This window comes from Dendrobates tinctorius, unplaced genomic scaffold (assembly GCF_039654945.1).
Source record: "Dendrobates tinctorius isolate UK_male_01 unplaced genomic scaffold, ASM3965494v1 ptg000251l, whole genome shotgun sequence".
Classification (NCBI taxonomy): domain Eukaryota; kingdom Metazoa; phylum Chordata; class Amphibia; order Anura; family Dendrobatidae; genus Dendrobates; species Dendrobates tinctorius.
In genome coordinates this window covers 11,880,168-12,022,430 of record NW_027361918.1, presented here as the reverse complement: position 1 = coordinate 12,022,430, position 142,263 = coordinate 11,880,168, and the positions used below count along the sequence as shown (strand labels likewise).

General features: G+C 41.6%; 42 non-coding genes across 42 annotated transcripts; 20 read left to right on the top strand and 22 right to left on the bottom strand.

Annotated features, from left to right (window-relative positions):
- Window positions 1–6,647: 6,647 nt before the first annotated feature.
- Window positions 6,648–6,720, top strand: TRNAI-UAU (transfer RNA isoleucine (anticodon UAU)). Its single transcript has one exon. It is a non-coding gene; the product is annotated as a tRNA-Ile (tRNA).
- A 767-nt stretch (window positions 6,721–7,487) lies between these two features.
- On the top strand, window positions 7,488–7,560 carry TRNAV-AAC (transfer RNA valine (anticodon AAC)). The gene has a single exon. It is a non-coding gene; the product is annotated as a tRNA-Val (tRNA).
- A 5,578-nt stretch (window positions 7,561–13,138) lies between these two features.
- TRNAV-CAC (transfer RNA valine (anticodon CAC)) lies at window positions 13,139–13,211 on the top strand. The gene has a single exon. It is a non-coding gene; the product is annotated as a tRNA-Val (tRNA).
- A 97-nt stretch (window positions 13,212–13,308) lies between these two features.
- On the top strand, window positions 13,309–13,381 carry TRNAV-UAC (transfer RNA valine (anticodon UAC)). Its single transcript has one exon. It is a non-coding gene; the product is annotated as a tRNA-Val (tRNA).
- Window positions 13,382–14,308: 927 nt separating this feature from the next.
- TRNAV-CAC (transfer RNA valine (anticodon CAC)) lies at window positions 14,309–14,381 on the top strand. The gene has a single exon. It is a non-coding gene; the product is annotated as a tRNA-Val (tRNA).
- Window positions 14,382–15,319: 938 nt separating this feature from the next.
- TRNAV-AAC (transfer RNA valine (anticodon AAC)) lies at window positions 15,320–15,392 on the top strand. Its single transcript has one exon. It is a non-coding gene; the product is annotated as a tRNA-Val (tRNA).
- Window positions 15,393–16,490: 1,098 nt separating this feature from the next.
- TRNAV-AAC (transfer RNA valine (anticodon AAC)) lies at window positions 16,491–16,563 on the top strand. Its single transcript has one exon. It is a non-coding gene; the product is annotated as a tRNA-Val (tRNA).
- A 6,297-nt stretch (window positions 16,564–22,860) lies between these two features.
- TRNAV-AAC (transfer RNA valine (anticodon AAC)) lies at window positions 22,861–22,933 on the top strand. The gene has a single exon. It is a non-coding gene; the product is annotated as a tRNA-Val (tRNA).
- An 86-nt stretch (window positions 22,934–23,019) lies between these two features.
- On the top strand, window positions 23,020–23,092 carry TRNAV-CAC (transfer RNA valine (anticodon CAC)). Its single transcript has one exon. It is a non-coding gene; the product is annotated as a tRNA-Val (tRNA).
- A 6,549-nt stretch (window positions 23,093–29,641) lies between these two features.
- Window positions 29,642–29,714, top strand: TRNAV-AAC (transfer RNA valine (anticodon AAC)). Its single transcript has one exon. It is a non-coding gene; the product is annotated as a tRNA-Val (tRNA).
- Window positions 29,715–29,969: 255 nt separating this feature from the next.
- TRNAV-UAC (transfer RNA valine (anticodon UAC)) lies at window positions 29,970–30,042 on the top strand. Its single transcript has one exon. It is a non-coding gene; the product is annotated as a tRNA-Val (tRNA).
- Window positions 30,043–30,980: 938 nt separating this feature from the next.
- On the top strand, window positions 30,981–31,053 carry TRNAV-UAC (transfer RNA valine (anticodon UAC)). The gene has a single exon. It is a non-coding gene; the product is annotated as a tRNA-Val (tRNA).
- Window positions 31,054–33,287: 2,234 nt separating this feature from the next.
- On the top strand, window positions 33,288–33,360 carry TRNAV-UAC (transfer RNA valine (anticodon UAC)). Its single transcript has one exon. It is a non-coding gene; the product is annotated as a tRNA-Val (tRNA).
- An 8,336-nt stretch (window positions 33,361–41,696) lies between these two features.
- TRNAN-GUU (transfer RNA asparagine (anticodon GUU)) lies at window positions 41,697–41,770 on the bottom strand. Its single transcript has one exon. It is a non-coding gene; the product is annotated as a tRNA-Asn (tRNA).
- Window positions 41,771–48,537: 6,767 nt separating this feature from the next.
- On the bottom strand, window positions 48,538–48,611 carry TRNAN-GUU (transfer RNA asparagine (anticodon GUU)). The gene has a single exon. It is a non-coding gene; the product is annotated as a tRNA-Asn (tRNA).
- A 964-nt stretch (window positions 48,612–49,575) lies between these two features.
- On the bottom strand, window positions 49,576–49,649 carry TRNAN-GUU (transfer RNA asparagine (anticodon GUU)). Its single transcript has one exon. It is a non-coding gene; the product is annotated as a tRNA-Asn (tRNA).
- Window positions 49,650–55,026: 5,377 nt separating this feature from the next.
- On the top strand, window positions 55,027–55,098 carry TRNAI-UAU (transfer RNA isoleucine (anticodon UAU)). The gene has a single exon. It is a non-coding gene; the product is annotated as a tRNA-Ile (tRNA).
- Window positions 55,099–62,784: 7,686 nt separating this feature from the next.
- On the bottom strand, window positions 62,785–62,858 carry TRNAN-GUU (transfer RNA asparagine (anticodon GUU)). The gene has a single exon. It is a non-coding gene; the product is annotated as a tRNA-Asn (tRNA).
- Window positions 62,859–67,384: 4,526 nt separating this feature from the next.
- Window positions 67,385–67,458, bottom strand: TRNAN-GUU (transfer RNA asparagine (anticodon GUU)). Its single transcript has one exon. It is a non-coding gene; the product is annotated as a tRNA-Asn (tRNA).
- Window positions 67,459–69,686: 2,228 nt separating this feature from the next.
- TRNAN-GUU (transfer RNA asparagine (anticodon GUU)) lies at window positions 69,687–69,760 on the bottom strand. Its single transcript has one exon. It is a non-coding gene; the product is annotated as a tRNA-Asn (tRNA).
- Window positions 69,761–82,340: 12,580 nt separating this feature from the next.
- On the bottom strand, window positions 82,341–82,414 carry TRNAN-GUU (transfer RNA asparagine (anticodon GUU)). The gene has a single exon. It is a non-coding gene; the product is annotated as a tRNA-Asn (tRNA).
- A 12,075-nt stretch (window positions 82,415–94,489) lies between these two features.
- TRNAA-AGC (transfer RNA alanine (anticodon AGC)) lies at window positions 94,490–94,562 on the top strand. Its single transcript has one exon. It is a non-coding gene; the product is annotated as a tRNA-Ala (tRNA).
- A 417-nt stretch (window positions 94,563–94,979) lies between these two features.
- TRNAN-GUU (transfer RNA asparagine (anticodon GUU)) lies at window positions 94,980–95,053 on the bottom strand. The gene has a single exon. It is a non-coding gene; the product is annotated as a tRNA-Asn (tRNA).
- Window positions 95,054–99,091: 4,038 nt separating this feature from the next.
- On the top strand, window positions 99,092–99,164 carry TRNAA-AGC (transfer RNA alanine (anticodon AGC)). The gene has a single exon. It is a non-coding gene; the product is annotated as a tRNA-Ala (tRNA).
- A 417-nt stretch (window positions 99,165–99,581) lies between these two features.
- Window positions 99,582–99,655, bottom strand: TRNAN-GUU (transfer RNA asparagine (anticodon GUU)). Its single transcript has one exon. It is a non-coding gene; the product is annotated as a tRNA-Asn (tRNA).
- A 5,981-nt stretch (window positions 99,656–105,636) lies between these two features.
- Window positions 105,637–105,709, top strand: TRNAA-AGC (transfer RNA alanine (anticodon AGC)). The gene has a single exon. It is a non-coding gene; the product is annotated as a tRNA-Ala (tRNA).
- Window positions 105,710–106,126: 417 nt separating this feature from the next.
- Window positions 106,127–106,200, bottom strand: TRNAN-GUU (transfer RNA asparagine (anticodon GUU)). The gene has a single exon. It is a non-coding gene; the product is annotated as a tRNA-Asn (tRNA).
- Window positions 106,201–112,535: 6,335 nt separating this feature from the next.
- On the top strand, window positions 112,536–112,608 carry TRNAA-AGC (transfer RNA alanine (anticodon AGC)). The gene has a single exon. It is a non-coding gene; the product is annotated as a tRNA-Ala (tRNA).
- A 417-nt stretch (window positions 112,609–113,025) lies between these two features.
- TRNAN-GUU (transfer RNA asparagine (anticodon GUU)) lies at window positions 113,026–113,099 on the bottom strand. The gene has a single exon. It is a non-coding gene; the product is annotated as a tRNA-Asn (tRNA).
- Window positions 113,100–117,146: 4,047 nt separating this feature from the next.
- On the top strand, window positions 117,147–117,219 carry TRNAA-AGC (transfer RNA alanine (anticodon AGC)). Its single transcript has one exon. It is a non-coding gene; the product is annotated as a tRNA-Ala (tRNA).
- A 417-nt stretch (window positions 117,220–117,636) lies between these two features.
- Window positions 117,637–117,710, bottom strand: TRNAN-GUU (transfer RNA asparagine (anticodon GUU)). Its single transcript has one exon. It is a non-coding gene; the product is annotated as a tRNA-Asn (tRNA).
- Window positions 117,711–119,941: 2,231 nt separating this feature from the next.
- On the bottom strand, window positions 119,942–120,015 carry TRNAN-GUU (transfer RNA asparagine (anticodon GUU)). Its single transcript has one exon. It is a non-coding gene; the product is annotated as a tRNA-Asn (tRNA).
- A 1,741-nt stretch (window positions 120,016–121,756) lies between these two features.
- TRNAA-AGC (transfer RNA alanine (anticodon AGC)) lies at window positions 121,757–121,829 on the top strand. The gene has a single exon. It is a non-coding gene; the product is annotated as a tRNA-Ala (tRNA).
- Window positions 121,830–122,246: 417 nt separating this feature from the next.
- On the bottom strand, window positions 122,247–122,320 carry TRNAN-GUU (transfer RNA asparagine (anticodon GUU)). Its single transcript has one exon. It is a non-coding gene; the product is annotated as a tRNA-Asn (tRNA).
- A 2,231-nt stretch (window positions 122,321–124,551) lies between these two features.
- Window positions 124,552–124,625, bottom strand: TRNAN-GUU (transfer RNA asparagine (anticodon GUU)). Its single transcript has one exon. It is a non-coding gene; the product is annotated as a tRNA-Asn (tRNA).
- A 2,231-nt stretch (window positions 124,626–126,856) lies between these two features.
- On the bottom strand, window positions 126,857–126,930 carry TRNAN-GUU (transfer RNA asparagine (anticodon GUU)). Its single transcript has one exon. It is a non-coding gene; the product is annotated as a tRNA-Asn (tRNA).
- A 2,177-nt stretch (window positions 126,931–129,107) lies between these two features.
- Window positions 129,108–129,181, bottom strand: TRNAN-GUU (transfer RNA asparagine (anticodon GUU)). The gene has a single exon. It is a non-coding gene; the product is annotated as a tRNA-Asn (tRNA).
- Window positions 129,182–131,412: 2,231 nt separating this feature from the next.
- TRNAN-GUU (transfer RNA asparagine (anticodon GUU)) lies at window positions 131,413–131,486 on the bottom strand. The gene has a single exon. It is a non-coding gene; the product is annotated as a tRNA-Asn (tRNA).
- A 2,232-nt stretch (window positions 131,487–133,718) lies between these two features.
- Window positions 133,719–133,792, bottom strand: TRNAN-GUU (transfer RNA asparagine (anticodon GUU)). The gene has a single exon. It is a non-coding gene; the product is annotated as a tRNA-Asn (tRNA).
- Window positions 133,793–136,023: 2,231 nt separating this feature from the next.
- Window positions 136,024–136,097, bottom strand: TRNAN-GUU (transfer RNA asparagine (anticodon GUU)). The gene has a single exon. It is a non-coding gene; the product is annotated as a tRNA-Asn (tRNA).
- A 2,977-nt stretch (window positions 136,098–139,074) lies between these two features.
- TRNAN-GUU (transfer RNA asparagine (anticodon GUU)) lies at window positions 139,075–139,148 on the bottom strand. Its single transcript has one exon. It is a non-coding gene; the product is annotated as a tRNA-Asn (tRNA).
- Window positions 139,149–141,379: 2,231 nt separating this feature from the next.
- TRNAN-GUU (transfer RNA asparagine (anticodon GUU)) lies at window positions 141,380–141,453 on the bottom strand. Its single transcript has one exon. It is a non-coding gene; the product is annotated as a tRNA-Asn (tRNA).
- Window positions 141,454–142,263: the final 810 nt, after the last annotated feature.

Genomic DNA, 142,263 nt, shown 5'->3' with positions numbered 1-142,263 from the left:
TCACATAGCGCTCAGATATCAGTGGGCCTCACACAATCCACAAGTGTCCAGTGTCCAAAAGAGTACGCAGAGATTCAAAATCTCCATTATCCTCTCGTCACTTTGGTCACAGGCAGCTGTGCCATTGAGCGTGTCACATAGCGCTCAGATATCAGTGGGCCTCACACAATCCACAAGTGTCCAGTGTCCAAAAGTGTACGCAGATATTCAAAATCTCCATTATCCTCTCGTCACTTTGGTCACAGGCAGCTGTGCCATCGAGCATGTCACATAGCGCTCAGATATCAGTGGGCCTCACACAATCCACAAGTGTCCAGTGTCCAAAAGTGTGCGCAGAGATTCAAAATCTCCATTATCCTCTCGTCACTTTGGTCACAGGCAGCTGTGCCATCGAGCGTATCACATAGCGCTCAGATATCAGTGGGCTTCACACAATCTACAAGTGTCCAGTGTCCAAAAGTGTACGCAGAGATTCAAAATCTCCATTATCCTCTCGTCACTTTGGTCACAGGCAGCTGTGCCATCGAGCGTGTCACATAGCGCTCAGATATCAGTGGGCTTCACACAATCTACAAGTGTCCAGTGTCCAAAAGTGTACGCAGAGATTCAAAATCTCCATTATCCTCTCGTCACTTTGGTCACAGGCAGCTGTGCCATCGAGCGTGTCACATAGCGCTCAGATATCAGTGGGCTTCACACAATCTACAAGTGTCCAGTGTCCAAAAGTGTGCGCAGAGATTCAAAATCTCCTTTATCCTCTCGTCACTTTGGTCACAGGCAGCTGTGCCATCGAGCTTGTCACATAGCGCTCAGATATCAGTGGGCCTCACACAATCCAAAAGTGTCCGCTGTCCACAAGTGTGTGCAGAAATTCTAAATCTCCCCTGTCCTATGGACACCTTGTACCTTGTTTTACATTACTATATAGTTTGTTGGACTTTGTCTACATTTCTACCAAAAATGAGGAAGGCTGGTGGAAGAGGCCGTGGAATTGGGCGGGGGTTGGAAGCTGGTAATGATGGTGTTGGTGGTGGATCTGATGGTAGTGGCAAGAGCAAAATAGGACCAAATGCAGGAGGTGCTGACCCTGCGTCATCGTCTGGCTACATAAGGCCTCGAACGCTAGTTTTCTAGGAGTTGGCAAACCGCTTTTAAAGGCAGAGCATCAGGAAAAAGTTTTGTCTTACATTGCTGACTCAGCCTCCAGCTCTATCGCCTCCTCTTCTTCAGTTGTAAAAAGTAAAAGCACTGAGTCGTCATTGGAGGCTCATGTTCATGAACCACACCTTTCCTTGTGTCCTTCACCCCAACCAAGATTGAAGGATGACGCAGGCCATACTACTGATTACTCCATGGAGCTGTTTTCACATACCATGCCTGGATTATCAAGTGAAATGGTGAATTACCCAGGCCAAGATGAATCTGACATGGAGTGCACTGATGCACAGCCGCTGATGGATAATTCTGCTGGTACATTCACTCAAAGCACTACATTGTCCTCGCAGTGTACAGAGCCATATTTTGACCCTGATGAGACTCAGGTGCCCCTTCCCGCACACTATACCACCATACACGGTGACACAGAGAAAGGTGCACATGACATAGAAGAGGAGGTGATGGATGACCCAGTTGTTGACCCAGATTGGCATCCATTGGGGGAAGAGGGTGCTGCTTCCAATAGCTCAGATTAGGAGCATCCACAGCAGACATCGACATCGCAACAGCTGTTATCTGGCATGCCCGGAGCACTCCAAAGACAGGTTCCAAACATCAAAAGAGTTGCTGGACAGCTTGTCCAGAGGGTCAAAAGATCACAGCGTGCTAGGCCGCAAAATGTCTGCCAAAGTAGGAAGAGTGCAGTGTGGCACTTTTTTGAACAAAATCCTCATGATCAGGCCAAGGTTATCTGTAAGAAGTGCGCAAAGACCTTTAGCCGAGGGAAAAATCTGAAAAATTTGAATACCAGTTGCATGCTTAGACATTTAACCAGCATGCACTTGCAAGCGTGGACACAACACCAAACCTCAAGTGCCACATGTGCAACTGATCACAACGAAGGTAGTCAGCAACGCTACATTGTTTCCCCCACTGTAAGCCCACCGGTTAGCACAGCAGCAAATGATGAGGTGTCGTTGCAAGGCCACAGCAGTCAGGGAATCCCACTGTTATATCAACGAAAGACTGATTCTAGGCCATCAGAAAGAACACCAACTCCATCACCATCATCAACCCTCTCTCAGTCCGCCCTGTCCACTGCTACTTCCACCATATGCAGCTCTCAAGTCCAGCTCACCCTCCCAGACACTATGAGTAGGTCAAGAAAGTACTCAGTCTCTCATCCGCGTACACTGGGTTTGAACGCCCACATTGCCAAACTAATCTCGTTTGAGATGATGCCCTTTCGGTTGGTGGAAAGCACAGCTTTCCGCGAACTCATGGCCTATGCAGTACTACGCTATGACCTACCCAGTCGCCACTTCTTCTCTCGCAAAGCCATCCCAGCCCTCCACCATCATGTGAAAGACCGCATTGTCCATGCACTCAAGCAGTCAGTGAGCGGAAAGGTGCACCTCACAACTGATGCATGGTCCAGTCGGCATGGCCAGGGCCGTTACGTGTCCATCACTGCGCACTGGGTTAATGTGGTGGATGCAGGGTCCACAGGGGACAGCGGTGGTGGGACAGTGCTGCCTAGCCCACGGTATAGGAAACAGTTGGCTGTAGGCATTCGACCCTCCTCCTCCTCCTCCAGAAGCGAAAGCTCGTCCACAGAGCGCAGTCGTACGAGCACTCCATCTGCAGCTGCCACTGTTGCACACGATGTGTCCCCCTATCGAGCAGCTAGTGGAAAGCGTCAGCAGGCTGTGTTGCAGATGATGTGTTTGGGCGACAGACACACCGCCGAGGTGCTGGCCGAGTACTTGAAGCGACAAACTGAGTCATGGCTGGGCAGTGTACATCTTGAGGCAGTCAAGGTAGTTAGTGATAACGGCCGTAATTTTGTGGCAGCCATAGCCCTTTCAAAACTCAGCCACATACCTTGCTTGGCTCACACCTTGAACCTGGTGGTGCAGTGCTTCCTCAAAAATTATCCGGAGTTAACAGCCCTGCTCCAGAAGGTGCGAAGACTGTGCGCGCACATCCGCCGGTCGCCTGTACACTCCGTTCGTATGCAGAAGCTGCAGCGATTGCTCCACCTTCCCAACCACCGCCTCATTATCGACATTGCAACAAGGTGGAACTCCACCCTGCACATGGTGGAGCGGCTGTGCGAGCAGAGGCAGGCCATAATGCATTTGTGGGAGGATACACGGCCAGGCACTTTGAGAGCAGACATGGAGTTGACAGGCGTGCAGTGGTCGAAGCTGAAAGACCTTTGTAAAGTCCTTCAGTGTTTTGAGGAATGCACACGGCTGGTAAGCGCAGACGACGCCATCCTAAGCATGAGCATCCCACTTATGCGTCTGCTCATGCAAACTTTGACGCACCTTAAGGAGCAGGCGTCTGCAGCCAATGTTGATGAGGAGGAAGAGGAGGAGGGAATCCTTGATGACATTCAGCCATTGTCTGCTCAGGGACCTCTCCTGGACGAGGTGGAGGAAGAAGAGGAGGAGGAGGAGGAGGATGATGGGGATGATTACTTAGGGGAGGAGGATGCATCTCGCGGGGCAAGTGAAAATGTTGGCGTGGCAAGGTCTGGTACAGGGTTTGTGCGTGACTGGAGGGATGTGGATTTGCCAGAAAGTGCTCCTCCACCCAGCACTCGCAGTGCATCATTGACACCGGGAACATTGGCCCACATGTCAGATTATGCCTTGCGGATCCTAAAAAGGGACCCCCGCATAGCCAAAATGATGAACGATGACGACTACTGGTTGGCCAGCATCCTGGGTCCACGCTATAAAGGCAAATTACAAAACATCATGCCACAGGAGAACCTTGACCTAATATTGGCTAATAAACAAGCAACTCTGGTAAATCGGTTGCTTGAGGCATTCCCAGCACACAGCAGCGGTGATGGTTCTCACACGAGCTGTACGGGCCGGGGGCAGCTTGGCAGATGTGTTCGTGGTGCACACAGCAGAAGTGGCGTTGGAGACAGGGGTTTCATGACAATGTTGTGGACTGATTTTTCAAATACCGCTCACACAACTGGTAATACTGCATCGATGGAAAGTGACAGGAGACAGCAGTTGTCAACTATGGTTACAAACTACTTTTCCTCCCATATCGATGTTCTCCCACACAGGTCATTCCCCTTTGACTATTGGGCCGCTAAACTGGACACCTGGCCTGAATTGGCCCAATATGCCTTACAGGAGCTCGCTTGCCCAGCTGCAAGTGTGCTATCGGAAACACAAACAAAAAGCACAGAATGACAAATGTGCAAAAATACCTTGCAATAAGACATATAACAGTAGTCAGCAAGTGCTGATAAAAGGTAATAACAAAAACAGGGTATTTAGTCTATACTTTTTTTGCAAAAAAATGTATAACAAGCTGCCTCACCAACGTCAAGGTAACCCGTATTGAAGCAGTCCCTATCTAATGTATTTAATACCTGAACATATGAACTGTATCTAAATGAGCAGGATTAAGACAGGCGCTTTCCGGTATGGGCACGTGATGCAAGACAGCTCCTTATGTGCATGTCACACAAGAGAGGGGTGGTAAGTGTGCTATCGGAAAGAGTCTTCAGTGCAGCTGGATCAATCCTGACAGAAAAAAGGACCCGTCTGTCAACCCAAAATGTGGATGATCTAACCTTCATTAAAATGAACCACGCATGGGTTTCCAAGGATTTTGTCCCACCTTCCCCTGATGACACATAGGTTGACAGAAAAATGGCTTGCTTTGGTCCACCTCTTCCTGGTACTTCACCTATTTCGCCTTTTGCATCAGCTGAATGTCCAACATCAACATATGCCACTTTCTAAAACTCCCTAACTGTGCTGCCTCCCCCCCATGGCCGGGGTAACCACCTAGCGCACGACACCGTGCGAGTGCCGTTGCCCTGGACAGGTGGGTAGGCCGACTCTTGGGCGCGGGCACTGGCACAGGGTCCCTCATAGTGCAATCAAGTGTCTCTGACGGTGGTGGTGCACACCCGCCGTCAGACACACCGCTGTACTATGAGGGGCCCAGTGCCAGTACCGACGCCCAAGAGTGGGTCCCCCTTGCTTGGGCAGGGCCCCAGCATTTGCAATCTTTACCTCTCCCTGCTCCTCCGCTGTGTAATCTGGGCCATCAAATCCATACTGTGCCTGACACCGTCTGAGCCTACCTCCTGAGACATATATTTTGAATGTGTACGCTATCGATACATGTTATCCGGTGATACGGTACCCTTTCTAACCTTTGTGCAATGATGTGCAATCCATACTGGGCCTAACACCGTCTGAGCCTGCCTCATGCTGTATAGACATATATTTTGAATGTGCACGCTATCCATACATGTTATCCGGGGATACGGTACCCTTTCTAACCTTTGTGCAATGACGTGCAATCCATACTGGGCCTAACACCGTCTGAGCCTGCCTCATGCTGTATAGACATATATTTTGAATGTGTACGCTATCCATACATGTTATCCAGGGATACGGTACCCTTTCTAACCTTTGTGCAATCACGTGCAATTCATACTGGGCGTGAGAACGGCTGGCGAGCTGTTAAGCAAGCTACAGCACCTGTCCAGACAAGTACAGGGATTCCCTAGCGAGGAGACTTATTTGATTGTTTTCAATGTTGGGACAGCAATTTTTGGGGAGCACTATACTCTGGAGAATGATAGATGGGGCCCACCATACACTGGAACATTCCAAAGATGGACATCAGACACTGGAGCAGCATTTACAGGGCCCATTATACACTAGAGCATTAGAAATGGGGCCCATTATGTTTGGAGCATTATTTGGGCCCATAAGACAGTGGAGCTTCATCCATGGGGACCAACATATGCTGTAGCATTATGTGGAGCTCATCATATACTGTTTCAAACATTATATGGGACCAATGATTCTGAATGGAGAAATAGATGGGCCTCGTCATGAGATGTAAAAAGTGAGGTATTTTTCATTGTACTATACCGCTATTTATCTGCCGTATCGGAGCATGATGAGTTGTGGTATGTGTTAAAGGGGCGCTCTTTCGCCCAGGGCACATGAAAACCTGCAGCCAGCCCTCCCCCCCCACAACTTTAGCCAAATAACCCCCATTTTTCAGTGCGTAACTTGTATTATGAAGTTAATTAAGGTTGACAAGCTTAAGTAAGAAGAATTGATGCTTTTGGCATTCAAATGGGCACTGTAGGTGTGTTTCCTGTCCTCCTCTCACTGTCGACTTTTATTCCCCATTGACTTACATTGGGTTTCGTGATTCGGGACAACCCCGACTTTTCCCTATAATCGGACGATCTTGCTCGACCCGACTTTTGGAAAAGTCGGGTTTCACGAAACGAAACGCGACCCTAAAAAAACAAAAGTCGCTCAACTCTAGTTATCACGTTCGCCTCACACGCGAAAGGTCCCCAGTTCGAAACTGGGCAGAAAGACAGCTTTTTCTCTTGGAAAACGATCTTTTTGACTTTCAGTGCTTGTTCTTTATTGCTTGCCATGACCACAGCATTTTTTGTTTGTTTGAATCGGTTGGTTTCTGTAGTGTAGCGGTTATCACGTTCGCTTTATACGCGAAAGGTCCTCAGTTCGAAACTGGGCAAAAACACAGCGTTCTTCTTGCAAACTAGCGCTTTTGACAATGAGTGCTTGATCTTTAATGCTTGCCATGACCACAGGAAACGCTCTTGTCTGGTTACTGTAGTGTAGTGATTGTCCTGTTTGCCATCCTCCTGAAAGTTCCCTGTTTTGATCCCGGGCAGAAACATGTGGCTTTTCTTTATTTTGATCACAAATGTATATTGTTGGCTTAATTAGCCTTAGTTAGCATATTCTATTGCTGGTTTAATGAGCATTACTTTTACCAATGTGATTATTTCTACCCGTTTTTGCTTTTGGCAAGCATGTGTGTTTTTGACATTGTATAAATGTTCCTAATTCAAGTAACACCTGATAGGATCAAGGTGCGAAAGCTGGCATCTAGGTACTTTTTCATTTTGGCTTTTGGACAAAGGCATGAGAATGTTTTGTGGAGCATGGTTTTGTTTCCCTGTTTGTTCTTTTTCTCCAATAGCCTGACAAATGAAAGGTTCCTGTGTTGCAAAATGCACTTTGTCCTGTCTTCAGACATAGAGGAAGACCTCTTGACTTTGGCTGGCTGTTTTTTTCTTTTTCAAGTTCATTTCAGCATGTTTAACCATCTTTATTTTGCATGGAGTTTCTGAAGTGTAGTGGTTGTCACGTTCACCTCACACGCGAACGGTCCCCAGTTCGAAACTGGATAGAAGCATGACATTAGGCGTTGATATTAAAGCTTTTGACGTTGAGTCTTTGTTCTCGATGGCTCGTCATGACCACAGTCACCAACCGCAGATGGTTTCTGTAGTGTAGTGGTTATCACGTTTGCCTAACATGCGAAATGTCCCCAGTTCGAAACTGGGCAGAAACACGCTGTTACCCTTTGGTATCCAAGCTTTTGACTTTCAGTTCTTGATCTCGATTGCTTGTTGTCACCACAGTAAGAGATTGCATCCGGTTTCTGTAGTGTAGCGGTTATCACGTTCGCCGCACACGCGAAAGGTCCCCTGTTCGAAACTGGGCAGAAACACAGCTTTTTCTCTTGGAAAAAGATCTTTTTGACTTTTAGTGCTTGTTCTTTATTGCTTGCCATGACCACAGCATTTTTTGTTCATTTGACTTGGTTCTTTTCTGTAGTGTAGAGGTTATCACGTTTGCTTTACACCCGAAAGGTCCTCAGTTTGAAACTGGGCAGAAACAGTGCGTTCCTCTTGCAAACTAGCGCTTTTGACAATGACTGCTTGATCTTTAATGCTTGCCATGACCACAGTAAATGCTCTTGTCTGGTTACTGTAGTGTAGTGATTGTCCTGTTTGCCATCCTCCTGAAAGTTCCCTGTTTTGATCCCGGGCAGAAACATGTGGCTTTTCTTTATTTTGATCACAAACGTATATTGTTGACTTAATTAGCCTTAGTTAGCATATTCTATTGCTGTTTTAATGAGCATTACTTTTACCAATGTGATTATTTCTACCCGTTTTTGCTTTTGGCAAGCATGTGTGTTTTTGACAGTGTCTAAGTGTTCCTAATTCAAGTAACACCTGATAGGATCAAGGTGCGAAAGCAGGCATCTAGGTGCTTTTTCTTTTTGGCTTTTGGACAAAGGCATGAGAATGTTTTGTGGAGCATGGTTTTGTTTCCCTGTTTGTTCTTTTTCTCCAATAGCCTGACAAATGAAAGGTTCCTGTGTTGCAAAATGCACTTTGTCCTGTCTTCAGACATAGAGGAAGACCTCTTGACTTTGGCTGGCTGTTTTTTTCTTTTTCAAGTTCATTTCAGCATGTTTAAACATCTTTAGCTTTGCATGGAGTTTCTGAAGTGTAGTGGTTGTCACGTTCACCTCACACGCGAACGGTCACCAGTTGGAAACTGGATAGAAGCATGACATTAGGTGTTGATATTAAAGCTTTTGACGTTGAGTCTTTGTTCTCGATGGCTCGTCATGACCACAGTAACCTTCCGCAGCTGGTTTCTGTAGTGTAGTGGTTATCACGTTCGCCTCACACGCGAAATGTCCCCTGTTCGAAACTGGGCAGAAACACAGCTTTTTTTCTCTTGGAAAACGATCTTTTTGACTTTCAGTGCTTGTTCTTTATTGCTTGCCATGACCACAGCATTTTTTGTTTGTTTGAATCGGTTGGTTTCTGTAGTGTAGCGGTTATCCCGTTTGCTTTACACGCGAAAGGTCCTCAGTTCGAAACTGGGCAGAAACAGTGCATTCGTCTTGCAAACTAGCGCTTTTGACAATGAGTGCTTGATCTTTAATGCTTGCCATGACCACAGTAAACGCTCTTGTCTGGTTACTGTAGTGTAGTGATTGTCCTGTTTGCCATCCTCCGGAAAGTTCCCTGTTTTGATCCCGGGCAGAAACATGTGGCTTTTCTTTATTTTGATCACAAACGTATATTGTTGGCTTAATTAGCCTTAGTTAGCATATTCTATTGCTGGTTTAATGAGCATTACTTTTACCAATGTGATTATTTCTACCCTGTTTTGCTTTTGGCAAGCATGTGTGTTTTTGACAGTGTCTAAGTGTTCCTAATTCAAGTAACACCTGATAGGATCAAGGTGCGAAAGCAGGCATCTAGGTGCTTTTTCTTTTTGGCTTTTGGACAAAGGCATGAGAATGTTTTGTGGAGCATGGTTTTGTTTCCCTGTTTGTTCTTTTTCTCCAATAGCCTGACAAATGAAAGGTTCCTGTGTTGCAAAATGCACTTTGTCCTGTCTTCAGACATAGAGGAAGACCTCTTGACTTTGGCTGGCTGTTTTTTTCTTTTTCAAGTTCATTTCAGCATGTTTAAACATCTTTAGCTTTGCATGGAGTTTCTGAAGTGTAGTGGTTGTCACGTTCACCTCACACGCGAACGGTCCCCAGTTGGAAACTGGATAGAAGCATGACATTAGGTGTTGATATTAAAGCTTTTGACGTTGAGTCTTTGTTCTCGATGGCTCGTCATGACCACAGTAACCTTCCGCAGCCGGTTTCTGTAGTGTAGTGGTTATCACGTTCCCCTAACACGCGAAAGGTCCCCAGTTCGGAACTGGGCAGAAACACGCTGTTACACTTTGGTATCCAAGCTTTTGACTTTCAGTTCTTGATCTCGATTGCTTGTTGTCACCACAGTAAACGATTGCATCCGGTTTCTGTAGTGTAGCGGTTAACTCGTTCGCCTAACACGCGAAAGGTCACCTGTTCGAAACTGGGCAGAAACACAGCTTTTTCTCTTGGAAAACGATCTTTTTGACTTTCAGTGCTTGTTCTTTATTGCTTGCCATGACCACAGCATTTTTTGTTTGCTTGAATCGGTTCTTTTCTGTAGTGTAGCTGTTATCACGTTCGCTTTACACGCGAAAGGTCCTCAGTTCGAAACTGGGTAGAAACACAGCGTTCCTCTTGCAAACTAGCGCTTTTGACAATGAGTGCTTGATCTTTAATGCTTGCCATGACCACAGTAAACGCTCTTGTCTGGTTACTGTAGTGTAGTGATTGTCCTGTTTGCCAACCTCCTGAAAGTTCCCTGTTTTGATCCCGGGCAGAAACATGTGGCTTTTCTTTATTTTGATCACAAACGTATATTGTTGGCTTAATTAGCCTTAGTTAGCATATTCTATTGCTGGTTTAATGAGCATTACTTTTACCAATGTGATTATTTCTACCCGTTTTTGCTTTTGGCAAGCATGTGTGTTTTTGACAGTGTCTAAGTGTTCCTAATTCAAGTAACACCTGATAGGATCAAGGTGCGAAAGCAGGCATCTAGGTGCTTTTTCTTTTTGGCTTTTGGACAAAGGCATGAGAATGTTTTGTGGAGCATGGTTTTGTTTCCCTGTTTGTTCTTTTTCTCCAATAGCCTGACAAATGAAAGGTTCCTGTGTTGCAAAATGCACTTTGTCCTGTCTTCAGACATAGAGGAAGACCTCTTGACTTTGGCTGGCTGTTTTTTTCTTTTTCAAGTTCATTTCAGCATGTTTAAACATCTTTACCTTTGCATTGAGTTTCTTAAGTGTAGTGGTAGTCACGTTCACCTCACACGCGAACGGTCTCCAGTTCGAAACTCGATAGAAGCATGACATTATTCGTTGATATTAAAGCTTTTGACGTTGAGTCATAGAATCATAGAATCGTAGAGTTGGAAGGGACCTCCTGGGCCATCTGGTCCAACCCCCTGTTCAAAGCAGGATTCGCTAAATCATCCCAGTTAGATGTCTGTCCAGCCTCTGTTTGAAGACTTCCATTGAAGGAGAACTCACCACTTCTCGTGGCAGCTTGTTCCACTCATTGATCACTCTAACTGTCAAAAAGTTTTTTCTAATATCTAATCTGTGTCTCCTCCCATTCAGCTTCATCCCATTGCTTCTAGTCTTTCCTTGTGCAAATGAGAATAAAGTTGATCCTTCTACAATGTGACAGCCCTTTAGATATTTGTAGACAGCTATTAAGTCTCCTCTCAGTCTTCTCTTTTGCAAACTAAACATTCCCAAATCCTGCAACCTTTCCTCATAAGACAGGGTTTGCAGACCGGTCACCATTCTGGTCGCTCTTTTCTGAACTTGCTCCAGTTTGTTGATGTCTTTTTTAAAATGTGGTGCCCAAAATTGGACACAATATTCCAGATGAGGTCTGACCAAAGAGGAGTAGAGGGAAATAATGACTTCACGTGATCTAGACTGTATGCTTCTGTTAATACATCCTAGAATTGCATTTGCCTTTTTTGCTGCTGCATCACACTGTTGACTCATATTCAGTCTGTGATCTATTAGTATACACAAGTCTTTTTCACATGTGCTGTCACTTAGCCCTATTCCTCCCATTCTATATATGCTTTTTTCATTTTTATTGCCCAGATGTAGTACTTTGCATTTCTCCCTGTTAAAAACCATTCTGTTAGTTGCTGCCCACTTCTTCAGTTTATTTAAATCTTTTTGAATCCTCTCTCTCTCTTCTCTAGTATTAGCTATCCCTCCTAGCTTTGTGTCATCAGCAAATTTAATCAGTTTACCCTCAATTCCTTCATCTAAATCGTTGATAAAGATGTTGAACAATACAGGGCCCAGGACAGAGCCCTGTGGTACCCCACTTGAGACATTCTTCCAACTGGATGTGCAGCCATTTACGACCACTCTTTGGGTCCGATCACTAAGCCAGTTATGAATCCACCTAACAGTTGCCTTGTCCATTCCATACTTAGTCATTTTTTCAATAAGGATTGTATGAGAGACTTTGTCAAATGCTTTGCTGAAGTCAAGATATACTATATCTACAGCATTTCCTTGATCCACCCAATCAGTAATACCATCATAGAAGGAAATTAAATTAGTCTGACATGACTTATTAGTTACAAACCCATGCTGACTCTGTTTAATCACTTCATTCTTATCCAGGTATTGACATACATGTTGTTTAATAATTTGTTCAAAGATCTTTCCTGGTATAGAAGTCAGACTCACCGGCCTATAGTTGCCTGGGTCCACCTTCTTCCCCTTTTTGAAGATAGGAACAACATTTGCTCTTCTCCAGTCTTCTGGCACTTCTCCTGTTCTCCAAGAATTTTCAAAGATTATGGAGAGGGGTTCAAAAATTTCTTCTGCTATCTCCTTCAGTACTCTGGGGTGTAATTCATCTGGACCTGGAGACTTGAATACATTTAGGTTAGCTAAGTGTTTCCTCACTATCTTTCTGTTTATAGATATTCTGGATTCTTCTATTCCCTTAATAGGACAGTGAATAACAGTTGATGTTACATTTCCTTTCTGAGAGAAAACAGATGCAAAATAGGAATTTAAAAGTTCAGCCTTCTCAACATCCTGTCTTACCATTTCATCATTTTCATCCTGTAAAAATCCTATAGCATCTTTGACTTTTCTTTTACTTTTGACATATCCCCAAAATCCTTTATTATTGCTTTTGACATCTCTTGCAAGCCTCAATTCATTTTCAGCTTTAGATAATCTGATTTGTGCCTTGCAGGTTCTGCAGACAGCATTATATTCTTCTTTAGATATGCCTCCTTCTTTCCATTTTATAAACATTTTTTGCTTCCTTTTTAGCATGTGCTTAAGTTCTGTGTTCATCCATCCTGGTTTCCTTAAATGCTTCCTATTCTTCCCTCTTTTCGGAATTGTTAACAACTGTGCTTTGAGAATTTCATTTTTCAAGATTTCCCATCCTTCCTGGACATTTTTGTCTTTAAGGATATCCAGCCATTGGATCCCTCCAATTCTCTTTCTGAATCCCTTAAAATCTGTCTTTGTTCTCGATGGCTCGTCATGACCACAGTAACCTTCCGCAGCCGGTTTCTGTAGTGTAGTGGTTATCACGTTCGCCTAACACGCGAAAAGTCCCCAGTTCGAAACTGGGCAGTAACACGCTGTTACCCTTTGAAATCCAAGCTTTTGACTTTCAGTTCTTGATCTCGATTGCTTGTGGTCACCACAGTAAGCGCTTGCATCCGGTTTCTGTAGTGTAGCGGTTATCACGTTCGCCTCACACGCGAAAGGTCCCCAGTTCGAAACTGGGCAGAAACACAGCTATTTCTCTTGGAAAATGATCTTTTTGACTTTCAGTGCTTGTTCTTTATTGCTTGCCATGACCATAGCATTTTTTGTTTTTTTGAATCGGTTGGTTTCTGTAGTGTAGTGGTTATCACGTTCGCTTTACACGCGAATGGTCCTCAGTTCGAAACTGGGCAGTAACACAGTGTTTCTCTTGCAAACTAGCGCATTTTACAATGAGTGCCTGATCTTTAATGCTTGCCATGACCACAGTAAACACTCTTGTCTGGTTACTGTAGTGTAGTGATTGTCCTGTTTGCCATCCTCCTGAAAGTTCCCTGTTTTGATCCCCGGCAGAAACATGTGGCTTTTCTTTATTTTGATCACAAACGTATATTGTTGACTTAATTAGCCTTAGTTAGCATATTCTATTGCTTGTTTAATGAGCATTACTTTTACCAATGTGATTATTTCTACCCGTTTTTGCTTTTGGCAAGCATGTGTGTTTTTGACAGTGTCTAAGTGTTCCTAATTCAAGTAACACCTGATAGGATCAAGGTGCGAAAGCAGGCATCTAGGTGCTTTTTCTTTTTGGCTTTTGGACAAAGGCATGAGAATGTTTTGTGGAGCATGGTTTTGTTTCCCTGTTTGTTCTTTTTCTCCAATAGCCTGACAAATGAAAGGTTCCTGTGTTGCAAAATGCACTTTGTCCTGTCTTCAGACATAGAGGAAGACCTCTTGACTTTGGCTGGCTGTTTTTTTCTTTTTCAAGTTCATTTCAGCATGTTTAAACATCTTTAGCTTTGCATGGAGTTTCTGAAGTGTAGTGGTTGTCACGTTCACCTCACACGCGAACGGGCCCCAGTTTGAAACTGGATAGAAGCATGACATTAGGCGTTGATATTAAAGCTTTTGACGTTGAGTCTTTGTTCTCGATGGCTCGTCATGACCACAGTAACCTTTCGCAGCCGGTTTCTGTAGTGTAGTGGTTATCACGTTCGCCTAATGCGCGAAAGGTCCCCAGTTCAAAACTGGGCAGAACCACGCTGTTACCCTTTGGTATCCAAGCTTTGGACTTTCAGTTCTTGATCTCGATTGCTTGTTGTCACCACATTAAGAGCTTGCCTCCTGTTTCTGTAGTGTAGCGGTTATCACGTTCGCCTCACACGCGAAAGGTCCCCAGTTCGAAACTGGGCAGAAACACAGCTTTTTCTCTTGGAAAACGATCTTTTTGACTTTCAGTGCTTGTTCTTTATTGCTTGCCATGACCACAGCATTTTTTGTTTGTTTGAATCGGTTGGTTTCTGTAGTGTAGCGGTTATCACGTTCGCTTTACACGCGAAAGGTCCTCAGTCCGAAACTGGGCAGGAAAACAGTCTTCCTCTTGCAAACTAGCGCTTTTGACAATGAGTGCTTGATCTTTAATGCTTGCCATGACCACAGTAAACGCTCTTGTCTGGTTACTGTAGTGTAGTGATTGTCCTGTTTGCCATCCTCCTGAAAGTTCCCTGTTTTGATCCCGGGCAGAAACATGTGGCTTTTCTTTATTTTGATCACAAACGTATATTGTTGGCTTAATTAGCCTTAGTTAGCATATTCTATTGCTGGTTTAATGAGCATTACTTTTACCAATGTGATTATTTCTACCCGTTTTTGCTTTTGGCAAGCATGTGTGTTTTTGACAGTGTCTAAGTGTTCCTAATTCAAGTAACACCTGATAGGATCAAGTTGCGAAAGCAGGCATCTAGGTGCTTTTTCTTTTTTGCTTTTGGACAAATGCATGAGAATGTTTTGTGGAGCATGGTTTTGTTTCCCTGTTTGTTCTTTTTCTCCAATAGCCTGACAAATGAAAGGTTCCTGTGTTGCAAAATGCACTTTGTCCTGTCTTCAGACATAGAGGAAGACCTCTTGACTTTGGCTGGCTGTTTTTTTCTTTTTCAAGTTCATTTCAGCATGTTTAAACATCTTTAGCTTTGCATGGAGTTTCTGAAGTGTATTGGTTGTCACGTTCACCTCACACGCGAACGGTCCCCAGTTCGAAACTGGATAGAAGCATGACATTAGGCGTTGATATTAAAGCTTTTGACGTTGAGTCTTTGTTCTCGATAGCTCGTCATGACCACAGTAACCTTCTGCAGCCGGTTTCTGTAGTGTAGTGGTTATCACGTTCGCCTAACACGCGAAAGGTCCCCAGTTCGAAACTGGGCAGAAACACGCTGTTACCCTTTGGTATCCAAGATTTTGACTTTCAATTCTTGATCTCGATTGCTTGTTGTCACCACAGTAAGCGCTTGCATCCGCTTTCTGTAGTGTAGAGGTTATCACGTTCGCCTCACATGCGAAAGGTCCCCAGTTTGAAACTGGGCAGAAACACAGCTTTTTCTCTTGGAAAACGAGCGTTTTGACTTTCAGTGCTTGTTCTTTATTGCTTGCCATGACCACAGCATTTTTTGTTTGTTTGAATCGGTTGGTTTTCTGTAGTGTAGCGGTTATCACCTTCGCTTTACACGCGAAAGGTCCTCAGTTCGAAACTGGGCAAAAACACAGCGTTCCTCTTGCAAACTTGCGCTTTTGACAATGAGTGCTTGATCTTTAATGCTTACCATGACCACAGTAAACGCTCTTGTCTGGTTACTGTAGTGTAGTGATTGTCCTGTTTGCCATCCTCCTGAAAGTTCCCTGTTTTGATCCCGGGCAGAAACATGTGGCTTTTCTTTATTTTGATCACAAATGTATATTATTGGCTTAATTAGCCTTAGTTAGCATATTCTATTGCTGGTTTAATGAGCATTACTTTTACCAATGTGATTATTTCTACCCGTTTTTGCTTTTGGCAAGCATGTGTGTTTTTGACAGTGTCTAATTGTTCCTAATTCAAGTAACACCTGATAGGATCAAGGTGCGAAAGCAGGCATCTAGGTGCTTTTTCTTTTTGGCTTTTGGACAAAGGCATGAGAATGTTTTGTGGAGCATAGTTTTGTTTCCCTGTTTGTTCTTTTTCTCCAATAGCCTGACAAATGAAAGGTTCCTGTGTTGCAAAATGCACTTTGTCCTGTCTTCAGACATAGAGGAAGACCTCTTGACTTTGGCTGGCTGTTTTTTTCTTTTTCAAGTTCATTTCAGCATGTTTAAACATCTTTAGCTTTGCATCGAGTTTTTGAAGTGTAGTGGTTGTCACGTTCACCTCACACGCGAACGGTCCCCAGTTCGAAACTGGATAGAAGCATGACATTAGGCGTCGATATTGAAGCTTTTGATGTTGAGTCTTTGTTCTCGATGGCTCGTCATGACCACAGTAACCTTCCGCAGCCGGTTTCTGTAGTGTAGTGGTTATCACGTTCGCCTAACACGCGAAAGGTCCTCAGTTCGATACTGGGCAGAAACACAGCTTTCCTCTTGCAAACTAGCGCTTTTGACAATGAGTGCTTGATCTTTAATGCTTTCCATGACCACAGTAAACGCTCTTGTCTGGTTACTGTAGTGTAGTGATTGTCCTGTTTGCCATCCTCCTGAAAGTTCCCTGTTTTGATCCCGGGCAGGGGAAGAGGGGATGAGTCTTGAGGAGATCATTTGCATATTCCCAGTGCCTTCTGGGATAAGTGAAGAGTCTCCGCGAGCTCAACGATCACTGGGTTTTGGCCATTGCAGCTGAAAAGAGGAAATCGGAGAAACCAGGGGAAGAGTCTTGAGGAGATCATTTGCATATTCCCAGTGCCTTCTGGGATAAGTGAAGAGTCTCCGCGAGCTCAACGATCACTGGGTTTTGGCCGTTGCAGCTGAAAAGAGGAAATCGGAGAAACCAGGGGAAGAGTCTTGAGGAGATCATTTGCATATTCCCAGTGCCTTCTGGGATAAGTGAAGAGTCTCCGCGAGCTCAACGATCACTGGGTTTTGGCCGTTGCAGCTGAAAAGAGGAAACCGGAGAAACCAGGGGAAGAGTCTTGAGGAGATCATTTGCATATTCCCAGTGCCTTCTGGGATAAGTGAAGAGTCTCCGCGAGCTCAACGATCACTGGGTTTTGGCCGTTGCAGCTGAAAAGAGGAAATCGGAGAAACCAGGGGAAGAGTCTTGAGGAGATCATTTGCATATTCCCAGTGCCTTCTGGGATAAGTGAAGAGTCTCCGCGAGCTCAACGATCACTGGGTTTTGGCCATTGCAGCTGAAAAGAGGAAATCGGAGAAACCAGGGGAAGAGTCTTGAGGAGATCATTTGCATATTCCCAGTGCCTTCTGGGATAAGTGAAGAGTCTCCGCGAGCTCAACGATCACTGGGTTTTGGCCGTTGCAGCTGAAAAGAGGAAATCGGAGAAACCAGGGGAAGAGTCTTGAGGAGATCATTTGCATATTCCCAGTGCCTTCTGGGATAAGTGAAGAGTCTCCGCGAGCTCAACGATCACTGGGTTTTGGCCGTTGCAGCTGAAAAGAGGAAACCGGAGAAACCAGGGGAAGAGTCTTGAGGAGATCATTTGCATATTCCCAGTGCCTTCTGGGATAAGTGAAGAGTCTCCGCGAGCTCAACGATCACTGGGTTTTGGCCGTTGCAGCTGAAAAGAGGAAATCGGAGAAACCAGGGGAAGAGTCTTGAGGAGATCATTTGCATATTCCCAGTGCCTTCTGGGATAAGTGAAGAGTCTCCGCGAGCTCAACGATCACTGGGTTTTGGCCGTTGCAGCTGAAAAGAGGAAATCGGAGAAACCAGGGGAAGAGTCTTGAGGAGATCATTTGCATATTCCCAGTGCCTTCTGGGATAAGTGAAGAGTCTCCGCGAGCTCAACGATCACTGGGTTTTGGCCGTTGCAGCTGAAAAGAGGAAATCGGAGAAACCAGGGGAAGAGTCTTGAGGAGATCATTTGCATATTCCCAGTGCCTTCTGGGATAAGTGAAGAGTCTCCGCGAGCTCAACGATCACTGGGTTTTGGCCGTTGCAGCTGAAAAGAGGAAATCGGAGAAACCAGGGGAAGAGTCTTGAGGAGATCATTTGCATATTCCCAGTGCCTTCTGGGATAAGTGAAGAGTCTCCGCGAGCTCAACGATCACTGGGTTTTGGCCGTTGCAGCTGAAAAGAGGAAATCGGAGAAACCAGGGGAAGAGTCTTGAGGAGATCATTTGCATATTCCCAGTGCCTTCTGGGATAAGTGAAGAGTCTCCGCGAGCTCAACAATCACTGGGTTTTGGCCGTTGCAGCTGAAAAGAGGAAATCGGAAAAACCGCGCGCCTATTGGCGCGCGAATTTGGGCTCATCTTTCACCATTTTTTAGATATCTCAAGATGGAAGAGGCCAGGAGCCATTTGGTGAGCTGCATGTCTTGCTACATGTTCACAGATTTACCAGTGGAAAAGCCAAACTTCACATGCCACAAATGCAATCTTGTGACCCTGTTGGAGGAAAAGTTGCAAAATCTCGAAGAGAGGTTAGCTACGTTGAAGATCATTAAGGAAGGTGAAGAGTTCTTGGACAGAGCAGAATTATCTCTTCATGTTACAGAAAGAGAAGAAATTAGAAGTGCACCTGAAGAAACAGAGGAATAGAGACATGTGACCCAGAGAAGCAGGAGGATCAGGAGGCAGTCAGCACCCATACTGCTCAGAAACCAGTACCAGGCTCTCACGCAGGAAAACGATGAAGAAATACATCAGGATAAGACTTTGCCAACAAACAGCAACCTTGTACGCCTTCAGAGTCCTCCTGGATGGAGAAAGAAAAATGTTGTGAAGAAGAAACGGAGAGTGGTGGTCATGGGGGATTCCCTGTTGAGAGGAACAGAGGCCGCTATCTGCAGACCGGATATAACTTCAAGAGAAATGTGCTGTCTTCCAGGTGCAAAAATTAAAGATGTGTCTGACCGGATATCAGGACTCTTCAGACCTACAGATGACTACCCATTCCTGCTACTACATGTGGGGACAAATGACACCGCAAGAAACGACCTGGAAACCATCTGCAGAGACTTTGAAGACTTAGGCAAGAAAGTGAAAGAACTGGGAGCGCAGGTGGTCTTCTCTTCCATCCTCCCAGTGGATGGCCATGGAACAAGGAGGTGGAATAAGATTCTGCAGGTGAACAACTGGCTACGTCGATGGTGCCGTCAGCAACAATTTGGATTTCTGGATCACGGAGTGAACTACTTATACGATGGACTACTTGCTAGAGATGGGGTGCACCTTACGAAGACTGGAAAGCAGGTATTTGGAAGTCGCCTTGCTACACTTGTAAGGAGAGCTTTAAACTAGAACAACATGGGAAGGGAAGCAAAAGACCAGAAAAAGCCATACACCTGACAAATGCTACTGAGAACTCTGCTATTAGAAGTGGAAAGGAAGAACAAAGACGAAAGAATCTAATTAAAAAAAATATTGGAGAAGGAGAAACCAATCACAAACTAAAATGTTTCTATACTAATGCACAAAGCATGGGCAACAAACAAGGAGAATTGGAACTACTAACACAGGAAAAGAAATATGATGTCATTGGAATCACTGAAACTTGGTGGGACAATACACATGATTGGAATACAAGACTAGAAGGATACAACTTATTTGCAAGAAACATACTTGATAAACGAGGAGGGGGTGTCGCATTGTATGTTAGAAATGCGTATATCTGCACAGAGATTGAAGCTTCAGAGACTGGGAGTTCTGTGGAAACTGTTTGGGTAAGAATACAAGGACAGAACAATGGAAAGGACACCATTGTAGGCATTTACTACAGGCCGCCTGTGCAAGCTGAAGATATGGATGAACTCTTTATGCATCAAATGGCCAAGTTCTCCAAAAAATATGACATAGTTGTCATGGGAGATTTCAACTATCCAGACATTTGTTGGGAATCTCTCTCAGGCAAAACTAACAGGTCAAGGAAATTCTTATCCTCTCTTGCTGACAACTTTATCTTCCAAAAGGTAAAGGAGAAAACAAGGGGAACTGCTACCTTGGATCTAATCCTTATAAACAGGGAGGAAATGGTTGAGGAGGTAAAAGTGGCTGGGACCCTAGGAGGTAGCGACCATGCTATTTTAGAATTTTGGATAACTAGAGGCGGAAGACCTGTGAAGACTCAGACGTCAAGGTTAGATTTCAGAAAGGCAGATTTTAAGGGATTCAGAAAGAGAATTGGAGGGATCCAATGGCTGGATATCCTTAAAGACAAAAATGTCCAGGAAGGATGGGAAATCTTGAAAAATGAAATTCTCAAAGCACAGTTGTTAACAATTCCGAAAAGAGGGAAGAATAGGAAGCATTTAAGGAAACCAGGATGGATGAACACAGAACTTAAGCACATGCTAAAAAGGAAGCAAAAAATGTTTATAAAATGGAAAGAAGGAGGCATATCTAAAGAAGAATATAATGCTGTCTGCAGAACCTGCAAGGCACAAATCAGATTAGCTAAAGCTGAAAATGAATTGAGGCTTGCAAGAGATGTCAAAAGCAATAATAAAGGATTTTGGGGATATGTCAAAAGTAAAAGAAAAGTCAAAGATGCTATAGGATTTTTACAGGATGAAAATGATGAAATGGTAAGACAGGATGTTGAGAAGGCTGAACTTTTAAATTCCTATTTTGCATCTGTTTTCTCTCAGAAAGGAAATGTAACATCAACTGTTATTCACTGTCCTATTAAGGGAATAGAAGAATCCAGGATATATATAAACAGAAAGATAGTGAGGAAACACTTAGCTAACCTAAATGTATTCAAGTCTCCAGGTCCAGATGAATTACACCCCAGAGTACTGAAGGAGATAGCAGAAGAAATTTTTGAACCCCTCTCCATAATCTTTGAAAATTCTTGGAGAACAGGAGAAGTGCCAGAAGACTGGAGAAGAGCAAATGTTGTTCCTATCTTCAAAAAGGGGAAGAAGGTGGACCCAGGCAACTATAGGCCGGTGAGTCTGACTTCTATACCAGGAAAGATCTTTGAACAAATTATTAAACAACATGTATGTCAATACCTGGATAAGAATGAAGTGATTAAACAGAGTCAGCATGGGTTTGTAACTAATAAGTCATGTCAGACTAATTTAATTTCCTTCTATGATGGTATTACTGATTGGGTGGATCAAGGAAATGCTGTAGATATAGTATATCTTGACTTCAGCAAAGCATTTGACAAAGTCTCTCATACAATCCTTATTGAAAAAATGACTAAGTATGCAATGGACAAGGCAACTGTTAGGTGGATTCATAACTGGCTTAGTGATCGGACCCAAAGAGTGGTCGTAAATGGCTGCACATCCAGTTGGAAGAATGTCTCAAGTGGGGTACCACAGGGCTCTGTCCTGGGCCCTGTATTGTTCAACATCTTTATCAACGATTTAGATGAAGGAATTGAGGGTAAACTGATTAAATTTGCTGATGACACAAAGCTAGGAGGGATAGCTAATACTAGAGAAGAGAGAGAGAGGATTCAAAAAGATTTAAATAAACTGGAGAAGTGGGCAGCAACTAACAGAATGGTTTTTAACAGGGAGAAATGCAAAGTACTACATCTGGGCAATAAAAATGAAAAAAGCATATATAGAATGGGAGGAATAGGGCTAAGTGACAGCACATGTGAAAAAGACTTGTGTATACTAATAGATCACAGACTGAATATGAGTCAACAGTGTGATGCAGCAGCAAAAAAGGCAAATGCAATTCTAGGATGTATTAACAGAAGCATACAGTCTAGATCACGTGAAGTAATTATTTCCCTCTACTACTCTTTGGTCAGACCTCATCTGGAATATTGTGTCCAATTTTGGGCACCACATTTTAAAAAAGACATCAACAAACTGGAGCAAGTTCAGAAAAGAGCGACCAGAATGGTGACCGGTCTGCAAACCCTGTCTTATGAGGAAAGGTTGCAGGATTTGGGAATGTTTAGTTTGCAAAAGAGAAGACTGAGAGGAGACTTAATAGCTGTCTACAAATATCTGAAGGGCTGTCACATTGTAGAAGGATCAACTTTATTCTCATTTGCACAAGGAAAGACTAGAAGCAATGGGATGAAGCTGAATGGGAGGAGACACAGATTAGTTATTAGAAAAAACTTTTTGACAGTTAGAGTGATCAATGAGTGGAACAGGCTGCCACGAGAAGTGGTGAGTTCTCCTTCAATGGAAGTCTTCAAACAGAGGCTGGACAGACATCTAACTGGGATGATTTAGCGAATCCTGCTTTGAGCAGGGGGTTGGACCAGATGGCCCAGGAGGTCCCTTCCAACTCTACGATTCTATGATTCTATGATTCTATGATTCTATGATTCTAATTCAAGTAACACCTGATAGGATCAAGGTGCGAAAGCAGGCATCTAGGTGCTTTTTCTTTTTGGCTTTTGGACAAAGGCATGAGAATGTTTTGTGGAGCATGGTTTTGTTTCCCTGTTTGTTCTTTTTTCCAATAGCCTGACAAATGAAAGGTTCCTATGTTGCAAAATGCACTTTGTCCTGTCTTCAGACATAGAGGAAGACCTCTTGACTTTGGCTGGATGTTTTTTTCTTTTTCAAGTTCATTTCAGCATGTTTAAACATCTTTAGCTTTGCATGGGGTTTCTGAAGTGTAGTGGTTGTCACGTTCACCTTACACGCGAATGGTCCCCAGTTCGAAACTGGATAGAAGCATGACATTAGGCGTTGATATTAAACCTTTTGACGTTGAGTCTTTGTTCTCGATGGCTTGTCATGAGCACAGTAACCTTCCGCAGCCGGTTTCTGTAGTGTAGTGGTGATCACGTTCGCCTAACACGCGAAAGGTCCCCAGTTCGAAACTGGGCAGAAACACGCTGTTACCCTTTGGTATCCAAGCGTTTGACTTTCAGTTCTTGATCTCAATTGCTTGTTGTCACCACAGCAATCGCTCGCATCCGGTTTCTGTAGTGTAGCTGTTATCACGTTCGCCTCACACGCGAAAGGTCCCCAGTTCGAAACTGGGCAGAAACACAGCTTTTTCTCTTGGAAAACGATCTTTTTGACTTTCAGTGCTTGTTCATTATTGCTTGCCATGACCACAGCATTTTTTGCTTGTTTGAATCGGTTGGTTTCTGTAGTGTAGTGGTTATCACGAGCGCTTTACACGCGAAAGGTCCTCAGTTCGAAACTGGGCAGAAACACAGCATTCCTCTTGCAAACTAGCGCTTTTGACAATGAGTGCTTCATCTTTAATGCTTTCCATGACCACAGTAAACGCTCTTGTCTGGTTACTGTAGTGTAGTGATTGTCCTGTTTGTCATCCTCCTGAAAGTTCCCTGTTTTGATCCCGGGCAGAAACATGTGGCTTTTCTTTATTTTGATCACAAACGTATATTGTTGGCTTAGGCCTCTTTCACACATCAGGTTTTCGCCGTCAGGCGCGATCCGGCGCTTTTGACAGAAACCGGATCCGGCGAAATGCAATGCCGGATCCGGTTTCCCCCCCATTGACTTGCATTTGCGCCGGATCGCGCCGGATGGCCATGCGTTTCATCCGGTTATCGCCGGATCCGGCAATGTGTTGCAATGTGTCGCGATCCGGCGTCTGGAAAAAACGTCTACTGTAACGTTTTTTGTCTCCGGCGAAAAAGCCGGACACGCCGGATCCGGCGCGTCCGGCTTTTTCACACAATGAAAGCCTATGAGCGCCGCAATGCGCCGGATCCGGCGAAAGCCGGATCCGGCGGCCGGATCCGGTTTTTTGGTCTGAGCATGCTCAGTAGCTCTGCCCACAAGACATATATAAAAGCAAGACAGTGGGACCCACAGCCACACCCAACATGCCACCCAAGACAGCAACCAGGCGCAGGAGAAGGCAGGAGACCACTGCAGCACCATCCGCACCACCACCACCCCAAATGGAGCAGCAAATAGAACATGCTGAGGAGGGGAGGCCAGCAGCAGAGGAGAGACGGTAATTATCAAATAACCCATTCCTCCAAACTAGGGCTATTGAATATCAAGATATTCATTGGCCCTTTGTTTCTCTTTATTCAACAGCCGCCCAATAGATGCAGCAGCAGCAGCAGCAGCAATGGCAGCAGCTTCAACACCACCCACAGGCATGGAGTATGGCCACCAGGAAGACAGCACATCATCTTCTGGGAGCCCTCCCTCGCATCGTCAGCGTTTGACGGTAAGTTTTTATTTCCAAAATCCATCTTCTCTGTAATATATGTCTATTCATGGCCTTTTATTTCAAAACAGGAATCACAAGATGAAGAGGAGCTCCCAGAAGAAGAAGGAAGGGGTGGACAGACACCTGGAGTGGGCTCACAATTGGTAAGTTTTTTGCATCAAACGCAGAAACACAACATCACACTACACACAACACATAGAAAACAATGTTCTGCAGACCACACACAGCAAACAAATGCCTACATCCAAAGACATAACTTTTTTTGTTTTCTTCTCTAGTCTTCCCAATCTGGTGCTTGGCCAAGAGGTGCTCGCAGTGCCTCCCAGGGTCGTCGGCGACAGCAACGCGGCGGTCACCAGCGTGTAAGTATAAATATTTTTGCTTTGTTTTTTTGCACTTTTTATTTCATTTCTTTTGTGGAGGCTAATTATGTTATTTTTGTCTTTTTCTTTAACAGCCTTCACAGCGTGCTCCCGACTCTGACGTTGAGGATGGAGGGATTGATATGGACCGCCTCATCGATCTTGTCAGAGAAAGGGAGCCGCTCTGGAATATGGCTGACCGCCTCCACGCTGACCTGATCGTTACCCGACGACTCTGGGAGGAAATCTGTTCGCTCCTTGTGGGCCGCTGGGAGGACCTCGAAGCTCGGGCCCAGATTACAGAGCGTAAGTATATACAGTACCGGTTGCTTGATGTAAACCAGTGTTTCCCGAACTCCAGTCCTCGTGGTCCCCACGGATCATGTGTTCAGGATTTCTATTTACTATGGAAATCCTGAAAACATGACCCCTGGGGACCATGAGGACTGGAGTTTGGGAAACACTGATGTTGTATACTAACCACTCCTTTCTCGTTTCAGGGAACAGAATTGTGAATCGGTGGCGGTCTGTGAGGGATCGTTTCAAGAAGGAGTTCAATAAAGAGATGCGGGCCCCGAGTGGATCTGGAGGACGCAGGAGCAAGTACAAGTACGCAGAAGCCCTGTCATTCCTCCGTGAAACAATGGTCACCAGAAGGTAAATATTACACACCACATGTGAAAAAAAATGTTAGATGTAAATTTTTTTTTCAGCCAGGGCCATACCATGTCAGTATTTTAATTGTTTTTTTTTCTCTTTATTCCACAGCATGGTGAGCAGCACTCGGGAGCCTGCACGATTGGACCCTTCTGAGGCGATCCCTGAGGAGACCGGCACCGAGGGACACTTCGACCGCCCCGGTACATCTGCACCTTCCCAGCCTTCCCACACATTCGACCCATCTGTCCCATCCACCAGCACAGGAGCATCGTGGCCGCCTACATTACATGAAGCTGCTGGTGAGGAGATCGCTTTCCCTTTACCCCACCCTTCTGCCCCTGCCACCTCTAGTTCACCTGCGGGTACTGGGCGGCAGCGGCAGAGGGGTCAGGAAAAGACTTATGCGCCAGAGTTCTTGCATCTGAATGCATCTTTCCAGAACTGTCTAAAAGTCTTGTCAGAGCAAATCTCCGCAGGCTATCAGCAGATCAACTCCAGCATTCTGGAGGTGAAGACACTTCTGCAAACCATGCATTCAGAAGCAAGATCTTCGCCAAACCACACCTTTTTCAGGTCTGTTGTGGAGCGCATGGAAACGCTCTCTCCTGCCCAGCAGATGCATGTAATGCATTCATGCCACGTTGCTCTCCAGCAAGTTACCTCCCAACCTCCTCCTCCTCCTCCCACCACAGTAGTTCCTCCACCTGCACCCCCTCCAGCCACTTTCCATCCTTCCCCTCCTATTACATCTACACCCCCTCCAGCCACTTTCCTTCCTCCCCCTCCTATTACATCTACACCCCCTCCAGCCACTTTCCATCCTCCCCCTCCTATTACATACCATCCACCTCCAGCCACTTTCCATCCTCCCCCTCCTATTACATACCATCCACCTCCCCAGCATCATCCACCTCCCCAGCACCATCCACCTCCCCAGCACCAGTCACCTCCCCAGCACCAGCCACCTCCCCAGCACCAGCCACCTCCCCAGCACCAGCCACCTCCCCAGCACCAGCAACCTCACCAGTACCAGCAACCTCCACAGTACCTGCAAACTCCCCAGTACCAGCAACCTCCCCAGCACCAGCAACCTCCCCAGCACCAGCAACCTCACCAGTACCAGCAACCTCCACAGTACCTGCAAACTCCCCAGTACCAGCAACCTCCCCAGTACCAGACATCTCCCCACTTCCAGCAACCTGCCCCGTACCAGACATCTCCCCACTTCCAGCAACCTGCCCCGTACCAGACATCTCCCCACTTCCAGCAACCTGCCTCGTACCAGACATCTCCCCACTTCCAGCAACCTGCCCCGTACCAAACTCCTTCCCCATACAACTTGCCATCAACATCATCTGCTCCTACAGTCCCTGCCCAACTCTCCACTCCACCACCCACCACCTCTTCTGCTTCCCACATGTCCACCCATTCTGTAGTTTTTTCCACACCTTCACCTCTAACTGTTCCTTCCCCACAACGATCCCAGTCCTCTCTCCACACTCCCAGTGTCGAAGTGTCCCGCAGCCCCTACAGCAGTATTTCCACCACACACTACACAGAATTATAATGTGTGTCTTTAAATAAAAATGACCAGTTTTATGGTTTCAGTTTTATAGTTTCAAATTTTTATTAAACATGTTTATTAAAATTTTAAAAAAGTTTACTAAAAAAAACATTTTTCAATAAAAGTTAAATTATTTTACACTGGTTGTCTGTCATTTCTTTCTGCGGCGAAAAAGGTTAAATACAGGGTATTTAAAAGGTGAAATGGTATTCAAAACTAGGTATATAACTGTGGGTAAATTTTAGCTTTTTGCCACAGTTGTGTTCCTGGTTGTGTTTGAAGCAAAGTATTTCACCTAAAAAGTTGTGTTTATTGTTGGTGATTTCCTAACAATGCACACAACTTTTGTTAAAAGGTGAAATACTTTGCATAAAACACAACCAGGTACACACCTGTGGCCTAAAGCTAAAAATAGAGACCATGACAAGATAGCCAACTTTGGTTGGCAAAGGTATATACTGTTGGTACAGAAGGTACACAAGTTTGGTTAGGGCACAAATCTTTCACACTCTGTCATCCTGCCAGTGTACTCTGCCTTGAGGTGACATAAAGTATAGTGCAAAATTGTCCCTCATTACTGAAACCGTCACAGAACTTCTAGTGGTAATGTCATGGTAATCTTGCAAGGTGGTTTCTTCAGAGGTGTCCTCAATGGAAATGGGTTCCTTGCATATAACAAAATTGTGGAGTACCACGCACGCTTTGATCACCTCGTCCACAGTTTCTGTCTTGAGGTTGATCGCAGTCAATAGGACCCGCCATTTGGCTGTCAGAATACCAAAGGTACATTCAACCATTCTTCTTGCTCTTGTGAGGCGGTAATTAAAAATGCGTTTTGGTCTTGTCAATCCTCTGCTAGAGTACGGTTTCAAAAGGTGTTCTGACAGCTGGAAGGCTTCATCCCCTACACAGACAAATGGCATAGGTGGACCTGGTGTTTGCGGCAGCGGTCTAGGTGGTGGGAACTGGAAGGTGTTTCCATACAGTTTACGCCCCATGGCAGACAGTTTGAAAACTTGAGAGTCATTGGAGCGGCCATAGGCCCCAATATCAACCGCAATAAATTTGTATTCCGTGTCAGCGATGGCCATGAGGACAATTGAAAAATATTTCTTGTAATTGAAATATTCCGATCCAGATCCAGCTGGCTTTACAATGCGGATATGTTTCCCGTCCACAGCGCCCAAGCAGTTTGGAAACTGACATATCTTTTGAAACTTGTCAGCAATTTCAATCCACCTCTCTGTTGTGGGCTCTGGTAAAAACTCTTCAGCTAAGGAGTCCCACAGTGCACGGCATGTGTACTTCACAATTCCAGATATGGTGGAAATCCCGAGTCTGTACTGGAAATGCAGTGACGAAAGGGATTCTCCAGTTGCAAGAAATCTGTGGGGAATTAACAAACAATAAATTAGTTTTAAATCACAGCATTATACCAAAACTGACCTAACACTTGGAGATACAAATTACCACCAACAAGATTGCAGTGAAAGTGTGCTCTGATGCGATCATATCCAATAAATGTGGCTTACCTTAAAGTCACCATCAGACGCTCTGCGGGTGAAACGGAGAAGCGGCAATAGGTGTCCGCTTTTCTTATGAGGTGTGCAATGTGCTCCACCAAGTAATCAAAATTCTCCATTTTCATCCTAACATATCCAAAAAATTTATCCGGGTTTCGTCGAAGGTCCATGCATAGTGTAGAATAGACCCCATGCGTCATTCTCTTGGCTGTGATGGGGTGGATCCACAAACGTCGTCTACGATGCCTGATGCGCTGCTGTCTCGCTCTCTCCTTCTCCAGAACAATCACCCTCAAACGATTCGCCTCCGCTGTAAAATCCGCCAAATTCTTCAAAATATTTCCAATGACAACATCCATCTTCGCCAGTAACTTGCTCTTCTCTCCAACCTGCACTTTCTCCTCTACAACCTGTCAAAGAAGGGCTGTAGGAACATGCTATATATAGTTTTCCAGTAGCCAATCCCGTTCGGAAGGCCACAAGGGTCAATTTTAAAAACCGGATCCGGCGTAATCCGTCGAAAAATGGATAGAAAAACGGATGAACCAGATGAGACGGATCCGGTTTTGTCTGTCAAGAAAAAGACGGATCCGGCAGAAAACCGGATCCGTCACATCCGGTTTTACTAAACATTTGCCGGATCCGGCGTTCCGGCACGACGCCGGATCGCGCCTGACGCCGAAAACCTGATGTGTGAAAGTAGCCTAAATTAGCCTTAGTTAGCATATTCTATTGCTGGTTTAATGAGCATTACTTTTACCAATGTGATTATTTCTACCCGTTTTTGCTTTTGGCAAGCATGTGTGTTTTTGACAGTGTCTAAGTGTTCCTAATTCAAGTAACACCTGATAGGATCAAGGTGCGAAAGCAGGCATCTAGGTGCTTTTTCTTTTTGGCTTTTGGACAAAGGCATGAGAATGTTTTATGGAGCATGGTATTGTTTCCCTGTTTGTTCTTTTTTTCCAATAGCCTGACAAATGAAAGGTTCCTGTGTTGCAAAATGCACTTTGTCCTGTCTTCAGACATAGAGGAAGACCTCTTGACTTTGGCTGGCTGTTTTTTTCTTTTTCAAGTTCATTTCAGCATATTTAAACATCTTTAGCTTTTCATGGAGTTTCTGAAGTGTAGTGGTTGTCACGTTCACCTCACACGCGAACGGTCCCCAGTTCGAAACTGGATAGAAGCATGACATTAGGCGTTGAAATTAAAGCTTTTGACGTTGAGTCTTTGTTCTCGATGGCTCTTCATGACAACAGTAACCTTCCGCAGCCGGTTTCTGTAGTGTAGTGGTTATCACGTTCGCCTAACATGCGAAAGGTCCCCAGTTCGAAACTGGGCAGCAACACTATGTTACCCTTTGGTATTCAAGCTTTTGACTTTCAGTTCTTGATCTCGATTGCTTGTTGTCACCACAGTAAGCACTTGCATCTGGTTTCTGTAGTGTAGCGGTTATCACGTTCGCCTCACACATGACAGGTCCCCAGTTCGAAACTGGGCAAAAACACAGCATTTCTCTTGGAAAACGATCTTTTTGACTTTCAGTGCTTGTTCTTTATTGCTTGCCATGACCACAGCATTTTTTGCTTTGTTTAGTTGGTTGGTTTCTGTAGTGTAGCGGTTATCACGTTCGCTTTACACGCGAAAGGTCCTCAGGTCGAAACTGGGCAGAAACACAGCGTTTCTCTTGCAAACTAGCGCTTTTGACAATGAGTGCTTGATCTTTAATGCTTGCCATGACCACAGTAAACGCTCTTGTCTGGTTACTGTAGTGTAGTGATTGTCCTGTTTGCCATCCTCCTGAAAGTTCCCTGTTTTGATCCCGGGCAGAAACATGTGGCTGTTCTTTATTTTGATCACAAATGTATATTGTTGGCTTAGTTAGCATTAGTTAGCATAATCTATTGCTGGTTTAATGAGCATTACTTTTACCAATGTGATTATTTCTACCCATTTTTGCTTTTGGCAAGCATGTGTGTTTTTGACAGTGTCTAAGTGTTCCTAATTCAAGTAACACCTGATAGGATCAAGGTGCGAAAGCAGGCATCTCGGTGCTTTTTCTTTTTGGCTTTTGGACAAAGGCATGAGAATGTTTTGTGGAGCATGGTTTTGTTTCCCTGTTTGTTCTTTTTTCCAATAGCCTGACAAATGAAAGGTTCCTGTGTTGCAAAATGCACTTTGTCCTGTCTTCAGACATAGAGGAAGACCTCTTGACTTTGGCTGGCTGTTTTTTTCTTTTTCAAGTTCATTTCAGCATGTTTAAACATCTCTAGTTTTGCATGGAGTTTCTGCAGTGTAGTGGTTGTCACGTTCACCTCACACGCGAAAGGTCCCCAGTTCGAAACTGGATAGAAGCATGACATTAGGCGTTGATGTTAAAGCTTTTGACGTTGAGTCTTTGTTCTCGATGGCTCGTCATGACCACAGTAACCTTCCGCAGCCGGTGTCTGTAGTGTAGTGGTTATCACGTTCGCCTAACACGTGAAAGCTCCACAGTTCGAAACTGGGCAGAAACGCCGCTTTTCTCTTGGAAAACGATGTTTTTGACTTTCAGTGCTTGTTCTTTATTGCTTGCCATGACCACAGCATTTTTTATTTTTTTTTAAATCGGTTGGTTTCTGTAGTGTAGCGGTTATCACGTTCGCTTTACACGCGAAAGGTCCTCAGTTCGAAACTGGGCAGAAACACAGCATTTCTCTTGCAAACTAGCGCTTTTGACAATGAGTGATTGATCTTTAATGCTTGCCATGACCACAGTAAACGCTCTTGTCTGGTTACTGTAGTGTAGTGATTGTCCTGTTTGCCATCCTCCTGAAAGTTCCCTGTTTTGATCCCGGGCAGAAACATGTGGCTTTTCTTTATTTTGATCACAAACGTATATTGTTGGCTTAATTAGCCTTAGTTAGCATATTCTATTGCTGGTTTAATGAGCATTACTTTTACCAATGTGATTATTTCTACCCGTTTTTGCTTTTGGCAAGCATGTGTGTTTTTGACAGTGTCTAAGTGTTCCTAATTCAAGTAACACCTGATAGGATCAAGGTGCGAAAGCAGGCATCTAGGTGCTTTTTCTTTTTGGCTTTTGGACAAAGGCATGAGAAAGTTTTGTGGAGCATGGTTTTGTTTCCCTGTTTGTGCTTTTTCTCCAATAGCCTGACAAATGAAATATTCCTGTGTTGCAAAATGCACTTTGTCCCGTCTTCAGACATAGAGGAAGACCTCTTGACTTTGGCTGGCTGTTTTTTTCTTTTTCAAGTTCATTTCAGCATATTTAAACATATATAGCTTTGCATGGAGTTTCTGAAGTGTAGTGGTTGTCACGTTCACCTCAAACGCGAACGGTCCCCAGTTCGAAACTGGATAGAAGCATGACATTAGGTGTTGATATAAAAGCTTTTGATGTTGAGTCTTCGTTCTCGATGGCTCTTCATGACAACAGTAACCTTCCACAGCCGGTTTCTGTAGTGTAGTGGTTATCACGTTAGCGTAACATGCGAAAGGTCCCCAGTTCAAAACTGGGCAGCAACACTATGTTACCCTTTGGTATTCAGGCTTTTGACTTTCAGTTCTTGATCTCGATTGCTTGTTGTCACCACAGTAAGCGCTTGCTTCTGGTTTCTGTAGTGTAGCGGTTATTACGTTCGCCTCACACGTGACAGGTCCCCAGTTCGAAACTGGACAGAAACACAGCTTTTCTCTTGGAAAACGATCTTTTTGACTTTCAGTGCTTGTTCTTTATTGCTTGCCATGACCACAGCATTTTTTGTTTGTTTGAATCGGTTGGTTTCTGTAGTGTAGCAGTTAACACGTTCGCTTTACACGCGAAAGGTCCTCAGTTCCAAACTAGTGCTTTTGACAATGAGTGCTTGATCTTTAATGCTTGCCATGACCACAGTAAACGCTCTTGTCTGGTTACTGTAGTGTAGTGATAGTCCTGTTTGCCATCCTCCTGAAAGTTCCCTGTTTTGATCCTGGGCAGAAACATGTGGCTTTTCTTTATTTTGATCACAAATGTATATTGTTGGCTTAATTAGCCTTAGTTAGCATATTCTATTGCTGGTTTAATGAGCATTACTTTTACCAATGTGATTATTTCTACCCGTTTTTGCTTTTGGCAAGCATGTGTGTTTTTGACAGTGTCTAAGTGTTCCTAATTCAAGTAACACCTGATAAGATCAAGGTGCGAAAGCAGGCATCTAGGTGCTTTTTCTTTTTGGCTTTTGGACAAAGGCATGAGAATGTTTTGTGGAAAATGGTTTAGTTTCCCTGTTTGTTCTTTTTCCCAATAGCCTGACAAATGAAAGGTTCCTGTGTTGCAAAATGCACTTTGTCCTGTCTTCAGACATAGAGGAAGACCTCTTGACTTTGGCTGGATGTTTTTTTCTTTTTCAAGTTCATTTCAGCATGTTTAAACATCTTTTGCTTTGCATCGAGTGTCTGAAGTGTAGTGGTTGTCACGTTCACCTCACACGCGAATGGTCCCCAGTTCGAAACTGGATAGAAGCATGACATTAGGCGTTGATATTAAAGCTTTTGACGTTGAGTCTTTGTTCTCGATGGCTGGTCATGACCACAGTAACCTTCCGCAGCCGGTTTCTGTAGTGTAACGGTTATCACGTTCGCATAACACGCGAAAGGTCCCCAGTTCGAAACTGGGCAGAAACACGCTGTTACCCTTTGGTATCCAAGCTTTTGACTTTCAGTTCTTGATCTCGATTGCTTGTTGTCACCACAGTAAGCGCTTGCATCCGCTTTCTGTAGTGTAGCGGTTTTCACGTTCGCCTCACACGTGAAAGGTCCCCAGTTCGAAACTGGGCAGAAACACAGCTTATTCTCTTGGAAAATGATCTTTTTGACTTTCAGTGCTTGTTCTTTATTGCTTGCCATGACCACAGCATTTTTTGTTTGTTTGAATCGGTTGGTTTCTGTAGTGTAGCGGTTATCACGTTCGCTTTACACGCGAAAGGTCCTCAGTTTGAAACTGGGCAGAAACACAGCGTTCCTCTTGCAAACTAGCGCTTTTGACAATGAGTGCTTGATCTTTAATGCTTGCCATGACCACAGTAAACGCTCTTGTCTGGTTACTGTAGTGTAGTGATTGTCCTGTTTGCCATCCTCCTGAAAGTTCCCTGTTTTGATCCCGGGCAGAAAAATGTGGCTTTTCTTTATTTTGATCACAAACGTATATTGTTGGCTTAATTAGCCTTAGTTAGCATATTCTATTGCTGGTTTAATGAGCATTACTTTTACCAATGTCTCAAAATCCTAAATCCCAGTACAACTCGTGCCAAAGGACCAGAAGGAGATTCGCGACCTCTCAGCATTTTCTATATTCAAACCAAACCATAAAAGGTCAATCTTTTCGCTTGGGATTGTGCTGCATTACAACTTTTTTCTACAAACTAGGTAAATTTTTTTTCACTCCCCCAGTTTGGTTCTCTATATACAGAGAAATGGTTTGCTAGAAAATTGCTCGACTGTATTTGTAGGCCATAATTCACATTGTGAACTCCGTAGATGTTCTTCAAATATGGGAGAAAGGAATCTGTACTTAAAAAAAAAAAAAAAAAGCACTCAATGGCACATTTGACTATAAGTAAACTGTGACATGGTGTGGCGTGAAACTGATAATGGCGTTCGTCGGGCATGGGGGATTATCTCAAGTGGTAGAGCGCTCGCTTAGCATGCGAGAGGTAGCGGGATCGATGCCCGCATTCTCCAATACTATTTTTGGATGCCTTTTTCAGTTGGCCGAGTGACTTGTTTTTGCCACCTGCTCGTGGCACACACGTCCAAACCTTGAAGACTTTCAACAATGGCTAAATCAAGCCTTCGATAGCTCAGCTGGTAGAGCGGAGGACTGTAGATCTAAATTAGCAATCCTTAGGTCGCTGGTTCAATTCCGGCTCGAAGGAAGTTTTGTGTATTCTATCAGATGTTTTCAACCTTCTGGCAAATACCAGACAGCTATGCTCTTTCTGGACATGTAGACAGAAACACAATCGGAAAGTTTTTTCTCCAGTTTGCCTTGTGAATTCAAAACTTAAGCAGCAACAGTGCTTTTACTTTATGGAGATGCTGAGCACCAATGTGAAAACGTCTTCAACTGTAGCATGCTACCCAAGCAAAAGGAACCAACGTCCCTGGGTGGACTCAAACCACCAACCTTTCGGTTAACAGCCGAACGCGCTAACCGATTGCACCACAGAGACACAGACGCCTGCCGAACTTTCGTCTAGCAGCCGGACGCACCCACCAGTTTTAACCGGAACCTGAAACAATGGTCAGACACCATTTCCTCAAATTATTTTCAACAATAATATGACACAAGAAAGCAAAAAAAAACAAAGAAACAATTGCAGAACCCCAGGAGTACTCTAGTCGCCAACAAATATGTAATGGCTGAAAATTTATATGTCATCGACCTGAACACAAACAGTCATTAGAATTTTACTCTGTACATCTGTTAACACAAGCAGAGTGGCACAGCGGAAGCGTGCTGGGCCCATAACCCAGAGGTCGATGGATCGAAACCATCCTCTGCTAAATTGTGCTGCATTGCATCTTTTTCTACAAACTAGCTAAGTTTTTTTTCACTCCCCCAGTTTGGTTCTCTATATACAGAGAAATGGTTTGCTAGAAAATTGCTCGACTGTATTTGTAGGCCATAATTCACATTGTGAAACCCAGCGGTCGATGCATCGAAACCAACCTCTGCTAAATAGTTGTGTTTTATAAACTTCATCATTGCATATCAACTGAACTTTTCTGTCAACAGCAAACGTGTCTCGGATCAAAAACACTAGTCAAAATCCTAAATCCCAGTACAACTCGTGCCAAAGGACCAGAAGGAGATTCGCGACCTCTCAGCATTTTCTATATTCAAACCAAACCATAAAAGGTCAATCTTTTCGCTTGGGATTGTGCTGCATTACAACTTTTTCTACAAACTAGGTAAGTTTTTTTTCACTCCCCCAGTTTGGTACTCTACATACATAGAAATGGTTTGCTAGAAAATTGCTCGACTGTATTTGTAGGCCATAATTCACATTGTGAACTCCGTAGATGTTCTTCAAATATGGGAGAAAGGAATCTGTACTTAAAAAAAAAAAAAAAAAAAAAAGCACTCAATGGCACATTTGACTATAAGTAAACTGTGACATGGTGTGGCGTGAAACTGATAATGGCGCTCGTCGGGCATGGGGGATTAGCTCAAGTGGTAGAGCGCTCGTTTAGCATGCGAGAGGTAGCGGGATCGATGCCCGCATTCTCCAATACAATCTTTGGATTCCTTTTTCAGTTGGCCGAGTGAATTGTTTTTGCCACCTGCTCGTGGCACACACGTCCAAACCTTGAAGACTTTCAACAATGGCTGAATCAAGCCTTCGATAGCTCAGCTGGTAGAGCGGAGGACTGTAGATCTAAATTAGCAATCCTTAGGTCGCTGGTTCAATTCCGGCTCGAAGGAAGTTTTGTGTATTCTATCAGATGTTTTCAACCTTCTGGCAAATACCAGAGAGCTATTCTTTTTCTGGACATGTAGAAAGAAACACAACCGGAAAGTTTTTTCTCCAGTTTGCCTTGTGAATTCAAAACTTACGCAGCAACAGGGCTTTTACTTTATGGAGATGCTGAGCACCAATGTGAAAACGTCTTCAACTGTAGCATGCTACCCAAGCAAAAGGAACCAACGTCCCTGGGTAGACTCGAACCACCATCCTTTCGGTTAACAGCCGAAACATCACAGCTAGTTAACAGCGCTAACCGATTGCGCCACAGAGACACAAACGCCTGCAGAACTTTCGTCTAACAGCCGGACGCACCCACCAGTTTTAACCGGAACCTTAAACAATGGTCAGACACCATTTCCTCAAATTATTTTCAACAATAATATGACACAAGAAAGCAAAAAAAAACAAAGAAACAATTGCAGAACCCCAGGAGTACTCTAGTCGCCAACAAATATGTAATGGCTGAAAAATTACATGTCATCGACCTGAACACAAACAGTCATTAGAATTTTACTCTGTACATCTGTTAACACAAGCCGACTGGCGCAGCGGAAGCGTGCTGGGCCCATAACCCAGAGGTCGATGGATCGAAACCATCCTCTGCTAAATTGTGCTGCATTGCATCTTTTTCTACACACTAGCTAAGTTTTTTTTCACTTCCCCAGTTTGGTTCTCTATATACAGAGAAATGGTTTGCTAGAAAATTGCTCGACTGTATTTGTAGACCATAATTCACATTGTGAAACCCAGCGGTCAAAGGATTGAAACCAACCTCTGCTAAATAGTTGTGTTTTATAAACTTCATCATTGCATATCAACTGAACTTTTCTGTCAACAGCAAACGTGTCTCGGATCAAAAACACTAGTCAAAATCCTAAATCCCAGTACAACTCGTGCCAAAGGACCAGAAGGAGATTCGCGACCTCTCAGCATTTTCTATATTCAAACCAAACCATAAAAGATCAATCTTTTCGCTTGGGATTGTGCTGCATTACAACTTTTTTCTACAAACTAGGTAAGTTTTTTTTCACTCCCCCAGTTTGGTTCTCTATATACAGAGAAATGGTTTACTAGAAAATTGCTCGACTGTATTTGTAGGCCATAATTCACATTGTGAAACCCAGCGGTCGATGGATCGAAACCAACCTCTGCTAAATAGTTGTGTTCTAGAAACTTCATCATTGCATATCAACTGAACTTTTCTGTCAACAGCAAACGTGTCTCAGATCAAAAACACTAGTCAAAATCCTAAATCCCAGTACAACTCGTGCCAAAGGACCAGAAGGAGATTCGCGACCTCTCAGCACTTTCTATATTCAAACCAAACCATAAAAGGTCAATCTTTTTGCTTGGGATTGTGCTGCATTACAACTTTTTTCTACAAACTAGGTAAGTTTTTTTTACTCCCCCAGGCTGGTTCTCTACATACATAGAAATGGTTTGCTAGAAAATTGCTCGACTGTATTTGTAGGCCATAATTCACATTGTGAAACCCAGCGGTCGATGGATCAAAACCAACCTCTGCTAAATAGTTGTGTTTTATAAACTTCATCATTGCATATCAACTGAACTTTTCTGTCAACAGCAAACGTGTCTCGGATCAAAAACACTAGTCAAAATCCTAAATCCCAGTACAACTCGTGCCAAAGGACCAGAAGGAGATTCGCGACATCTCAGCATTTTCTATATTCAAACCAAACCATAAAAGGTCAATCTTTTTGCTTGGGATTGTGCTGCATTACAACTTTTTTCTACAAACTAGGTAAGTTTTTTTTACTCCCCCAGTCTGGTTCTCTACATACATAGAAATGGTTTGCTAGAAAATTGCTCGACTGTATTTGTAGGCCATAATTCACATTGTGAACTCCGTAGATGTTCTTCAAATATGGGAGAAAGGAATCTGTACTTAAGAAAAAAAAAAAAAAAAAAAAAAAAAAAGCACTCAATGGCACATTTGACTATAAGTAAACTGTGACATGGTGTGGCGTGAAACTGATAATGGCGTTCGTCGGGCATGGGGGATTAGCTCAAGTGGTAGAGTGCTCGCTTAGCATGCGAGAGGTAGCGGGATCGATGCCCGCATTCTCCAATACAATCTTTGGATGCCTTTTTCAGTTGGCCGAGTGAATTGTTTTTGCCACCTGCTCGTGGCACACACGTCCAAACCTTGAAGACTTTCAACAATGGCTAAATCAAGCCTTCGATAGCTCAGCTGGTAGAGCGGAGGACTGTAGATCTAAATTAGCAATCCTTAGGTCGCTGGTTCAATTCCGGCTCGAAGGAAGTTTTGTGTATTCTATCAGATGTTTTCAACCTTCTGGCAAATACCAGACAGCTATGCTCTTTCTGGACATGTAGACAGAAACACAACAGGAAAGTTTTTTCTCCAGTTTGCCTTGTGAATTCAAAACTTAGTCAACAACAGTGCTTTTACTTTATGGAGATGCTGAGCACCAATGTGAAAACGTCTTCAACTGTAGCATGCTACCCAAGCAAAAGGAACCACCAACCTTTCGGTTAACAGCCGAACGCGCTAACCGATTGCGCCACAGAGACACAAACGCCTGCCGAACTTTCCTCTAACAGCCGGACGCACCCACCAGTTTTAACCGGAACCTTAAACAATGGTCAGACACCATTTCCTCTAATGATTTTCAACAATAATATGACACAAGAAAGAAAAAAAAACAAAGAAACAATTGCAGAACCCCAGGAGTACTCTAGTCGCCAACAAATATGTAATGGCTGAAAATTTACATGTCATCGACCTGAACACAAACAGTCATTAGAATTTTACTCTGTACATCTGTTAACACAAGCAGAGTGGCGCAGCGGAAGCGTGCTGGGCCCATAACCCAGAGGTCGATGGATCGAAACCATCCTCTGCTAAATTGTGCTGCATTGCATCTTTTTCTACAAACTAGCTAAGTTTTTTTTCACTTCCCCAGTTTGGTTCTCTATATACAGAGAAATGGTTTGCTAGAAAATTGCTCGACTGTATTTGTAGACCATAATTCACATTGTGAAACCCAGCGGTCAATGGATTGAAACCAACCTCTGCTAAATAGTTGTGTTTTATAAACTTCATCATTGCATATCAACTGAACTTTTCTGTCAACAGCAAACGTGTCTCGGATCAAAAACACTAGTCAAAATCCTAAATCCCAGTACAACTCGTGCCAAAGGACCAGAAGGAGATTCGCGACCTCTCAGCATTTTCTATATTCAAACCAAACCATAAAAGATCAATCTTTTCGCTTGGGATTGTGCTGCATTACAACTTTTTTCTACAAACTAGGTAAGTTTTTTTTCACTCCCCCAGTTTGATTCTCTATATACAGAGAAATGGTTTACTAGAAAATTGCTCGACTGTATTTGTAGGCTATAATTCACATTGTGAAACCCAGGGGTCGATGGATCGAAACCAACCTCTGCTAAATAGTTATGTTTTATAAACTTCATCATTGCATATCAACTGAAATTTTCTGTCAACAGCAAACGTGTCTCAAAAGGAACCAACGTCGCTGGGTGGACTCGAACCACCAACCTTTCGGTTAACAGCCGAACGCGCTAACCGATTGCGCCACAGAGACACAAACACCTGCCGAACTTTCGTCTAACAGCCGGACGCACCCACCAGTTTTAACCGGAACCTTAAACAATGGTCAGACACCATTTCCTCTAATGATTTTCAACAATAATATGACACAAGAAAGCAAAAAAAAACAAAGAAACAATTGCAGAACCCCAGGAGTACTCTAGTCGCCAACAAATATGTAATGGCTGAAAATTTACATGTCATCGACCTGAACACAAACAGTCATTAGAATTTTACTCTGTACATCTGTTAACAAAAGCAGAGTGGCGCAGCGGAAGCGTGCTGGGCCCATAACCCAGAGGTCGATGGATCGAAACCATCCTCTGCTAAATTGTGCTGCATTGCATCTTTTTCTACAAACTAGCTAAGTTTTTTTTCACTTCCCCAGTTTGGTTCTCTATATACAGAGAAATGGTTTGCTAGAAAATTGCTCGACTGTATTTGTAGACCATAATTCACATTGTGAAACCCAGCGGTCAATGGATTGAAACCAACCTCTGCTAAATAGTTGTGTTTTATTAACTTCATCATTGCATATCAACTGAACTTTTCTGTCAACAGCAAACGTGTCTCGGATCAAAAACACTAGTCAAAATCCTAAATCCCAGTACAACTCGTGCCAAAGGACCAGAAGGAGATTCGCGACCTCTCAGCATTTTCTATATTCAAACCAAACCATAAAAGATCAATCTTTTCGCTTGGGATTGTGCTGCATTACAACTTTTTTCTACAAACTAGGTAAGTTTTTTTTCACTCCCACAGTTTGGTTCTCTATATACAGAGAAATGGTTTACTAGAAAATTGCTCGACTGTATTTGTAGGCCATAATTCACATTGTGAAACCCAGCGGTCGATGGATCGAAACCAACCTCTGCTAAATAGTTGTGTTTTATAAACTTCATCATTGCATATCAACTGAACTTTTCTGTCAACAGCAAACGTGTCTCGGATCAAAAACACTAGTCAAAATCCTAAATCCCAGTACAACTCGTGCCAAAGGACCAGAAGGAGATTCGCGACCTCTCAGCATTTTCTATATTCAAACCAAACCATAAAAGGTCAATCTTTTTGCTTGGGATTGTGCTGCATTACAACTTTTTTCTACAAACTAGGTAAGTTTTTTTTACTCCCCCAGTCTGGTTCTCTACATACATAGAAATGGTTTGCTAGAAAATTGCCCGACTGTATTTGTAGGCCATAATTCACATTGTGAAACCCAGCGGTCGATGGATCGAAACCAACCTCTGCTAAATAGTTGTGATTTATAAACTTCATCATTGCATATCAACTGAACTTTTCTGTCAACAGCAAACGTGTCTCGGATCAAAAACACTAGTCAAAATCCTAAATCCCAGTACAACTCGTGCCAAAGGACCAGAAGGAGATTCGCGACCTCTCAGCATTTTCTATATTCAAACCAAACCATAAAAGGTCAATCTTTTTGCTTGGGATTGTGCTGCATTACAACTTTTTTCTACAAACTAGGTAAGTTTTTTTTACTCCCCCAGTCTGGTTCTCTACATACATAGAAATGGTTTGCTAGAAAATTGCTCGACTGTATTTGTAGGCCATAATTCACATTGTGAACTCCGTAGATGTTCTTCAAATATGGGAGAAAGGAATCTGTATTTAAGAAAAAAAAAAAAAAAAAAAGCACTCAATGGCACATTTGACTATAAGTAAACTGTGACATGGTGTGGCGTGAAACTGATAATGGCGTTCGTCGGGCATGGGGGATTAGCTCAAATGGTAGAGTGCTCGCTTAGCATGCGAGAGGTAGTGGGATCGATGCCCGCATTCTCCAATACAATCTTTGGATTCCTTTTTCAGTTGGCCGAGTGAATTGTTTTTGCCACCTGCTCGTGGCACACACGTCCAAACCTTGTAGACTTTCAACAATGGCTAAATCAAGCCTTCGATAGCTCAGCTGGTAGAGCGGAGGACTGTAGATCTAAATTAGCAATCCTTAGGTTGCTGGTTCAATTCCGGCTCGAAGGAAGTTTTGTGTATTCTATCATATGTTTTCAACCTTCTGGCAAATACCAGACAGCTATGCTCTTTCTGGACATGTAGACAGAAACACAACCGGAAAGTTTTTTCTCCAGTTTGCCTTGTGAATTCAAAACTTAGGCAGCAACAGTGCTTTAACTTTATGGAGATGCTGAGCACCAATGTGAAAACGTCTTCAACTGTAGCATGCTACCCAAGCAAAAGGAACCAACGTCCCTGGGTGGACTCGAACCACCAACCTTTCGGTTAACAGCCGAACGCGCTAACCGATTGCGCCACAGAGACACAAACGCCTGCCGAACTTTCGTCTAACAGCCGGACGCACCCACCAGTTTTAACCGGAACCTTAAACAATGGTCAGACACCATTTCCTCTAATGATTTTCAACAATAATATGACACAAGAAAGCAAAAAAAAACAAAGAAACAATTGCAGAACCCCAGGAGTACTCTAGTCGCCAACAAATATGCAATGGCTGAAAATTTACATGTCATCGACCTGAACACAAACAGTCATTAGAATTTTACTCTGTACATCTGTTAATACAAGCAGAGTGGCGCAGCGGAAGCGTGCTGGGCCCATAACCCAGAGGTCGATGGATCGAAACCATCCTCTGCTAAATTGTGCTGCATTGCATCTTTTTCTACAAACTAGCTAAGTTTTTTTTCACTTCCCCAGTTTGGTTCTCTATATACAGAGAAATGGTTTGCTAGAAAATTGCTCGACTGTATTTGTAGACCATAATTCACATTGTGAAACCCAGCGGTCAATGGATTGAAACCAACCTCTGCTAAATAGTTGTGTTTTATAAACTTCATCATTGCATATCAACTGAACTTTTCTGTCAACAGCAAACGTGTCTCGGATCAAAAACACTAGTCAAAATCCTAAATCCCAGTACAACTCGTGCCAAAGGACCAGAAGGAGATTCGCGACCTCTCAGCATTTTCTATATTCAAACCAAACCATAAAAGATCAATCTTTTCGCTTGGGATTGTGCTGCATTACAACTTTTTTCTACAAACTAGGTAAGTTTTTTTTCACTCCCACAGTTTGGTTCTCTATATACAGAGAAATGGTTTACTAGAAAATTGCTCGACTGTATTTGTAGGCCATAATTCACATTGTGAAACCCAGCGGTCGATGGATCGAAAACAACCTCTGCTAAATAGTTGTGTTTTATAAACTTCATCATTGCATATCAACTGAACTTTTCTGTCAACAGCAAACGTGTCTCGGATCAAAAACACTAGTCAAAATCCTAAATCCCAGTACAACTCGTGCCAAAGGACCAGAAGGAGATTCGCGACCTCTCAGCATTTTCTATATTCAAACCAAACCATAAAAGGTCAATCTTTTTGCTTGGGATTGTGCTGCATTACAACTTTTTTCTACAAACTAGGTAAGTTTTTTTCACTCCCCCAGTTTGGTTCTCTATATACAGAGAAATGGTTTACTAGAAAATTGCCCGACTGTATTTGTAGGCCATAATTCACATTGTGAAACCCAGCGGTCGATGGATCGAAACCAACCTCTGCTAAATAGTTGTGATTTATAAACTTCATCATTGCATATCAACTGAACTTTTCTGTCAACAGCAAACGTGTCTCGGATCAAAAACACTAGTCAAAATCCTAAATCCCAGTACAACTCGTGCCAAAGGACCAGAAGGAGATTCGCGACCTCTCAGCATTTTCTATATTCAAACCAAACCATAAAAGGTCAATCTTTTTGCTTGGGATTGTGCTGCATTACAACTTTTTTCTACAAACTAGGTAAGTTTTTTTTACTCCCCCAGGCTGGTTCTCTACATACATAGAAATGGTTTGCTAGAAAATTGCCCGACTGTATTTGTAGGCCATAATTCACATTGTGAACTCCGTAGATGTTCTTCAAATATGGGAGAAAGGAATCTGTACTTAAAAAAAAAAAAAAAAAAAAAAAAAAGCACTCAATGGCACATTTGACTATAAGTAAACTGTGACATGGTGTGGCGTGAAACTGATAATGGCGTTCGTCGGGCATGGGGGATTAGCTCAAATGGTAGAGCGCTCGCTTAGCATGCGAGAGGTAGCGGGATCGATGCCCGCATTCTCCAATACAATCTTTGGATGCCTTTTTCAGTTGGCCGAGTGAATTGTTTTTGCCACCTGCTCGTGGCACACACGTCCAAACCTTGAAGACTTTCAACAATGGCTAAATCAAGCCTTCGATAGCTCAGCTGGTAGAGCGGAGGACTGTAGATCTAAATTAGCAATCCTTAGGTCGCAGGTTCAATTCCGGCTCGAAGGAAGTTTTGTGTATTCTATCATATGTTTTCAACCTTCTGGCAAATACCAGACAGCTATGCTCTTTCTGGACATGTAGACAGAAACACAACCGGAAAGTTTTTTCTCCAGTTTGCCTTGTGAATTCAAAACTTAGGCAGCAACAGTGCTTTTACTTTATGGAGATGCTGAGCACCAATGTGAAAACGTCTTCAACTGTAGCATGCTACCCAAGCAAAAGGAACCAAAGAAACAATTGCAGAACCGCAGGAGTACTCTAGTCGCCAACAAATATGTAATGGCTGAAAATTTACATGTCATCGACCTGAACACAAACAGTCATTAGAATTTTACTCTGTACATCTATTAACACAAGCAGAGTGGCGCAGCGGAAGCGTGCTGGGCCCATAACCCAGAGGTCGATGGATCGAAACCATCCTCTGCTAAATTGTGCTGTGTTGCATCTTTTTCTACAAACTAGCTAAGTTTTTTTTCACTTCCCCAGTTTGGTTCTCTATATACAGAGAAATGGTTTGCTAGAAAATTGCTCGACTGTATTTGTAGACCATAATTCACATTATGAAACCCAGCGGTCAATGGATTGAAACCAACCTCTGCTAAATAGTTGTGTTTTATAAACTTCATCATTGCATATCAACTGAACTTTTCTGTCAACAGCAAACGTGTCTCGGATCAAAAACACTAGTCAAAATCCTAAATCCCAGTACAACTCGTGCCAAAGGACCAGAAGGAGATTCGCGACCTCTCAGCATTTTCTATATTCAAACCAAACCATAAAAGATCAATCTTTTCGCTTGGGATTGTGCTGCATTACAACTTTTTTCTACAAACTAGGTAAGTTTTTTTTACTCCCCCAGTCTGGTTCTCTATATACAGAGAAATGGTTTACTAGAAAATTGCTCGACTGTATTTGTAGGCCATAATTCACATTGTGAAACCCAGCGGTCGATGGATCGAAACCAACCTCTGCTAAATAGTTGTGTTTTATAAACTTCATCATTGCATATCAACTGAACTTTTCTGTCAACAGCAAACGTGTCTCGGATCAAAAACACTAGTCAAAATCCTAAATCCCAGTACAACTCGTGCCAAAGGACCAGAAGGAGATTCGCGACCTCTCAGCATTTTCTATATTCAAACCAAACCATAAAAGGTCAATCTTTTTGCTTGGGATTGTGCTGCATTACAACTTTTTTCTACAAACTAGGTAAGTTTTTTTTACTCCCCCAGGCTGGTTCTCTACATACATAGAAATGGTTTGCTAGAAAATTGCCCGACTGTATTTGTAGGCCATAATTCACATTGTGAAACCCAGCGGTCGATGGATCGAAACCAACCTCTGCTAAATAGTTGAGTTTTATAAACTTCATCATTGCATATCAACTGAACTTTTCTGTCAACAGCAAACGTGTCTCAAAAGGAACCAACGTCCCTGGGTGGACTCGAACCACCAACCTTTCGGTTAACAGCCGAACGCGCTAACCGATTGGGCCACAGAGACACAAACGCCTGCCGAACTTTCGTCTAACAGCCGGACGCACCCACCAGTTTTAACCGGAACCTTAAACAATGGTCAGACACCATTTCCTCTAATGATTTTCAACAATAATATGACACAAGAAAGCAAAAAAAAACAAAGAAACAATTGCAGAACCCCAGGAGTACTCTAGTCGCCAACAAATATGTAATGGCTGAAAATTTACATGTCATCGACCTGAACACAAACAGTCATTAGAATTTTACTCTGTACATCTATTAACACAAGCAGAGTGGCGCAGCGGAAGCGTGCTGGGCCCATAACCCAGAGGTCGATGGATCGAAACCATCCTCTGCTAAATTGTCCTGTGTTGCATCTTTTTCTACAAACTAGCTAAGTTTTTTTTCACTTCCCCAGTTTGGTTCTCTATATACAGAGAAATGGTTTGCTAGAAAATTGCTCGACTGTATTTGTAGACCATAATTCACATTGTGAAACCCAGCGGTCAATGGATTGAAACCAACCTCTGCTAAATAGTTGTGTTTTATAAACTTCATCATTGCATATCAACTGAACTTTTCTGTCAACAGCAAACGTGTCTCGGATCAAAAACACTAGTCAAAATCCTAAATCCCAGTACAACTCGTGCCAAAGGACCAGAAGGAGATTCGCGACCTCTCAGCATTTTCTATATTCAAACCAAACCATAAAAGATCAATCTTTTCGCTTGGGATTGTGCTGCATTACAACTTTTTTCTACAAACTAGGTAAGTTTTTTTTCACTCCCACAGTTTGGTTCTCTATATACAGAGAAATGGTTTACTAGAAAATTGCTCGACTGTATTTGTAGGCCATAATTCACATTGTGAAACCCAGCGGTCGATGGATCGAAACCAACCTCTGCTAAATAGTTGTGTTTTATAAACTTCATCATTGCATATCAACTGAACTTTTCTGTCAACAGCAAACGTGTCTCGGATCAAAAACACTAGTCAAAATCCTAAATCCCAGTACAACTCGTGCCAAAGGACCAGAAGGAGATTCGCGACCTCTCAGCATTTTCTATATTCAAAACAAACCATAAAAGGTCAATCTTTTTGCTTGGGATTGTGCTGCATTACAACTTTTTTCTACAAACTAGGTAAGTTTTTTTTACTCCCCCAGTCTGGTTCTCTACATACATAGAAATGGTTTGCTAGAAAATTGCCCGACTGTATTTGTAGGCCATAATTCACATTGTGAAACCCAGCGGTCGATGGATCGAAACCAACCTCTGCTAAATAGTTGTGATTTATAAACTTCATCATTGCATATCAACTGAACTTTTCTGTCAACAGCAAACGTGTCTCGGATCAAAAACACTAGTCAAAATCCTAAATCCCAGTACAACTCGTGCCAAAGGACCAGAAGGAGATTCGCGACCTCTCAGCATTTTCTATATTCAAACCAAACCATAAAAGGTCAATCTTTTTGCTTGGGATTGTGCTGCATTACAACTTTTTTCTACAAACTAGGTAAGTTTTTTTTACTCCCCCAGTCTGGTTCTCTACATACATAGAAATGGTTTGCTAGAAAATTGCTCGACTGTATTTGTAGGCCATAATTCACATTGTGAACTCCGTAGATGTTCTTCAAATATGGGAGAAAGGAATCTGTACTTAAGAAAAAAAAAAAAAAAAAAGCACTCAATGGCACATTTGACTATAAGTAAACTGTGACATGGTGTGGCGTGAAACTGATAATGGCGTTCGTCGGGCATGGGGGATTAGCTCAAATGGTAGAGCGCTCGCTTAGCATGCGAGAGGTAGCGAGATCGATGCCCGCATTCTCCAATACAATCTTTGGATGCCTTTTTCAGTTGGCCGAGTGAATTGTTTTTGCCACCTGCTCGTGGCACACACGTCCAAACCTTGAAGACTTTCAACAATGGCTAAATCAAGCCTTCGATAGCTCAGCTGGTAGAGCGGAGGACTGTAGATCTAAATTAGCAATCCTTAGGTCGCTTGTTCAATTCCGGCTCGAAGGAAGTTTTGTGTATTCTATCATATGTTTTCAACCTTCTGGCAAATACCAGACAGCTATGCTCTTTCTGGACATGTAGACAGAAACACAACCGGAAAGTTTTTTCTCCAGTTTGCCTTGTGAATTCAAAACTTAGGCAGCAACAGTGCTTTTACTTTATGGAGATGCTGAGCACCAATGTGAAAACGTCTTCAACTGTAGCATGCTACCCAAGCAAAAGGAACCAACGTCCCTGGGTGGACTCGAACCACCAACCTTTCGGTTAACAGCCGAACGCGCTAACCGATTGGGCCACAGAAACACAAACGCCTGCCGAACTTTCGTCTAACAGCCGGACGCACCCACCAGTTTTAACCGGAACCTTAAACAATGGTCAGACACCATTTCCTCTAATGATTTTCAACAATAATATGACACAAGAAAGCAAAAAAAAACAAAGAAACAATTGCAGAACCCCAGGAGTACTCTAGTCGCCAACAAATATGTAATGGCTGAAAATTTACATGTCATCGACCTGAACACAAACAGTCATTAGAATTTTACTCTGTACATCTGTTAACACAAGCAGAGTGGCGCAGCGGAAGCGTGCTGGGCCCATAACCCAGAGGTCGATGGATCGAAACCATCCTCTGCTAAATTGTGCTGCATTGCATCTTTTTCTACAAACTAGCTAAGTTTTTTTTCACTTCCCCAGTTTGGTTCTCTATATACAGAGAAATGGTTTGCTAGAAAATTGCTCGACTGTATTTGTAGACCATAATTCACATTGTGAAACCCAGCGGTCAATGGATTGAAACCAACCTCTGCTAAATAGTTGTGTTTTATAAACTTCATCATTGCATATCAACTGAACTTTTCTGTCAACAGCAAACGTGTCTCGGATCAAAAACACTAGTCAAAATCCTAAATCCCAGTACAACTCGTGCCAAAGGACCAGAAGGAGATTCGCAACCTCTCAGCATTTTCTATATTCAAACCAAACCATAAAAGATCAATCTTTTCGCTTGGGATTGTGCTGCATTACAACTTTTTTCTACAAACTAGGTAAGTTTTTTTTCACTCCCCCAGTTTGGTTCTCTATATACAGAGAAATGGTTTACTAGAAAATTGCTCGACTGTATTTGTAGGCCATAATTCACATTGTGAAACCCAGCGGTCGATGGATCGAAACCAACCTCTGCTAAATAGTTGAGTTTTATATACTTCATCATTGCATATCAACTGAACTTTTCTGTCAACAGCAAACGTGTCTCAAAAGGAACCAACGTCCCTGGGTGGACTCGAACCACCAACCTTTCGGTTAACAGCCGAACGCGCTAACCGATTGCGCCACAGAGACACAAACACCTGCCGAACTTTCGTCTAACAGCCGGACGCACCCACCAGTTTTAACCGGAACCTTAAACAATGGTCAGACACCATTTCCTCTAATGATTTTCAACAATAATATGACACAAGAAAGCAAAAAAAAACAAAGAAACAATTGCAGAACCCCAGGAGTACTCTAGTCGCCAACAAATATGTAATGGCTGAAAATTTACATGTCATCGACCTGAACACAAACAGTCATTAGAATTTTACTCTGTACATTTGTTAACACAAGCAGAGTGGGGCAGCGGAAGCGTGCTGGGCCCATAACCCAGAGGTCGATGGATCGAAACCATCCTCTGCTAAATTGTGCTGCATTGCATCGTTTTCTACAAACTAGCTAAGTTTTTTTTCACTTCCCCAGTTTGGTTCTCTATATACAGAGAAATGGTTTGCTAGAAAATTGCTCGACTGCATTTGTAGACCATAATTCACATTGTGAAACCCAGCGGTCAATGGATTGAAACCAACCTCTGCTAAATAGTTGTGTTTTATAAACTTCATCATTGCATATCAACTGAACTTTTCTGTCAACAGCAAACGTGTCTCGGATCAAAAACACTAGTCAAAATCCTAAATCCCAGTACAACTCGTGCCAAAGGACCAGAAGGAGATTCGCAACCTCTCAGCATTTTCTATATTCAAACCAAACCATAAAAGATCAATCTTTTCGCTTGGGATTGTGCTGCATTACAACTTTTTTCTACAAACTAGGTAAGTTTTTTTTCACTCCCCCAGTTTGGTTCTCTATATACAGAGAAACGGTTTACTAGAAAATTGCTCGACTGTATTTGTAGGCCATAATTCACATTGTGAAACCCAGCGGTCGATGGATCGAAACCAACCTCTGCTAAATAGTTGAGTTTTATAAACTTCATCATTGCATATCAACTGAACTTTTCTGTCAACAGCAAACGTGTCTCAAAAGGAACCAACGTCCCTGGGTGGACTCGAACCACCAACCTTTCGGTTAACAGCCGAACGCGCTAACCGATTGCGCCACAGAGACACAAACACCTGCCGAACTTTCGTCTAACAGCCGGACGCACCCACCAGTTTTAACCGGAACCTTAAACAATGGTCAGACACCATTTCCTCTAATGATTTTCAACAATAATATGACACAAGAAAGCAAAAAAAAACAAAGAAACAATTGCAGAACCCCAGGAGTACTCTAGTCGCCAACAAATATGTAATGGCTGAAAATTTACATGTCATCGACCTGAACACAAACAGTCATTAGAATTTTACTCTGTACATCTGTTAACACAAGCAGAGTGGGGCAGCGGAAGCGTGCTGGGCCCATAACCCAGAGGTCGATGGATCGAAACCATCCTCTGCTAAATTGTGCTGCATTGCATCTTTTTCTACAAACTAGCTAAGTTTTTTTTCACTTCCCCAGTTTGGTTCTCTATATACAGAGAAATGGTTTGCTAGAAAATTGCTCGACTGTATTTGTAGACCATAATTCACATTGTGAAACCCAGCGGTCAATGGATTGAAACCAACCTCTGCTAAATAGTTGTGTTTTATAAACTTCATCATTGCATATCAACTGAACTTTTCTGTCAACAGCAAACGTGTCTCGGATCAAAAACACTAGTCAAAATCCTAAATCCCAGTACAACTCGTGCCAAAGGACCAGAAGGAGATTCGCGACCTCTCAGCATTTTCTATATTCAAACCAAACCATAAAAGATCAATCTTTTCGCTTGGGATTGTGCTGCATTACAACTTTTTTCTACAAACTAGGTAAGTTTTTTTTCACTCCCACAGTTTGGTTCTCTATATACAGAGAAATGGTTTACTAGAAAATTGCTCGACTGTATTTGTAGGCCATAATTCACATTGTGAAACCCAGCGGTCGATGGATCGAAACCAACCTCTGCTAAATAGTTGTGTTTTATAAACTTCATCATTGCATATCAACTGAACTTTTCTGTCAACAGCAAACGTGTCTCGGATCAAAAACACTAGTCAAAATCCTAAATCCCAGTACAACTCGTGCCAAAGGACCAGAAGGAGATTCGCGACCTCTCAGCATTTTCTATATTCAAACCAAACCATAAAAGGTCAATATTTTTGCTTGGGATTGTGCTGCATTGCAACTTTTTTCTACAAACTAGGTAAGTTTTTTTTACTCCCCCAGTCTGGTTCTCTACATACATAGAAATGGTTTGCTAGAAAATTGCCCGACTGTATTTGTAGGCCATAATTCACATTGTGAAACACAGCGGTCGATGGATCGAAACCAACCTCTGCTAAATAGTTGTGATTTATAAACTTCATCATTGCATATCAACTGAACTTTTCTGTCAACAGCAAACGTGTCTCGGATCAAAAACACTAGTCAAAATCCTAAATCCCAGTACAACTCGTGCCAAAGGACCAGAAGGAGATTCGCGACCTCTCAGCATTTTCTATATTCAAACCAAACCATAAAAGGTCAATCTTTTTGCTTGGGATTGTGCTGCATTACAACTTTTTTCTACAAACTAGGTAAGTTTTTTTTACTCCCCCAGTCTGATTCTCTACATACATAGAAATGGTTTGCTAGAAAATTGCTCGACTGTATTTGTAGGCCATAATTCACATTGTGAACTCCGTAGATGTTCTTCAAATATGGGAGAAAGGAATCTGTACTTAAGAAAAAAAAAAAAAAAAAAAGCACTCAATGGCACATTTGACTATAAGTAAACTGTGACATGGTGTGGCGTGAAACTGATAATGGAGTTCGTCGGGCATGGGGGATTAGCTCAAATGGTAGAGCGCTCGCTTAGCATGCGAGAGGTAGCGGGATCGATGCCCGCATTCTCCAATACAATCTTTGGATCCCTTTTTCAGTTGGCCGAGTGAATTGTTTTTGCCACCTGCTCGTGGCACACACGTCCAAACCTTGAAGACTTTCAACAATGGCTAAATCAAGCCTTCGATAGCTCAGCTGGTAGAGCGGAGGACTGTAGATCTCAATTAGCAATCCTTAGGTCGCTGGTTCAATTCCGGCTCGAAGGAAGTTTTGTGTATTCTATCAGATGTTTTCAACCTTCTGGCAAATACCAGACAGCTATTCTCTTTCTGGACATGTAGACAGAAACACAACCGGAAAGTTTTTTCTCCAGTTTGCCTTGTGAATTCAAAACTTAGGCAGCAACAGTGCTTTTACTTTATGGAGATGCTGAGCACCAATGTGAAAACGTCTTCAACTGTAGCATGCTACCCAAGCAAAAGGAACCAACGTCCCTGGGTGGACTCGAACCACCAACCTTTCGGTTAACAGCCGAACGCGCTAACCGATTGGGCCACAGAGACACAAACGCCAACCGAACTTTCGTCTAACAGCCGGACGCACCCATCAGTTTTAACCGGAACCTTAAACAATGGTCAGACACCATTTCCTCTAATGATTTTCAACAATAATATGACACAAGAAAGCAAAAAAAAACAAAGAAACAATTGCAGAACCCCAGGAGTACTCTAGTCGCCAACAAATATGTAATGGCTGAAAATTTACATGTCATCGACCTGAACACAAACAGTCATTAGAATTTTACTCTGTACATCTGTTAACACAAGCAGAGTGGTGCAGCGGAAGCGTGCTGGGCCCATAACCCAGAGGTCGATGGATCGAAACCATCCTCTGCTAAATTGTGCTGCATTGCATCTTTTTCTACAAACTAGCTAAGTTTTTTTTCACTTCCCCAGTTTGGTTCTCTATATACAGAGAAATGGTTTGCTAGAAAATTGCTCGACTGTATTTGTAGACCATAATTCACATTGTGAAACCCAGCGGTCCATGGATTGAAACCAACCTCTGCTAAATAGTTGTGTTTTATAAACTTCATCATTGCATATCAACTGAACTTTTCTGTCAACAGCAAACGTGTCTCGGATCAAAAACACTAGTCAAAATCCTAAATCCCAGTACAACTCGTGCCAAAGGACCAGAAGGAGATTCGCGACCTCTCAGCATTTTCTATATTCAAACCAAACCATAAAAGATCAATCTTTTCGCTTGGGATTGTGCTGCATTACAACTTTTTTCTACAAACTAGGTAAGTTTTTTTTCACTCCCCCAGTTTGGTTCTCTATATACAGAGAAATGGTTTACTAGAAAATTGCTCGACTGTATTTGTAGGCTATAATTCACATTGTGAAACCCAGCGGTCGATGGATCGAAACCAACCTCTGCTAAATAGTTGAGTTTTATAAACTTCATCATTGCATATCAACTGAACTTTTCTGTCAACAGCAAACGTGTCTCAAAAGGAACCACCAACCTTTCGGTTAACAGCCGAACGCGCTAACCGATTGCGCCACAGAGACACAAACGCCTGCCGAACTTTCGTCTAACAGCCGGACGCACTCACCAGTTTTAACCGGAACCTTAAACAATGGTCAGACACCATTTCCTCTAATGATTTTCAACAATAATATGACACAAGAAAGCAAAAAAAACCAAAGAAACAATTGCAGAACCCCAGGAGTACTCTAGTCGCCAACAAATATGTAATGGCTGAAAATTTACATGTCATCGACCTGAACACAAACAGTCATTAGAATTTTACTCTGTATATCTGTAAACACAAGCAGAGTGGTGCAGCGGAAGCGTGCTGGGCCCATAACCCAGAGGTCGATGGATCGAAACCATCCTCTGCTAAATTGTGCTGCATTGCATCTTTTTCTACAAACTAGCTAAGTTTTTTTTCACTTCCCCAGTTTGGTTCTCTATATACAGAGAAATGGTTTGCTAGAAAATTGCTCGACTGTATTTGTAGACCATAATTCACATTGTGAAACCCAGCGGTCAAACCTTGAAGACTTTCAACAATGGCTAAATCAAGCCTTCGATAGCTCAGCTGGTAGAGCGGAGGACTGTAGATCTAAATTAGCAATCCTTAGGTCGCTGGTTCAATTCCGGCTCGAAGGAAGTTTTGTGTATTCTATCAGATGTTTTCAACCTTCTGGCAAATACCAGACAGCTATGCATTTTCTGGACATGTAGACAGAAACACAACCGGAAAGTTTTTTCTCCAGTTTGCCTTGTGAATTCAAAACTTAGGCAGCAACAGTGCTTTTACTTTATGGAGATGATGAGCACCAATGTGAAAACGTCTTCAACTGTAGCATGCTACCCAAGCAAAAGGAACCAACGTCCCTGGGTGGACTCGAACCACCAACCTTTCGGTTAACAGCCGAACGCTCTAACCGATTGCGCCACAGAGACAAAAACACCTACCGAACTTTCGTCTAACAGCCGGACGCACCCACCAGTTTTAACCGGAACCTTAAACAATGGTCAGACACCATTTCCTCTAATGATTTTCAACAATAATATGACACAAGAAAGCAAAAAAAAACAAAGAAACAATTGCAGAACCCCAGGAGTACTCTAGTCGCCAACAAATATGTAATGGCTGAAAATTTACATGTCATCGACCTGAACACAAACAGTCATTAGAATTTTACTCTGTACATCTGTTAACACAAGCAGAGTGGCGCAGCGGAAGCGTGCTGGGCCCATAACCCAGAGGTCGATGGATCGAAACCATCCTCTGCTAAATTGTGCTGCATTGCATCTTTTTCTACAAACTAGCTAAGTTTTTTTTCACTTCCCCAGTTTGGTTCTCTATATACAGAGAAATGGTTTGCTAGAAAATTGCTCGACTGTATTTGTAGACCATAATTCACATTGTGAAACCCAGCGGTCAAACCTTGAAGACTTTCAACAATGGCTAAATCAAGCCTTCGATATCTCAGCTGGTAGAGCGGAGGACTGTAGATCTAAACTAGCAATCCTTAGGTCGCTGGTTCAATTCCGGCTCGAAGGAAGTTTTGTGTATTCTATCAGATGTTTTCAACCTTCTGGCAAATACCAGACAGCTATGCATTTTCTGGACATGTAGACAGAAACACAACCGGAAAGTTTTTTCTTCAGTTTGCCTTGTGAATTCAAAACTTAGGCAGCAACAGTGCTTTTACTTTATGGAGATGCTGAGCACCAATGTGAAAACGTCTTCAACTGTAGCATGCTACCCAAGCAAAAGGAACCAACGTCCCTGGGTGGACTCGAACCACCAACCTTTCGGTTAACAGCCGAACGTGCTAACCGATTGCGCCACAGAGACACAAACGCCTGCGAACTTTCGTCTAACAGCCGGACGCACCCACCACTTTTAACCGGAACCTTAAACAATGGTCAGACACCATTTCCTCTAATGATTTTCAACAATAATATGACACAAGAAAGCAAAAAATAACAAAGAAACAATTGCAGAACCCCAGGAGTACTCTAGTCGCCAACAAATATGTAATGGCTGAAAATTTACATGTCATCGACCTGAACACAAACAGTCATTAGAATTTTACTCTGTACATCTGTTAACACAAGCAGAGTGGCGCAGCGGAAGCGTGCTGGGCCTATAACCCAGAGGTCGATGGATCGAAACCATCCTCTGCTAAATTGTGCTGCATTGCATCTTTTTCTACAAACTAGCTAAGTTTTTTTTCACTTCCCCAGTTTGGTTCTCTATATACAGAGAAATGGTTTGCTAGAAAATTGCTCGACTGTATTTGTAGGCCATAATTCACATTGTGTACTCCGTAGATGTTCTTCAAATATGGGAGAAAGGAATCTGTACTTAAAAAAAAAAAAAAAAAAAAAAAAAGCACTCAATGGCACATTTGACTATAAGTAAACTGTGACATGGTGTGGCGTGAAACTGATAATGGCGTTCATCGGGCATGGGGCTCAAGTGGTAGAGCGCTCGCTTAGCATGCGAGAGGTAGCGGGATCGATGCCCGCATTCTCCAATACAATCTTTGGATGCCTTTTTCAGTTGGCCGAGTGAATTGTTTTTGCCACCTGCTCGTGGCACACACGTCCAAACCTTGAAGACTTTCAACAATGGCTAAATCAAGCCTTCGATAGCTCAGCTGGTAGAGCGGAGGACTGTAGATCTAAATTAGCAATCCTTAGGTCGCTGGTTCAATTCCCGCTCGAAGGAAGTTTTGTGTATTCTATCAGATGTTTTCAACCTTCTGGCAAATACCAGACATCTATGCTCTTTCTGGACATGTAGACAGAAACACAACTGGAAAGTTTTTTCTCCAGTTTGCCTTGTGAATTCAAAACTTAGGCAGCAACAGTGCTTTTACTTTATGGAGATGCTGAGCACCAATGTGAAAACGTCTTCAACTGTAGCATGCTACCCAAGCAAAAGGAACCAACGTCCCTGGGTGGACTCGAACCACCAACCTTTCGGTTAACAGCCGAACGCACTAACCGATTGCGCCACAGAGACACAAACGCCTGCCGAACTTTCGTCTAACAGCCGGACGCACCCACCAGTTTTAACCGGAACCTTAAACAATGGTCAGACACCATTTCCTCTAATGATTTTCAACAATAATATGACACAAGAAAGCAAAAAAAAACAAAGAAACAATTGCAGAACCCCAGGAGTACTCTAGTCGCCAACAAATATGTAATGGCTGAAAATTTACGTCATCGACCTGAACACAAACAGTCATTAGAATTTTACTCTGTATATCTGTTAACACAAGCAGAGTGGCGCAGCGGAAGCGTGCTGGGCCCATAACCCAGAGGTCGATGGATCGAAACCATCCTCTGCTAAATTGTGCTGCATTGCATCTTTTTCTACAAACTAGCTAAGTTTTTTTTCACTTCCCCAGTTTGGTTCTCTATATACAGAGAAATGGTTTGCTAGAAAATTGCTCGACTGTATTTGTAGACCATAATTCACATTGTGAAACCCAGCGGTCAATGGATTGAAACCAACCTCTGCTAAATAGTTGTGTTTTATAAACTTCATCATTGCATATCAACTGAACTTTTCTGTCAACAGCAAACGTGTCTCGGATCAAAAACACTAGTCAAAATCCTAAATCCCAGTACAACTCGTGCCAAAGGACCAGAAGGAGATTCGCGACCTCTCAGCATTTTCTATATTCAAACCAAACCATAAAAGATCAATCTTTTCGCTTGGGATTGTGCTGCATTACAACTTTTTTCTACAAACTAGGTAAGTTTTTTTCACTCCCCCAGTTTGGTTCTCTATATACAGAGAAATGGTTTACTAGAAAATTGCTCGACTGTATTTGTAGGCCATAATTCACATTGTGAAACCCAGCGGTCGATGGATCGAAACCAACCTCTGCTAAATAGTTGTGTTTTATAAACTTCATCATTGCATATCAACTGAACTTTTCTGTCAACAGCAAACGTGTCTCGGATCAAAAACACTAGTCAAAATCCTAAATCCCAGTACAACTCGTGCCAAAGGACCAGAAGGAGATTCGCGACCTCTCAGCATTTTCTATATTCAAACCAAACCATAAAAGATCAATCTTTTCGCTTGGGATTGTGCTGCATTACAACTTTTTTCTACAAACTAGGTAAGTTTTTTTTACTCCCCCAGTCTGGTTCTCTACATACATAGAAATGGTTTGCTAGAAAATTGCTCGACTGTATTTGTAGGCCATAATTCACATTGTGAACTCCGTAGATGTTCTTCAAATATGGGAGAAAGGAATCTGTACTTAAAAAAAAAAAAAAAAAAAAAAAAGCACTCAATGGCACATTTGACTATAAGTAAACAGTGACATGGTGTGGCGTGAAACTGATAATGGCGTTCGTCGGGCATGGGGGATTAGCTCAAGTGGTAGAGCGCTCGCTTAGCATGCGAGAGGTAGCGGGATCGATGCCCGCATTCTCCAATACAATCTTTGGATGCCTTTTTCAGTTGGCCGAGTGAATTGTTTTTGCCACCTGCTCGTGGCACACACGTCCAAACCTTGAAGACTTTCAGTTTCGGTTAACAGCCGAACGCGCTAACCGATTGCGCCACAGAGACACAAACGCCTGCCAAACTTTCGTCTAACAGCCGGACGCACCCACCAGTTTTAACCGGAACCTTAAACAATGGTCAGACACCATTTCCTCTAATGATTTTCAACAATAATATGACACAAGAAAGCAAAAAAAAACAAAGAAACAATTGCAGAACCCCAGGAGTACTCTAGTCGCCAACAAATTTGTAATGGCTGAAAATTTACATGTCATCGACCTGAACACAAACAGTCATTAGAATTTTACTCTGTACATCTGTTAACACAAGCAGAGTGGCGCAGCGGAAGCGTGCTGGGCCCATAACCCAGAGGTCGATGGATCGAAACCATCCTCTGCTAAATTGTGCTGCTTTGCATCTTTTTCTACAAACTAGCTAAGTTTTTTTTCACTCCCCCAGTTTGGTTCTCTATATACAGAGAAATGGTTTACTAGAAAATTGCTCGACTGTATTTGTAGGCCATAATTCACATTGTGAAACCCAGCGGTCGATGGATCGAAACCAACCTCTGCTAAATAGTTGTGTTTTTTTTAACTTCATCATTGCATATCAACTGAACTTTTCTGTCAACAGCAAACGTGTCTCGGATCAAAAACACTAGTCAAAATCCTAAATCCCAGTACAACTCGTGCCAAAGGACCAGAAGGAGATTCGCGACCTCTCAGCATTTTCTATATTCAAACCAAACCATAAAAGGTCAATCTTTTTGCTTGGGATTGTGCTGCATTACAACTTTTTTCTACAAACTAGGTAAATTTTTTTTACTCCCCCAGTCTGGTTCTCTACATACATAGAAATGGTTTGCTAGAAAATTGCCCGACTGTATTTGTAGGCCATAATTCACATTGTGAAACCCAGCGGTCGATGGATCGAAACCAACCTCTGCTAAATAGTTGTGTTTCATAAACTTCATCATTGCATATCAACTGAACTTTTCTGTCAACAGCAAATGTGTCTCGGATCAAAAACACTAGTCAAAATCCTAAATCCCAGTACAACTCGTGCCAAAGGACCAGAAGGAGATTCGCGACCTCTCAGCATTTTCTATATTCAAACCAAACAATAAAAGGTCAATCTTTTTGCTTGGGATTGTGCTGCATTACAACTTTTTTCTACAAACTAGGTAAGTTTTTTTTACTCCCCCAGTCTGGTTCTCTACATACATAGAAATGGTTTGCTAGAAAATTGCTCGACTGTATTTGTAGGCCATAATTCACATTGTGAAACCCAGCGGTCGATGGATCGAAACCAACCTCTGCTAAATAGTTGTGTTTTATAAACTTCATCATTGCATATCAACTGAACTTTTCTGTCAACAGCAAACGTGTCTCGGATCAAAAACACTAGTCAAAATCCTAAATCCCAGTACAACTCGTGCCAAAGGACCAGAAGGAGATTCGCGACCTCTCAGCATTTTCTATATTCAAACCAAACCATAAAAGGTCAATCTTTTTGCTTGGGATTGTGCTGCATTACAACTTTTTTCTACAAACTAGGTAAGTTTTTTTTACTCCCCCAGTCTGGTTCTCTACATACATAGAAATGGTTTGCTAGAAAATTGCCCGACTGTATTTGTAGGCCATAATTCACATTGTGAAACCCAGCGGTCGATGGATCGAAACCAACTTCTGCTAAGTAGTTGTGATTTATTAACTTCATCATTGCATATCAACTGAACTTTTCTGTCAACAGCAAACGTGTCTCGGATCAAAAACACTAGTCAAAATCCTAAATCCCAGTACAACTCGTGCCAAAGGACCAGAAGGAGATTCGCGACCTCTCAGCATTTTCTATATTCAAACCAAACCATAAAAGGTCAATCTTTTTGCTTGGGATTGTGCTGCATTACAACTTTTTTCTACAAACTAGGTAAGTTTTTTTTACTCCCCCAGTCTGGTTCTCTACATACATAGAAATGGTTTGCTAGAAAATTGCCCGACTGTATTTGTAGTCCATAATTCACATTGTGAAACCCAGCGGTCGATGGATCGAAACCAACCTCTGCTAAATAGTTGTGATTTATAAACTTCATCATTGCATGTCAACTGAACTTTTCTGTCAACAGCAAACGTGTCTCGGATCAAAAACACTAGTCAAAATCCTAAATCCCAGTACAACTCGTGCCAAAGGACCAGAAGGAGATTCGCGACCTCTCAGCATTTTCTATATTCAAACCAAACCATAAAAGGTCAATCTTTTTGCTTGGGATTGTGCTGCATTACAACTTTTTTCTACAAACTAGGTAAGTTTTTTTTACTCCCCCAGTCTGGTTCTCTACATACATAGAAATGGTTTGCTAGAAAATTGCTCGACTTTATTTGTAGGCCATAACTCACATTGTGAACTCCGTAGATGTTCTTCAAATATGGGAGAAAGGAATCTGTACTTAAAAAAAAAAAAAAAAAAAAAACCACTCAATGGCACATTTGACTATAAGTAAACTGTGACATGGTGTGGCGTGAAACTGATAATGGCGTTCGTCGGGCATGGGGGATTAGCTCAAGTGGTAGAGCGCTCGCTTAGCATGCGAGAGGTAGAGGGATCGATGCCCGCATTCTCCAATACAATCTTTGGATGCCTTTTTCAGTTGGCCGAGTGAATTGTTTTTGCCACCTGCTCGTGGCACACACGTCCAAACCTTGAAGACTTTCAACAATGGCTAAATCAAGCCTTCGATAGCTCAGCTGGTAGAGCGGAGGACTGTAGATCTAAATTAGCAATTCTTAGGTCGCTGGTTCAATTCCGGCTCGATGGAAGTTTTGTGTATTCTATCAGATGTTTTCAACCTTCTGGCAAATACCAGACAGCTATGCTCTTTCTGGACATGTAGACAGAAACACAACCGGAAAGTTTTTTCTCCAGTTTGCCTTGTGAATTCAAAACTTAGGCAGCAACAGTGCTTTTACTTTATGGAGATGCTGAGCACCAATGTGAAAACGTCTTCAACTGTAGCATGCTACCCAAGCAAAAGGAACCAACGTCCCTGGGTGGACTCGAACCACCAACCTTTTGGTTAACAGCCGAACGCGCTAACCGATTGCGCCACAGAGACACAAACGCCTGCCGAACTTTCGTTTAACAGCCGGACGCACCCACCAGTTTTAACCGGAACCTTAAACAATGGTCAGACACCATTTCCTCTAATGATTTTCAACAATAATATGACACAAGAAAGCAAAAAAAACAAAGAAACAATTGCAGAACCCCAGGAGTACTCTAGTCGCCAACAAATATGTAATGGCTGAAAATTTACATGTCATCGACCTGAACACAAACAGTCATTAGAATTTTACTCTGTACATCTGTTAACACAAGCAGAGTGGAGCAGCGGAAGCGTGCTGGGCCCATAACCCAGAGGTCGATGGATCGAAACCATCCTCTGCTAAATTGTGCTGCATTGCATCTTTTTCTACAAACTAGCTAAGTTTTTTTTCACTTCCCCAGTTTGGTTCTCTATATACAGAGAAATGGTTTGCTAGAAAATTGCTCGACTGTATTTGTAGACCATAATTCACATTGTGAAACCCAGCGGTCAATGGATTGAAACCAACCTCTGCTAAATAGTTGTGTTTTATAAACTTCATCATTGCATATCAACTGAACTTTTCTGTCAACAGCAAACGTGTCTCGGATCAAAAACACTAGTCAAAATCCTAAATCCCAGTACAACTCGTGCCAAAGGACCAGAAGGAGATTCGCGACCTCTCAGCATTTTCTATATTCAAACCAAACCATAAAAGATCAATCTTTTTGCTTGGGATTGTGCTGCATTACAACTTTTTTCTACAAACTAGGTAAGTTTTTTTTCACTCCCCCAGTTTGGTTCTCTATATACAGAGAAATGGTTTACTAGAAAATTGCTCGACTGTATTTGTAGGCCATAATTCACATTGTGAAACCCAGCAGTCGATGGATCTAAAACAACCTCTGCTAAATAGTTGTGTTTTATAAACTTCATCATTGCATATCAACTGAACTTTTCTGTCAACAGCAAACGTGTCTCGGATCAAAAACACTAGTCAAAATCCTAAATCCCAGTACAACTCGTGCCAAAGGACCAGAAGGAGATTCGCGACCTCTCAGCATTTTCTATATTCAAACCAAACCATAAAAGGTCAATCTTTTTGCTTGGGATTGTGCTGCATTACAACTTTTTTCTACAAACTAGGTAAGTTTTTTTTACTCCCCCAGTCTGGTTCTCTACATACATAGAAATGGTTTGCTAGAAAATTGCCCGACTGTATTTGTAGGCCATAATTCACATTGTGAAACCCAGCGGTCGATGGATCGAAACCAACCTCTGCTAAATAGTTGTGATTTATAAACTTCATCATTGCATATCAACTGAACTTTTCTGTCAACAGCAAACGTGTCTCGGATCAAAAACACTAGTCAAAATCCTAAATCCCAGTACAACTCGTGCCAAAGGACCAGAAGGAGATTCGCGACCTCTCAGCATTTTCTATATTCAAACCAAACCATAAAAGGTCAATCTTTTTGCTTGGGATTGTGCTGCATTACAACTTTTTTCTACAAACTAGGTAAGTTTTTTTTACTCCCCCAGTCTGGTTCTCTACATACATAGAAATGGTTTGCTAGAAAATTGCTCGACTTTATTTGTAGGCCATAACTCACATTGTGAACTCCGTAGATGTTCTTCAAATATGGGAGAAAGGAATCTGTACTTAAAAAAAAAAAAAAAAAAAAAAGCACTCAATGGCACATTTGACTATAAGTAAACTGTGACATGGTGTGGCGTGAAACTGATAATGGCGTTCGTCGGGCATGGGGGATTAGCTCAAGTGGTAGAGCGCTCGCTTAGCATGCGAGAGGTAGAAGGATCGATGCCCGCATTCTCCAATACAATCTTTGGATGCCTTTTTCAGTTGGCCGAGTGAATTGTTTTTGCCACCTGCTCGTGGCACACACGTCCAAACCTTGAAGACTTTCAACAATGGCTAAATCAAGCCTTCGATAGCTCAGCTGGTAGAGCGGAGGACTGTAGATCTAAATTAGCAATCCTTAGGTCGCTGGTTCAATTCCGGCTTGATGGAAGTTTTGTGTATTCTATCAGATGTTTTCAACCTTCTGGCAAATACCAGACAGCTATGCTCTTTCTGGACATGTAGACAGAAACACAACCGGAAAGTTTTTTCTCCAGTTTGCCTTGTGAATTCAAAACTTAGGCAGCAACAGTGCTTTTACTTTATGGAGATGCTGAGCACCAATGTGAAAACGTCTTCAACTGTAGCATGCTACCCAAGCAAAAGGAACCAACGTCCCTGGGTGGACTCGAACCACCAACCTTTCGGTTAACAGCCGAACGCGCTAACCGATTGCGCCACAGAGACACAAACGCCTGCCGAACTTTCGTCTAACAGCCGGACGCACCCACCAGTTTTAACCAGAACCTTAAACAATGGTCAGACACCATTTCCTCTAATGATTTTCAACAATAATATGACACAAGAAAGCAAAAAAAAACAAAGAAACAATTGCAGAACCCCAGGAGTACTCTAGTCGCCAACAAATATGTAATGGCTGAAAATTTACATGTCATCGACCTGAACACAAACAGTCATTAGAATTTTACTCTGTACATCTGTTAACACAAGCAGAGTGGAGCAGCGGAAGCGTGCTGGGCCCATAACCCAGAGGTCGATGGATCGAAACCATCCTCTGCTAAATTGTGCTGCATTGCATCTTTTTCTACAAACTAGCTAAGTTTTTTTTCACTTCCCCAGTTTGGTTCTCTATATACAGAGAAATGGTTTGCTAGAAAATTGCTCGACTGTATTTGTAGACCATAATTCACATTGTGAAACCCAGCGGTCAATGGATTGAAACCAACCTCTGCTAAATAGTTGTGTTTTATAAACTTCATCATTGCATATCAACTGAACTTTTCTGTCAACAGCAAACGTGTCTCGGATCAAAAACACTAGTCAAAATCCTAAATCCCAGTACAACTCGTGCCAAAGGACCAGAAGGAGATTCGCGACCTCTCAGCATTTTCTATATTCAAACCAAACCATAAAAGATCAATCTTTTTGCTTGGGATTGTGCTGCATTACAACTTTTTTCTACAAACTAGGTAAGTTTTTTTTCACTCCCCCAGTTTGGTTCTCTATATACAGAGAAATGGTTTACTAGAAAATTGCTCGACTGTATTTGTAGGCCATAATTCACATTGTGAAACCCAGCAGTCGATGGATCTAAACCAACCTCTGCTAAATAGTTGTGTTTTATAAACTTCATCATTGCATATCAACTGAACTTTTCTGTCAACAGCAAACGTGTCTCGGATCAAAAACACTAGTCAAAATCCTAAATCCCAGTACAACTCGTGCCAAAGGACCAGAAGGAGATTCGCGACCTCTCAGCATTTTCTATATTCAAACCAAACCATAAAAGGTCAATCTTTTTGCTTGGGATTGTGCTGCATTACAACTTTTTTCTACAAACTAGGTAAGTTTTTTTTACTCCCCCAGTCTGGTTCTCTACATACATAGAAATGGTTTGCTAGAAAATTGCCCGACTGTATTTGTAGGCCATAATTCACATTGTGAAACCCAGCGGTCGATGGATCGAAACCAACCTCTGCTAAATAGTTGTGATTTATAAACTTCATCATTGCATATCAACTGAACTTTTCTGTCAACAGCAAACGTGTCTCGGATCAAAAACACTAGTCAAAATCCTAAATCCCAGTACAACTCGTGCCAAAGGACCAGAAGGAGATTCGCGACCTCTCAGCATTTTCTATATTCAAACCAAACCATAAAAGGTCAATCTTTTTGCTTGGGATTGTGCTGCATTACAACTTTTTTCTACAAACTAGGTAAGTTTTTTTTACTCCCCCAGTCTGGTTCTCTACATACATAGAAATGGTTTGCTAGAAAATTGCTCGACTTTATTTGTAGGCCATAACTCACATTGTGAACTCCGTAGATGTTCTTCAAATATGGGAGAAAGGAATCTGTACTTAAAAAAAAAAAAAAAAAAAAAAGCACTCAATGGCACATTTGACTATAAGTAAACTGTGACATGGTGTGGCGTGAAACTGATAATGGCGTTCGTCGGGCATGGGGGATTAGCTCAAGTGGTAGAGCGCTCGCTTAGCATGCGAGAGGTAGAAGGATCGATGCCCGCATTCTCCAATACAATCTTTGGATGCCTTTTTCAGTTGGCCGAGTGAATTGTTTTTGCCACCTGCTCGTGGCACACACGTCCAAACCTTGAAGACTTTCAACAATGGCTAAATCAAGCCTTCGATAGCTCAGCTGGTAGAGCGGAGGACTGTAGATCTAAATTAGCAATCCTTAGGTCGCTGGTTCAATTCCGGCTTGATGGAAGTTTTGTGTATTCTATCAGATGTTTTCAACCTTCTGGCAAATACCAGACAGCTATGCTCTTTCTGGACATGTAGACAGAAACATAACCGGAAAGTTTTTTCTCCAGTTTGCCTTGTGAATTCAAAACTTAGGCAGCAACAGTGCTTTTACTTTATGGAGATGCTGAGCACCAATGTGAAAACGTCTTCAACTGTAGCATGCTACCCAAGCAAAAGGAACCAACGTCCCTGGGTGGACTCAAACCACCAACCTTTCGGTTAACAGCCGAACGCGCTAACCGATTGCGCCACAGAGACACAAACGCCTGCCGAACTTTCGTTTAACAGCCGGACGCACCCACCAGTTTTAACCGGAACCTTAAACAATGGTCAGACACCATTTCCTCTAATGATTTTCAACAATAATATGACACAAGAAAGCAAAAAAAAACAAAGAAACAATTGCAGAACCCGAGGAGTACTCTAGTCGCCAACAAATATGTAATGGCTGAAAATTTACATGTCATCGACCTGAACACAAACAGTCATTAGAATTTTACTCTGTACATCTGTTAACACAAGCAGAGTGGAGCAGCGGAAGCGTGCGCGGCCCATAACCCAGAGGTCGATGGATCGAAACCATCCTCTGCTAAATTGTGCTGCATTGCATCTTTTTCTACAAACTAGCTAAGTTTTTTTTCACTTCCCCAGTTTGGTTCTCTATATACAGAGAAATGGTTTGCTAGAAAATTGCTCGACTGTATTTGTAGACCATAATTCACATTGTGAAACCCAGCGGTCAATGGATTGAAACCAACCTCTGCTAAATAGTTGTGTTTTATAAACTTCATCATTGCATATCAACTGAACTTTTCTGTCAACAGCAAACGTGTCTCGGATCAAAAACACTAGTCAAAATCCTAAATCCCAGTACAACTCGTGCCAAAGGACCAGAAGGAGATTCGCGACCTCTCAGCATTTTCTATATTCAAACCAAACCATAAAAGATCAATCTTTTTGCTTGGGATTGTGCTGCATTACAACTTTTTTCTACAAACTAGGTAAGTTTTTTTTCACTCCCCCAGTTTGGTTCTCTATATACAGAGAAATGGTTTACTAGAAAATTGCTCGACTGTATTTGTAGGCCATAATTCACATTGTGAAACCCAGCAGTCGATGGATCTAAAACAACCTCTGCTAAATAGTTGTGTTTTATAAACTTCATCATTGCATATCAACTGAACTTTTCTGTCAACAGCAAACGTGTCTCGGATCAAAAACACTAGTCAAAATCCTAAATCCCAGTACAACTCGTGCCAAAGGACCAGAAGGAGATTCGCGACCTCTCAGCATTTTCTATATTCAAACCAAACCATAAAAGGTCAATCTTTTTGCTTGGGATTGTGCTGCATTACAACTTTTTTCTACAAACTAGGTAAGTTTTTTTTACTCCCCCAGTCTGGTTCTCTACATACATAGAAATGGTTTGCTAGAAAATTGCCCGACTGTATTTGTAGGCCATAATTCACATTGTGAAACCCAGCGGTCGATGGATCGAAACCAACCTCTGCTAAATAGTTGTGATTTATAAACTTCATCATTGCATATCAACTGAACTTTTCTGTCAACAGCAAACGTGTCTCGGATCAAAAACACTAGTCAAAATCCTATATCCCAGTACAACTCGTGCCAAAGGACCAGAAGGAGATTCGCGACCTCTCAGCATTTTCTATATTCAAACCAAACCATAAAAGGTCAATCTTTTTGCTTGGGATTGTGCTGCATTACAACTTTTTTCTACAAACTAGGTAAGTTTTTTTTACTCCCCCAGTCTGGTTCTCTACATACATAGAAATGGTTTGCTAGAAAATTGCTCGACTTTATTTGTAGGCCATAACTCACATTGTGAACTCCGTAGATGTTCTTCAAATATGGGAGAAAGGAATCTGTACTTAAAAAAAAAAAAAAAAAAAAAAGCACTCAATGGCACATTTGACTATAAGTAAACTGTGACATGGTGTGGCGTGAAACTGATAATGGCGTTCGTCGGGCATGGGGGATTAGCTCAAGTGGTAGAGCGCTCGCTTAGCATGCGAGAGGTAGAAGGATCGATGCCCGCATTCTCCAATACAATCTTTGGATGCCTTTTTCAGTTGGCCGAGTGAATTGTTTTTGCCACCTGCTCGTGGCACACACGTCCAAACCTTGAAGACTTTCAACAATGGCTAAATCAAGCCTTCGATAGCTCAGCTGGTAGAGCGGAGGACTGTAGATCTAAATTAGCAATCCTTAGGTCGCTGGTTCAATTCCGGCTTGATGGAAGTTTTGTGTATTCTATCAGATGTTTTCAACCTTCTGGCAAATACCAGACAGCTATGCTCTTTCTGGACATGTAGACAGAAACACAACCGGAAAGTTTTTTCTCCAGTTTGCCTTGTGAATTCAAAACTTAGGCAGCAACAGTGCTTTTACTTTATGGAGATGCTGAGCACCAATGTGAAAACGTCTTCAACTGTAGCATGCTACCCAAGCAAAAGGAACCAACGTCCCTGGGTGGACTCGAACCACCAACCTTTCGGTTAACAGCCGAACGCGCTAACCGATTGCGCCACAGAGACACAAACGCCTGCCGAACTTTCGTCTAACAGCCGGACGCACCCACCAGTTTTAACCAGAACCTTAAACAATGGTCAGACACCATTTCCTCTAATGATTTTCAACAATAATATGACACAAGAAAGCAAAAAAAAACAAAGAAACAATTGCAGAACCCCAGGAGTACTCTAGTCGCCAACAAATATGTAATGGCTGAAAATTTACATGTCATCGACCTGAACACAAACAGTCATTAGAATTTTACTCTGTACATCTGTTAACACAAGCAGAGTGGAGCAGCGGAAGCGTGCTGGGCCCATAACCCAGAGGTCGATGGATCGAAACCATCCTCTGCTAAATTGTGCTGCATTGCATCTTTTTCTACAAACTAGCTAAGTTTTTTTTCACTTCCCCAGTTTGGTTCTCTATATACAGAGAAATGGTTTGCTAGAAAATTGCTCGACTGTATTTGTAGACCATAATTCACATTGTGAAACCCAGCGGTCAATGGATTGAAACCAACCTCTGCTAAATAGTTGTGTTTTATAAACTTCATCATTGCATATCAACTGAACTTTTCTGTCAACAGCAAACGTGTCTCGGATCAAAAACACTAGTCAAAATCCTAAATCCCAGTACAACTCGTGCCAAAGGACCAGAAGGAGATTCGCGACCTCTCAGCATTTTCTATATTCAAACCAAACCATAAAAGATCAATCTTTTTGCTTGGGATTGTGCTGCATTACAACTTTTTTCTACAAACTAGGTAAGTTTTTTTTCACTCCCCCAGTTTGGTTCTCTATATACAGAGAAATGGTTTACTAGAAAATTGCTCGACTGTATTTGTAGGCCATAATTCACATTGTGAAACCCAGCAGTCGATGGATCTAAACCAACCTCTGCTAAATAGTTGTGTTTTATAAACTTCATCATTGCATATCAACTGAACTTTTCTGTCAACAGCAAACGTGTCTCGGATCAAAAACACTAGTCAAAATCCTAAATCCCAGTACAACTCGTGCCAAAGGACCAGAAGGAGATTCGCGACCTCTCAGCATTTTCTATATTCAAACCAAACCATAAAAGGTCAATCTTTTTGCTTGGGATTGTGCTGCATTACAACTTTTTTCTACAAACTAGGTAAGTTTTTTTTACTCCCCCAGTCTGGTTCTCTACATACATAGAAATGGTTTGCTAGAAAATTGCCCGACTGTATTTGTAGGCCATAATTCACATTGTGAAACCCAGCGGTCGATGGATCGAAACCAACCTCTGCTAAATAGTTGTGATTTATAAACTTCATCATTGCATATCAACTGAACTTTTCTGTCAACAGCAAACGTGTCTCGGATCAAAAACACTAGTCAAAATCCTAAATCCCAGTACAACTCGTGCCAAAGGACCAGAAGGAGATTCGCGACCTCTCAGCATTTTCTATATTCAAACCAAACCATAAAAGGTCAATCTTTTTGCTTGGGATTGTGCTGCATTACAACTTTTTTCTACAAACTAGGTAAGTTTTTTTTACTCCCCCAGTCTGGTTCTCTACATACATAGAAATGGTTTGCTAGAAAATTGCTCGACTTTATTTGTAGGCCATAACTCACATTGTGAACTCCGTAGATGTTCTTCAAATATGGGAGAAAGGAATCTGTACTTAAAAAAAAAAAAAAAAAAAAAAAAGCACTCAATGGCACATTTGACTATAAGTAAACTGTGACATGGTGTGGCGTGAAACTGATAATGGCGTTCGTCGGGCATGGGGGATTAGCTCAAGTGGTAGAGCGCTCGCTTAGCATGCGAGAGGTAGAAGGATCGATGCCCGCATTCTCCAATACAATCTTTGGATGCCTTTTTCAGTTGGCCGAGTGAATTGTTTTTGCCACCTGCTCGTGGCACACACGTCCAAACCTTGAAGACTTTCAACAATGGCTAAATCAAGCCTTCGATAGCTCAGCTGGTAGATCGGAGGACTGTAGATCTAAATTAGCAATCCTTAGGTTGCTGGTTCAATTCCGGCTTGATGGAAGTTTTGTGTATTCTATCAGATGTTTTCAACCTTCTGGCAAATACCAGACAGCTATGCTCTTTCTGGACATGTAGACAGAAACACAACCGGAAAGTTTTTTCTCCAGTTTGCCTTGTGAATTCAAAACTTAGGCAGCAACAGTGCTTTTACTTTATGGAGATGCTGAGCACCAATGTGAAAACGTCTTCAACTGTAGCATGCTACCCAAGCAAAAGGAACCAACGTCCCTGGGTGGACTCGAACCACCAACCTTTCGGTTAACAGCCGAACGCGCTAACCGATTGCGCCACAGAGACACAAACGCCTGCTGAACTTTCGTTTAACAGCCGGACGCACCCACCAGTTTTAACCGGAACCTTAAACAATGGTCAGACACCATTTCCTCTAATGATTTTCAACAATAATATGACACAAGAAAGCAAAAAAAAACAAAGAAACAATTGCAGAACCCCAGGAGTACTCTAGTCGCCAACAAATATGTAATGGCTGAAAATTTACATGTCATCGACCTGAACACAAACAGTCATTAGAATTTTACTCTGTACATCTGTTAACACAAGCAGAGTGGATCAGCGGAAGCGTGCTGGGCCCATAACCCAGAGGTCGATGGATCGAAACCATCCTCTGCTAAATTGTGCTGCATTGCATCTTTTTCTACAAACTAGCTAAGTTTTTTTTCACTTCCCCAGTTTGGTTCTCTATATACAGAGAAATGGTTTGCTAGAAAATTGCTCGACTGTATTTGTAGACCATAATTCACATTGTGAAACCCAGCGGTCAATGGATTGAAACCAACCTCTGCTAAATAGTTGTGTTTTATAAACTTCATCATTGCATATCAACTGAACTTTTCTGTCAACAGCAAACGTGTCTCGGATCAAAAACATTAGTCAAAATCCTAAATCCCAGTACAACTCGTGCCAAAGGACCAGAAGGAGATTCGCGACCTCTCAGCATTTTCTATATTCAAACCAAACCATAAAAGATCAATCTTTTTGCTTGGGATTGTGCTGCATTACAACTTTTTTCTACAAACTAGGTAAGTTTTTTTTCACTCCCCCAGTTTGGTTCTCTATATACAGAGAAATGGTTTACTAGAAAATTGCTCGACTGTATTTGTAGGCCATAATTCACATTGTGAAACCCAGCAGTCGATGGATCTAAACCAACCTCTGCTAAATAGTTGTGTTTTATAAACTTCATCATTGCATATCAACTGAACTTTTCTGTCAACAGCAAACGTGTCTCGGATCAAAAACACTAGTCAAAATCCTAAATCCCAGTACAACTCGTGCCAAAGGACCAGAAGGAGATTCGCGACCTCTCAGCATTTTCTATATTCAAACCAAACCATAAAAGGTCAATCTTTTTGCTTGGGATTGTGCTGCATTACAACTTTTTTCTACAAACTAGGTAAGTTTTTTTTACTCCCCCAGTCTGGTTCTCTACATACATAGAAATGGTTTGCTAGAAAATTGCTCGACTGTATTTGTAGGCCATAATTCACATTGTGAACTCCGCAGATGTTCTTCAAATATGGGAGAAAGGAATCTGTACTTAAAAAAAAAAAAAAAAAAAAAACACTCAATGGCACATTTGACTATAAGTAAACTGTGACATGGTGTGGCGTGAAACTGATAATGGCGTTCGTCGGGCATGGGGGAGTAGCTCAAGTGGTGGAGCGCTCGCTTAGCATGCGAGAGGTAGCGGGATCGATGCCCGCATTCTCCAATACAATCTTTGGATGCCTTTTTCAGTTGGCCGAGTGAATTGTTTTTGCCACCTGCTCGTGGCACACACGTCCAAACCTTGAAGACTTTCAACAATGGCTAAATCAAGCCTTCGATAGCTCAGCTGGTAGAGCGGAGGACTGTAGATCTAAATTAGCAATCCTTAGGTCGCTGGTTCAATTCCGGCTCGAAGGAAGTTTTGTGTATTCTATCAGATGTTTTCAACCTTCTGGCAAATACCAGACAGCTATGCTCTTTCTGGACATGTAGACAGAAACACAACCGGAAAGTTTTTTCTCCAGTTTGCCTTGTGAATTCAAAACTTAGGCAGCAACAGTGCTTTTACTTTATGGAGATGCTGAGCACCAATGTGAAAACGTCTTCAACTGTAGCATGCTACCCAAGCAAAAGGAACCAACGTCCCTGGGTGGACTCGAACCACCAACCTTTCGGTTAACAGCCGAACGCGCTATCCGATTGCGCCACAGAGACACAAACGCCTGCCGAACTTTCGTCTAACAGCCGGACGCACCCACCAGTTTTAACCGGAACCTTAAACAATGGTCAGACACCATTTCCTCTAATGATTTTCAACAATAATATGACACAAGAAAGCAAAAAAAAACAAAGAAACAATTGCAGAACCCCAGGAGTACTCTAGTCGCCAACAAATATGTAATGGCTGAAAATGTACATGTCATCGACCTGAACACAAACAGTCATTAGAATTTTACTCTGTACATCTGTTAACACAAGCAGAGTGGCGCAGCGGAAGCGTGCTGGGCCCATAACCCAGAGGTCGATGGATCGAAACCATCCTCTGCTAAATTGTGCTGCATTGCATCTTTTTCTACAAACTAGCTAAGTTTTTTTTCACTTCCCCAGTTTGGTTCTCTATATACAGAGAAATGGTTTGCTAGAAAAATGCTCGACTGTATTTGTAGACCATAATTCACATTGTGAAACCCAGCGGTCAATGGATTGAAACCAACCTCTGCTAAATAGTTGTGTTTTATAAACTTCATCATTGCATATCAACTGAACTTTTCTGTCAACAGCAAACGTGTCTCGGATCAAAAACACTAGTCAAAATCCTAAATCCCAGTACAACTCGTGCCAAAGGACCAGAAGGAGATTCGCGACCTCTCAGCATTTTCTATATTCAAACCAAACCATAAAAGATCAATCTTTTTGCTTGGGATTGTGCTGCATTACAACTTTTTTCTACAAACTAGGTAAGTTTTTTTTCACTCCCCCAGTTTGGTTCTCTATATACAGAGAAATGGTTTACTAGAAAATTGCTCGACTGTATTTGTAGGCCATAATTCACATTGTGAAACCCAGCAGTCGATGGATCTAAACCAACCTCTGCTAAATAGTTGTGTTTTATAAACTTCATCATTGCATATCAACTGAACTTTTCTGTCAACAGCAAACGTGTCTCGGATCAAAAACACTAGTCAAAATCCTAAATCCCAGTACAACTCGTGCCAAAGGACCAGAAGGAGATTCGCGACCTCTCAGCATTTTCTATATTCAAACCAAACCATAAAAGGTCAACCTTTTTGCTTGGGATTGTGCTGCATTACAACTTTTTTCTACAAACTAGGTAAGTTTTTTTTACTCCCCCAGTCTGGTTCTCTACATACATAGAAATGGTTTGCTAGAAAATTGCTCGACTGTATTTGTAGGCCATAATTCACATTGTGAACTCCGCAGATGTTCTTCAAATATGGGAGAAAGGAATCTGTACTTAAAAAAAAAAAAAAAAAAAAAACACTCAATGGCACATTTGACTATAAGTAAACTGTGACATGGTGTGGCGTGAAACTGATAATGGCGTTCGTCGGGCATGGGGGAGTAGCTCAAGTGGTGGAGCGCTCGCTTAGCATGCGAGAGGTAGCGGGATCGATGCCCGCATTCTCCAATACAATCTTTGGATGCCTTTTTCAGTTGGCCGAGTGAATTGTTTTTGCCACCTGCTCGTGGCACACACGTCCAAACCTTGAAGACTTTCAACAATGGCTAAATCAAGCCTTCGATAGCTCAGCTGGTAGAGCGGAGGACTGTAGATCTAAATTAGCAATCCTTAGGTCGCTGGTTCAATTCCGGCTCGAAGGAAGTTTTGTGTATTCTATCAGATGTTTTCAACCTTCTGGCAAATACCAGACAGCTATGCTCTTTCTGGACATGTAGACAGAAACACAACCGGAAAGTTTTTTCTCCAGTTTGCCTTGTGAATTCAAAACTTAGGCAGCAACAGTGCTTTTACTTTATGGAGATGCTGAGCACCAATGTGAAAACGTCTTCAACTGTAGCATGCTACCCAAGCAAAAGGAACCAACGTCCCTGGGTGGACTCGAACCACCAACCTTTCGGTTAACAGCCGAACGCGCTATCCGATTGCGCCACAGAGACACAAACGCCTGCCGAACTTTCGTCTAACAGCCGGACGCACCCACCAGTTTTAACCGGAACCTTAAACAATGGTCAGACACCATTTCCTCTAATGATTTTCAACAATAATATGACACAAGAAAGCAAAAAAAAACAAAGAAACAATTGCAGAACCCCAGGAGTACTCTAGTCGCCAACAAATATGTAATGGCTGAAAATGTACATGTCATCGACCTGAACACAAACAGTCATTAGAATTTTACTCTGTACATCTGTTAACACAAGCAGAGTGGCGCAGCGGAAGCGTGCTGGGCCCATAACCCAGAGGTCGATGGATCGAAACCATCCTCTGCTAAATTGTGCTGCATTGCATCTTTTTCTACAAACTAGCTAAGTTTTTTTTCACTTCCCCAGTTTGGTTCTCTATATACAGAGAAATGGTTTGCTAGAAAAATGCTCGACTGTATTTGTAGACCATAATTCACATTGTGAAACCCAGCGGTCAATGGATTGAAACCAACCTCTGCTAAATAGTTGTGTTTTATAAACTTCATCATTGCATATCAACTGAACTTTTCTGTCAACAGCAAACGTGTCTCGGATCAAAAACACTAGTCAAAATCCTAAATCCCAGTACAACTCGTGCCAAAGGACCAGAAGGAGATTCGCGACCTCTCAGCATTTTCTATATTCAAACCAAACCATAAAAGATCAATCTTTTTGCTTGGGATTGTGCTGCATTACAACTTTTTTCTACAAACTAGGTAAGTTTTTTTTCACTCCCCCAGTTTGGTTCTCTATATACAGAGAAATGGTTTACTAGAAAATTGCTCGACTGTATTTGTAGGCCATAATTCACATTGTGAAACCCAGCGGTCGATGGATCGAAACCAACCTCTGCTAAACAGTTGTGTTTTATAAACTTCATCATTGCATATCAACTGAACTTTTCTGTCAACAGCAAACGTGTCTCGGATCAAAAACACTAGTCAAAATCCTAAATCCCAGTACAACTCGTGCCAAAGGACCAGAAGGAGATTCGCGACCTCTCAGCATTTTCTATATTCAAACCAAACCATAAAAGGTCAATCTTTTTGCTTGGGATTGTGCTGCATTACAACTTTTTTCTACAAACTAGGTAAGTTTTTTTTACTCCCCCAGTCTGGTTCTCTACATACATAGAAATGGTTTGCTAGAAAATTGCCCGACTGTATTTGTAGGCCATAATTCACATTGTGAAACCCAGCGGTCGATGGATCGAAACCAACCTCTGCTAAATAGTTGTGATTTATAAACTTCATCATTGCATATCAACTGAACTTTTCTGTCAACAGCAAACGTGTCTCGGATCAAAAACACTAGTCAAAATCCTAAATCCCAGTACAACTCGTGCCAAAGGACCAGAAGGAGATTCGCGACCTCTCAGCATTTTCTATATTCAAACCAAACCATAAAAGGTCAATCTTTTTGCTTGGGATTCTGCTGCATTACAACTTTTTTCTACAAACTAGGTAAGTTTTTTTTACTCCCCCAGTCTGGTTCTCTACATACATAGAAATGGTTTGCTAGAAAATTGCTCGACTGTATTTGTAGGCCATAATTCACATTGTGAACTCCGTAGATGTTCTTCAAATATGGGAGAAAGGAATCTGTACTTAAAAAAAAAAAAAAAAAAAAAGCACTCAATGGCACATTTGACTATAAGTAAACTGTGACATGGTGTGGCGTGAAACTGATAATGGCGTTCGTCGGGCATGGGGGATTAGCTCAAGTGGTGGAGCGCTCGCTTAGCATGCGAGAGGTAGCGGGATCGATGCCCGCATTCTCCAATACAATCTTTGGATGCCTTTTTCAGTTGGCCGAGTGAATTGTTTTTGCCACCTGCTCGTGGAACACACGTCCAAACCTTGAAGACTTTCAACAATGGCTAAATCAAGCCTTCGATAGCTCAGCTGGTAGAGCGGAGGACTGTAGATCTAAATTAGCAATTCTTAGGTCGCTGGTTCAATTCCGGCTCGAAGGAAGTTTTGTGTATTCTATCAGATGTTTTCAACCTTCTGGCAAATACCAGACAGCTATGCTCTTTCTGGACATGTAGACAGAAACACAACCGGAAAGTTTTTTCTCCAGTTTGCCTTGTGAATTCAAAACTTAGGCAGCAACAGTGCTTTTACTTTATGGAGATGCTGAGCACCAATGTGAAAACGTCTTCAACTGTAGCATGCTACCCAATCAAGAGGAACCAACGTCCCTGGGTGGACTCGAACCACCAACCTTTCGGTTAACAGCCGAACGCGCTAACAGATTGCGCCACAGAGACACAAAAGCCTGCCGAACTTTCCTCTAACAGCCGGACGCACCCACCAGTTTTAACCGGAACCTTAAACAATGGTCAGACACCATTTCCTCTAATGATTTTCAACAATAATATGACACAAGAAAGCAAAAAAAACAAAGAAACAATTGCAGAACCCCAGGAGTACTCTAGTCGCCAACAAATATGTAATGGCTGAAAATTTACATGTCATCGACCTGAACACAAACAGTCATTAGAATTTTACTCTGTATATCTGTTAACACAAGCAGAGTGGCGCAGCGGAAGCGTGCTGGGCCCATAACCCAGAGGTCGATGGATCGAAACCATCCTCTGCTAAATTGTGCTGCATTGCATCTTTTTCTACAAACTAGCTAAGTTTTTTTTCACTTCCCCAGTTTGGTTCTCTATATACAGAGAAATGGTTTGCTAGAAAATTGCTCGACTGTATTTGTAGACCATAATTCACATTGTGAAACCCAGCGGTCAATGGATTGAAACCAACCTCTGCTAAATAGTTGTGTTTTATAAACTTCATCATTGCATATCAACTGAACTTTTCTGTCAACAGCAAACGTGTCTCGGATCAAAAACACTAGTCAAAATCCTAAATCCCAGTACAACTCGTGCCAAAGGACCAGAAGGAGATTCGCGACCTCTCAGCATTTTCTATATTCAAACCAAACCATAAAAGGTCAATCTTTTTGCTTGGGATTGTGCTGCATTACAACTTTTTTCTACAAACTAGGTAAGTTTTTTTTACTCCCCCAGTCTGGTTCTCTACATACATAGAAATGGTTTGCTAGAAAATTGCCCGACTGTATTTGTAGGCCATAATTCACATTGTGAAACCCAGCGGTCGATGGATCGAAACCAACCTCTGCTAAATAGTTGTGATTTATAAACTTCATCATTGCATATCAACTGAACTTTTCTGTCAACAGCAAACGTGTCTCGGATCAAAAACACTAGTCAAAATCCTAAATCCCAGTACAACTCGTGCCAAAGGACCAGAAGGAGATTCGCGACCTCTCAGCATTTTCTATATTCAAACCAAACCATAAAAGGTCAATCTTTTTGCTTGGGATTGTGCTGCATTACAACTTTTTTCTACAAACTAGGTAAGTTTTTTTTACTCCCCCAGTCTGGTTCTCTACATACATAGAAATGGTTTGCTAGAAAATTGCTCGACTGTATTTGTAGGCCATAATTCACATTGTGAACTCCGTAGATGTTCTTCAAATATGGGAGAAAGGAATCTGTACTTAAAAAAAAAAAAAAAAAAAAAGCACTCAATGGCACATTTGACTATAAGTAAACTGTGACATGGTGTGGCGTGAAACTGATAAGGGCATTCCTCGGGCATGGGGGATTAGCTCAAGTGGTAGAGCGCTCGCTTAGCATGCGAGAGGTAGCGGGATCGATGCCCGCATTCTCCAATACAATCTTTGGATGCCTTTTTCAGTTGGCCGAGTGAATTGTTTTTGCCACCTGCTCGTGGCACACACGTCCAAACCTTGAAGACTTTCAACAATGGCTAAATCAAGCCTTCGATAGCTCAGCTGGTAGAGCGGAGGACTGTAGATCTAAATTAGCAATCCTTAGGTCGCTGGAAGTTTTGTGTATTCTATCAGATGTTTTCAACCTACTGGCAAATACCAGACAGCTATGCTCTTTCTGGACATGTAGACAGAAACACAACCGGAAAGTTTTTTCTCCAGTTTGCCTTGTGAATTCAAAACTTAGGCAGCAACAGTGCTTTTACTTTATGGAGATGCTGAGCACCAATGTGAAAACGTCTTCAACTGTAGCATGCTACCCAAGCAAAAGGAACCAACGTCCCTGGGTGGACTCGAACCACCAACCTTGCGGTTAACAGCCGAACACGCTAACCGATTGCGCCACAGAGACACAAACGCCTGCCGAACTTTCGTCTAACAGCCGGACGCACCCACCAGTTTTAACCGGAACCTTAAACAATGGTCAGACACCATTTCCTCTAATGATTTTCAACAATAATATGACACAAGAAAGCAAAAAAAAACAAAGAAACAATTGCAGAACCCCAGGAGTACTCTAGTCGCCAACAAATATGTAATGGCTGAAAATTTACATGTCATCGACCTGAACACAAACAGTCATTAGAATTTTACTCTGTACATCTGTTAACACAAGCAGAGTGGCGCAGCGGAAGCGTGCTGGGCCCATAACCCAGAGGTCGATGGATCGAAACCATCCTCTGCTAAATTGAGCTGCATTGCATCTTTTTCTACAAACTAGCTAAGTTTTTTTTCACTTCCCCAGTTTGGTTCTCTATATACAGAGAAATGGTTTGCTAGAAAATTGCTCGACTGTATTTGTAGACCATAATTCACATTGTGAAACCCAGCGGTCAATGGATTGAAACCAACCTCTGCTAAATAGTTGTGTTTTATAAACTTCATCATTGCATATCAACTGAACTTTTCTGTCAACAGCAAACGTGTCTCGGATCAAAAACACTAGTCAAAATCCTAAATCCCAGTACAACTCGTGCCAAAGGACCAGAAGGAGATTCGCGACCTCTCAGCATTTTCTATATTCAAACCAAACCATAAAAGATCAATCTTTTTGCTTGGGATTGTGCTGCATTACAACTTTTTTCTACAAACTAGGTAAGTTTTTTTTCACTCCCCCAGTTTGGTTCTCTATATACAGAGAAATGGTTTACTAGAAAATTGCTCGACTGTATTTGTAGGCCATAATTCACATTGTGAAACCCAGCGGTCGATGGATCGAAACCAACCTCTGCTAAACAGTTGTGTTTTATAAACTTCATCATTGCATATCAACTGAACTTTTCTGTCAACAGCAAACGTGTCTCGGATCAAAAACACTAGTCAAAATCCTAAATCCCAGTACAACTCGTGCCAAAGGACCAGAAGGAGATTCGCGACCTCTCAGCATTTTCTATATTCAAACCAAACCATAAAAGGTCAATCTTTTTGCTTGGGATTGTGCTGCATTACAACTTTTTTCTACAAACTAGGTAAGTTTTTTTTACTCCCCCAGTCTGGTTCTCTACATACATAGAAATGGTTTGCTAGAAAATTGCCCGACTGTATTTGTAGGCCATAATTCACATTGTGAAACCCAGCGGTCGATGGATCGAAACCAACCTCTGCTAAATAGTTGTGATTTATAAACTTCATCATTGCATATCAACTGAACTTTTCTGTCAACAGCAAACGTGTCTCGGATCAAAAACACTAGTCAAAATCCTAAATCCCAGTACAACTCGTGCCAAAGGACCAGAAGGAGATTCGCGACCTCTCAGCATTTTCTATATTCAAACCAAACCATAAAAGGTCAATCTTTTTGCTTGGGATTGTGCTGCATTACAACTTTTTTCTACAAACTAGGTAAGTTTTTTTTACTCCCCCAGTCTGGTTCTCTACATACATAGAAATGGTTTGCTAGAAAATTGCTCGACTGTATTTGTAGGCCATAATTCACATTGTGAACTCCGTAGATGTTCTTCAAATATGGGAGAAAGGAATCTGTACTTAAAAAAAAAAAAAAAGCACTCAATGGCACATTTGACTATAAGTAAACTGTGACATGGTGTGGCGTGAAACTGATAATGGCGTTCGTCGGGCATGGGGGATTAGCTCAAGTGGTGGAGCGCTCGCTTAGCATGCGAGAGGTAGCGGGATCGATGCCCGCATTCTCCAATACAATCTTTGGATGCCTTTTTCAGTTGGCCGAGTGAATTGTTTTTGCCACCTGCTCGTGGCACACACGTCCAAACCTTGAAGACTTTCAACAATGGCTAAATCAAGCCTTCGATAGCTCAGCTGGTAGAGCGGAGGACTGTAGATCTAAATTAGCAATCCTTAGGTCGCTGGTTCAATTCCGGCTCGAAGGAAGTTTTGTGTATTCTATCAGATGTTTTCAACCTTCTGGCAAATACCAGACAGCTATGCTCATTCTGGACATGTAGACAGAAACACAACCGGAAAGTTTTTTCTCCAGTTTGCCTTGTGAATTCAAAACTTAGGCAGCAACAGTGCTTTTACTTTATGGAGATGCTGAGCACCAATGTGAAAACGTCTTCAACTGTAGCATGCTACCCAAGCAAAAGGAACCAACGTCCCTGGGTGGACTCGAACCACCAACCTTTCGGTTAACAGCCAAACGCGCTATCCGATTGCGCCACAGAGACACAAACGCCTGCCGAACTTTCGTCTAACAGCCGGACGCACCCACCAGTTTTAACCGGAACCTTAAACAATGGTCAGACACCATTTCCTCTAATGATTTTCAACAATAATATGACACAAGAAAGCAAAAAAAAACAAAGAAACAATTGCAGAACCCCAGGAGTACTCTAGTCGCCAACAAATATGTAATGGCTGAAAATGTACATGTCATCGACCTGAACACAAACAGTCATTAGAATTTTACTCTGTACATCTGTTAACACAAGCAGAGTGGCGCAGCGGAAGCGTGCTGGGCCCATAACCCAGAGGTCGATGGATCGAAACCATCCTCTGCTAAATTGTGCTGCATTGCATCTTTTTCTACAAACTAGCTAAGTTTTTTTTCACTTCCCCAGTTTGGTTCTCTATATACAGAGAAATGGTTTGCTAGAAAATTGCTCGACTGTATTTGTAGACCATAATTCACATTGTGAAACCCAGCGGTCAATGGATTGAAACCAACCTCTGCTAAATAGTTGTGTTTTATAAACTTCATCATTGCATATCAACTGAACTTTTCTGTCAACAGCAAACGTGTCTCGGATCAAAAACACTAGTCAAAATCCTAAATCCCAGTACAACTCGTGCCAAAGGACCAGAAGGAGATTCGCGACCTCTCAGCATTTTCTATATTCAAACCAAACCATAAAAGATCAATCTTTTTGCTTGGGATTGTGCTGCATTACAACTTTTTTCTACAAACTAGGTAAGTTTTTTTTCACTCCCCCAGTTTGGTTCTCTATATACAGAGAAATGGTTTACTAGAAAATTGCTCGACTGTATTTGTAGGCCATAATTCACATTGTGAAACCCAGCGGTCGATGGATCGAAACCAACCTCTGCTAAATAGTTGTGTTTTATAAACTTCATCATTGCATATCAACTGAACTTTTCTGTCAACAGCAAACGTGTCTCGGATCAAAAACACTAGTCAAAATCCTAAATCCCAGTACAACTCGTGCCAAAGGACCAGAAGGAGATTCGCGACCTCTCAGCATTTTCTATATTCAAACCAAACCATAAAAGGTCAATCTTTTTGCTTGGGATTGTGCTGCATTACAACTTTTTTCTACAAACTAGGTAAGTTTTTTTTACTCCCCCAGTCTGGTTCTCTACATACATAGAAATGGTTTGCTAGAAAATTGCCCGACTGTATTTGTAGGCCATAATTCACATTGTGAAACCCAGCGGTCGATGGATCGAAACCAACCTCTGCTAAATAGTTGTGATTTATAAACTTCATCATTGCATATCAACTGAACTTTTCTGTCAACAGCAAACGTGTCTCGGATCAAAAACACTAGTCAAAATCCTAAATCCCAGTACAACTCGTGCCAAAGGACCAGAAGGAGATTCGCGACCTCTCAGCATTTTCTATATTCAAACCAAACCATAAAAGGTCAATCTTTTTGCTTGGGATTGTGCTGCATTACAACTTTTTTCTACAAACTAGGTAAGTTTTTTTTACTCCCCCAGTCTGGTTCTCTACATACATAGAAATGGTTTGCTAGAAAATTGCCCGACTGTATTTGTAGGCCATAATTCACATTGTGAACTCCGTAGATGTTCTTCAAATATGGGAGAAAGGAATCTGTACTTAAAAAAAAAAAAAAAAAAAAAAAAAAAGCACTCAATGGCACATTTGACTATAAGTAAACTGTGACATGGTGTGGCGTGAAACTGATAATGGCGTTCGTCGGGCATGGGGGATTAGCTCAAGTGGTAGAGCGCTCGCTTAGCATGCGAGAGGTAGCGGGATCGATGCCCGCATTCTCCAATACAATCTTTGGATTCCTTTTTCAGTTGGCCGAGTGAATTGTTTTTGCCACCTGCTCGTGGCACACACGTCCAAACCTTGAAGACTTTCAACAATGGCTAAATCAAGCCTTCGATAGCTCAGCTGGTAGAGCGGAGGACTGTAGATCTAAATTAGCAATCCTTAGGTCGCTGGTTCAATTCCGGCTCGAAGGAAGTTTTGTGTATTCTATCAGATGTTTTCAACCTTCTGGCAAATACCAGACAGCTATGCTCTTTCTGGACATGTAGACAGAAACACAACCGGAAAGTTTTTTCTCCAGTTTGCCTTGTGAATTCAAATCTTAGGCAGCAACAGTGCTTTTACTTTATGGAGATGCTGAGCACCAATGTGAAAACGTCTTCAACTGTAGCATGCTACCCAAGCAAAAGGAACCAACGTCCCTGGGTGGACTCGAACCACCAACCTTTCGGTTAACAGCCGAACGCGCTAACCGATTGCGCCACAGAGACACAAACGCCTGCCGAACTTTCGTCTAACAGCCGGACGCACCCACCAGTTTTAACCGGAACCTTAAACAATGGTCAGACACCATTTCCTCTAATGATTTTCAACAATAATATGACACAAGAAAGCAAAAAAAACAAAGAAACAATTGCAGAACCCCAGGAGTACTCTAGTCGCCAACAAATATGTAATGGCTGAAAATTTACATGTCATCGACATGAACACAAACAGTCATTAGAATTTTACTCTTTACATCTGTTAACACAAGCAGAGTGGCGCAGCGGAAGCGTGCTGGGCCCATAACCCAGAGGTCGATGGATCAAAACCATCCTCTGCTAAATTGTGCTGCATTACAACTTTTTTCTACAAACTAGGTAAGTTTTTTTTCATTCCCCCAGTTTGGTTCTCTATATACAGAGAAATGGTTTACTAGAAAATTGCACGACTGTATTTGTAGGCCATAATTCACATTGTGAAACCCAGCGGTCAATGGATTGAAACCAACCTCTTCTAAATAGTTGTGTTTTATAAACTTCATCATTGCATATCAACTGAACTTTTCTGTCAACAGCAAACGTGTCTCGGATCAAAAACACTAGTCAAAATCCTAAATCCCAGTACAACTCGTGCCAAAGGACCAGAAGGAGATTCGCGACCTCTCAGCATTTTCTATATTCAAACCAAACCATAAAAGATCAATCTTTTCGCTTGGGATTGTGCTGCATTACAACTTTTTTCTACAAACTAGGTAAGTTTTTTTTACTCCCCCAGTCTGGTTCTCTACATACATAGAAATGGTTTGCTAGAAAATTGCCCGACTGTATTTGTAGGCCATAATTCACATTGTGAAACCCAGCGGTCGATGGATCGAAACCAACCTCTGCTAAATAGTTGTGATTTATAAACTTCATCATTGCATATCAACTGAACTTTTCTGTCAACAGCAAACGTGTCTCGGATCAAAAACACTAGTCAAAATCCTAAATCCCAGTACAACTCGTGCCAAAGGACCAGAAGGAGATTCGCGACCTCTCAGCATTTTCTATATTCAAACCAAACCATAAAAGATCAATCTTTTCGCTTGGGATTGTGCTGCATTACAACTTTTTTCTACAAACTAGGTAAGTTTTTTTTCATTCCCCCAGTTTGGTTCTCTATATACAGAGAAATGGTTTACTAGAAAATTGCTCGACTGTATTTGTAGGCCATAATTCACATTGTGAAACCCAGCGGTCGATGGATCGAAACCAACCTCTGCTAAATAGTTGTGTTTTATAAACTTCATCATTGCATATCAACTGAACTTTTCTGTCAACAGCAAACGTGTCTCGGATCAAAAACACTAGTCAAAATCCTAAATCCCAGTACAACTCGTGCCAAAGGACCAGAAGGAGATTCGCGACCTCTCAGCATTTTCTATATTCAAACCAAACCATAAAAGGTCAATCTTTTTGCTTGGGATTGTGCTGCATTACAACTTTTTTCTACAAACTAGGTAAGTTTTTTTTACTCCCCCAGTCTGGTTCTCTACATACATAGAAATGGTTTGCTAGAAAATTGCCCGACTGTATTTGTAGGCCATAATTCACATTGTGAAACCCAGCGGTCGATGGATCGAAACCAACCTCTGCTAAATAGTTGTGATTTATAAACTTCATCATTGCATATCAACTGAACTTTTCTGTCAACAGCAAACGTGTCTCGGATCAAAAACACTAGTCAAAATCCTAAATCCCAGTACAACTCGTGCCAAAGGACCAGAAGGAGATTCGCGACCTCTCAGCATTTTCTATATTCAAACCAAACCATAAAAGGTCAATCTTTTTGCTTGGGATTGTGCTGCATTACAACTTTTTTCTACAAACTAGGTAAGTTTTTTTTACTCCCCCAGTCTGGTTCTCTACATACATAGAAATGGTTTGCTAGAAAATTGCCCGACTGTATTTGTAGGCCATAATTCACATTGTGAACTCCGTAGATGTTCTTCAAATATGGGAGAAAGGAATCTGTACTTAAAAAAAAAAAAAAAAAAAAAAAAAAAAGCACTCAATGGCACATTTGACTATAAGTAAACTGTGACATGGTGTGGCGTGAAACTGATAATGGCGTTCGTCGGGCATGGGGGATTAGCTCAAGTGGTAGAGCGCTCGCTTAGCATGCGAGAGGTAGCGGGATCGATCCCTGCATTCTCCAATACAATCTTTGGATTCCTTTTTCAGTTGGCCGAGTGAATTGTTTTTGCCACCTGCTCGTGGCACACACGTCCAAACCTTGAAGACTTTCAACAATGGCTAAATCAAGCCTTCGATAGCTCAGCTGGTAGAGCGGAGGACTGTAGATCTAAATTAGCAATCCTTAGGTCGCTGGTTCAATTCCGGCTCGAAGGAAGTTTTGTGTATTCTATCAGATGTTTTCAACCTTCTGGCAAATACCAGACAGCTATGCTCTTTCTGGACATGTAGACAGAAACACAACCGGAAAGTTTTTTCTCCAGTTTGCCTTGTGAATTCAAATCTTAGGCAGCAACAGTGCTTTTACTTTATGGAGATGCTGAGCACCAATGTGAAAACGTCTTCAACTGTAGCATGCTACCCAAGCAAAAGGAACCAACGTCCCTGGGTGGACTCGAACCAACAACCTTTCGGTTAACAGCCGAACGCGCTAACCGATTGCGCCACAGAGACACAAACGCCTGCCGAACTTTCGTCTAACAGCCGGACGCACCCACCAGTTTTAACCGGAACCTTAAACAATGGTCAGACACCATTTCCTCTAATGATTTTCAACAATAATATGACACAAGAAAGCAAAAAAAAACAAAGAAACAATTGCAGAACCCCAGGAGTACTCTAGTCGCCAACAAATATGTAATGGCTGAAAATTTACATGTCATCGACCTGAACACAAACAGTCATTAGAATTTTACTCTGTACATCTGTTAACACAAGCAGAGTGGCGCAGCGGAAGCGTGCTGGGCCCATAACCCAGAGGTCGATGGATCGAAACCATCCTCTGCTAAATTGTGCTGCATTGCATCTTTTTCTACAAACTAGCTAAGTTTTTTTTCACTTCCCCATTTTGGTTCTCTATATACAGAGAAATGGTTTGCTAGAAAATTGCTCGACTGTATTTGTAGACCATAATTCACATTGTGAAACCCAGCGGTCAATGGATTGAAACCAACCTCTGCTAAATAGTTGTGTTTTATAAACTTCATCATTGCATATCAACTGAACTTTTCTGTCAACAGCAAACGTGTCTCGGATCAAAAACACTAGTCAAAATCCTAAATCCCAGTACAACTCGTGCCAAAGGACCAGAAGGAGATTCGCGACCTCTCAGCATTTTCTATATTCAAACCAAACCATAAAAGATCAATCTTTTCGCTTGGGATTGTGCTGCATTACAACTTTTTTCTACAAACTAGGTAAGTTTTTTTTCATTCCCCCAGTTTGGTTCTCTATATACAGAGAAATGGTTTACTAGAAAATTGCTCGACTGTATTTGTAGGCCATAATTCACATTGTGAAACCCAGCGGTCGATGGATCGAAACCAACCTCTGCTAAATAGTTGTGTTTTATAAACTTCATCATTGCATATCAACTGAACTTTTCTGTCAACAGCAAACGTGTCTCGGATCAAAAACACTAGTCAAAATCCTAAATCCCAGTACAACTCGTGCCAAAGGACCAGAAGGAGATTCGCGACCTCTCAGCATTTTCTATATTCAAACCAAACCATAAAAGATCAATCTTTTCGCTTGGGATTGTGCTGCATTACAACTTTTTTCTACAAACTAGGTAAGTTTTTTTTCATTCCCCCAGTTTGGTTCTCTATATACAGAGAAATGGTTTACTAGAAAATTGCTCGACTGTATTTGTAGGCCATAATTCACATTGTGAAACCCAGCGGTCGATGGATCGAAACCAACCTCTGCTAAATAGTTGTGTTTTATAAACTTCATCATTGCATATCAACTGAACTTTTCTGTCAACAGCAAACGTGTCTCGGATCAAAAACACTAGTCAAAATCCTAAATCCCAGTACAACTCGTGCCAAAGGACCAGAAGGAGATTCGCGACCTCTCAGCATTTTCTATATTCAAACCAAACCATAAAAGGTCAATCTTTTTGCTTGGGATTGTGCTGCATTACAACTTTTTTCTACAAACTAGGTAAGTTTTTTTTACTCCCCCAGTCTGGTTCTCTACATACATAGAAATGGTTTGCTAGAAAATTGCCCGACTGTATTTGTAGGCCATAATTCACATTGTGAAACCCAGCGGTCGATGGATCGAAACCAACCTCTGCTAAATAGTTGTGATTTATAAACTTCATCATTGCATATCAACTGAACTTTTCTGTCAACAGCAAACGTGTCTCGGATCAAAAACACTAGTCAAAATCCTAAATCCCAGTACAACTCGTGCCAAAGGACCAGAAGGAGATTCGCGACCTCTCAGCATTTTCTATATTCAAACCAAACCATAAAAGGTCAATCTTTTTGCTTGGGATTGTGCTGCATTACAACTTTTTTCTACAAACTAGGTAAGTTTTTTTTACTCCCCCAGTCTGGTTCTCTACATACATAGAAATGGTTTGCTAGAAAATTGCCCGACTGTATTTGTAGGCCATAATTCACATTGTGAACTCCGTAGATGTTCTTCAAATATGGGAGAAAGGAATCTGTACTTAAAAAAAAAAAAAAAAAAAAAAAAAAAGCACTCAATGGCACATTTGACTATAAGTAAACTGTGACATGGTGTGGCGTGAAACTGATAATGGCGTTCGTCGGGCATGGGGGATTAGCTCAAGTGGTAGAGCGCTCGCTTAGCATGCGAGAGGTAGCGGGATCGATGCCTGCATTCTCCAATACAATCTTTGGATTCCTTTTTCAGTTGGCCGAGTGAATTGTTTTTGCCACCTGCTCGTGGCACACACGTCCAAACCTTGAAGACTTTCAACAATGGCTAAATCAAGCCTTCGATAGCTCAGCTGGTAGAGCGGAGGACTGTAGATCTAAATTAGCAATCCTTAGGTCGCTGGTTCAATTCCGGCTCGAAGGAAGTTTTGTGTATTCTATCAGATGTTTTCAACCTTCTGGCAAATACCAGACAGCTATGCTCTTTCTGGACATGTAGACAGAAACACAACCGGAAAGTTTTTTCTCCAGTTTGCCTTGTGAATTCAAATCTTAGGCAGCAACAGTGCTTTTACTTTATGGAGATGCTGAGCACCAATGTGAAAACGTCTTCAACTGTAGCATGCTACCCAAGCAAAAGGAACCAACGTCCCTGGGTGGACTCGAACCAACAACCTTTCGGTTAACAGCCGAACGCGCTAACCGATTGCGCCACAGAGACACAAACGCCTGCCGAACTTTCGTCTAACAGCCGGACGCACCCACCAGTTTTAACCGGAACCTTAAACAATGGTCAGACACCATTTCCTCTAATGATTTTCAACAATAATATGACACAAGAAAGCAAAAAAAAACAAAGAAACAATTGCAGAACCCCAGGAGTACTCTAGTCGCCAACAAATATGTAATGGCTGAAAATTTACATGTCATCGACCTGAACACAAACAGTCATTAGAATTTTACTCTGTACATCTGTTAACACAAGCAGAGTGGCGCAGCGGAAGCGTGCTGGGCCCATAACCCAGAGGTCGATGGATCGAAACCATCCTCTGCTAAATTGTGCTGCATTGCATCTTTTTCTACAAACTAGCTAAGTTTTTTTTCACTTCCCCATTTTGGTTCTCTATATACAGAGAAATGGTTTGCTAGAAAATTGCTCGACTGTATTTGTAGACCATAATTCACATTGTGAAACCCAGCGGTCAATGGATTGAAACCAACCTCTGCTAAATAGTTGTGTTTTATAAACTTCATCATTGCATATCAACTGAACTTTTCTGTCAACAGCAAACGTGTCTCGGATCAAAAACACTAGTCAAAATCCTAAATCCCAGTACAACTCGTGCCAAAGGACCAGAAGGAGATTCGCGACCTCTCAGCATTTTCTATATTCAAACCAAACCATAAAAGATCAATCTTTTCGCTTGGGATTGTGCTGCATTACAACTTTTTTCTACAAACTAGGTAAGTTTTTTTTCATTCCCCCAGTTTGGTTCTCTATATACAGAGAAATGGTTTACTAGAAAATTGCTCGACTGTATTTGTAGGCCATAATTCACATTGTGAAACCCAGCGGTCGATGGATCGAAACCAACCTCTGCTAAATAGTTGTGTTTTATAAACTTCATCATTGCATATCAACTGAACTTTTCTGTCAACAGCAAACGTGTCTCGGATCAAAAACACTAGTCAAAATCCTAAATCCCAGTACAACTCGTGCCAAAGGACCAGAAGGAGATTCGCGACCTCTCAGCATTTTCTATATTCAAACCAAACCATAAAAGATCAATCTTTTCGCTTGGGATTGTGCTGCATTACAACTTTTTTCTACAAACTAGGTAAGTTTTTTTTCATTCCCCCAGTTTGGTTCTCTATATACAGAGAAATGGTTTACTAGAAAATTGCTCGACTGTATTTGTAGGCCATAATTCACATTGTGAAACCCAGCGGTCGATGGATCGAAACCAACCTCTGCTAAATAGTTGTGTTTTATAAACTTCATCATTGCATATCAACTGAACTTTTCTGTCAACAGCAAACGTGTCTCGGATCAAAAACACTAGTCAAAATCCTAAATCCCAGTACAACTCGTGCCAAAGGACCAGAAGGAGATTCGCGACCTCTCAGCATTTTCTATATTCAAACCAAACCATAAAAGGTCAATCTTTTTGCTTGGGATTGTGCTGCATTACAACTTTTTTCTACAAACTAGGTAAGTTTTTTTTACTCCCCCAGTCTGGTTCTCTACATACATAGAAATGGTTTGCTAGAAAATTGCCCGACTGTATTTGTAGGCCATAATTCACATTGTGAAACCCAGCGGTCGATGGATCGAAACCAACCTCTGCTAAATAGTTGTGATTTATAAACTTCATCATTGCATATCAACTGAACTTTTCTGTCAACAGCAAACGTGTCTCGGATCAAAAACACTAGTCAAAATCCTAAATCCCAGTACAACTCGTGCCAAAGGACCAGAAGGAGATTCGCGACCTCTCAGCATTTTCTATATTCAAACCAAACCATAAAAGGTCAATCTTTTTGCTTGGGATTGTGCTGCATTACAACTTTTTTCTACAAACTAGGTAAGTTTTTTTTACTCCCCCAGTCTGGTTCTCTACATACATAGAAATGGTTTGCTAGAAAATTGCCCGACTGTATTTGTAGGCCATAATTCACATTGTGAACTCCGTAGATGTTCTTCAAATATGGGAGAAAGGAATCTGTACTTAAAAAAAAAAAAAAAAAAAAAAAAAAAGCACTCAATGGCACATTTGACTATAAGTAAACTGTGACATGGTGTGGCGTGAAACTGATAATGGCGTTCGTCGGGCATGGGGGATTAGCTCAAGTGGTAGAGCGCTCGCTTAGCATGCGAGAGGTAGCGGGATCGATGCCTGCATTCTCCAATACAATCTTTGGATTCCTTTTTCAGTTGGCCGAGTGAATTGTTTTTGCCACCTGCTCGTGGCACACACGTCCAAACCTTGAAGACTTTCAACAATGGCTAAATCAAGCCTTCGATAGCTCAGCTGGTAGAGCGGAGGACTGTAGATCTAAATTAGCAATCCTTAGGTCGCTGGTTCAATTCCGGCTCGAAGGAAGTTTTGTGTATTCTATCAGATGTTTTCAACCTTCTGGCAAATACCAGACAGCTATGCTCTTTCTGGACATGTAGACAGAAACACAACCGGAAAGTTTTTTCTCCAGTTTGCCTTGTGAATTCAAATCTTAGGCAGCAACAGTGCTTTTACTTTATGGAGATGCTGAGCACCAATGTGAAAACGTCTTCAACTGTAGCATGCTACCCAAGCAAAAGGAACCAACGTCCCTGGGTGGACTCGAACCAACAACCTTTCGGTTAACAGCCGAACGCGCTAACCGATTGCGCCACAGAGACACAAACGCCTGCCGAACTTTCGTCTAACAGCCGGACGCACCCACCAGTTTTAACCGGAACCTTAAACAATGGTCAGACACCATTTCCTCTAATGATTTTCAACAATAATATGACACAAGAAAGCAAAAAAAAACAAAGAAACAATTGCAGAACCCCAGGAGTACTCTAGTCGCCAACAAATATGTAATGGCTGAAAATTTACATGTCATCGACCTGAACACAAACAGTCATTAGAATTTTACTCTGTACATCTGTTAACACAAGCAGAGTGGCGCAGCGGAAGCGTGCTGGGCCCATAACCCAGAGGTCGATGGATCGAAACCATCCTCTGCTAAATTGTGCTGCATTGCATCTTTTTCTACAAACTAGCTAAGTTTTTTTTCACTTCCCCATTTTGGTTCTCTATATACAGAGAAATGGTTTGCTAGAAAATTGCTCGACTGTATTTGTAGACCATAATTCACATTGTGAAACCCAGCGGTCAATGGATTGAAACCAACCTCTGCTAAATAGTTGTGTTTTATAAACTTCATCATTGCATATCAACTGAACTTTTCTGTCAACAGCAAACGTGTCTCGGATCAAAAACACTAGTCAAAATCCTAAATCCCAGTACAACTCGTGCCAAAGGACCAGAAGGAGATTCGCGACCTCTCAGCATTTTCTATATTCAAACCAAACCATAAAAGATCAATCTTTTCGCTTGGGATTGTGCTGCATTACAACTTTTTTCTACAAACTAGGTAAGTTTTTTTTCATTCCCCCAGTTTGGTTCTCTATATACAGAGAAATGGTTTACTAGAAAATTGCTCGACTGTATTTGTAGGCCATAATTCACATTGTGAAACCCAGCGGTCGATGGATCGAAACCAACCTCTGCTAAATAGTTGTGTTTTATAAACTTCATCATTGCATATCAACTGAACTTTTCTGTCAACAGCAAACGTGTCTCGGATCAAAAACACTAGTCAAAATCCTAAATCCCAGTACAACTCGTGCCAAAGGACCAGAAGGAGATTCGCGACCTCTCAGCATTTTCTATATTCAAACCAAACCATAAAAGGTCAATCTTTTTGCTTGGGATTGTGCTGCATTACAACTTTTTTCTACAAACTAGGTAAGTTTTTTTTACTCCCCCAGTCTGGTTCTCTACATACATAGAAATGGTTTGCTAGAAAATTGCCCGACTGTATTTGTAGGCCATAATTCACATTGTGAAACCCAGCGGTCGATGGATCGAAACCAACCTCTGCTAAATAGTTGTGATTTATAAACTTCATCATTGCATATCAACTGAACTTTTCTGTCAACAGCAAACGTGTCTCGGATCAAAAACACTAGTCAAAATCCTAAATCCCAGTACAACTCGTGCCAAAGGACCAGAAGGAGATTCGCGACCTCTCAGCATTTTCTATATTCAAACCAAACCATAAAAGGTCAATCTTTTTGCTTGGGATTGTGCTGCATTACAACTTTTTTCTACAAACTAGGTAAGTTTTTTTTACTCCCCCAGTCTGGTTCTCTACATACATAGAAATGGTTTGCTAGAAAATTGCCCGACTGTATTTGTAGGCCATAATTCACATTGTGAACTCCGTAGATGTTCTTCAAATATGGGAGAAAGGAATCTGTACTTAAAAAAAAAAAAAAAAAAGCACTCAATGGCACATTTGACTATAAGTAAACTGTGACATGGTGTGGCGTGAAACTGATAATGGCGTTCGTCGGGCATGGGGGATTAGCTCAAGTGGTAGAGCGCTCGCTTAGCATGCGAGAGGTAGCGGGATCGATGCCCGCATTCTCCAATACAATCTTTGGATTCCTTTTTCAGTTGGCCGAGTGAATTGTTTTTGCCACCTGCTCGTGGCACACACGTCCAAACCTTGAAGACTTTCAACAATGGCTAAATCAAGCCTTCGATAGCTCAGCTGGTAGAGCGGAGGACTGTAGATCTAAATTAGCAATCCTTAGGTCGCTGGTTCAATTCCGGCTCGAAGGAAGTTTTGTGTATTCTATCAGATGTTTTCAACCTTCTGGCAAATACCAGACAGCTATGCTCTTTCTGGACATGTAGACAGAAACACAACCGGAAAGTTTTTTCTCCAGTTTGCCTTGTGAATTCAAATCTTAGGCAGCAACAGTGCTTTTACTTTATGGAGATGCTGAGCACCAATGTGAAAACGTCTTCAACTGTAGCATGCTACCCAAGCAAAAGGAACCAACGTCCCTGGGTGGACTCGAACCAACAACCTTTCGGTTAACAGCCGAACGCGCTAACCGATTGCGCCACAGAGACACAAACGCCTGCCGAACTTTCGTCTAACAGCCGGACGCACCCACCAGTTTTAACCGGAACCTTAAACAATGGTCAGACACCATTTCCTCTAATGATTTTCAACAATAATATGACACAAGAAAGCAAAAAAAAACAAAGAAACAATTGCAGAACCCCAGGAGTACTCTAGTCGCCAACAAATATGTAATGGCTGAAAATTTACATGTCATCGACCTGAACACAAACAGTCATTAGAATTTTACTCTGTACATCTGTTAACACAAGCAGAGTGGCGCAGCAGAAGCGTGCTGGGCCCATAACCCAGAGGTCGATGGATCGAAACCATCCTCTGCTAAATTGTGCTGCATTGCATCTTTTTCTACAAACTAGCTAAGTTTTTTTTCACTTCCCCATTTTGGTTCTCTATATACAGAGAAATGGTTTGCTAGAAAATTGCTCGACTGTATTTGTAGACCATAATTCACATTGTGAAACCCAGCGGTCAATGGATTGAAACCAACCTCTGCTAAATAGTTGTGTTTTATAAACTTCATCATTGCATATCAACTGAACTTTTCTGTCAACAGCAAACGTGTCTCGGATCAAAAACACTAGTCAAAATCCTAAATCCCAGTACAACTCGTGCCAAAGGACCAGAAGGAGATTCGCGACCTCTCAGCATTTTCTATATTCAAACCAAACCATAAAAGATCAATCTTTTCGCTTGGGATTGTGCTGCATTACAACTTTTTTCTACAAACTAGGTAAGTTTTTTTTCATTCCCCCAGTTTGGTTCTCTATATACAGAGAAATGGTTTACTAGAAAATTGCTCGACTGTATTTGTAGGCCATAATTCACATTGTGAAACCCAGCGGTCGATGGATCGAAACCAACCTCTGCTAAATAGTTGTGTTTTATAAACTTCATCATTGCATATCAACTGAACTTTTCTGTCAACAGCAAACGTGTCTCGGATCAAAAACACTAGTCAAAATCCTAAATCCCAGTACAACTCGTGCCAAAGGACCAGAAGGAGATTCGCGACCTCTCAGCATTTTCTATATTCAAACCAAACCATAAAAGGTCAATCTTTTTGCTTGGGATTGTGCTGCATTACAACTTTTTTCTACAAACTAGGTAAGTTTTTTTTACTCCCCCAGTCTGGTTCTCTACATACATAGAAATGGTTTGCTAGAAAATTGCCCGACTGTATTTGTAGGCCATAATTCACATTGTGAAACCCAGCGGTCGATGGATCGAAACCAACCTCTGCTAAATAGTTGTGATTTATAAACTTCATCATTGCATATCAACTGAACTTTTCTGTCAACAGCAAACGTGTCTCGGATCAAAAACACTAGTCAAAATCCTAAATCCCAGTACAACTCGTGCCAAAGGACCAGAAGGAGATTCGCGACCTCTCAGCATTTTCTATATTCAAACCAAACCATAAAAGGTCAATCTTTTTGCTTGGGATTGTGCTGCATTACAACTTTTTTCTACAAACTAGGTAAGTTTTTTTTACTCCCCCAGTCTGGTTCTCTACATACATAGAAATGGTTTGCTAGAAAATTGCCCGACTGTATTTGTAGGCCATAATTCACATTGTGAACTCCGTAGATGTTCTTCAAATATGGGAGAAAGGAATCTGTACTTAAAAAAAAAAAAAAAAAAAAAAAAAAAAGCACTCAATGGCACATTTGACTATAAGTAAACTGTGACATGGTGTGGTGTGAAACTGATAATGGCGTTCGTCGGGCATGGGGGATTAGCTCAAGTGGTTGAGCGCTCGCTTAGCATGCGAGAGGTAGCGGGATCGATCCCCGCATTCTCCAATACAATCTTTGGATTCCTTTTTCAGTTGGCCGAGTGAATTGTTTTTGCCACCTGCTCGTGGCACACACGTCCAAACCTTGAAGACTTTCAACAATGGCTAAATCAAGCCTTCGATAGCTCAGCTGGTAGAGCGGAGGACTGTAGATCTAAATTAGCAATCCTTAGGTCGCTGGTTCAATTCCGGCTCGAAGGAAGTTTTGTGTATTCTATCAGATGTTTTCAACCTTCTGGCAAATACCAGACAGCTATGCTCTTTCTGGACATGTAGACAGAAACACAACCGGAAAGTTTTTTCTCCAGTTTGCCTTGTGAATTCAAATCTTAGGCAGCAACAGTGCTTTTACTTTATGGAGATGCTGAGCACCAATGTGAAAACGTCTTCAACTGTAGCATGCTACCCAAGCAAAAGGAACCAACGTCCCTGGGTGGACTCGAACCACCAACCTTTCGGTTAACAGCCGAACGCGCTAACCGATTGCGCCACAGAGACACAAACGCCTGCCGAACTTTCGTCTAACAGCCGGACGCACCCACCAGTTTTAACCGGAACCTTAAACAATGGTCAGACACCATTTCCTCTAATGATTTTCAACAATAATATGACACAAGAAAGCAAAAAAAACAAAGAAACAATTGCAGAACCCCAGGAGTACTCTAGTCGCCAACAAATATGTAATGGCTGAAAATTTACATGTCATCGACCTGAACACAAACAGTCATTAGAATTTTACTCTGTACATCTGTTAACACAAGCAGAGTGGCGCAGCGGAAGCGTGCTGGGCCCATAACCCAGAGGTCGATGGATTGAAACCATCCTCTGCTAAATTGTGCTGCATTGCATCTTTTTCTACAAACTAGCTAAGTTTTTTTTCACTTCCCCATTTTGGTTCTCTATATACAGAGAAATGGTTTGCTAGAAAATTGCTCGACTGTATTTGTAGACCATAATTCACATTGTGAAACCCAGCGGTCAATGGATTGAAACCAACCTCTGCTAAATAGTTGTGTTTTATAAACTTCATCATTGCATATCAACTGAACTTTTCTGTCAACAGCAAACGTGTCTCGGATCAAAAACACTAGTCAAAATCCTAAATCCCAGTACAACTCGTGCCAAAGGACCAGAAGGAGATTCGCGACCTCTCAGCATTTTCTATATTCAAACCAAACCATAAAAGATCAATCTTTTCGCTTGGGATTGTGCTGCATTACAACTTTTTTCTACAAACTAGGTAAGTTTTTTTTCATTCCCCCAGTTTGGTTCTCTATATACAGAGAAATGGTTTACTAGAAAATTGCTCGACTGTATTTGTAGGCCATAATTCACATTGTGAAACCCAGCGGTCGATGGATCGAAACCAACCTCTGCTAAATAGTTGTGTTTTATAAACTTCATCATTGCATATCAACTGAACTTTTCTGTCAACAGCAAACGTGTCTCGGATCAAAAACACTAGTCAAAATCCTAAATCCCAGTACAACTCGTGCCAAAGGACCAGAAGGAGATTCGCGACCTCTCAGCATTTTCTATATTCAAACCAAACCATAAAAGGTCAATCTTTTTGCTTGGGATTGTGCTGCATTACAACTTTTTTCTACAAACTAGGTAAGTTTTTTTTACTCCCCCAGTCTGGTTCTCTACATACATAGAAATGGTTTGCTAGAAAATTGCCCGACTGTATTTGTAGGCCATAATTCACATTGTGAAACCCAGCGGTCGATGGATCGAAACCAACCTCTGCTAAATAGTTGTGATTTATAAACTTCATCATTGCATATCAACTGAACTTTTCTGTCAACAGCAAACGTGTCTCGGATCAAAAACACTAGTCAAAATCCTAAATCCCAGTACAACTCGTGCCAAAGGACCAGAAGGAGATTCGCGACCTCTCAGCATTTTCTATATTCAAACCAAACCATAAAAGGTCAATCTTTTTGCTTGGGATTGTGCTGCATTACAACTTTTTTCTACAAACTAGGTAAGTTTTTTTTACTCCCCCAGTCTGGTTCTCTACATACATAGAAATGGTTTGCTAGAAAATTGCCCGACTGTATTTGTAGGCCATAATTCACATTGTGAACTCCGTAGATGTTCTTCAAATATGGGAGAAAGGAATCTGTACTTAAAAAAAAAAAAAAAAAAGCACTCAATGGCACATTTGACTATAAGTAAACTGTGACATGGTGTGGCGTGAAACTGATAATGGCGTTCGTCGGGCATGGGGGATTAGCTCAAGTGGTAGAGCGCTCGCTTAGCATGCGAGAGGTAGCGGGATCGATGCCCGCATTCTCCAATACAATCTTTGGATTCCTTTTTCAGTTGGCCGAGTGAATTGTTTTTGCCACCTGCTCGTGGCACACACGTCCAAACCTTGAAGACTTTCAACAATGGCTAAATCAAGCCTTCGATAGCTCAGCTGGTAGAGCGGAGGACTGTAGATCTAAATTAGCAATCCTTAGGTCGCTGGTTCAATTCCGGCTCGAAGGAAGTTTTGTGTATTCTATCAGATGTTTTCAACCTTCTGGCAAATACCAGACAGCTATGCTCTTTCTGGACATGTAGACAGAAACACAACCGGAAAGTTTTTTCTCCAGTTTGCCTTGTGAATTCAAATCTTAGGCAGCAACAGTGCTTTTACTTTATGGAGATGCTGAGCACCAATGTGAAAACGTCTTCAACTGTAGCATGCTACCCAAGCAAAAGGAACCAACGTCCCTGGGTGGACTCGAACCAACAACCTTTCGGTTAACAGCCGAACGCGCTAACCGATTGCGCCACAGAGACACAAACGCCTGCCGAACTTTCGTCTAACAGCCGGACGCACCCACCAGTTTTAACCGGAACCTTAAACAATGGTCAGACACCATTTCCTCTAATGATTTTCAACAATAATATGACACAAGAAAGCAAAAAAAAACAAAGAAACAATTGCAGAACCCCAGGAGTACTCTAGTCGCCAACAAATATTTTAATGGCTGAAAATTTACATGTCATCGACCTGAACACAAACAGTCATTAGAATTTTACTCTGTACATCTGTTAACACAAGCAGAGTGGCGCAGCGGAAGCGTGCTGGGCCCATCACCCAGAGGTCGATGGATCGAAACCATCCTCTGCTAAATTGTGCTGCATTGCATCTTTTTCTACAAACTAGCTAAGTTTTTTTTCACTTCCCCATTTTGGTTCTCTATATACAGAGAAATGGTTTGCTAGAAAATTGCTCGACTGTATTTGTAGACCATAATTCACATTGTGAAACCCAGCGGTCAATGGATTGAAACCAACCTCTGCTAAATAGTTGTGTTTTATAAACTTCATCATTGCATATCAACTGAACTTTTCTGTCAACAGCAAACGTGTCTCGGATCAAAAACACTAGTCAAAATCCTAAATCCCAGTACAACTCGTGCCAAAGGACCAGAAGGAGATTCGCGACCTCTCAGCATTTTCTATATTCAAACCAAACCATAAAAGATCAATCTTTTCGCTTGGGATTGTGCTGCATTACAACTTTTTTCTACAAACTAGGTAAGTTTTTTTTCATTCCCCCAGTTTGGTTCTCTATATACAGAGAAATGGTTTACTAGAAAATTGCTCGACTGTATTTGTAGGCCATAATTCACATTGTGAAACCCAGCGGTCGATGGATCGAAACCAACCTCTGCTAAATAGTTGTGTTTTATAAACTTCATCATTGCATATCAACTGAACTTTTCTGTCAACAGCAAACGTGTCTCGGATCAAAAACACTAGTCAAAATCCTAAATCCCAGTACAACTCGTGCCAAAGGACCAGAAGGAGATTCGCGACCTCTCAGCATTTTCTATATTCAAACCAAACCATAAAAGGTCAATCTTTTTGCTTGGGATTGTGCTGCATTACAACTTTTTTCTACAAACTAGGTAAGTTTTTTTTACTCCCCCAGTCTGGTTCTCTACATACATAGAAATGGTTTGCTAGAAAATTGCCCGACTGTATTTGTAGGCCATAATTCACATTGTGAAACCCAGCGGTCGATGGATCGAAACCAACCTCTGCTAAATAGTTGTGATTTATAAACTTCATCATTGCATATCAACTGAACTTTTCTGTCAACAGCAAACGTGTCTCGGATCAAAAACACTAGTCAAAATCCTAAATCCCAGTACAACTCGTGCCAAAGGACCAGAAGGAGATTCGCGACCTCTCAGCATTTTCTATATTCAAACCAAACCATAAAAGGTCAATCTTTTTGCTTGGGATTGTGCTGCATTACAACTTTTTTCTACAAACTAGGTAAGTTTTTTTTACTCCCCCAGTCTGGTTCTCTACATACATAGAAATGGTTTGCTAGAAAATTGCCCGACTGTATTTGTAGGCCATAATTCACATTGTGAACTCCGTAGATGTTCTTCAAATATGGGAGAAAGGAATCTGTACTTAAAAAAAAAAAAAAAAAAAAAAAAAAAAGCACTCAATGGCACATTTGACTATAAGTAAACTGTGACATGGTGTGGTGTGAAACTGATAATGGCGTTCGTCGGGCATGGGGGATTAGCTCAAGTGGTTGAGCGCTCGCTTAGCATGCGAGAGGTAGCGGGATCGATCCCCGCATTCTCCAATACAATCTTTGGATTCCTTTTTCAGTTGGCCGAGTGAATTGTTTTTGCCACCTGCTCGTGGCACACACGTCCAAACCTTGAAGACTTTCAACAATGGCTAAATCAAGCCTTCGATAGCTCAGCTGGTAGAGCGGAGGACTGTAGATCTAAATTAGCAATCCTTAGGTCGCTGGTTCAATTCCGGCTCGAAGGAAGTTTTGTGTATTCTATCAGATGTTTTCAACCTTCTGGCAAATACCAGACAGCTATGCTCTTTCTGGACATGTAGACAGAAACACAACCGGAAAGTTTTTTCTCCAGTTTGCCTTGTGAATTCAAATCTTAGGCAGCAACAGTGCTTTTACTTTATGGAGATGCTGAGCACCAATGTGAAAACGTCTTCAACTGTAGCATGCTACCCAAGCAAAAGGAACCAACGTCCCTGGGTGGACTCGAACCACCAACCTTTCGGTTAACAGCCGAACGCGCTAACCGATTGCGCCACAGAGACACAAACGCCTGCCGAACTTACGTCTAACAGCCGGACGCACCCACCAGTTTTAACCGGAACCTTAAACAATGGTCAGACACCATTTCCTCTAATGATTTTCAACAATAATATGACACAAGAAAGCAAAAAAAACAAAGAAACAATTGCAGAACCCCAGGAGTACTCTAGTCGCCAACAAATATGTAATGGCTGAAAATTTACATGTCATCGACCTGAACACAAACAGTCATTAGAATTTTACTCTGTACATCTGTTAACACAAGCAGAGTGGCGCAGCGGAAGCGTGCTGGGCCCATAACCCAGAGGTCGATGGATTGAAACCATCCTCTGCTAAATTGTGCTGCATTGCATCTTTTTCTACAAACTAGCTAAGTTTTTTTTCACTTCCCCATTTTGGTTCTCTATATACAGAGAAATGGTTTGCTAGAAAATTGCTCGACTGTATTTGTAGACCATAATTCACATTGTGAAACCCAGCGGTCAATGGATTGAAACCAACCTCTGCTAAATAGTTGTGTTTTATAAACTTCATCATTGCATATCAACTGAACTTTTCTGTCAACAGCAAACGTGTCTCGGATCAAAAACACTAGTCAAAATCCTAAATCCCAGTACAACTCGTGCCAAAGGACCAGAAGGAGATTCGCGACCTCTCAGCATTTTCTATATTCAAACCAAACCATAAAAGATCAATCTTTTCGCTTGGGATTGTGCTGCATTACAACTTTTTTCTACAAACTAGGTAAGTTTTTTTTCATTCCCCCAGTTTGGTTCTCTATATACAGAGAAATGGTTTACTAGAAAATTGCTCGACTGTATTTGTAGGCCATAATTCACATTGTGAAACCCAGCGGTCGATGGATCGAAACCAACCTCTGCTAAATAGTTGTGTTTTATAAACTTCATCATTGCATATCAACTGAACTTTTCTGTCAACAGCAAACGTGTCTCGGATCAAAAACACTAGTCAAAATCCTAAATCCCAGTACAACTCGTGCCAAAGGACCAGAAGGAGATTCGCGACCTCTCAGCATTTTCTATATTCAAACCAAACCATAAAAGGTCAATCTTTTTGCTTGGGATTGTGCTGCATTACAACTTTTTTCTACAAACTAGGTAAGTTTTTTTTACTCCCCCAGTCTGGTTCTCTACATACATAGAAATGGTTTGCTAGAAAATTGCCCGACTGTATTTGTAGGCCATAATTCACATTGTGAACTCCGTAGATGTTCTTCAAATATGGGAGAAAGGAATCTGTACTTAAAAAAAAAAAAAAAAAAAAAAAAAAAAGCACTCAATGGCACATTTGACTATAAGTAAACTGTGACATGGTGTGGCGTGAAACTGATAATGGCGTTCGTCGGGCATGGGGGATTAGCTCAAGTGGTAGAGCGTTCGCTTAGCATGCGAGAGGTAGCGGGATCGATGCCCGCATTCTCCAATACAATCTTTGGATTCCTTTTTCAGTTGGCCGAGTGAATTGTTTTTGCCACCTGCTCGTGGCACACACGTCCAAACCTTGAAGACTTTCAACAATGGCTAAATCAAGCCTTCGATAGCTCAGCTGGTAGAGCGGAGGACTGTAGATCTAAATTAGCAATCCTTAGGTCGCTGGTTCAAGTCCGGCTCGAAGGAAGTTTTGTGTATTCTATCAGATGTTTTCAACCTTCTGGCAAATACCAGACAGCTATGCTCTTTCTGGACATGTAGACAGAAACACAACCGGAAAGTTTTTTCTCCAGTTTGCCTTGTGAATTCAAATCTTAGGCAGCAACAGTGCTTTTACTTTATGGAGATGCTGAGCACCAATGTGAAAACGTCTTCAACTGTAGCATGCTACCCAAGCAAAAGGAACCAACGTCCCTGGGTGGACTCGAACCAACAACCTTTCGGTTAACAGCCGAACGCGCTAACCGATTGCGCCACAGAGACACAAACGCCTGCCGAACTTTCGTCTAACAGCCGGACGCACCCACCAGTTTTAACCGGAACCTTAAACAATGGTCAGACACCATTTCCTCTAATGATTTTCAACAATAATATGACACAAGAAAGCAAAAAAAAACAAAGAAACAATTGCAGAACCCCAGGAGTACTCTAGTCGCCAACAAATATGTAATGGCTGAAAATTTACATGTCATCGACCTGAACACAAACAGTCATTAGAATTTTACTCTGTACATCTGTTAACACAAGCAGAGTGGCGCAGCAGAAGCGTGCTGGGCCCATAACCCAGAGGTCGATGGATCGAAACCATCCTCTGCTAAATTGTGCTGCATTGCATCTTTTTCTACAAACTAGCTAAGTTTTTTTTCACTTCCCCATTTTGGTTCTCTATATACAGAGAAATGGTTTGCTAGAAAATTGCTCGACTGTATTTGTAGACCATAATTCACATTGTGAAACCCAGCGGTCAATGGATTGAAACCAACCTCTGCTAAATAGTTGTGTTTTATAAACTTCATCATTGCATATCAACTGAACTTTTCTGTCAACAGCAAACGTGTCTCGGATCAAAAACACTAGTCAAAATCCTAAATCCCAGTACAACTCGTGCCAAAGGACCAGAAGGAGATTCGCGACCTCTCAGCATTTTCTATATTCAAACCAAACCATAAAAGATCAATCTTTTCGCTTGGGATTGTGCTGCATTACAACTTTTTTCTACAAACTAGGTAAGTTTTTTTTCATTCCCCCAGTTTGGTTCTCTATATACAGAGAAATGGTTTACTAGAAAATTGCTCGACTGTATTTGTAGGCCATAATTCACATTGTGAAACCCAGCGGTCGATGGATCGAAACCAACCTCTGCTAAATAGTTGTGTTTTATAAACTTCATCATTGCATATCAACTGAACTTTTCTGTCAACAGCAAACGTGTCTCGGATCAAAAACACTAGTCAAAATCCTAAATCCCAGTACAACTCGTGCCAAAGGACCAGAAGGAGATTCGCGACCTCTCAGCATTTTCTATATTCAAACCAAACCATAAAAGGTCAATCTTTTTGCTTGGGATTGTGCTGCATTACAACTTTTTTCTACAAACTAGGTAAGTTTTTTTTACTCCCCCAGTCTGGTTCTCTACATACATAGAAATGGTTTGCTAGAAAATTGCCCGACTGTATTTGTAGGCCATAATTCACATTGTGAAACCCAGCGGTCGATGGATCGAAACCAACCTCTGCTAAATAGTTGTGATTTATAAACTTCATCATTGCATATCAACTGAACTTTTCTGTCAACAGCAAACGTGTCTCGGATCAAAAACACTAGTCAAAATCCTAAATCCCAGTACAACTCGTGCCAAAGGACCAGAAGGAGATTCGCGACCTCTCAGCATTTTCTATATTCAAACCAAACCATAAAAGGTCAATCTTTTTGCTTGGGATTGTGCTGCATTACAACTTTTTTCTACAAACTAGGTAAGTTTTTTTTACTCCCCCAGTCTGGTTCTCTACATACATAGAAATGGTTTGCTAGAAAATTGCCCGACTGTATTTGTAGGCCATAATTCACATTGTGAACTCCGTAGATGTTCTTCAAATATGGGAGAAAGGAATCTGTACTTAAAAAAAAAAAAAAAAAAAAAAAAAAAAGCACTCAATGGCACATTTGACTATAAGTAAACTGTGACATGGTGTGGCGTGAAACTGATAATGGCGTTCGTCGGGCATGGGGGATTAGCTCAAGTGGTAGAGCGTTCGCTTAGCATGCGAGAGGTAGCGGGATCGATGCCCGCATTCTCCAATACAATCTTTGGATTCCTTTTTCAGTTGGCCGAGTGAATTGTTTTTGCCACCTGCTCGTGGCACACACGTCCAAACCTTGAAGACTTTCAACAATGGCTAAATCAAGCCTTCGATAGCTCAGCTGGTAGAGCGGAGGACTGTAGATCTAAATTAGCAATCCTTAGGTCGCTGGTTCAATTCCGGCTCGAAGGAAGTTTTGTGTATTCTATCAGATGTTTTCAACCTTCTGGCAAATACCAGACAGCTATGCTCTTTCTGGACATGTAGACAGAAACACAACCGGAAAGTTTTTTCTCCAGTTTGCCTTGTGAATTCAAATCTTAGGCAGCAACAGTGCTTTTACTTTATGGAGATGCTGAGCACCAATGTGAAAACGTCTTCAACTGTAGCATGCTACCCAAGCAAAAGGAACCAACGTCCCTGGGTGGACTCGAACCAACAACCTTTCGGTTAACAGCCGAACGCGCTAACCGATTGCGCCACAGAGACACAAACCCCTGCCGAACTTTCGTCTAACAGCCGGACGCACCCACCAGTTTTAACCGGAACCTTAAACAATGGTCAGACACCATTTCCTCTAATGATTTTCAACAATAATATGACACAAGAAAGCAAAAAAAAACAAAGAAACAATTGCAGAACCCCAGGAGTACTCTAGTCGCCAACAAATATGTAATGGCTGAAAATTTACATGTCATCGACCTGAACACAAACAGTCATTAGAATTTTACTCTGTACATCTGTTAACACAAGCAGAGTGGCGCAGCGGAAGCGTGCTGGGCCCATAACCCAGAGGTCGATGGATCGAAACCATCCTCTGCTAAATTGTGCTGCATTGCATCTTTTTCTACAAACTAGCTAAGTTTTTTTTCACTTCCCCATTTTGGTTCTCTATATACAGAGAAATGGTTTGCTAGAAAATTGCTCGACTGTATTTGTAGACCATAATTCACATTGTGAAACCCAGCGGTCAATGGATTGAAACCAACCTCTGCTAAATAGTTGTGTTTTATAAACTTCATCATTGCATATCAACTGAACTTTTCTGTCAACAGCAAACGTGTCTCGGATCAAAAACACTAGTCAAAATCCTAAATCCCAGTACAACTCGTGCCAAAGGACCAGAAGGAGATTCGCGACCTCTCAGCATTTTCTATATTCAAACCAAACCATAAAAGATCAATCTTTTCGCTTGGGATTGTGCTGCATTACAACTTTTTTCTACAAACTAGGTAAGTTTTTTTTCATTCCCCCAGTTTGGTTCTCTATATACAGAGAAATGGTTTACTAGAAAATTGCTCGACTGTATTTGTAGGCCATAATTCACATTGTGAAACCCAGCGGTCGATGGATCGAAACCAACCTCTGCTAAATAGTTGTGTTTTATAAACTTCATCATTGCATATCAACTGAACTTTTCTGTCAACAGCAAACGTGTCTCGGATCAAAAACACTAGTCAAAATCCTAAATCCCAGTACAACTCGTGCCAAAGGACCAGAAGGAGATTCGCGACCTCTCAGCATTTTCTATATTCAAACCAAACCATAAAAGGTCAATCTTTTTGCTTGGGATTGTGCTGCATTACAACTTTTTTCTACAAACTAGGTAAGTTTTTTTTACTCCCCCAGTCTGGTTCTCTACATACATAGAAATGGTTTGCTAGAAAATTGCCCGACTGTATTTGTAGGCCATAATTCACATTGTGAAACCCAGCGGTCGATGGATCGAAACCAACCTCTGCTAAATAGTTGTGATTTATAAACTTCATCATTGCATATCAACTGAACTTTTCTGTCAACAGCAAACGTGTCTCGGATCAAAAACACTAGTCAAAATCCTAAATCCCAGTACAACTCGTGCCAAAGGACCAGAAGGAGATTCGCGACCTCTCAGCATTTTCTATATTCAAACCAAACCATAAAAGGTCAATCTTTTTGCTTGGGATTGTGCTGCATTACAACTTTTTTCTACAAACTAGGTAAGTTTTTTTTACTCCCCCAGTCTGGTTCTCTACATACATAGAAATGGTTTGCTAGAAAATTGCCCGACTGTATTTGTAGGCCATAATTCACATTGTGAACTCCGTAGATGTTCTTCAAATATGGGAGAAAGGAATCTGTACTTAAAAAAAAAAAAAAAAAAAAAAAAAAAAAGCACTCAATGGCACATTTGACTATAAGTAAACTGTGACATGGTGTGGTGTGAAACTGATAATGGCGTTCATCGGGCATGGGGGATTAGCTCAAGTGGTTGAGCGCTCGCTTAGCATGCGAGAGGTAGCGGGATCGATCCCCGCATTCTCCAATACAATCTTTGGATTCCTTTTTCAGTTGGCCGAGTGAATTGTTTTTGCCACCTGCTCGTGGCACACACGTCCAAACCTTGAAGACTTTCAACAATGGCTAAATCAAGCCTTCGATAGCTCAGCTGGTAGAGCGGAGGACTGTAGATCTAAATTAGCAATCCTTAGGTCGCTGGTTCAATTCCGGCTCGAAGGAAGTTTTGTGTATTCTATCAGATGTTTTCAACCTTCTGGCAAATACCAGACAGCTATGCTCTTTCTGGACATGTAGACAGAAACACAACCGGAAAGTTTTTTCTCCAGTTTGCCTTGTGAATTCAAATCTTAGGCAGCAACAGTGCTTTTACTTTATGGAGATGCTGAGCACCAATGTGAAAACGTCTTCAACTGTAGCATGCTACCCAAGCAAAAGGAACCAACGTCCCTGGGTGGACTCGAACCACCAACCTTTCGGTTAACAGCCGAACGCGCTAACCGATTGCGCCACAGAGACACAAACGCCTGCCGAACTTTCGTCTAACAGCCGGACGCACCCACCAGTTTTAACCGGAACCTTAAACAATGGTCAGACACCATTTCCTCTAATGATTTTCAACAATAATATGACACAAGAAAGCAAAAAAAACAAAGAAACAATTGCAGAACCCCAGGAGTACTCTAGTCGCCAACAAATATGTAATGGCTGAAAATTTACATGTCATCGACCTGAACACAAACAGTCATTAGAATTTTACTCTGTACATCTGTTAACACAAGCAGAGTGGCGCAGCGGAAGCGTGCTGGGCCCATAACCCAGAGGTCGATGGATTGAAACCATCCTCTGCTAAATTGTGCTGCATTGCATCTTTTTCTACAAACTAGCTAAGTTTTTTTTCACTTCCCCATTTTGGTTCTCTATATACAGAGAAATGGTTTGCTAGAAAATTGCTCGACTGTATTTGTAGACCATAATTCACATTGTGAAACCCAGCGGTCAATGGATTGAAACCAACCTCTGCTAAATAGTTGTGTTTTATAAACTTCATCATTGCATATCAACTGAACTTTTCTGTCAACAGCAAACGTGTCTCGGATCAAAAACACTAGTCAAAATCCTAAATCCCAGTACAACTCGTGCCAAAGGACCAGAAGGAGATTCGCGACCTCTCAGCATTTTCTATATTCAAACCAAACCATAAAAGATCAATCTTTTCGCTTGGGATTGTGCTGCATTACAACTTTTTTCTACAAACTAGGTAAGTTTTTTTTCATTCCCCCAGTTTGGTTCTCTATATACAGAGAAATGGTTTACTAGAAAATTGCTCGACTGTATTTGTAGGCCATAATTCACATTGTGAAACCCAGCGGTCGATGGATCGAAACCAACCTCTGCTAAATAGTTGTGTTTTATAAACTTCATCATTGCATATCAACTGAACTTTTCTGTCAACAGCAAACGTGTCTCGGATCAAAAACACTAGTCAAAATCCTAAATCCCAGTACAACTCGTGCCAAAGGACCAGAAGGAGATTCGCGACCTCTCAGCATTTTCTATATTCAAACCAAACCATAAAAGGTCAATCTTTTTGCTTGGGATTGTGCTGCATTACAACTTTTTTCTACAAACTAGGTAAGTTTTTTTTACTCCCCCAGTCTGGTTCTCTACATACATAGAAATGGTTTGCTAGAAAATTGCCCGACTGTATTTGTAGGCCATAATTCACATTGTGAAACCCAGCGGTCGATGGATCGAAACCAACCTCTGCTAAATAGTTGTGATTTATAAACTTCATCATTGCATATCAACTGAACTTTTCTGTCAACAGCAAACGTGTCTCGGATCAAAAACACTAGTCAAAATCCTAAATCCCAGTACAACTCGTGCCAAAGGACCAGAAGGAGATTCGCGACCTCTCAGCATTTTCTATATTCAAACCAAACCATAAAAGGTCAATCTTTTTGCTTGGGATTGTGCTGCATTACAACTTTTTTCTACAAACTAGGTAAGTTTTTTTTACTCCCCCAGTCTGGTTCTCTACATACATAGAAATGGTTTGCTAGAAAATTGCCCGACTGTATTTGTAGGCCATAATTCACATTGTGAACTCCGTAGATGTTCTTCAAATATGGGAGAAAGGAATCTGTACTTAAAAAAAAAAAAAAAAAAGCACTCAATGGCACATTTGACTATAAGTAAACTGTGACATGGTGTGGCGTGAAACTGATAATGGCGTTCGTCGGGCATGGGGGATTAGCTCAAGTGGTAGAGCGCTCGCTTAGCATGCGAGAGGTAGCGGGATCGATGCCCGCATTCTCCAATACAATCTTTGGATTCCTTTTTCAGTTGGCCGAGTGAATTGTTTTTGCCACCTGCTCGTGGCACACACGTCCAAACCTTGAAGACTTTCAACAATGGCTAAATCAAGCCTTCGATAGCTCAGCTGGTAGAGCGGAGGACTGTAGATCTAAATTAGCAATCCTTAGGTCGCTGGTTCAATTCCGGCTCGAAGGAAGTTTTGTGTATTCTATCAGATGTTTTCAACCTTCTGGCAAATACCAGACAGCTATGCTCTTTCTGGACATGTAGACAGAAACACAACCGGAAAGTTTTTTCTCCAGTTTGCCTTGTGAATTCAAATCTTAGGCAGCAACAGTGCTTTTACTTTATGGAGATGCTGAGCACCAATGTGAAAACGTCTTCAACTGTAGCATGCTACCCAAGCAAAAGGAACCAACGTCCCTGGGTGGACTCGAACCAACAACCTTTCGGTTAACAGCCGAACGCGCTAACCGATTGCGCCACAGAGACACAAACGCCTGCCGAACTTTCGTCTAACAGCCGGACGCACCCACCAGTTTTAACCGGAACCTTAAACAATGGTCAGACACCATTTCCTCTAATGATTTTCAACAATAATATGACACAAGAAAGCAAAAAAAAACAAAGAAACAATTGCAGAACCCCAGGAGTACTCTAGTCGCCAACAAATATTTTAATGGCTGAAAATTTACATGTCATCGACCTGAACACAAACAGTCATTAGAATTTTACTCTGTACATCTGTTAACACAAGCAGAGTGGCGCAGCGGAAGCGTGCTGGGCCCATAACCCAGAGGTCGATGGATCGAAACCATCCTCTGCTAAATTGTGCTGCATTGCATCTTTTTCTACAAACTAGCTAAGTTTTTTTTCACTTCCCCATTTTGGTTCTCTATATACAGAGAAATGGTTTGCTAGAAAATTGCTCGACTGTATTTGTAGACCATAATTCACATTGTGAAACCCAGCGGTCAATGGATTGAAACCAACCTCTGCTAAATAGTTGTGTTTTATAAACTTCATCATTGCATATCAACTGAACTTTTCTGTCAACAGCAAACGTGTCTCGGATCAAAAACACTAGTCAAAATCCTAAATCCCAGTACAACTCGTGCCAAAGGACCAGAAGGAGATTCGCGACCTCTCAGCATTTTCTATATTCAAACCAAACCATAAAAGATCAATCTTTTCGCTTGGGATTGTGCTGCATTACAACTTTTTTCTACAAACTAGGTAAGTTTTTTTTCATTCCCCCAGTTTGGTTCTCTATATACAGAGAAATGGTTTACTAGAAAATTGCTCGACTGTATTTGTAGGCCATAATTCACATTGTGAAACCCAGCGGTCGATGGATCGAAACCAACCTCTGCTAAATAGTTGTGTTTTATAAACTTCATCATTGCATATCAACTGAACTTTTCTGTCAACAGCAAACGTGTCTCGGATCAAAAACACTAGTCAAAATCCTAAATCCCAGTACAACTCGTGCCAAAGGACCAGAAGGAGATTCGCGACCTCTCAGCATTTTCTATATTCAAACCAAACCATAAAAGGTCAATCTTTTTGCTTGGGATTGTGCTGCATTACAACTTTTTTCTACAAACTAGGTAAGTTTTTTTTACTCCCCCAGTCTGGTTCTCTACATACATAGAAATGGTTTGCTAGAAAATTGCCCGACTGTATTTGTAGGCCATAATTCACATTGTGAAACCCAGCGGTCGATGGATCGAAACCAACCTCTGCTAAATAGTTGTGATTTATAAACTTCATCATTGCATATCAACTGAACTTTTCTGTCAACAGCAAACGTGTCTCGGATCAAAAACACTAGTCAAAATCCTAAATCCCAGTACAACTCGTGCCAAAGGACCAGAAGGAGATTCGCGACCTCTCAGCATTTTCTATATTCAAACCAAACCATAAAAGGTCAATCTTTTTGCTTGGGATTGTGCTGCATTACAACTTTTTTCTACAAACTAGGTAAGTTTTTTTTACTCCCCCAGTCTGGTTCTCTACATACATAGAAATGGTTTGCTAGAAAATTGCCCGACTGTATTTGTAGGCCATAATTCACATTGTGAACTCCGTAGATGTTCTTCAAATATGGGAGAAAGGAATCTGTACTTAAAAAAAAAAAAAAAAAAGCACTCAATGGCACATTTGACTATAAGTAAACTGTGACATGGTGTGGCGTGAAACTGATAATGGCGTTCGTCGGGCATGGGGGATTAGCTCAAGTGGTAGAGCGCTCGCTTAGCATGCGAGAGGTAGCGGGATCGATGCCCGCATTCTCCAATACAATCTTTGGATTCCTTTTTCAGTTGGCCGAGTGAATTGTTTTTGCCACCTGCTCGTGGCACACACGTCCAAACCTTGAAGACTTTCAACAATGGCTAAATCAAGCCTTCGATAGCTCAGCTGGTAGAGCGGAGGACTGTAGATCTAAATTAGCAATCCTTAGGTCGCTGGTTCAATTCCGGCTCGAAGGAAGTTTTGTGTATTCTATCAGATGTTTTCAACCTTCTGGCAAATACCAGACAGCTATGCTCTTTCTGGACATGTAGACAGAAACACAACCGGAAAGTTTTTTCTCCAGTTTGCCTTGTGAATTCAAATCTTAGGCAGCAACAGTGCTTTTACTTTATGGAGATGCTGAGCACCAATGTGAAAACGTCTTCAACTGTAGCATGCTACCCAAGCAAAAGGAACCAACGTCCCTGGGTGGACTCGAACCAACAACCTTTCGGTTAACAGCCGAACGCGCTAACCGATTGCGCCACAGAGACACAAACGCCTGCCGAACTTTCGTCTAACAGCCGGACGCACCCACCAGTTTTAACCGGAACCTTAAACAATGGTCAGACACCATTTCCTCTAATGATTTTCAACAATAATATGACACAAGAAAGCAAAAAAAAACAAAGAAACAATTGCAGAACCCCAGGAGTACTCTAGTCGCCAACAAATATTTTAATGGCTGAAAATTTACATGTCATCGACCTGAACACAAACAGTCATTAGAATTTTACTCTGTACATCTGTTAACACAAGCAGAGTGGCGCAGCGGAAGCGTGCTGGGCCCATAACCCAGAGGTCGATGGATCGAAACCATCCTCTGCTAAATTGTGCTGCATTGCATCTTTTTCTACAAACTAGCTAAGTTTTTTTTCACTTCCCCATTTTGGTTCTCTATATACAGAGAAATGGTTTGCTAGAAAATTGCTCGACTGTATTTGTAGACCATAATTCACATTGTGAAACCCAGCGGTCAATGGATTGAAACCAACCTCTGCTAAATAGTTGTGTTTTATAAACTTCATCATTGCATATCAACTGAACTTTTCTGTCAACAGCAAACGTGTCTCGGATCAAAAACACTAGTCAAAATCCTAAATCCCAGTACAACTCGTGCCAAAGGACCAGAAGGAGATTCGCGACCTCTCAGCATTTTCTATATTCAAACCAAACCATAAAAGATCAATCTTTTCGCTTGGGATTGTGCTGCATTACAACTTTTTTCTACAAACTAGGTAAGTTTTTTTTCATTCCCCCAGTTTGGTTCTCTATATACAGAGAAATGGTTTACTAGAAAATTGCTCGACTGTATTTGTAGGCCATAATTCACATTGTGAAACCCAGCGGTCGATGGATCGAAACCAACCTCTGCTAAATAGTTGTGTTTTATAAACTTCATCATTGCATATCAACTGAACTTTTCTGTCAACAGCAAACGTGTCTCGGATCAAAAACACTAGTCAAAATCCTAAATCCCAGTACAACTCGTGCCAAAGGACCAGAAGGAGATTCGCGACCTCTCAGCATTTTCTATATTCAAACCAAACCATAAAAGGTCAATCTTTTTGCTTGGGATTGTGCTGCATTACAACTTTTTTCTACAAACTAGGTAAGTTTTTTTTACTCCCCCAGTCTGGTTCTCTACATACATAGAAATGGTTTGCTAGAAAATTGCCCGACTGTATTTGTAGGCCATAATTCACATTGTGAAACCCAGCGGTCGATGGATCGAAACCAACCTCTGCTAAATAGTTGTGATTTATAAACTTCATCATTGCATATCAACTGAACTTTTCTGTCAACAGCAAACGTGTCTCGGATCAAAAACACTAGTCAAAATCCTAAATCCCAGTACAACTCGTGCCAAAGGACCAGAAGGAGATTCGCGACCTCTCAGCATTTTCTATATTCAAACCAAACCATAAAAGGTCAATCTTTTTGCTTGGGATTGTGCTGCATTACAACTTTTTTCTACAAACTAGGTAAGTTTTTTTTACTCCCCCAGTCTGGTTCTCTACATACATAGAAATGGTTTGCTAGAAAATTGCCCGACTGTATTTGTAGGCCATAATTCACATTGTGAACTCCGTAGATGTTCTTCAAATATGGGAGAAAGGAATCTGTACTTAAAAAAAAAAAAAAAAAAAAAAAAAAAAGCACTCAATGGCACATTTGACTATAAGTAAACTGTGACATGGTGTGGTGTGAAACTGATAATGGCGTTCGTCGGGCATGGGGGATTAGCTCAAGTGGTTGAGCGCTCGCTTAGCATGCGAGAGGTAGCGGGATCGATCCCCGCATTCTCCAATACAATCTTTGGATTCCTTTTTCAGTTGGCCGAGTGAATTGTTTTTGCCACCTGCTCGTGGCACACACGTCCAAACCTTGAAGACTTTCAACAATGGCTAAATCAAGCCTTCGATAGCTCAGCTGGTAGAGCGGAGGACTGTAGATCTAAATTAGCAATCCTTAGGTCGCTGGTTCAATTCCGGCTCGAAGGAAGTTTTGTGTATTCTATCAGATGTTTTCAACCTTCTGGCAAATACCAGACAGCTATGCTCTTTCTGGACATGTAGACAGAAACACAACCGGAAAGTTTTTTCTCCAGTTTGCCTTGTGAATTCAAATCTTAGGCAGCAACAGTGCTTTTACTTTATGGAGATGCTGAGCACCAATGTGAAAACGTCTTCAACTGTAGCATGCTACCCAAGCAAAAGGAACCAACGTCCCTGGGTGGACTCGAACCACCAACCTTTCGGTTAACAGCCGAACGCGCTAACCGATTGCGCCACAGAGACACAAACGCCTGCCGAACTTACGTCTAACAGCCGGACGCACCCACCAGTTTTAACCGGAACCTTAAACAATGGTCAGACACCATTTCCTCTAATGATTTTCAACAATAATATGACACAAGAAAGCAAAAAAAACAAAGAAACAATTGCAGAACCCCAGGAGTACTCTAGTCGCCAACAAATATGTAATGGCTGAAAATTTACATGTCATCGACCTGAACACAAACAGTCATTAGAATTTTACTCTGTACATCTGTTAACACAAGCAGAGTGGCGCAGCGGAAGCGTGCTGGGCCCATAACCCAGAGGTCGATGGATTGAAACCATCCTCTGCTAAATTGTGCTGCATTGCATCTTTTTCTACAAACTAGCTAAGTTTTTTTTCACTTCCCCATTTTGGTTCTCTATATACAGAGAAATGGTTTGCTAGAAAATTGCTCGACTGTATTTGTAGACCATAATTCACATTGTGAAACCCAGCGGTCAATGGATTGAAACCAACCTCTGCTAAATAGTTGTGTTTTATAAACTTCATCATTGCATATCAACTGAACTTTTCTGTCAACAGCAAACGTGTCTCGGATCAAAAACACTAGTCAAAATCCTAAATCCCAGTACAACTCGTGCCAAAGGACCAGAAGGAGATTCGCGACCTCTCAGCATTTTCTATATTCAAACCAAACCATAAAAGATCAATCTTTTCGCTTGGGATTGTGCTGCATTACAACTTTTTTCTACAAACTAGGTAAGTTTTTTTTCATTCCCCCAGTTTGGTTCTCTATATACAGAGAAATGGTTTACTAGAAAATTGCTCGACTGTATTTGTAGGCCATAATTCACATTGTGAAACCCAGCGGTCGATGGATCGAAACCAACCTCTGCTAAATAGTTGTGTTTTATAAACTTCATCATTGCATATCAACTGAACTTTTCTGTCAACAGCAAACGTGTCTCGGATCAAAAACACTAGTCAAAATCCTAAATCCCAGTACAACTCGTGCCAAAGGACCAGAAGGAGATTCGCGACCTCTCAGCATTTTCTATATTCAAACCAAACCATAAAAGGTCAATCTTTTTGCTTGGGATTGTGCTGCATTACAACTTTTTTCTACAAACTAGGTAAGTTTTTTTTACTCCCCCAGTCTGGTTCTCTACATACATAGAAATGGTTTGCTAGAAAATTGCCCGACTGTATTTGTAGGCCATAATTCACATTGTGAAACCCAGCGGTCGATGGATCGAAACCAACCTCTGCTAAATAGTTGTGATTTATAAACTTCATCATTGCATATCAACTGAACTTTTCTGTCAACAGCAAACGTGTCTCGGATCAAAAACACTAGTCAAAATCCTAAATCCCAGTACAACTCGTGCCAAAGGACCAGAAGGAGATTCGCGACCTCTCAGCATTTTCTATATTCAAACCAAACCATAAAAGGTCAATCTTTTTGCTTGGGATTGTGCTGCATTACAACTTTTTTCTACAAACTAGGTAAGTTTTTTTTACTCCCCCAGTCTGGTTCTCTACATACATAGAAATGGTTTGCTAGAAAATTGCCCGACTGTATTTGTAGGCCATAATTCACATTGTGAACTCCGTAGATGTTCTTCAAATATGGGAGAAAGGAATCTGTACTTAAAAAAAAAAAAAAAAAAAAAAAAAAAAGCACTCAATGGCACATTTGACTATAAGTAAACTGTGACATGGTGTGGCGTGAAACTGATAATGGCGTTCGTCGGGCATGGGGGATTAGCTCAAGTGGTAGAGCGCTCGCTTAGCATGCGAGAGGTAGCGGGATCGATGCCCGCATTCTCCAATACAATCTTTGGATTCCTTTTTCAGTTGGCCGAGTGAATTGTTTTTGCCACCTGCTCGTGGCACACACGTCCAAACCTTGAAGACTTTCAACAATGGCTAAATCAAGCCTTCGATAGCTCAGCTGGTAGAGCGGAGGACTGTAGATCTAAATTAGCAATCCTTAGGTCGCTGGTTCAATTCCGGCTCGAAGGAAGTTTTGTGTATTCTATCAGATGTTTTCAACCTTCTGGCAAATACCAGACAGCTATGCTCTTTCTGGACATGTAGACAGAAACACAACCGGAAAGTTTTTTCTCCAGTTTGCCTTGTGAATTCAAATCTTAGGCAGCAACAGTGCTTTTACTTTATGGAGATGCTGAGCACCAATGTGAAAATGTCTTCAACTGTAGCATGCTACCCAAGCAAAAGGAACCAACGTCCCTGGGTGGACTCGAACCAACAACCTTTCGGTTAACAGCCGAACGCGCTAACCGATTGCGCCACAGAGACACAAACGCCTGCCGAACTTTCGTCTAACAGCCGGACGCACCCACCAGTTTTAACCGGAACCTTAAACAATGGTCAGACACCATTTCCTCTAATGATTTTCAACAATAATATGACACAAGAAAGCAAAAAAAAACAAAGAAACAATTGCAGAACCCCAGGAGTACTCTAGTCGCCAACAAATATGTAATGGCTGAAAATTTACATGTCATCGACCTGAACACAAACAGTCATTAGAATTTTACTCTGTACATCTGTTAACACAAGCAGAGTGGCGCAGCGGAAGCGTGCTGGGCCCATAACCCAGAGGTCGATGGATCGAAACCATCCTCTGCTAAATTGTGCTGCATTGCATCTTTTTCTACAAACTAGCTAAGTTTTTTTTCACTTCCCCATTTTGGTTCTCTATATACAGAGAAATGGTTTGCTAGAAAATTGCTCGACTGTATTTGTAGACCATAATTCACATTGTGAAACCCAGCGGTCAATGGATTGAAACCAACCTCTGCTAAATAGTTGTGTTTTATAAACTTCATCATTGCATATCAACTGAACTTTTCTGTCAACAGCAAACGTGTCTCGGATCAAAAACACTAGTCAAAATCCTAAATCCCAGTACAACTCGTGCCAAAGGACCAGAAGGAGATTCGCGACCTCTCAGCATTTTCTATATTCAAACCAAACCATAAAAGATCAATCTTTTCGCTTGGGATTGTGCTGCATTACAACTTTTTTCTACAAACTAGGTAAGTTTTTTTTCATTCCCCCAGTTTGGTTCTCTATATACAGAGAAATGGTTTACTAGAAAATTGCTCGACTGTATTTGTAGGCCATAATTCACATTGTGAAACCCAGCGGTCGATGGATCGAAACCAACCTCTGCTAAATAGTTGTGTTTTATAAACTTCATCATTGCATATCAACTGAACTTTTCTGTCAACAGCAAACGTGTCTCGGATCAAAAACACTAGTCAAAATCCTAAATCCCAGTACAACTCGTGCCAAAGGACCAGAAGGAGATTCGCGACCTCTCAGCATTTTCTATATTCAAACCAAACCATAAAAGGTCAATCTTTTTGCTTGGGATTGTGCTGCATTACAACTTTTTTCTACAAACTAGGTAAGTTTTTTTTACTCCCCCAGTCTGGTTCTCTACATACATAGAAATGGTTTGCTAGAAAATTGCCCGACTGTATTTGTAGGCCATAATTCACATTGTGAAACCCAGCGGTCGATGGATCGAAACCAACCTCTGCTAAATAGTTGTGATTTATAAACTTCATCATTGCATATCAACTGAACTTTTCTGTCAACAGCAAACGTGTCTCGGATCAAAAACACTAGTCAAAATCCTAAATCCCAGTACAACTCGTGCCAAAGGACCAGAAGGAGATTCGCGACCTCTCAGCATTTTCTATATTCAAACCAAACCATAAAAGGTCAATCTTTTTGCTTGGGATTGTGCTGCATTACAACTTTTTTCTACAAACTAGGTAAGTTTTTTTTACTCCCCCAGTCTGGTTCTCTACATACATAGAAATGGTTTGCTAGAAAATTGCCCGACTGTATTTGTAGGCCATAATTCACATTGTGAACTCCGTAGATGTTCTTCAAATATGGGAGAAAGGAATCTGTACTTAAAAAAAAAAAAAAAAAAAAAAAAAAAAGCACTCAATGGCACATTTGACTATAAGTAAACTGTGACATGGTGTGGTGTGAAACTGATAATGGCGTTCGTCGGGCATGGGGGATTAGCTCAAGTGGTTGAGCGCTCGCTTAGCATGCGAGAGGTAGCGGGATCGATCCCCGCATTCTCCAATACAATCTTTGGATTCCTTTTTCAGTTGGCCGAGTGAATTGTTTTTGCCACCTGCTCGTGGCACACACGTCCAAACCTTGAAGACTTTCAACAATGGCTAAATCAAGCCTTCGATAGCTCAGCTGGTAGAGCGGAGGACTGTAGATCTAAATTAGCAATCCTTAGGTCGCTGGTTCAATTCCGGCTCGAAGGAAGTTTTGTGTATTCTATCAGATGTTTTCAACCTTCTGGCAAATACCAGACAGCTATGCTCTTTCTGGACATGTAGACAGAAACACAACCGGAAAGTTTTTTCTCCAGTTTGCCTTGTGAATTCAAATCTTAGGCAGCAACAGTGCTTTTACTTTATGGAGATGCTGAGCACCAATGTGAAAACGTCTTCAACTGTAGCATGCTACCCAAGCAAAAGGAACCAACGTCCCTGGGTGGACTCGAACCACCAACCTTTCGGTTAACAGCCGAACGCGCTAACCGATTGCGCCACAGAGACACAAACGCCTGCCGAACTTTCGTCTAACAGCCGGACGCACCCACCAGTTTTAACCGGAACCTTAAACAATGGTCAGACACCATTTCCTCTAATGATTTTCAACAATAATATGACACAAGAAAGCAAAAAAAACAAAGAAACAATTGCAGAACCCCAGGAGTACTCTAGTCGCCAACAAATATGTAATGGCTGAAAATTTACATGTCATCGACCTGAACACAAACAGTCATTAGAATTTTACTCTGTACATCTGTTAACACAAGCAGAGTGGCGCAGCGGAAGCGTGCTGGGCCCATAACCCAGAGGTCGATGGATTGAAACCATCCTCTGCTAAATTGTGCTGCATTGCATCTTTTTCTACAAACTAGCTAAGTTTTTTTTCACTTCCCCATTTTGGTTCTCTATATACAGAGAAATGGTTTGCTAGAAAATTGCTCGACTGTATTTGTAGACCATAATTCACATTGTGAAACCCAGCGGTCAATGGATTGAAACCAACCTCTGCTAAATAGTTGTGTTTTATAAACTTCATCATTGCATATCAACTGAACTTTTCTGTCAACAGCAAACGTGTCTCGGATCAAAAACACTAGTCAAAATCCTAAATCCCAGTACAACTCGTGCCAAAGGACCAGAAGGAGATTCGCGACCTCTCAGCATTTTCTATATTCAAACCAAACCATAAAAGATCAATCTTTTCGCTTGGGATTGTGCTGCATTACAACTTTTTTCTACAAACTAGGTAAGTTTTTTTTCATTCCCCCAGTTTGGTTCTCTATATACAGAGAAATGGTTTACTAGAAAATTGCTCGACTGTATTTGTAGGCCATAATTCACATTGTGAAACCCAGCGGTCGATGGATCGAAACCAACCTCTGCTAAATAGTTGTGTTTTATAAACTTCATCATTGCATATCAACTGAACTTTTCTGTCAACAGCAAACGTGTCTCGGATCAAAAACACTAGTCAAAATCCTAAATCCCAGTACAACTCGTGCCAAAGGACCAGAAGGAGATTCGCGACCTCTCAGCATTTTCTATATTCAAACCAAACCATAAAAGGTCAATCTTTTTGCTTGGGATTGTGCTGCATTACAACTTTTTTCTACAAACTAGGTAAGTTTTTTTTACTCCCCCAGTCTGGTTCTCTACATACATAGAAATGGTTTGCTAGAAAATTGCCCGACTGTATTTGTAGGCCATAATTCACATTGTGAAACCCAGCGGTCGATGGATCGAAACCAACCTCTGCTAAATAGTTGTGATTTATAAACTTCATCATTGCATATCAACTGAACTTTTCTGTCAACAGCAAACGTGTCTCGGATCAAAAACACTAGTCAAAATCCTAAATCCCAGTACAACTCGTGCCAAAGGACCAGAAGGAGATTCGCGACCTCTCAGCATTTTCTATATTCAAACCAAACCATAAAAGGTCAATCTTTTTGCTTGGGATTGTGCTGCATTACAACTTTTTTCTACAAACTAGGTAAGTTTTTTTTACTCCCCCAGTCTGGTTCTCTACATACATAGAAATGGTTTGCTAGAAAATTGCCCGACTGTATTTGTAGGCCATAATTCACATTGTGAACTCCGTAGATGTTCTTCAAATATGGGAGAAAGGAATCTGTACTTAAAAAAAAAAAAAAAAAAAAAAAAAAAAGCACTCAATGGCACATTTGACTATAAGTAAACTGTGACATGGTGTGGCGTGAAACTGATAATGGCGTTCGTCGGGCATGGGGGATTAGCTCAAGTGGTAGAGCGCTCGCTTAGCATGCGAGAGGTAGCGGGATCGATGCCCGCATTCTCCAATACAATCTTTGGATTCCTTTTTCAGTTGGCCGAGTGAATTGTTTTTGCCACCTGCTCGTGGCACACACGTCCAAACCTTGAAGACTTTCAACAATGGCTAAATCAAGCCTTCGATAGCTCAGCTGGTAGAGCGGAGGACTGTAGATCTAAATTAGCAATCCTTAGGTCGCTGGTTCAATTCCGGCTCGAAGGAAGTTTTGTGTATTCTATCAGATGTTTTCAACCTTCTGGCAAATACCAGACAGCTATGCTCTTTCTGGACATGTAGACAGAAACACAACCGGAAAGTTTTTTCTCCAGTTTGCCTTGTGAATTCAAATCTTAGGCAGCAACAGTGCTTTTACTTTATGGAGATGCTGAGCACCAATGTGAAAACGTCTTCAACTGTAGCATGCTACCCAAGCAAAAGGAACCAACGTCCCTGGGTGGACTCGAACCACCAACCTTTCGGTTAACAGCCGAACGCGCTAACCGATTGCGCCACAGAGACACAAACGCCTGCCGAACTTTCGTCTAACAGCCGGACGCACCCACCAGTTTTAACCGGAACCTTAAACAATGGTCAGACACCATTTCCTCTAATGATTTTCAACAATAATATGACACAAGAAAGCAAAAAAAACAAAGAAACAATTGCAGAACCCCAGGAGTACTCTAGTCGCCAACAAATATGTAATGGCTGAAAATTTACATGTCATCGACCTGAACACAAACAGTCATTAGAATTTTACTCTGTACATCTGTTAACACAAGCAGAGTGGCGCAGCGGAAGCGTGCTGGGCCCATAACCCAGAGGTCGATGGATTGAAACCATCCTCTGCTAAATTGTGCTGCATTGCATCTTTTTCTACAAACTAGCTAAGTTTTTTTTCACTTCCCCATTTTGGTTCTCTATATACAGAGAAATGGTTTGCTAGAAAATTGCTCGACTGTATTTGTAGACCATAATTCACATTGTGAAACCCAGCGGTCAATGGATTGAAACCAACCTCTGCTAAATAGTTGTGTTTTATAAACTTCATCATTGCATATCAACTGAACTTTTCTGTCAACAGCAAACGTGTCTCGGATCAAAAACACTAGTCAAAATCCTAAATCCCAGTACAACTCGTGCCAAAGGACCAGAAGGAGATTCGCGACCTCTCAGCATTTTCTATATTCAAACCAAACCATAAAAGATCAATCTTTTCGCTTGGGATTGTGCTGCATTACAACTTTTTTCTACAAACTAGGTAAGTTTTTTTTCATTCCCCCAGTTTGGTTCTCTATATACAGAGAAATGGTTTACTAGAAAATTGCTCGACTGTATTTGTAGGCCATAATTCACATTGTGAAACCCAGCGGTCGATGGATCGAAACCAACCTCTGCTAAATAGTTGTGTTTTATAAACTTCATCATTGCATATCAACTGAACTTTTCTGTCAACAGCAAACGTGTCTCGGATCAAAAACACTAGTCAAAATCCTAAATCCCAGTACAACTCGTGCCAAAGGACCAGAAGGAGATTCGCGACCTCTCAGCATTTTCTATATTCAAACCAAACCATAAAAGGTCAATCTTTTTGCTTGGGATTGTGCTGCATTACAACTTTTTTCTACAAACTAGGTAAGTTTTTTTTACTCCCCCAGTCTGGTTCTCTACATACATAGAAATGGTTTGCTAGAAAATTGCCCGACTGTATTTGTAGGCCATAATTCACATTGTGAAACCCAGCGGTCGATGGATCGAAACCAACCTCTGCTAAATAGTTGTGATTTATAAACTTCATCATTGCATATCAACTGAACTTTTCTGTCAACAGCAAACGTGTCTCGGATCAAAAACACTAGTCAAAATCCTAAATCCCAGTACAACTCGTGCCAAAGGACCAGAAGGAGATTCGCGACCTCTCAGCATTTTCTATATTCAAACCAAACCATAAAAGGTCAATCTTTTTGCTTGGGATTGTGCTGCATTACAACTTTTTTCTACAAACTAGGTAAGTTTTTTTTACTCCCCCAGTCTGGTTCTCTACATACATAGAAATGGTTTGCTAGAAAATTGCCCGACTGTATTTGTAGGCCATAATTCACATTGTGAACTCCGTAGATGTTCTTCAAATATGGGAGAAAGGAATCTGTACTTAAAAAAAAAAAAAAAAAAAAAAAAAAAAGCACTCAATGGCACATTTGACTATAAGTAAACTGTGACATGGTGTGGTGTGAAACTGATAATGGCGTTCGTCGGGCATGGGGGATTAGCTCAAGTGGTTGAGCGCTCGCTTAGCATGCGAGAGGTAGCGGGATCGATCCCCGCATTCTCCAATACAATCTTTGGATTCCTTTTTCAGTTGGCCGAGTGAATTGTTTTTGCCACCTGCTCGTGGCACACACGTCCAAACCTTGAAGACTTTCAACAATGGCTAAATCAAGCCTTCGATAGCTCAGCTGGTAGAGCGGAGGACTGTAGATCTAAATTAGCAATCCTTAGGTCGCTGGTTCAATTCCGGCTCGAAGGAAGTTTTGTGTATTCTATCAGATGTTTTCAACCTTCTGGCAAATACCAGACAGCTATGCTCTTTCTGGACATGTAGACAGAAACACAACCGGAAAGTTTTTTCTCCAGTTTGCCTTGTGAATTCAAATCTTAGGCAGCAACAGTGCTTTTACTTTATGGAGATGCTGAGCACCAATGTGAAAACGTCTTCAACTGTAGCATGCTACCCAAGCAAAAGGAACCAACGTCCCTGGGTGGACTCGAACCACCAACCTTTCGGTTAACAGCCGAACGCGCTAACCGATTGCGCCACAGAGACACAAACGCCTGCCGAACTTTCGTCTAACAGCCGGACGCACCCACCAGTTTTAACCGGAACCTTAAACAATGGTCAGACACCATTTCCTCTAATGATTTTCAACAATAATATGACACAAGAAAGCAAAAAAAACAAAGAAACAATTGCAGAACCCCAGGAGTACTCTAGTCGCCAACAAATATGTAATGGCTGAAAATTTACATGTCATCGACCTGAACACAAACAGTCATTAGAATTTTACTCTGTACATCTGTTAACACAAGCAGAGTGGCGCAGCGGAAGCGTGCTGGGCCCATAACCCAGAGGTCGATGGATTGAAACCATCCTCTGCTAAATTGTGCTGCATTGCATCTTTTTCTACAAACTAGCTAAGTTTTTTTTCACTTCCCCATTTTGGTTCTCTATATACAGAGAAATGGTTTGCTAGAAAATTGCTCGACTGTATTTGTAGACCATAATTCACATTGTGAAACCCAGCGGTCAATGGATTGAAACCAACCTCTGCTAAATAGTTGTGTTTTATAAACTTCATCATTGCATATCAACTGAACTTTTCTGTCAACAGCAAACGTGTCTCGGATCAAAAACACTAGTCAAAATCCTAAATCCCAGTACAACTCGTGCCAAAGGACCAGAAGGAGATTCGCGACCTCTCAGCATTTTCTATATTCAAACCAAACCATAAAAGATCAATCTTTTCGCTTGGGATTGTGCTGCATTACAACTTTTTTCTACAAACTAGGTAAGTTTTTTTTCATTCCCCCAGTTTGGTTCTCTACATACATAGAAATGGTTTGCTAGAAAATTGCCCGACTGTATTTGTAGGCCATAATTCACATTGTGAAACCCAGCGGTCGATGGATCGAAACCAACCTCTGCTAAATAGTTGTGATTTATAAACTTCATCATTGCATATCAACTGAACTTTTCTGTCAACAGCAAACGTGTCTCGGATCAAAAACACTAGTCAAAATCCTAAATCCCAGTACAACTCGTGCCAAAGGACCAGAAGGAGATTCGCGACCTCTCAGCATTTTCTATATTCAAACCAAACCATAAAAGGTCAATCTTTTTGCTTGGGATTGTGCTGCATTACAACTTTTTTCTACAAACTAGGTAAGTTTTTTTTACTCCCCCAGTCTGGTTCTCTACATACATAGAAATGGTTTGCTAGAAAATTGCCCGACTGTATTTGTAGGCCATAATTCACATTGTGAAACCCAGCGGTCGATGGATCGAAACCAACCTCTGCTAAATAGTTGTGATTTATAAACTTCATCATTGCATATCAACTGAACTTTTCTGTCAACAGCAAACGTGTCTCGGATCAAAAACACTAGTCAAAATCCTAAATCCCAGTACAACTCGTGCCAAAGGACCAGAAGGAGATTCGCGACCTCTCAGCATTTTCTATATTCAAACCAAACCATAAAAGGTCAATCTTTTTGCTTGGGATTGTGCTGCATTACAACTTTTTTCTACAAACTAGGTAAGTTTTTTTTACTCCCCCAGTCTGGTTCTCTACATACATAGAAATGGTTTGCTAGAAAATTGCCCGACTGTATTTGTAGGCCATAATTCACATTGTGAACTCCGTAGATGTTCTTCAAATATGGGAGAAAGGAATCTGTACTTAAAAAAAAAAAAAAAAAAAAAAAAAAAAGCACTCAATGGCACATTTGACTATAAGTAAACTGTGACATGGTGTGGCGTGAAACTGATAATGGCGTTCGTCGGGCATGGGGGATTAGCTCAAGTGGTAGAGCGCTCGCTTAGCATGCGAGAGGTAGCGGGATCGATGCCCGCATTCTCCAATACAATCTTTGGATTCCTTTTTCAGTTGGCCGAGTGAATTGTTTTTGCCACCTGCTCGTGGCACACACGTCCAAACCTTGAAGACTTTCAACAATGGCTAAATCAAGCCTTCGATAGCTCAGCTGGTAGAGCGGAGGACTGTAGATCTAAATTAGCAATCCTTAGGTCGCTGGTTCAATTCCGGCTCGAAGGAAGTTTTGTGTATTCTATCAGATGTTTTCAACCTTCTGGCAAATACCAGACAGCTATGCTCTTTCTGGACATGTAGACAGAAACACAACCGGAAAGTTTTTTCTCCAGTTTGCCTTGTGAATTCAAATCTTAGGCAGCAACAGTGCTTTTACTTTATGGAGATGCTGAGCACCAATGTGAAAACGTCTTCAACTGTAGCATGCTACCCAAGCAAAAGGAACCAACGTCCCTGGGTGGACTCGAACCACCAACCTTTCGGTTAACAGCCGAACGCGCTAACCGATTGCGCCACAGAGACACAAACGCCTGCCGAACTTTCGTCTAACAGCCGGACGCACCCACCAGTTTTAACCGGAACCTTAAACAATGGTCAGACACCATTTCCTCTAATGATTTTCAACAATAATATGACACAAGAAAGCAAAAAAAACAAAGAAACAATTGCAGAACCCCAGGATTACTCTAGTCGCCAACAAATATGTAATGGCTGAAAATTTACATGTCATCGACCTGAACACAAACAGTCATTAGAATTTTACTCTGTACATCTGTTAACACAAGCAGAGTGGCGCAGCGGAAGCGTGCTGGGCCCATAACCCAGAGGTCGATGGATTGAAACCATCCTCTGCTAAATTGTGCTGCATTGCATCTTTTTCTACAAACTAGCTAAGTTTTTTTTCACTTCCCCATTTTGGTTCTCTATATACAGAGAAATGGTTTGCTAGAAAATTGCTCGACTGTATTTGTAGACCATAATTCACATTGTGAAACCCAGCGGTCAATGGATTGAAACCAACCTCTGCTAAATAGTTGTGTTTTATAAACTTCATCATTGCATATCAACTGAACTTTTCTGTCAACAGCAAACGTGTCTCGGATCAAAAACACTAGTCAAAATCCTAAATCCCAGTACAACTCGTGCCAAAGGACCAGAAGGAGATTCGCGACCTCTCAGCATTTTCTATATTCAAACCAAACCATAAAAGATCAATCTTTTCGCTTGGGATTGTGCTGCATTACAACTTTTTTCTACAAACTAGGTAAGTTTTTTTTCATTCCCCCAGTTTGGTTCTCTATATACAGAGAAATGGTTTACTAGAAAATTGCTCGACTGTATTTGTAGGCCATAATTCACATTGTGAAACCCAGCGGTCGATGGATCGAAACCAACCTCTGCTAAATAGTTGTGTTTTATAAACTTCATCATTGCATATCAACTGAACTTTTCTGTCAACAGCAAACGTGTCTCGGATCAAAAACACTAGTCAAAATCCTAAATCCCAGTACAACTCGTGCCAAAGGACCAGAAGGAGATTCGCGACCTCTCAGCATTTTCTATATTCAAACCAAACCATAAAAGGTCAATCTTTTTGCTTGGGATTGTGCTGCATTACAACTTTTTTCTACAAACTAGGTAAGTTTTTTTTACTCCCCCAGTCTGGTTCTCTACATACATAGAAATGGTTTGCTAGAAAATTGCCCGACTGTATTTGTAGGCCATAATTCACATTGTGAAACCCAGCGGTCGATGGATCGAAACCAACCTCTGCTAAATAGTTGTGATTTATAAACTTCATCATTGCATATCAACTGAACTTTTCTGTCAACAGCAAACGTGTCTCGGATCAAAAACACTAGTCAAAATCCTAAATCCCAGTACAACTCGTGCCAAAGGACCAGAAGGAGATTCGCGACCTCTCAGCATTTTCTATATTCAAACCAAACCATAAAAGGTCAATCTTTTTGCTTGGGATTGTGCTGCATTACAACTTTTTTCTACAAACTAGGTAAGTTTTTTTTACTCCCCCAGTCTGGTTCTCTACATACATAGAAATGGTTTGCTAGAAAATTGCCCGACTGTATTTGTAGGCCATAATTCACATTGTGAACTCCGTAGATGTTCTTCAAATATGGGAGAAAGGAATCTGTACTTAAAAAAAAAAAAAAAAAAAAAAAAAAAAGCACTCAATGGCACATTTGACTATAAGTAAACTGTGACATGGTGTGGCGTGAAACTGATAATGGCGTTCGTCGGGCATGGGGGATTAGCTCAAGTGGTAGAGCGCTCGCTTAGCATGCGAGAGGTAGCGGGATCGATGCCCGCATTCTCCAATACAATCTTTGGATTCCTTTTTCAGTTGGCCGAGTGAATTGTTTTTGCCACCTGCTCGTGGCACACACGTCCAAACCTTGAAGACTTTCAACAATGGCTAAATCAAGCCTTCGATAGCTCAGCTGGTAGAGCGGAGGACTGTAGATCTAAATTAGCAATCCTTAGGTCGCTGGTTCAATTCCGGCTCGAAGGAAGTTTTGTGTATTCTATCAGATGTTTTCAACCTTCTGGCAAATACCAGACAGCTATGCTCTTTCTGGACATGTAGACAGAAACACAACCGGAAAGTTTTTTCTCCAGTTTGCCTTGTGAATTCAAATCTTAGGCAGCAACAGTGCTTTTACTTTATGGAGATGCTGAGCACCAATGTGAAAACGTCTTCAACTGTAGCATGCTACCCAAGCAAAAGGAACCAACGTCCCTGGGTGGACTCGAACCACCAACCTTTCGGTTAACAGCCGAACGCGCTAACCGATTGCGCCACAGAGACACAAACGCCTGCCGAACTTTCGTCTAACAGCCGGACGCACCCACCAGTTTTAACCGGAACCTTAAACAATGGTCAGACACCATTTCCTCTAATGATTTTCAACAATAATATGACACAAGAAAGCAAAAAAAAACAAAGAAACAATTGCAGAACCCCAGGAGTACTCTAGTCGCCAACAAATATGTAATGGCTGAAAATTTACATGTCATCGACATGAACACAAACAGTCATTAGAATTTTACTCTTTACATCTGTTAACACAAGCAGAGTGGCGCAGCGGAAGCGTGCTGGGCCCATAACCCAGAGGTCGATGGATCAAAACCATCCTCTGCTAAATTGTGCTGCATTACAACTTTTTTCTACAAACTAGGTAAGTTTTTTTTCATTCCCCCAGTTTGGTTCTCTATATACAGAGAAATGGTTTACTAGAAAATTGCACGACTGTATTTGTAGGCCATAATTCACATTGTGAAACCCAGCGGTCAATGGATTGAAACCAACCTCTTCTAAATAGTTGTGTTTTATAAACTTCATCATTGCATATCAACTGAACTTTTCTGTCAACAGCAAACGTGTCTCGGATCAAAAACACTAGTCAAAATCCTAAATCCCAGTACAACTCGTGCCAAAGGACCAGAAGGAGATTCGCGACCTCTCAGCATTTTCTATATTCAAACCAAACCATAAAAGATCAATCTTTTCGCTTGGGATTGTGCTGCATTACAACTTTTTTCTACAAACTAGGTAAGTTTTTTTTACTCCCCCAGTCTGGTTCTCTACATACATAGAAATGGTTTGCTAGAAAATTGCCCGACTGTATTTGTAGGCCATAATTCACATTGTGAAACCCAGCGGTCGATGGATCGAAACCAACCTCTGCTAAATAGTTGTGATTTATAAACTTCATCATTGCATATCAACTGAACTTTTCTGTCAACAGCAAACGTGTCTCGGATCAAAAACACTAGTCAAAATCCTAAATCCCAGTACAACTCGTGCCAAAGGACCAGAAGGAGATTCTCGACCTCTCAGCATTTTCTATATTCAAACCAAACCATAAAAGATCAATCTTTTCGCTTGGGATTGTGCTGCATTACAACTTTTTTCTACAAACTAGGTAAGTTTTTTTTACTCCCCCAGTCTGGTTCTCTACATACATAGAAATGGTTTGCTAGAAAATTGCCCGACTGTATTTGTAGGCCATAATTCACATTGTGAAACCCAGCGGTCGATGGATCGAAACCAACCTCTGCTAAATAGTTGTGATTTATAAACTTCATCATTGCATATCAACTGAACTTTTCTGTCAACAGCAAACGTGTCTCGGATCAAAAACACTAGTCAAAATCCTAAATCCCAGTACAACTCGTGCCAAAGGACCAGAAGGAGATTCGCGACCTCTCAGCATTTTCTATATTCAAACCAAACCATAAAAGGTCAATCTTTTTGCTTGGGATTGTGCTGCATTACAACTTTTTTCTACAAACTAGGTAAGTTTTTTTTACTCCCCCAGTCTGGTTCTCTACATACATAGAAATGGTTTGCTAGAAAATTGCCCGACTGTATTTGTAGGCCATAATTCACATTGTGAACTCCGTAGATGTTCTTCAAATATGGGAGAAAGGAATCTGTACTTAAAAAAAAAAAAAAAAAAAAAAAAAAAAGCACTCAATGGCACATTTGACTATAAGTAAACTGGGGGGATTAGCTCAAGTGGTAGAGCGCTCGCTTAGCATGCGAGAGGTAGCGGGATCGATGCCCGCATTCTCCAATACAATCTTTTCAGTTGGCCGAGTGAATTGTTTTTGCCACCTGCTCGTGGCACACACGTCCAAACCTTGAAGACTTTCAACAATGGCTAAATCAAGCCTTCGATAGCTCAGCTGGTAGAGCGGAGGACTGTAGATCTAAATTAGCAATCCTTAGGTCGCTGGTTCAATTCCGGCTCGAAGGAAGTTTTGTGTATTCTATCAGATGTTTTCAACCTTCTGGCAAATACCAGACAGCTATGCTCTTTCTGGACATGTAGACAGAAACACAACCGGAAAGTTTTTTCTCCAGTTTGCCTTGTGAATTCAAATCTTAGGCAGCAACAGTGCTTTTACTTTATGGAGATGCTGAGCACCAATGTGAAAACGTCTTCAACTGTAGCATGCTACCCAAGCAAAAGGAACCAACGTCCCTGGGTGGACTCGAACCACCAACCTTTCGGTTAACAGCCGAACGCGCTAACCGATTGCGCCACAGAGACACAAACGCCTGCCGAACTTTCGTCTAACAGCCGGACGCACCCACCAGTTTTAACCGGAACCTTAAACAATGGTCAGACACCATTTCCTCTAATGATTTTCAACAATAATATGACACAAGAAAGCAAAAAAAACAAAGAAACAATTGCAGAACCCCAGGAGTACTCTAGTCGCCAACAAATATGTAATGGCTGAAAATTTACATGTCATCGACCTGAACACAAACAGTCATTAGAATTTTACTCTGTACATCTGTTAACACAAGCAGAGTGGCGCAGCGGAAGCGTGCTGGGCCCATAACCCAGAGGTCGATGGATTGAAACCATCCTCTGCTAAATTGTGCTGCATTGCATCTTTTTCTACAAACTAGCTAAGTTTTTTTTCACTTCCCCATTTTGGTTCTCTATATACAGAGAAATGGTTTGCTAGAAAATTGCTCGACTGTATTTGTAGACCATAATTCACATTGTGAAACCCAGCGGTCAATGGATTGAAACCAACCTCTGCTAAATAGTTGTGTTTTATAAACTTCATCATTGCATATCAACTGAACTTTTCTGTCAACAGCAAACGTGTCTCGGATCAAAAACACTAGTCAAAATCCTAAATCCCAGTACAACTCGTGCCAAAGGACCAGAAGGAGATTCGCGACCTCTCAGCATTTTCTATATTCAAACCAAACCATAAAAGATCAATCTTTTCGCTTGGGATTGTGCTGCATTACAACTTTTTTCTACAAACTAGGTAAGTTTTTTTTCATTCCCCCAGTTTGGTTCTCTATATACAGAGAAATGGTTTACTAGAAAATTGCTCGACTGTATTTGTAGGCCATAATTCACATTGTGAAACCCAGCGGTCGATGGATCGAAACCAACCTCTGCTAAATAGTTGTGTTTTATAAACTTCATCATTGCATATCAACTGAACTTTTCTGTCAACAGCAAACGTGTCTCGGATCAAAAACACTAGTCAAAATCCTAAATCCCAGTACAACTCGTGCCAAAGGACCAGAAGGAGATTCGCGACCTCTCAGCATTTTCTATATTCAAACCAAACCATAAAAGGTCAATCTTTTTGCTTGGGATTGTGCTGCATTACAACTTTTTTCTACAAACTAGGTAAGTTTTTTTTACTCCCCCAGTCTGGTTCTCTACATACATAGAAATGGTTTGCTAGAAAATTGCCCGACTGTATTTGTAGGCCATAATTCACATTGTGAAACCCAGCGGTCGATGGATCGAAACCAACCTCTGCTAAATAGTTGTGATTTATAAACTTCATCATTGCATATCAACTGAACTTTTCTGTCAACAGCAAACGTGTCTCGGATCAAAAACACTAGTCAAAATCCTAAATCCCAGTACAACTCGTGCCAAAGGACCAGAAGGAGATTCGCGACCTCTCAGCATTTTCTATATTCAAACCAAACCATAAAAGGTCAATCTTTTTGCTTGGGATTGTGCTGCATTACAACTTTTTTCTACAAACTAGGTAAGTTTTTTTTACTCCCCCAGTCTGGTTCTCTACATACATAGAAATGGTTTGCTAGAAAATTGCCCGACTGTATTTGTAGGCCATAATTCACATTGTGAACTCCGTAGATGTTCTTCAAATATGGGAGAAAGGAATCTGTACTTAAAAAAAAAAAAAAAAAAAAAAAAAAAAGCACTCAATGGCACATTTGACTATAAGTAAACTGTGACATGGTGTGGCGTGAAACTGATAATGGCGTTCGTCGGGCATGGGGGATTAGCTCAAGTGGTAGAGCGCTCGCTTAGCATGCGAGAGGTAGCGGGATCGATGCCCGCATTCTCCAATACAATCTTTGGATTCCTTTTTCAGTTGGCCGAGTGAATTGTTTTTGCCACCTGCTCGTGGCACACACGTCCAAACCTTGAAGACTTTCAACAATGGCTAAATCAAGCCTTCGATAGCTCAGCTGGTAGAGCGGAGGACTGTAGATCTAAATTAGCAATCCTTAGGTCGCTGGTTCAATTCCGGCTCGAAGGAAGTTTTGTGTATTCTATCAGATGTTTTCAACCTTCTGGCAAATACCAGACAGCTATGCTCTTTCTGGACATGTAGACAGAAACACAACCGGAAAGTTTTTTCTCCAGTTTGCCTTGTGAATTCAAATCTTAGGCAGCAACAGTGCTTTTACTTTATGGAGATGCTGAGCACCAATGTGAAAACGTCTTCAACTGTAGCATGCTACCCAAGCAAAAGGAACCAACGTCCCTGGGTGGACTCGAACCACCAACCTTTCGGTTAACAGCCGAACGCGCTAACCGATTGCGCCACAGAGACACAAACGCCTGCCGAACTTTCGTCTAACAGCCGGACGCACCCACCAGTTTTAACCGGAACCTTAAACAATGGTCAGACACCATTTCCTCTAATGATTTTCAACAATAATATGACACAAGAAAGCAAAAAAAAACAAAGAAACAATTGCAGAACCCCAGGAGTACTCTAGTCGCCAACAAATATGTAATGGCTGAAAATTTACATGTCATCGACATGAACACAAACAGTCATTAGAATTTTACTCTTTACATCTGTTAACACAAGCAGAGTGGCGCAGCGGAAGCGTGCTGGGCCCATAACCCAGAGGTCGATGGATCAAAACCATCCTCTGCTAAATTGTGCTGCATTACAACTTTTTTCTACAAACTAGGTAAGTTTTTTTTCATTCCCCCAGTTTGGTTCTCTATATACAGAGAAATGGTTTACTAGAAAATTGCACGACTGTATTTGTAGGCCATAATTCACATTGTGAAACCCAGCGGTCAATGGATTGAAACCAACCTCTTCTAAATAGTTGTGTTTTATAAACTTCATCATTGCATATCAACTGAACTTTTCTGTCAACAGCAAACGTGTCTCGGATCAAAAACACTAGTCAAAATCCTAAATCCCAGTACAACTCGTGCCAAAGGACCAGAAGGAGATTCGCGACCTCTCAGCATTTTCTATATTCAAACCAAACCATAAAAGATCAATCTTTTCGCTTGGGATTGTGCTGCATTACAACTTTTTTCTACAAACTAGGTAAGTTTTTTTTACTCCCCCAGTCTGGTTCTCTACATACATAGAAATGGTTTGCTAGAAAATTGCCCGACTGTATTTGTAGGCCATAATTCACATTGTGAAACCCAGCGGTCGATGGATCGAAACCAACCTCTGCTAAATAGTTGTGATTTATAAACTTCATCATTGCATATCAACTGAACTTTTCTGTCAACAGCAAACGTGTCTCGGATCAAAAACACTAGTCAAAATCCTAAATCCCAGTACAACTCGTGCCAAAGGACCAGAAGGAGATTCTCGACCTCTCAGCATTTTCTATATTCAAACCAAACCATAAAAGATCAATCTTTTCGCTTGGGATTGTGCTGCATTACAACTTTTTTCTACAAACTAGGTAAGTTTTTTTTACTCCCCCAGTCTGGTTCTCTACATACATAGAAATGGTTTGCTAGAAAATTGCCCGACTGTATTTGTAGGCCATAATTCACATTGTGAAACCCAGCGGTCGATGGATCGAAACCAACCTCTGCTAAATAGTTGTGATTTATAAACTTCATCATTGCATATCAACTGAACTTTTCTGTCAACAGCAAACGTGTCTCGGATCAAAAACACTAGTCAAAATCCTAAATCCCAGTACAACTCGTGCCAAAGGACCAGAAGGAGATTCGCGACCTCTCAGCATTTTCTATATTCAAACCAAACCATAAAAGGTCAATCTTTTTGCTTGGGATTGTGCTGCATTACAACTTTTTTCTACAAACTAGGTAAGTTTTTTTTACTCCCCCAGTCTGGTTCTCTACATACATAGAAATGGTTTGCTAGAAAATTGCCCGACTGTATTTGTAGGCCATAATTCACATTGTGAACTCCGTAGATGTTCTTCAAATATGGGAGAAAGGAATCTGTACTTAAAAAAAAAAAAAAAAAAAAAAAAAAAAGCACTCAATGGCACATTTGACTATAAGTAAACTGTGACATGGTGTGGCGTGAAACTGATAATGGCGTTCGTCGGGCATGGGGGATTAGCTCAAGTGGTAGAGCGCTCGCTTAGCATGCGAGAGGTAGCGGGATCGATGCCCGCATTCTCGAATACAATCTTTGGATTCCTTTTTCAGTTGGCCGAGTGAATTGTTTTTGCCACCTGCTCGTGGCACACACGTCCAAACCTTGAAGACTTTCAACAATGGCTAAATCAAGCCTTCGATAGCTCAGCTGGTAGAGCGGAGGACTGTAGATCTAAATTAGCAATCCTTAGGTCGCTGGTTCAATTCCGGCTCGAAGGAAGTTTTGTGTATTCTATCAGATGTTTTCAACCTTCTGGCAAATACCAGACAGCTATGCTCTTTCTGGACATGTAGACAGAAACACAACCGGAAAGTTTTTTCTCCAGTTTGCCTTGTGAATTCAAATCTTAGGCAGCAACAGTGCTTTTACTTTATGGAGATGCTGAGCACCAATGTGAAAACGTCTTCAACTGTAGCATGCTACCCAAGCAAAAGGAACCAACGTCCCTGGGTGGACTCGAACCACCAACCTTTCGGTTAACAGCCGAACGCGCTAACCGATTGCGCCACAGAGACACAAACGCCTGCCGAACTTTCGTCTAACAGCCGGACGCACCCACCAGTTTTAACCGGAACCTTAAACAATGGTCAGACACCATTTCCTCTAATGATTTTCAACAATAATATGACACAAGAAAGCAAAAAAAACAAAGAAACAATTGCAGAACCCCAGGAGTACTCTAGTCGCCAACAAATATGTAATGGCTGAAAATTTACATGTCATCGACCTGAACACAAACAGTCATTAGAATTTTACTCTGTACATCTGTTAACACAAGCAGAGTGGCGCAGCGGAAGCGTGCTGGGCCCATAACCCAGAGGTCGATGGATTGAAACCATCCTCTGCTAAATTGTGCTGCATTGCATCTTTTTCTACAAACTAGCTAAGTTTTTTTTCACTTCCCCATTTTGGTTCTCTATATACAGAGAAATGGTTTGCTAGAAAATTGCTCGACTGTATTTGTAGACCATAATTCACATTGTGAAACCCAGCGGTCAATGGATTGAAACCAACCTCTGCTAAATAGTTGTGTTTTATAAACTTCATCATTGCATATCAACTGAACTTTTCTGTCAACAGCAAACGTGTCTCGGATCAAAAACACTAGTCAAAATCCTAAATCCCAGTACAACTCGTGCCAAAGGACCAGAAGGAGATTCGCGACCTCTCAGCATTTTCTATATTCAAACCAAACCATAAAAGATCAATCTTTTCGCTTGGGATTGTGCTGCATTACAACTTTTTTCTACAAACTAGGTAAGTTTTTTTTCATTCCCCCAGTTTGGTTCTCTATATACAGAGAAATGGTTTACTAGAAAATTGCTCGACTGTATTTGTAGGCCATAATTCACATTGTGAAACCCAGCGGTCGATGGATCGAAACCAACCTCTGCTAAATAGTTGTGTTTTATAAACTTCATCATTGCATATCAACTGAACTTTTCTGTCAACAGCAAACGTGTCTCGGATCAAAAACACTAGTCAAAATCCTAAATCCCAGTACAACTCGTGCCAAAGGACCAGAAGGAGATTCGCGACCTCTCAGCATTTTCTATATTCAAACCAAACCATAAAAGGTCAATCTTTTTGCTTGGGATTGTGCTGCATTACAACTTTTTTCTACAAACTAGGTAAGTTTTTTTTACTCCCCCAGTCTGGTTCTCTACATACATAGAAATGGTTTGCTAGAAAATTGCCCGACTGTATTTGTAGGCCATAATTCACATTGTGAAACCCAGCGGTCGATGGATCGAAACCAACCTCTGCTAAATAGTTGTGATTTATAAACTTCATCATTGCATATCAACTGAACTTTTCTGTCAACAGCAAACGTGTCTCGGATCAAAAACACTAGTCAAAATCCTAAATCCCAGTACAACTCGTGCCAAAGGACCAGAAGGAGATTCGCGACCTCTCAGCATTTTCTATATTCAAACCAAACCATAAAAGGTCAATCTTTTTGCTTGGGATTGTGCTGCATTACAACTTTTTTCTACAAACTAGGTAAGTTTTTTTTACTCCCCCAGTCTGGTTCTCTACATACATAGAAATGGTTTGCTAGAAAATTGCCCGACTGTATTTGTAGGCCATAATTCACATTGTGAACTCCGTAGATGTTCTTCAAATATGGGAGAAAGGAATCTGTACTTAAAAAAAAAAAAAAAAAAAAAAAAAAAAGCACTCAATGGCACATTTGACTATAAGTAAACTGTGACATGGTGTGGCGTGAAACTGATAATGGCGTTCGTCGGGCATGGGGGATTAGCTCAAGTGGTAGAGCGCTCGCTTAGCATGCGAGAGGTAGCGGGATCGATGCCCGCATTCTCCAATACAATCTTTGGATTCCTTTTTCAGTTGGCCGAGTGAATTGTTTTTGCCACCTGCTCGTGGCACACACGTCCAAACCTTGAAGACTTTCAACAATGGCTAAATCAAGCCTTCGATAGCTCAGCTGGTAGAGCGGAGGACTGTAGATCTAAATTAGCAATCCTTAGGTCGCTGGTTCAATTCCGGCTCGAAGGAAGTTTTGTGTATTCTATCAGATGTTTTCAACCTTCTGGCAAATACCAGACAGCTATGCTCTTTCTGGACATGTAGACAGAAACACAACCGGAAAGTTTTTTCTCCAGTTTGCCTTGTGAATTCAAATCTTAGGCAGCAACAGTGCTTTTACTTTATGGAGATGCTGAGCACCAATGTGAAAACGTCTTCAACTGTAGCATGCTACCCAAGCAAAAGGAACCAACGTCCCTGGGTGGACTCGAACCACCAACCTTTCGGTTAACAGCCGAACGCGCTAACCGATTGCGCCACAGAGACACAAACGCCTGCCGAACTTTCGTCTAACAGCCGGACGCACCCACCAGTTTTAACCGGAACCTTAAACAATGGTCAGACACCATTTCCTCTAATGATTTTCAACAATAATATGACACAAGAAAGCAAAAAAAACAAAGAAACAATTGCAGAACCCCAGGAGTACTCTAGTCGCCAACAAATATGTAATGGCTGAAAATTTACATGTCATCGACCTGAACACAAACAGTCATTAGAATTTTACTCTGTACATCTGTTAACACAAGCAGAGTGGCGCAGCGGAAGCGTGCTGGGCCCATAACCCAGAGGTCGATGGATTGAAACCATCCTCTGCTAAATTGTGCTGCATTGCATCTTTTTCTACAAACTAGCTAAGTTTTTTTTCACTTCCCCATTTTGGTTCTCTATATACAGAGAAATGGTTTGCTAGAAAATTGCTCGACTGTATTTGTAGACCATAATTCACATTGTGAAACCCAGCGGTCAATGGATTGAAACCAACCTCTGCTAAATAGTTGTGTTTTATAAACTTCATCATTGCATATCAACTGAACTTTTCTGTCAACAGCAAACGTGTCTCGGATCAAAAACACTAGTCAAAATCCTAAATCCCAGTACAACTCGTGCCAAAGGACCAGAAGGAGATTCGCGACCTCTCAGCATTTTCTATATTCAAACCAAACCATAAAAGATCAATCTTTTCGCTTGGGATTGTGCTGCATTACAACTTTTTTCTACAAACTAGGTAAGTTTTTTTTCATTCCCCCAGTTTGGTTCTCTATATACAGAGAAATGGTTTACTAGAAAATTGCTCGACTGTATTTGTAGGCCATAATTCACATTGTGAAACCCAGCGGTCGATGGATCGAAACCAACCTCTGCTAAATAGTTGTGTTTTATAAACTTCATCATTGCATATCAACTGAACTTTTCTGTCAACAGCAAACGTGTCTCGGATCAAAAACACTAGTCAAAATCCTAAATCCCAGTACAACTCGTGCCAAAGGACCAGAAGGAGATTCGCGACCTCTCAGCATTTTCTATATTCAAACCAAACCATAAAAGGTCAATCTTTTTGCTTGGGATTGTGCTGCATTACAACTTTTTTCTACAAACTAGGTAAGTTTTTTTTACTCCCCCAGTCTGGTTCTCTACATACATAGAAATGGTTTGCTAGAAAATTGCCCGACTGTATTTGTAGGCCATAATTCACATTGTGAAACCCAGCGGTCGATGGATCGAAACCAACCTCTGCTAAATAGTTGTGATTTATAAACTTCATCATTGCATATCAACTGAACTTTTCTGTCAACAGCAAACGTGTCTCGGATCAAAAACACTAGTCAAAATCCTAAATCCCAGTACAACTCGTGCCAAAGGACCAGAAGGAGATTCGCGACCTCTCAGCATTTTCTATATTCAAACCAAACCATAAAAGGTCAATCTTTTTGCTTGGGATTGTGCTGCATTACAACTTTTTTCTACAAACTAGGTAAGTTTTTTTTACTCCCCCAGTCTGGTTCTCTACATACATAGAAATGGTTTGCTAGAAAATTGCCCGACTGTATTTGTAGGCCATAATTCACATTGTGAAACCCAGCGGTCGATGGATCGAAACCAACCTCTGCTAAATAGTTGTGATTTATAAACTTCATCATTGCATATCAACTGAACTTTTCTGTCAACAGCAAACGTGTCTCGGATCAAAAACACTAGTCAAAATCCTAAATCCCAGTACAACTCGTGCCAAAGGACCAGAAGGAGATTCTCGACCTCTCAGCATTTTCTATATTCAAACCAAACCATAAAAGATCAATCTTTTCGCTTGGGATTGTGCTGCATTACAACTTTTTTCTACAAACTAGGTAAGTTTTTTTTACTCCCCCAGTCTGGTTCTCTACATACATAGAAATGGTTTGCTAGAAAATTGCCCGACTGTATTTGTAGGCCATAATTCACATTGTGAAACCCAGCGGTCGATGGATCGAAACCAACCTCTGCTAAATAGTTGTGATTTATAAACTTCATCATTGCATATCAACTGAACTTTTCTGTCAACAGCAAACGTGTCTCGGATCAAAAACACTAGTCAAAATCCTAAATCCCAGTACAACTCGTGCCAAAGGACCAGAAGGAGATTCGCGACCTCTCAGCATTTTCTATATTCAAACCAAACCATAAAAGGTCAATCTTTTTGCTTGGGATTGTGCTGCATTACAACTTTTTTCTACAAACTAGGTAAGTTTTTTTTACTCCCCCAGTCTGGTTCTCTACATACATAGAAATGGTTTGCTAGAAAATTGCCCGACTGTATTTGTAGGCCATAATTCACATTGTGAACTCCGTAGATGTTCTTCAAATATGGGAGAAAGGAATCTGTACTTAAAAAAAAAAAAAAAAAAAAAAAAAAAAGCACTCAATGGCACATTTGACTATAAGTAAACTGTGACATGGTGTGGCGTGAAACTGATAATGGCGTTCGTCGGGCATGGGGGATTAGCTCAAGTGGTAGAGCGCTCGCTTAGCATGCGAGAGGTAGCGGGATCGATGCCCGCATTCTCCAATACAATCTTTGGATTCCTTTTTCAGTTGGCCGAGTGAATTGTTTTTGCCACCTGCTCGTGGCACACACGTCCAAACCTTGAAGACTTTCAACAATGGCTAAATCAAGCCTTCGATAGCTCAGCTGGTAGAGCGGAGGACTGTAGATCTAAATTAGCAATCCTTAGGTCGCTGGTTCAATTCCGGCTCGAAGGAAGTTTTGTGTATTCTATCAGATGTTTTCAACCTTCTGGCAAATACCAGACAGCTATGCTCTTTCTGGACATGTAGACAGAAACACAACCGGAAAGTTTTTTCTCCAGTTTGCCTTGTGAATTCAAATCTTAGGCAGCAACAGTGCTTTTACTTTATGGAGATGCTGAGCACCAATGTGAAAACGTCTTCAACTGTAGCATGCTACCCAAGCAAAAGGAACCAACGTCCCTGGGTGGACTCGAACCACCAACCTTTCGGTTAACAGCCGAACGCGCTAACCGATTGCGCCACAGAGACACAAACGCCTGCCGAACTTTCGTCTAACAGCCGGACGCACCCACCAGTTTTAACCGGAACCTTAAACAATGGTCAGACACCATTTCCTCTAATGATTTTCAACAATAATATGACACAAGAAAGCAAAAAAAACAAAGAAACAATTGCAGAACCCCAGGAGTACTCTAGTCGCCAACAAATATGTAATGGCTGAAAATTTACATGTCATCGACCTGAACACAAACAGTCATTAGAATTTTACTCTGTACATCTGTTAACACAAGCAGAGTGGCGCAGCGGAAGCGTGCTGGGCCCATAACCCAGAGGTCGATGGATTGAAACCATCCTCTGCTAAATTGTGCTGCATTGCATCTTTTTCTACAAACTAGCTAAGTTTTTTTTCACTTCCCCATTTTGGTTCTCTATATACAGAGAAATGGTTTGCTAGAAAATTGCTCGACTGTATTTGTAGACCATAATTCACATTGTGAAACCCAGCGGTCAATGGATTGAAACCAACCTCTGCTAAATAGTTGTGTTTTATAAACTTCATCATTGCATATCAACTGAACTTTTCTGTCAACAGCAAACGTGTCTCGGATCAAAAACACTAGTCAAAATCCTAAATCCCAGTACAACTCGTGCCAAAGGACCAGAAGGAGATTCGCGACCTCTCAGCATTTTCTATATTCAAACCAAACCATAAAAGATCAATCTTTTCGCTTGGGATTGTGCTGCATTACAACTTTTTTCTACAAACTAGGTAAGTTTTTTTTCATTCCCCCAGTTTGGTTCTCTATATACAGAGAAATGGTTTACTAGAAAATTGCTCGACTGTATTTGTAGGCCATAATTCACATTGTGAAACCCAGCGGTCGATGGATCGAAACCAACCTCTGCTAAATAGTTGTGTTTTATAAACTTCATCATTGCATATCAACTGAACTTTTCTGTCAACAGCAAACGTGTCTCGGATCAAAAACACTAGTCAAAATCCTAAATCCCAGTACAACTCGTGCCAAAGGACCAGAAGGAGATTCGCGACCTCTCAGCATTTTCTATATTCAAACCAAACCATAAAAGGTCAATCTTTTTGCTTGGGATTGTGCTGCATTACAACTTTTTTCTACAAACTAGGTAAGTTTTTTTTACTCCCCCAGTCTGGTTCTCTACATACATAGAAATGGTTTGCTAGAAAATTGCCCGACTGTATTTGTAGGCCATAATTCACATTGTGAAACCCAGCGGTCGATGGATCGAAACCAACCTCTGCTAAATAGTTGTGATTTATAAACTTCATCATTGCATATCAACTGAACTTTTCTGTCAACAGCAAACGTGTCTCGGATCAAAAACACTAGTCAAAATCCTAAATCCCAGTACAACTCGTGCCAAAGGACCAGAAGGAGATTCGCGACCTCTCAGCATTTTCTATATTCAAACCAAACCATAAAAGGTCAATCTTTTTGCTTGGGATTGTGCTGCATTACAACTTTTTTCTACAAACTAGGTAAGTTTTTTTTACTCCCCCAGTCTGGTTCTCTACATACATAGAAATGGTTTGCTAGAAAATTGCCCGACTGTATTTGTAGGCCATAATTCACATTGTGAACTCCGTAGATGTTCTTCAAATATGGGAGAAAGGAATCTGTACTTAAAAAAAAAAAAAAAAAAAAAAAAAAAAGCACTCAATGGCACATTTGACTATAAGTAAACTGTGACATGGTGTGGCGTGAAACTGATAATGGCGTTCGTCGGGCATGGGGGATTAGCTCAAGTGGTAGAGCGCTCGCTTAGCATGCGAGAGGTAGCGGGATCGATGCCCGCATTCTCCAATACAATCTTTGGATTCCTTTTTCAGTTGGCCGAGTGAATTGTTTTTGCCACCTGCTCGTGGCACACACGTCCAAACCTTGAAGACTTTCAACAATGGCTAAATCAAGCCTTCGATAGCTCAGCTGGTAGAGCGGAGGACTGTAGATCTAAATTAGCAATCCTTAGGTCGCTGGTTCAATTCCGGCTCGAAGGAAGTTTTGTGTATTCTATCAGATGTTTTCAACCTTCTGGCAAATACCAGACAGCTATGCTCTTTCTGGACATGTAGACAGAAACACAACCGGAAAGTTTTTTCTCCAGTTTGCCTTGTGAATTCAAATCTTAGGCAGCAACAGTGCTTTTACTTTATGGAGATGCTGAGCACCAATGTGAAAACGTCTTCAACTGTAGCATGCTACCCAAGCAAAAGGAACCAACGTCCCTGGGTGGACTCGAACCACCAACCTTTCGGTTAACAGCCGAACGCGCTAACCGATTGCGCCACAGAGACACAAACGCCTGCCGAACTTTCGTCTAACAGCCGGACGCACCCACCAGTTTTAACCGGAACCTTAAACAATGGTCAGACACCATTTCCTCTAATGATTTTCAACAATAATATGACACAAGAAAGCAAAAAAAAACAAAGAAACAATTGCAGAACCCCAGGAGTACTCTAGTCGCCAACAAATATGTAATGGCTGAAAATTTACATGTCATCGACATGAACACAAACAGTCATTAGAATTTTACTCTTTACATCTGTTAACACAAGCAGAGTGGCGCAGCGGAAGCGTGCTGGGCCCATAACCCAGAGGTCGATGGATCAAAACCATCCTCTGCTAAATTGTGCTGCATTACAACTTTTTTCTACAAACTAGGTAAGTTTTTTTTCATTCCCCCAGTTTGGTTCTCTATATACAGAGAAATGGTTTACTAGAAAATTGCACGACTGTATTTGTAGGCCATAATTCACATTGTGAAACCCAGCGGTCAATGGATTGAAACCAACCTCTTCTAAATAGTTGTGTTTTATAAACTTCATCATTGCATATCAACTGAACTTTTCTGTCAACAGCAAACGTGTCTCGGATCAAAAACACTAGTCAAAATCCTAAATCCCAGTACAACTCGTGCCAAAGGACCAGAAGGAGATTCGCGACCTCTCAGCATTTTCTATATTCAAACCAAACCATAAAAGATCAATCTTTTCGCTTGGGATTGTGCTGCATTACAACTTTTTTCTACAAACTAGGTAAGTTTTTTTTACTCCCCCAGTCTGGTTCTCTACATACATAGAAATGGTTTGCTAGAAAATTGC